Below are 138,824 nucleotides of genomic sequence, written 5' to 3'. Positions count from 1 at the left end.
GTTAGTGGTCTGGTTGGTGGCAGCCAGGTACAGACAGAAGCACAGGTAGCCCCCCAGGAGGAAGCTCAGCACCATGACGAAGCCCACCAGGAAGACGATCCTTGGGAAGGTCAGGAACAGGTACTGGGGGCAAAGAAGAAGCAGTGTGTTAGACAGCCAGGTGGTGACAGAAGTCAGAGTCACCCCACCAGCCAGGGTCTTGTCCACACACGTGGCAGAGCTGCCTCCCCGGCTCCCCCATCTCTGACCCACTGAAGATAATCAGAAACACAAATGGCATGGACAAGCAGCCCAGGAGGAAATCCCGGTGTGTCTAAGGACTTCACACGGGATAAACGGAGGGCGTACATTGAGGGAGACGGGGAAGGACACTTGGGAAGTGGTGCTATGCCAGGGGGCTGTGCAGAAAATAAACAAAAATAAATCCAGATCTTAGTTCATGCATCAACATAAAGTCCAGGCAGGTAGAAGAGATCGGTCTCTCTCTGAAAACAGTATGACCACAGAAATACATATACAAAGGTATTCACTGAGCGTCAGCCCCTCTTCCTAAAAGAAACCAGTTAAATGTCCATCCAGGAGGTAGAATAAAACTCTGGGGTAGTTACGCTACGGAACAATAAGGAGCCATTGAAGGGAGGTCCATGTCTGTGCATTAATTTGGAAAAGATGCTGGTAATATATTGCCCAATGAGAAAGATAAGATGCAAAAGTCACCATGGAATCCTATTTGTGTAAAAATAAAGCTAACTCTGTGAAGGTGTATGGCCATATAAAACAGATACACGGGGGAAAAAAAGCCTGAAATAAACAACAAACAAACTATAAAGGTGTTTGCCTCTGGAGAGTGAAATTGTTGGGAGAGGAATAATTTCCAGTTTATATTTTATTTTTGTCCAAGATATTTCAAATTTTCTTTTCACTCCCAGCTTTATAGAGATATAACTGACAAGTAACATTGTGGAAGTTTAAGGTGTACAATGTAATATACAACATAGTGATTATATGGTGAAATGGTACAGGAAGGTTAGTTAGCACATCAGTCACCTCACAGAGTTACAATGTGTTGTCCTAACATCAAGTAGATAAACAATTAGAGGGCATAATTCACACACACACACACACACAAATAACCTAAAATGGACTTATCATACAATCCACAATCACACTGAAGACCTATTTTCATACAGCAGCTTATAAACGGAAGTTCACAGCAGCCTCATCAGTAATAGTCCAAAACTGGAAATTGCCCAAATGTCCCTCAAAGGGTAACTGATTAAACAAACTGACCCATCCACACCATGGAATACGGTATGGCAGTAAGAAGTAATGAACTACTGATGCACGGAACCGCCCAGATGGATCTCGAAGAAACTGCTGAGTTTTGGAAAAAGCCAACCCCAAAATGCTACCGTAGGATTCCACGGAGGTAACAATCACGCAATAACAATGATAGAGAGGACAGGTGAGTGGTAGCCGGGCATTAGGGACGTGGGGAAGAGGAGGTGGGCATCGGGGGTACCACAGAGGGTCTGTAGTGATGGACAGAAGACCACCTTGATTGCAGGGGCTGTTCCGCAAACAGCCCGCAACGCAGTCACCTGAGCAGCAGTTACCTGAACAAGAAAGACAGTGTCAACAACCTGCAAGTGGCCGAGGTCATCGACGTAAGTCTGCAGGTACACGTCTGACATCACCGCCAGGCGGACCAGGAACACGGTGCTCACCACGGCCATGGTGGCGGCCGAGGCCGTCAGCGTCCAGAGGTAGCAGAGGAAGTACCGGGTGTTCCAGGCCCCGATGCAGTTGTTCACCCACACGCAGTGATGGTCAAACCGGTGCACACACCGGTTACACACACCTGAAGGGCAACAGGGGAGCCACAAGCCTGCGCTGATCCTTGGTAACGACACGCGGACTTGAGCACTGAAGGCTGGAGGAAATGGCAGCTGCTGCCGCCACACTTTCAGAACCGCGGTGTAAATACAGTGGCCGATACAGTAGCCACATGTGGGGACTGAGGCCTTGAAACGTGGCTACAAGAAAAACCTCAAGGAATACTTTGTTGACATTGATAAATTCACACTTGTTTTCCAATTTATGCAATGCTCCTTTGAGTTCAATGTGAGTAACACTGAGGTGACACAATACTTGGTGAACTGACTGTATTTAGATGTAATCTTAAAACTGATGCTTCTGCTTCAAAGTCAAATCAATTTTTTGCATAAAGATGAACCATTACGTCAATGTAGATGTGGATATTAAAGGACAAGGATGTTCTGGTACTGACTCAGTCACTGAAAAACTATTGCAAATGTCTAGAAGAGCTTGGGTACATGAATCAGTTCCTCCAACTCTAAATTTTATGAACTCAAATAAATACACATCAAGAATGTCCAATAAAAATTTGGTGTTTACTGACTGAGATGTAACAGTGATGTAAAAAACACACTGAATCTCAAGGAATTAGTATGAAAAGAGAATATAAACACTCCATGAGTGATATTTTTATTTTTTATATTGATTACACATTAAGATGGTGTTTTAGGTATGTTAGGTTAAATGAAACACATGATACTAATTCTGTCTATTTCTTGTTTACTTTTGCAATGCGACTACTGGAAAATTTAAAATCCCCTATGCAGCTCACAGGACACTTCTGTTGGACAGCAGTGATCCAGGATCTCAGGCACGCCCTAAGAGGATAGGCTCTGCCAGGACTGAAGTCAGCAAACACAACATCCCACAGAAGCATCTCTTGGGCAGCAAGCCCAGCCCCCGGGCCCAGGATGGGCTGTTGGACCCAGAGCTGAAGGCTGCTCACGAGAACCCAAGGCTTCACCTCAGGTATCTTAAAGAAACCATGATCAGGCCCCTACCAGCAACGGCCGCTTCTAGACGTATGTAACATCCTCTGATAGAGAATGCTGTCTGCTGGGTGAGGGCGGCGCTGGAGGGGCCAGGGCCAGACTTACTGCAGTGCTTGGACCGCGCTGGTTTCCTTAAATCACAAGTAGGGCACCTCACGTTCTTTGGGAACATCACTTCATCAAATTCATAAACTGGAAGGAACAGTAATTCGTTTGCTTTTGTTATAGTACCTGAAAAAAGGAAGGACAAGTGTCAGTTTTGAGCTATACAGTTGACTGGGTGTTCAAGCAATCTGTCCTGGCAAAATACAACTAAAATTGCTATGTTTAGCATTCCAAATAATTTATTTTTTAAATTAACAGCTTTATTGAGATATAGTTCATAAAACCAACTGATTTGTTTATAGGGTACCATTCAATGGTTTTTATAGTCACAGAGTTGGACTACCATCACAATCAGCTTTAGAACATTTGCATCACCCCAACAAGAAATCCTTTAGCAGTCACTCTTCATTTCTCTCTGGTCCCACAGCCCCTGGCAACCACCAATCTACTTTCTGTCTCTATGGATTTGCCTTTTTTGAATACTTTCTATAAATGGAATCATGCAATATATGGTCTTTTTTACCTGGCTTCTTCCATTGAGCATAATGTTTTCAAGGTTCCTCCATGTTACAGCATGTATAAGTACTTATTCCTAGTTATGGCTGAGTAACGTTCCACTGAAGAGGTATATCTCATTTTATTTATCTATTCATTAGTGAGTGCACATTTAGTCTTTCAAAAATAGAGGCTAAAAGAACGGGGGAAAAGTACCCAGCAAGTATCCAGCAAAAAACAGTGTAACAATATCAGACAGAGAGGCCTTGAGAACAGTGCATTACTAGTAACAGAGAGGCTCATTATATTAAGAAAAAAGAATCAAGAGATAATACTAATTCTAAACTTGAATACTCCTGAGTATATGTAACTATTATACATACACAAATATTTAACAGCTTCAAAATATGTGAAGGAAAAAAATCTGTCAAACCTACCATTAGAATGAGATCACATACTCTCTCAGTAATCAATCAAAAAAAGTATGAATATAAAAGATCTCAACATAATTAACATCTTGATCTAATGGACTTATACGGTTGCCTGTATCTAAGAACTAGACGATAAATACTCTTCAAGAACACATGGATTGTTTATACAAACTGACCACATACCTGGGCATAATGCAAATATCACTAACCATTTTAAAAGAAAATGTATCATACAGACTGAAAGCTCTGCACATAATACAATTAAGTGAAAGTATCCAAAAATAAAAGTGTATGGCAATTTTTAAATAGTTTTAAATAATCTGTGAGGCAAAGAAGCAAAAAATACTTAAAGTTAAAAAAAAAAAAGAAAAGAAAGCACACCTGTGTGCATGAAGAAGGAAAAAGATAAAATTAGAAAACACAAAAAACTGAACCGTCAGGCTTCCCTGGTAACTCAGTGAAGAATACGCCTGCCAGTGCAGGAGACATGGGTTTGATCCCTGGTCAGGGAAGATCCCACATGCCTCAAAGGCAATGAAGCCCATGCACCACAACTACTGAGCCTGTGCTCTAGAGCCCAGGAATCGCAACCACTGAAACCCATGGTCCCTAGGGCCTGTGCTCAGCAACGAGAGAAGCCCATGCACCACAATGAAGTGGAGTCCTCACTCGCCATAACGAGAGAAAAGCCCGAGTAGCACCGAAGACTCCACACTGCCATCAATAAAAAGATAAAATGTAAAACAAACAAACCTGAAACTTCGTGCACACCTTACATATCAGCCTTCTGCAGAGCCCTCGGAGGGGCCACTACTTGCCTGTAACACTGCCAACGAGTCTGACAGCGAGCTGTCAGCGGTTACTATGCTAAGAGCCTCAACTTACCAGGGTTGGTTACACAAGTTAGGGCGAAAAAAACCAGGTTTACAATCAGCAGCAGATAAGGCAGAAAAAGGTAATATAAAGAGAACTCCAGCTGTTGACAGAGGCCAAATATTTCCCAGGTGTATTCGGTATAAACCATCCCTTGCAAGATGAGATGCAGGATAACGAAGGTGTTGTTTCTGAAAGAAATAGGTAGACGACTTGTTCACAGGGGCTTCTCTGTGAAAAACTTGTACCATGCTATGGAATTAAAGATGCTTACTCCTTGGAAGAAAAGCTGTGACCAACCTAGACAGCATATTAAGAAGCAGAGACATTTCTTTGCCAACAAAGGTCCATCTAGTCAAAGCTATGGTCTTTTCAGGAGTCATGTATGGATGTGAGAGTTGGACTATAAAGAAAGCTGAGTGCCAAAGAACTGATGCTTTTGAACTGTGGTGTTGGAGAAGACTCTTGAGAGCCCCTTGGACTGCAAGGAGATCCAACCAGTCCATCGTAAAGGAAATCAGTCCTGAATATTCATTGGAAGGACTGCTGCTGAAGCTAAAACTCCAATACTTTGGCCACCTGATGCAAAGAACTGGTTCATTGGAAAAGACCCTGATGCTGGGAAAGATTGAAGGCAGGAGGAAAAGGGGACGACAGAGGATGAGATGGTTGGATGGCATCACCGACTCAATGGACATGAGTTTCAGCAAGCTCCGGGAGTTGGTGACAGATAGGGAAGCCTGGCGTGCTGCAGTCCATGGGGTCGCAAAGAGTCGGACACAACTGAGCGACTGAACCAAACTGATGCTATGGAAAGTGAACCAAGGGACGCCACTTCTTTTGGGCTTGAGATAATAGTAATCATGTAAAACCTTTCACCTACTGCCTCCCACACAGTAAGTATTCAATAAATGTTATCAATTATCATCATCATCTTTGTTGGGAATTGAGGTCTCAGTATTAGATACATTTCTTTTTATAGAAATGCATGTCAGCATTTTATCATTCTTTAAATATTTCTATTTAAAATTAGATATGTTGAAACCCCAAAGATATAAGGCAGATTATCCATGAGAAGAGGGTCTGAACCCAGGACTCTTGATCCCTCCAGCATCGTGCCCCATAACACACTGGAAACAAACAAGGAACCTCCTTGAAGCCAGAGGATAGCAACAGCTAACAGGCTAAACAGAAAAGAAGATACTACTAATACTTAAAACTCTGAAATAGAAATACCTTGTATGGAAGAGGTAATGAAGCACTCTTAGCATGACTCTCTGAAGACATTCTGGAATTATATATGAAAATATCTAAAACAAAAGAGAAAGGTTCAGTTTCATTTCTTGTTACCTGCCCCCAACTCTTAAACAAATCAGATGCTTCACTTTCAGCCAGCTGTACTGGTAATATTAAGGTGTGTTTCTGCTTATGAGCAGAGAACTGATTAAAGTGAGGACAGAGGAGGGCAACCTGCAGCAGGCCTTCCTCTGATGCCCGCTCCTCCGTTTCCAGCCTGACCTCACACAAGGCACCAACTGGGGGTCTTCAGGCAAAGGGAGGTGAGCAGAGGGGCTGGATCAGGTGATACTAATGTGAACTGCTAACAAAACCTTTCCATGCCCTGCGTTCAATCCTAAGTCCCAGACTCCACTGGGCATTAGCCCAGGTCCCTCCCAGCCAACTCCCTCCCAAGGCGTTTCACCCCAATTCTGCTCACTCTGATCCCTGGAGGAGTGTGGGCAGCCTAATGTTCAGCTTTCTGTTCACACAACCCCCAGTTTCACCCATCAGGGCCCTCCAGACATACATTTCTCACATCCATGCCCAATTACAGGCATCAAATCCAGAGAAAAACAGCCAGTCTTGAGAATGCTAGCTTTGGAATATACCACAACTGCCATAAATGAAAGAACAAGTGAATGAACGAATAAAAATGGCATCACTTTTTTGTTCTGATGGAAAATTGGTGAGCCTTTGGGGGGTGTGTGTGTGCGCTCAGTCGTGTCCAACTCTTTGTGACCACATGAACTGTAGCCCACCAGGCTCCTCTGTCCATGGGATTTCCCAGGCAGGAATACTGGAGTGGGTTGCCATGCCCTCCTCCAAGGAATCTTCCCGACCCAGGGATCGAACCCACGTCTCTTTTGTTCCCTGCATTGGCAGGCAGATTCTTTACCACTAGCGCCACCTGAGAAACCCCAGCCTTTTAGACTGGTGGTATTCAAGTGTTCTCCAAGCATCACTGTTACCTGTGCTCCTCTGCTGGTCAGGCCTTGCAAGTAATGGGTTTTCGAGCCTATGCAGATCATCACAAAACCAAGCAGCACCAACGCCAGATAGAGTAAGAAGAGAACCAGAAAGTCCATCCTGGGGCTACGAAAGAACAAAAAGAGTGTGACTACTACTGAGGGATATATTCCATCGCATATTCTCAGACACTGATTCCCTACGTGGCTCCTCAAACAGATTTCTTCAGTTTTCAAGCACAAACTACTTCTCAGTGGAGCTACTCACCTGGTCACCCTTCAAGAGTTTCCTAATCAAACCACTGTGGTCTGCCTTGCGGCATTTCCTGCCTGCAAAGCCCCAAATCAGTGGGAAAGAATATGCAGAAAGCATCGGTCTTCCCTCAGATGGCACACTGATATGAAATGTACCCAAGAGAATCTGCTGACAATACTATTGGAAAGAGGGTCCAGCAGAGGAGGTCAGAGGCCAGGATCAGTAATGGCGTCTCATGAAGCAACCCTCCACGCCAGGCCAGGGACCCCCAACAATCAGGGACCACCCTGGGGGACCAGAGTCAAAACACAGGCCTGTATTAAGAAACTGGAAACGGTTACTCTGGGCCTTGGCAGATATGATTCTGGGCAGAACTTCCAACTGAGATAACCAAACTGGAAACTCTCCACGAGATAGGGCAGAAGAAACAAAGAGCATTAATTCTCACGAGGTGATTCGGGGTCCCCAGCCTACATTATTTCTTTTGTCTGGATAGCCTTCAGCCGGCAGCTCTGGCATTTCTCCTCCGAACATTCACGGAGAACTCAAACGGCATCTCCTCTTGCGCAGCGGCGTGTGCCTGGCGCAACGAGCGGCACCCAAAGTTACAGGAGACATGGTTCCCCTAGGAGGCTGGATCTGGCTGCAGAGAAACCAATTCAACACACACGATATGACAGACTAGGAGTCGGGGGCAGACTCTACTGTGGGAAAGAATGTGAAAGTCAGAGGATGTTGTGCCCCCGCAGGGTGAATGGGAATTTTAAGATTTCGAGGGGGCAAAAAAGCTAATCGGGAAGAAACAACCCAAGAGACTTGGATCTCGGTGTTTATCCCTATACTTAAGGAGCCCAGCTGGGGACCCAACAGAAGGGCATGCCCGAGGCTACACTCCGTCCGAAGATCCCAGCGGCTCCGGCCATTTCCCCCAGAGCCAAAGCAGGGCTGGGGGGCGGGGTTAGAAAGATCGGAGGGGACACGGAGGGTGTCTGGGCGCCGGGCAACCCCACACACAACGGGAAAGGACTGGTCAGACAGGGAGACGTACGGCCCTGCGCCAGCCCGGGTACCTAACACCCCAGCAGAGGCTGACTTACCGCCGGGATCTGCCAACAACCAGCAGCGCCCTGGCCGGCGCCTCGAGGGCGCGTCCCCAGACTTCCGGCGGACACGTGACGTCAACATGAGACGCTATCTTTGGCCCCCTGGACTTCCGGCGGAAGTGCTTGCGGGAGGCTGCGGGGGCGGGGCGGTCTGTGGTGGTCTGCGCTCTCTGAGGTGTCTCTAGTTTCCCGATTGGGCACTTTCAGACCGACGGCCGCAGGTTCAGCTTTGGAGAGCCGTTGCCAAAAATCTTACAAAAGACTGTCCCAGGCCTGGTGCGGGTGAGGACGCCGCTGTTGTGAAGCAGACCTAGCCGCCCGCCGACCTGAGTAGAGCCCCGTCAGGGCCGGGCTCCCAGCCGTGCAGAGGCCGGGGCGGCCCGGGACTTGTACACTGTGTCTTCGTGATGAACAGAGTTTGCTTTGCTTTCTGCCGGTCGCGCCGTTTGGACCCGTCTCAGCCTTTCCAGTGGCTTTGCTCCTGCTGTCTCGGAACAGCTCTGAACATCCTGCCCCTGGGTGGTTGAGGATTGTTTGACTCCAAACGTGGAGGATAAGAAGGAAGGTTGTTTAATGATAGTTGAACCTGGAGAGAGAAAAGCTGCTTCCAAACATAGCATTGAGAAGGCCCCCGTGGGGTGTTCCTTTGCCCTGACACCTCAGAATCCGCTGAGACCGGTCTATTCTCGATGCCTCTGAAAACATGAGGCAGGCCTATCCTCCCTTTGAGGGGAAATGTCTGTGATCTCCAAACATTGACATTAAAGCGCTTCTCTTTGCCTGTCTTTGCTACCTACCCCCAGCTTATTAATTCTTCTTCTTCTTCTTCTTTTTTTTTTTTTCCTTTTTAAAAGACTTCCCAAGCTGGTCACTTTCTGATACATTATGTGAAAGGCATTCATGAACTTGAGGACACAGAATCGAGAAACAAAACCCAAAAATCAGAAAATATGATAGCACCAGGGAGGACTGTGGTTATGGATGGAGCCTCATCAAGTATGCGGAGTGGCTGGATTTCATCAGTGTTTTCAGCGGACTCATCACCTTGCTGGTTAATTCTGAGCTGGTAGTTAAGTATTTTGATTAGCTTTGTTCACTCATAAGTGCAGAGTTTTATTTTTAACCCCATTCATTTTTTTTTAGATGGTTTTAGTTGGGCCTCAATTTAAATCTTGGTTTGATTACTAGGGTATTTTGTGCTGGACTGCTTTTCTTTCATTTTTTTAAACTGATGCAAGTAATACTATATTGTGTTCTCCTTGTAAAAGCGTCAAACTATACAGAACGAAAACCTCCCTTGACCACCACCCCTCCCAAATCTCAGTAGTTTGACAGAATTAATCACTTATTTAGTGTGTATCTTTCACAACTCTTTATACATTTATACATTGTTGTTGTTCAGTTGCCCAGTCATGTCCGACTTTTCACAACCCCATAGACTGCAGCATGTCAGGCCTCTCTGTCCCTCACCATCTCCTGAAGCTTGCCCAAGTTCGTGTCCATTGCATCAGTGATGCCATCCAGCCATCTCATCCTCTGATGCCCTCTTCTATGTATTTATTAAACAAATAATGTGTTGAGGGAATGGGAAGCCCAGATGGTTCAGTGGTAAAGAATCTGCCTGCCAAGCAGGAGACAAGAGACGTGAGTTCTATTCCTGGGTTGGGAAGATTCCCTGGAGAAGGAAATGGCAACCCACTCTAGTACTCTTGCCTGGGAAATGCCATGGAGGGAGGAGCCTGGCAGGCTACAGTCCTGACAGGTCTCAAAAAGAGTCAGACATGACTTAGCAACTAAACAACAACAACAAATTGAGGGACATCCCTGATGGTCCAACGGTTGAGAATCCACCTTCCAACACAGAGGATGTGGGTTCGGTCCCTGGTAGGGGAACTAAGATCCAACTTTCTGTGGGTCAATTGAGCCTGTACTCCATTTGCAATAAGAGAAGGCCCGTGCACAGGAACTGGAGAAACCCTGTGTGCTGCAACAAAGACCCAGTGCAGCCAAAATAAAATTTTTAAAATATGTATTAAGAACCCAAAAAAAAAAAAAAAAAGAACCCAATATATGCCAGGGACTGTTTTAGGCACTAGGAACATAGCAATAAAATGGAAAAATCCCTGAACTTCATAGTTTACATTGTAGTGTGTACATACAAATACATAGTTTTTTGTTTACCAAAATAGCATTATCGTATACATAATGGTTCTACCTCTTGCTTACTCTTTTTTTTTTTAACCCCAGAGTATGTCCTGGTGATCCTTCACACCACTACATAATCATCTGCTATGTTGTATTTACCTCACATGTACAATTCATTATTTGGCGGAGCCATAACTCATCTGCCAAGCTCTCGGACTCTAGTGCCTACAGGGGATATGCAAGTAACAATTCAATAATGTGACAAAGTGGAGCAGGTGTGTTTTGTTCTAAGCAAAAGTAGCTATTTACACAGACCAAAGGATTGTTAACTTGAATGCCAATGTTTTAAGAATATTTGAAAACACGGATCTTTATGACATAAATCTAATTTTTTAATATTGGCAACTAATTCAAGATTATGAAACAGTATTCAGGCTAAGCACAACATACCTGCAGGACAGATTTAGCCTAAGGGGTGCCAATTTGCAACCTTAAATGTAATGGTCCTATTATTAAACATTTAAGTCAATTTCAGGTTTTGCTATTGCAAACTGTGTTGCAGTGAAAATACCTTCATGAAGTTCATTACACACAAGTAGGTATATTTTTCCTAGGACAGCTACAGGAAGTAGAATTCCTGGGCCCCCGAATATATAGGCATTGTTGTCGTTGTCATTTAGTTACTAAGTTGTGTCTGACTCTTTGCAACCGCATGCATTTTTACTTTTAATAAATAGTATTAAATTGCTCTTCCACTTCAAATGTCTGAAAGAGCCTGTTTCTGCAAACCCTTGCAAGCATTTGAGAGATCAAGTCCTTTTTGTTTGTTGGTTTGGCCACGCCACAATGCTTGTAAAATCTTAGTTCCCCGACCAGGAATTGAACCCTTAACCCAGGCCATAGCAGTGGACCACCAGGGAATTCCCAGATTAGCTCCTTTAATATATACATTCTGATGAGTTAAATGGCATTTTATTTATTTGTTCACCACACACTTACTTAGCATTTACTATGTTCCAGGTGCTGTTCTAGGTAGTTTAAAGTTTTTTAATATTTATCATTTAATTTTTATAGTAACTCTATGAGATAGTTCAGTTCAAATCAGTTGCTCAGTCGTGTCCCGACTGCAACCCCCATGGACTGCAGCATGCCTGGCTTTCCTGTGGAAGTTCAGGAGTCCATCACCCCAGGAATCCTTCATCAACTCCTGGAGCTTGCTCAAACTCATGTCCATCGAGTCCGTGATACCATCCAGCCATCTCATCCTCTGTCATCTCCTTCTCCTCCTGCCTTCAATCTTTCCCAGCGTCAGGGTCTTTTCCAATGAGTCAGTTCTTTGCATCAGGTGGCCAAAGTACTGGAGTTTCAGCCTCAGCATCAATCCTTCCAATGAAAATTCAGGACTGATCTCCTTTAGGATGGACTGGTTGATCTCCTTGCAGTCCAAGGGACTCTCCAGTCTTCTCCATCACCACAGATCAAAAGCATCAATTCTTTGGCGCTCAGCTTTCTTTATAGTCCAATTCTCACATCCATACGTGACTACTGAAAAAACGTCTCTGCTTTGTAATATGCTGCCTAGGTTGGTCATAGCTTTTCTTCCAAGGCGCAAGCTCTCATACTTACTATGAATTAAGTATTGTTATTATTATTATTATACCACTTTTATAGATGAGGAAATGGAGGCCTAGAGAAGTTAAACAATTTCCTATCAGGCCATAGAGTTAAAAGGTATGAGAGCCATAATTCAAACCCAGGCCATTGGCTAAAGAATCAGTGTGCTTGATTGCTGTGCTGGGCTGTCTTAATTACAACTGGCTGGTTTCTAGCGATGCTGAACATCGTTAGACATTTAGGTTGCTTCTGTGTCTTTTCTGTTGTAAACAGTGCCACAATGAACATTGGGTTGCATGTATCCTTTCAAACTGTGGTTTTATCTGGATATATGCCCAGGAGTGGAATTTCTGGATCACATGGTAGCTCTATTTTTAGTTTTTTTGTGGAGCCTCCATACTGTTCCCCATCATGGCAGCACCAATTTACATTCTCACCCACAGTGTAAGAGGGTTCCTTTTTCTCCACACTCGCTCCAGCATTTATTGTTTGTAGACTTTTTAGTAGTGGCCATTCTGACCGGTGTGAGGTGATATCTCATTGTAGGTTTGATTTGCATTTCTCTAATGATTAGTGATGTTGAGCATCTTTTCATGCACCTCTTTGCCATCTATGTGTCTTCTTTGGAGAATAGGAGTGGGTCTTTATTGATCTCATCCAATGAGGATAATCCTATCTTCCTTATCACAGTAATTTTTCAAAACCAATTAGAATGAAGCTGGGATTCCTGTTTAATGTTTCCCTTGTGTGAGTGCATGCTAAGTCACTTTGGTTGTGTCTGACTCTTTGCAACCCCATGGACTATAGCCCACCAGGCTCCTCTATCCATGGGATTCTCCAGGCAGAAATACTGGAGAGGGTTGCCATGCCCTCCTCCAGGGGATCTTCCCAACCCAAGGATTGAACCCAAGTCTCTTGCATCTCCTCCATTGGCAGGTTGATTCTTTATGCTTTTCCTCTACGTAGATAGTTTTAATTTTTATTCAAGGATATGACATACTGAACTTAATCTAACCTTATCATTGGACATTTGTACCATTTCCTACTTTTTAGTATTATAGAGATTTACAAATATTCATATGCATGGGCTTTTTTTTACAGTTGAATTATTTTCTCAGAACATATATCTCAGTGACCAGTTTGTTCCTGAAACTCATGTGTTACTGATATTTTATTTTTTTCCTTCTCTTCTTGAAAATCTCCAAACATGAACCTTGACACGAGTTTATAAATAGCATATGATAACACTGCCTGAAACCAAAAGTTTAATTCAAGTGGATAGGAAGGAGTATATCACCTGTAAAGCCTGTAGCAGAGAATCCCTCTTGGAGCATTCCGAAGCCCTCCTGTCAGCCCCTGAAACTGGACCTGTGGTGTCACTTTTTACCTGCTACGAGATCGGTTGACAGACTCAACCGCCTTGTATACCACCATCTCTTATCCCCAAGGGAATGACTGAAGCAGCAGTTGGAAATGATGTACAGGACTTCATATTTGCCTTGCAAAGGCAAATATAGCACATGGTCCTTGTTTGCAAACAGGGATTTATTGGTCAGGAAGAATTTTACAATGGAAGAATAAAGGAAAAAATTTAAAAGAACATAATGACAGTATTTTTGCTGGAGGGCAAGCACTGGTTCTGTATTTGCTTACTATTGTATCAGTAGCAACTATCTTAGTGCCTCGTTCACATGTGTGTCTGTGTACTCCGCCACTCAGTCATGTCTGAACTCTGCCCACCAGGCTTCTCTGTCCATGGGATTTCCCAGGCAAGTATACTGGAGTGGGCTGCCATTTCCTACTCTGGGAGATCTTCCTGACCCATGAACTGAGCCCACATCTCTTGTGTTTCCTGCATTTGCAGGTGGATTCTTTACCACTAGTGCCGCCTGGGAAGCCCTGCCTTGTTCATAGATTCTCAAATAAAAATGTGTTGAACAAATGAAAGAATAAGAATGAATTCCATCCGAAGGAAAATCTATACCCTGGATAGCAACCAAAACAAAAATTCTTCTGCCCAGTAGGTTGGGCCGTACTATGTCGCCATTAACCAGCTGGAAGATAACGTAGGTTTGGCCAGCTTACACTTTCCAGTTGGCCTTGGCCACCTTGATTGCTGCCCCTTAAGGTAAGTGAGTTCAGCTCCAAGGTCAAAGGGGTTGTCAGGGCAGAACCTCCATTCCTGATTGTCTCTGAATGGTCTTGAGCCGGTGCCCTCTTCAGCTCTCCTCACCCCAAATGCTCTGTTACTCTGGTTACCAATCCTGCAGTTCACCACCAGCTGTGGTACCTCTCAAATGAGAGTGTATGTATACCTATACCTAAAAGTTATCAGATGTCCCTGGTGGCCCAGTGGTTAATAAGCCACCTGCCAATGCAGGGGGCCTAGGTTCGATCCCTGGTCGGGGATCCTCCATGCTGCAACCAAGAATTCACATGCTACAACTAAAGATGACACATACTGCAACTAAGACCTGGGGCAACCAAATGAATAAATATTTTCTTAAAAAAGAAGAAGATGAGCTCAGGAATCTGGCTTCTTGGGTTCTAATCTCTTCTAGCTGTGTAGTTTTTATTTAACCTCTCTGAGCCTGTTTCTTCATCAGTTCAAGTAAGGATAAGAGACTACAAAGGTTGTTGTAAGGGTTAAATGAGATAATGCACTTGAAGGACATTCAGTCAACATTGGCCACTCATATAGACACAGTCCTCAAAGTTAGTGAATGTAATCAATACAGGAGAACAAAGTGGGAAGTATTTCTGATCTCTGAAAAGTGTTGGGGTATCAGAGTTCCTTATGTTGCAAGTAATAGTAAGTCCAACTGAAATGGAGTTCAGCAAGCAAAGGAGACTTGACCTCTGCCACCGGAATATCCAGAGACAGGGCAGGCTTCAGGAATGGTTTGAACCAGCAGCTCAATGGCATCATCAAGGACAGAGGTCCTTTTTGTCCCTCACTCCGTCAGCTGAGTATCAGCTTCATCCTCAAACCAGCCTTCCTCCTGGGATGGCTGCCAGCTACATCTAGGTATTCACACTTCCACATTCACTTCCAATGAGGAGGAGAGTAGGGAGGTTTACCCAGGATTCCAAATAGGAGTACTAAGATTCACCCTGGTTGGCTTGAGGCAGAGGCTAACTCCTGCACCCAGTTTGGAGGCTGGGAAAATGAACTTTGCCTTTGAGTGAGTTGAACAAGCGGCCCCTGCCCCCACCCCTGAGGCTGCAGGGAGGATCAATTTCTCCCAAATCATAGGGGCTGCTCAGGGGAGAGGAAGACTCCAGATGGAGACCTGGATAATACTAGAAAGTATTAGAAAGGGACATGGGTGCTGTGTAGACACTCAATACATGGGTACCTAATAAGGTGTCATATCTGCAATGAAAAGAGCAATATGTTAAAAATGTCCTACCAATTAAGAATGAGACCAGGATGAAGCATTTGAAAAAGAGTAGATATATGTATAACTGAATGACTTCACTATACACCTGAAACCAACCCAACATTGTTCATCAACTATACTTCAAAATGAAATTAAAAGTTTAAAAAAAAAAAGTGAGCCCAGGATGAATGAAGTTGCCACTGTGAGAACAGGAGATGCCTGGAGCGTAGCAGGAGCTCGCAGTGGATGCCCTTCATCTCCCAGACTCAAAGGCAAATCTATTAATAAAATTCCTTCCTGGCAAGCCGTCTCCTGGTGTAAGTTCAAGAAAACATGTATTCAAAGGAAGAGGGAAGAAATTCTAGCCACAAAGCTGCAGCCTCACAGTCCTGCAAGGTCGCCCAGGACAGATGCGATTCCTTAGGAAGAGCAAGAGTGCGTAAAAAGAAAAGAGGCAGAGGCTCTCCAGCATCACGGGGGCAGCAGGAAAGAGGAGCCAGGAAAGACAGCCACGTTAGGATGGTCAACCCAGAGGGCTGCCACGGAAGCCAACAGGCAGGCGGAAATGTTACCTCGTGTCTCCAGGAGGCGGGTGGGAGGGGTCTGGAATGGGCGTCTGGGAAGCAAGGTGCCCCCTGTCCTGGCACCGGGCTCCGTGGGCTCCTCTGGTCCCCAAGCCACCACGCAACTCCTCTTGCTACGGACGGAGCTCCAGAACCTGCAGGATTAGCAGTTTGCAAACTCTGCGGTCTGGAGGAGGGGCACCCAGAGCCTGGCATTCTGGTGTGGTTCCGAGCACTCGCCCGAAGCTGGGGCCCAGAGGGAGAGGCCCCTGGGAGACACAGTTTGTTGTTTGTCACACCCGACACAGTGAGGTGCAGCCCCCTGACCGTCCCACTCTGATGGTGCTCCCAGGAGCAGTGACGGGCATGGAGGGAGGTGTGTGTGCCGCTGAGAGCAGTTCAAGCCGGCCCAGAGTCCAAGGTGCCAAAGGCAGCCTCCTGTGTTTGGTCATAACTGGACTGAGCTTGGCTCCTGGGGCCCAGGTTCTGAGTTGGGGGGGATGAGTCTGCTCCTCCTGAGCCTCCCTCCTCACCTGCTGCTCAAACTCTTACTTCTCTGGGGTGTGACAGAGGCTCATAGTCCCAGTTCAGACAGTCCCGCTCTATGATGTATGGTTTAAACCATAAGCTTTTGCAATTTTTTTTTTTCAATTCCTGAATCCCCAACTTGGCGCACACACACACACACACACACACAGAGACACAAATAGTTTGTATTTCAGACCTTGGTCTTTTCAACAGACACACTAAAATCTACTTAGCAGGCCGAAAGACCAGAAAGTGCTCTTTTAAGGCTCAATCTCCCACTGCCGACCCCCTCACACACACCCCAAGTTCCTAAAGCTACCTTGACTATTAGGGAAAGAGCAGCAGGTACAAGGGATAGGAAGGGCGACTTCTCCAAATCTCTATCACGTTTCTTTAAGGATGGGTGTGGTCTTATTCCTGGCAGGGCTGGAGGTGGTTTACCTCGATGAACAAAGAAGGTAAAATAACTTTCAAGTGAGTAGAGGGGAAACAAGACCAAGGGGAAAGGAACTCGAGAAAGATGAGGTGCACCGGTGGGCTGACCTCACTTCTCCGGTGGAAGCAGGGACGTTGGGAGAGACTCCCGCCAGCACTTGGCTCACAGCTCTGCACGCAATGTCAGGCCAAGGCTTGTGCCAGGGGCTGAGCAGAGAGTCAAGCCTGCCTGCATCTGGACGTGACGGCTGATAGTTTGTTCTCCACTGTTGTACCGCTAATGCTTCCTATGACATGGCCACGGGGTTTACAGTCCCCAGTGCTGCTCATCACACCACACTCCTCTCCAAAGAGCAGCCCCAACAAGCCTCATCCTTAATTCACCCCAGATCCACGGGTAAGTAAGCCCCCAGCTTTTTCCCTGTTTGCCGCTAAGCCAACTCTCCTCCTCTAAACTTGTTTTGAAACAGCTGTGTCAGCCAGCATTCTCGACCCTCTGGAGGCTGACTCCCCACCCCACCATGTTCCCCAGCACCCCAGCATTTGCAAACTGGGTAGGAAAATGAGTGTCCTTGTCTGTGTTAGGGACAATGCCCTTTGCTCACTCCACGGCTTCCTCTGCCTGGGCACGGGGACAGTAACATCTCCCAGGCTATTTTGAAGTTTGTCCTGGGCTTTGAAAAGCATGCAGAAGAAATGCAGGTCATTTCTAGACCATGCCCTTAAAACATTCCTGCACAATCCTCTGGCAGTCTCTTCCCCTTCTATTGATGTAATGGCTTTTACAGAAGTGACCACATGTTTAAGATGTTGGCATCACAAAATAGAAGGATCTGGAACCCAGCATCTTTTCCTGGAGGTAGCCCCCACCCCCGACCCAGGAAATCCACTCAACCCACACTGAACTGTGATGTAGGCAATAAATAAAACTTTATTATGTTAAGTCACTGAAACTGCAGGTCGTTTGGCACCACAGCCAGCACGCATCACCCTGATTAATGCACTAGCCAAGTTGATGACCCCATGCTAGTCAGCAAGCCTGCCCTCAAAATTCCATTATGACATTGGTCAGCTTCAGCTCTCATGTCATGGGGAGGGACAGTCGTCTGGACCAACCTCCATCCCCCAGCAGGCTGTCACCTGCTCCCCTGTGTTTGTTACCCAGGGTCCTACCGCATAGTGCAGATACTCTCAGAGGGCTTCGGGTAGGAGTCCACGATGTGACTGCAAGATATTAATTGCCCAGTCGGGCTCAGTCTCCTCAGTCCTGAGTGGCCGGATGTGTCAGGATAGACTTGGCCTGGAGAGAGGAAGACAGCAGCCAGTTTTAAACTGATGTCTGGGTCTTCCCAATCAATCGCTGCCTCCCCACATTTGCTCTCTTTGGCCAAGGCCAAGTACCCAGCTCCTAACACATCCTGAATGAAGAGCCTCTTAAAGCATTCTGATGAAATTTTACTATGGCAATGAGTAATTTTGTTAGGGCTGCCATAAAAAATACCACAGACTGGGTGGCTTAAACAATAGACATTTATTTTCACACAGTTTTGAAGGCTAGCAAGTCTGAGGCCAAGGTGTCGGCAGAGTTGGTTTCTCCTGAAAGCCTCTGTCCTTGGTGCCGTGTCCTCCATGGTCTATCGTCCATGCACGTGAGTTCCTGGTTGTCCTCTGTATCCAAATGTCCTCTTCCTGTAGAGACACCAGTTAGATTGGATTAGGGACCACTCTCACAGCCTCATTTTAATTTAACCATCCCTTTTAAGGCCTTATCTGCAAACACAGACACATTTTGAGGTACAAGAGTTGGGAATTCAACATATGAACTTAAGGGGATGAAATTCAGCCTATAACCAACTGGATTCATTTTGTGGTGTTTGCAGTCATATCTGATAAAAGCCTCTTCTTATAGGGGAAGTCTGATCAACTATAACATACCCTTTTTTAAAAAAATTATTTATTTATTGGCTGTGCTGGGTCTTGGGTGCTGTGCGCAGGCTTTTTTTAGTTGTGGCGAGTGGGGGCTACTCTCTAGTTGTCTTGTGCAGGCTTCTTATTGCCGTGGCTTCTCTTGCCGCAAAGCACAGGCTGTAGGATGCGGGGTTTCAGTAGTTGTGGCGTGTGGGCTCAGTAGTTGCAGCTCAAAGGCTCCAGAGCTTAGGTTCCTTAGTTGTGGCCCACCAGCGTAGTTTCTCTGAGACATGTGCGATCTTCCTAGACCAGGGATCGAACCCATGTCCTTTGCGTTGCAAGGCAGAGTCTTAACCACTGGACCACCAGGGAAGGCCCACAACATACTCTTAACAGGGAACCAGGGTTGGGCTGGATGTTTCCAAAATCTTCTAGAAGAAAAAATTAGGAGAAAATCTACACAACCTTGGGTTTGGGGATGGGTTTCTAGATACAACACTAAAAGCATAATTCCCCCCACCCCAAAATTTTAATAAACTGGATTTTATTCCATTTTAAAACTTTGCTCTGGGAATAACACTGTTAAGACAATAAAAATACAAATTACCCACTGGAGAAAATATTTTAAATCACATATCAGATAAAAGACCTGTGTTCAAAATACACAGTGAAAAAACTCTTAAAACTTAACAGTTTTTTTTAAACAAACAAAATATATGAACAGGCACCTCACCACAGAAGATATACAGATGGCAAAAAGCACATGAAAATATATATATTTATGTACAACTTCTAGACATTTACCCAACTGATTCATGTCTATATGAAAACCTATACGTGAATGTTTATAATAGATGTATTAACAATCACCTGGAAGCAACCAAGATGTCCTTCATAGGTGAATGGATGGTGGTCCATCCATAAAATGGAATAATGCACAAAAATATGAAGGAATGAGCTATGAAGACACAAAAGCATGGATGAATCTTAAATGTACATAACTAAGTGAAAAACCAGGCTGTTTGATTCCGTTTATATGACAATCTGAAAAAGAGGCAGTAAAAAGATTAATGGTTACCCGAGGACTGAGGGAGCAGAAAGATTGATGACACACAAGGGATATTTTAGGGCAATGAAACTCCTCATGGTGGACACGTGACATTAAGTGTGTGTCAAAATCCATGGAAAGTTATAGCCCAAAGAGTGAACTTTAATGTATGCAAATTTTAAAAAGCATTTAGAGGACTTCCCTGGTGGTCCAGTGGTTAAGACTCGGCACTCCCAATGCAGGGGGCACAGGTTAGATCCCTGGTCACGGAATTAAGATCCTGCATGCTGCAGAGTGTAACAAAAAAAAAAAAAATTTTTTTTTTCATTTAGTAAGTTAGGGCATCCCAAGATGAATCAGAATGTGACCCACCAAAATCAAACTGTATTACAAATGTATGAAATAACCTCAGTGAAAGGGATGAGGGGGAGAGATGCTGACCTGACTAAACTGGGAAATAGTGGAGACTATATGAGAAGGCACATGCAATGCTCTGTCAGCTGAAAGGGCCCAGAAGCAAGGATACCCCAGTAGCAATGGGCACATCCAGGTCTTGGTTTCTAACATCATTCTCCGAGAAAAGAAACCAAAGCTCCTGGGAGAAACAGCTGATTCTAGGGGTGGGCTGAGCCTGGCCCGTGTTGTAGTACCAGGAATAAGACAGTGAAATACACATACAATCTGAGCCACAAAATAAATAATGTCGTGTTGAGTTATAAAACAAAGTATAAAAGAAAAGATCCATGAGTCCATACCTATACAAGTGATTGAATAAGCCAAGAGAGGAGAAGAAGTATGTCTCCCATACAGAAGAACCCCAAATAATTTAAGTAGAGCATGACTCTCCACCTTGAAGTGACATCCTTCCAAAGAGGGCAGTATGCGGGGGTGGGTAGCATTCCATTCCACTGTATAGACAGACCACAATCTGTCTCTCCATTCGCCAGTAGATGGATATTTAGATTGTTTCCAGTTTTTGGCTTCTGTGCATTGTGCTGCTATAAACCTTCATTTGCAGGTCTTTTTTAAAAATTTATTTTATTGACGTATAGTTGACAACGTTGTTAATTTCTGCTATTCAGCATAGGGGTTCAGTTATACATACACAGATTCTTCTTCATATTCTTTTCCATTATGGTTTATCACAGGATAGTATAGTTCCCTGTGCTATATACAGTAGGACCTGGTTGTTTATCCATTCTATACATGACAGTTTGCATCTGCTAATCCCAAACCCCCAAGCCATCCCTCCCCCCACCCCCACCTTCCCGTTGGCAACAAGTCTGTCGTGTATGTCTGTGAGTCTGTTCCTGTTTCTTAGGTGAGTTCATTTGTATCATATTTTAAATTCATATTTTGATATGCTTAGATCACATATAAGTGATACCATATGATACTTGCCTTTCTCTTTCTGACTTACTTCACTTTGTATGATAATCTCTACATCCATCCATGTTGGTGCATATGGCATTATTTCATGATTTTTTATTGCTGAGTAGTACCACATCTTCTTTATGTATTCATCTGTCAGTGGATTCATGTCCACTGAATCCATATCTCTTGGGTAAAGATATACCTAAGAGTGGGACAGGTGTCATTTGAAAAGTGTTTTGTCTGTTCAGCTTTTCATGAAACTGTCAAACAGTATTCCCTAATGGTTGTACCATTTTATGTTCCCATCAGTGCTGTCAGGGAATCCATTCTTTTACCATGTAGAGAAACACCAGGTTGTTGATCCAGAGGACAAAAGAGCAGCCCAAGTAAATCAGTCTTGTGACTGCCTTGGTTTATGTCTAGTTACCACGCAGCACTACAGTTTTGCAGCCTAACAGGAGCTATGCTTGAAGATGTATTCAGTTACAGCATCAGTCACTCTTCCACCAGGCTGGGGACACTCTTGTTCACTCATGGGTTGTTGTTGGTTTTTTTCCAATGAGGATATACTTTTATCATTCTAGCAGAGCTTATAATGTATATGAGACTAGAGCACACATATATATACATCTATCTCTCACACACACACACACACACAGAAACATACACAGTAGCTTGGAGCACCTTTGGGTAAAGCAAACTCTGGAGAACATCCAGCTCATTCATGGTGACCTATTAAGAATATCTTCTAATCTATCTGATTCCCATCCCCCACATCCTGAGAAAAGGATTTAAAACTCAACTTTTAATTTCAGAACAGTTTTAAGTTTGCAGAAAAGTTGGAAGACAGTATGGAGTTCCCTCTTACCTTGCACCCAGCGTCCCCTATTGCTGTCATTTGTCACCACTGAAGAACTAATGTTGATCCATTACTATTAGCTAATTCAGATTTCCTTACTTTTCACCGAAAGTGCCTTCTCCATCCCGAGATCCCATACTGCATCTAGTCCCTGGATCTCCAATCTGTGACAGTTTCTCAGGCTTTCCTTGTTGTTGATGACCTTGACCATTTTGAAGAGTCAGGTATTTTCAGAACGTCCTTCAATTTAGGTTTGCCTGGAGTTTCTCTCATAGTCAGACTGGTTACAGGTTTTGCAGAGGAAGACCACAGAGGCTAAGTGCCATTCTGGTCACATCATATAAAGGGGCCATGCTATCAGCCTGATTCTCCCCTGCTGGTGATGACCTTGACCACCTGACTGAGGTCATGTCCATCAGTTTTCCCCACCGTAAAGTACTATCTCCCAGCCCCGCATTAGTCCTCTTTGGAAGGAAACCACCAAGCAGAGCCCACACTCAAGGGTGGGAGTTCCCTTTAAGGAGAAGCTTGTCCAGGTGATTGTCTCTTTTCCTCACTTATTTAACCCATTATTTATATTAGTGTAAACTTGTTGATATTTATTTTATACTTTAGGTTACAACGCAAGTCTATATGATTTACATTCTTGCTCAGATTGTTCCAGTTTTGACTACGGGAAGCCCTTTCCTTTGGCTTCTGTGTCCCTCTGACAAACCCCATGGTGTGTGTGTGTGTCTGTGTGTGTGTGTGTGTCTGTGTGTGTGTGTGCGCGCGCATGTGTGTGTGTTCGCATGCATGTGTTTAGCCCTTCCTTACTCTCTGGCACTAGAAGATGGTCCTGGCTCACCTCCTGTATTTCCCACCCCAGCCCTGAAATCAGCCATTTCTCCAAGGAGCCTGGGCTCCTTGTTCTGGGCAGAGATCTTAGAAATCAAGTTCTCACACTGGATGTGCTCATTGCTGGGGGGACCATCCTTGCTTCTAAGCCCTCTCAGCTGACAGAGCCAGCGAACTTATATGCAGATACTAACCTCTGTGGGCTTCCCAGGCGGCTTAGTGGTAAAGAATACCCGGGTTCGACCCCTGGGTCGGGAAGATTCCCTGGAGGAGGAAATGGCAGCCCACTCCAGTATTCTTGCCTGGAGAATTCCATGGACAGAGGAGGCTGGTGGGCTGCTGTCCGTGTGGTTACAAAGAGTCAGATCTGACTGAGCGACTAAGCCCTGCCACTGCCCCTAAGCTATGTCTATGTGCATATCTAGAAACGTTTCTGTTTCTGCCTGTCTGCTGTAGGCTCGTCTGTAACCTCCCACTACAGCAGAGAGAAATCCGGCTCCCATGATCTACTGACTTAATTGCTCAATGCCATTGCGCACATATAGTGTGATTTCAGAATTGTTAACCTGAGCCCTTGTAGGGAACAGCTTTACCGACTAGAGCACAGTGTTACGCATGGTTCCTTTTGCCTTTTTTTTTTCACAGACTCCAGTCCTTTCCATAATTACTTAGGTCAGCATCTTTTCTCCCATCCCAAGCTCTTTTTCTGGCCTGGGTCTCCCCTTCTCCCGCCACTAAGCCTGGCCTGTGGGGCTCAGGCAGTGGTGTCCTCTGTGGGGATCAGTTCATGCCTCAGTGAGTCTCAGTGGTCCCCTCTGCCATCACTGGACTGAGTGAACCCCCACACACATACCCCAAAACAGCCCAACTGAATCCTCCTGACCCACCTGCCAAGCTCTGCAGCCTCGGGGTGGACCCAGCCCCAGGCCCAGCTCCCGTCAGTCTTGGCTCCTGCCTGAGGACCACTGTGCACCCCCCCAGGACTGTGAAGCAGGAGCCGGCCGCTCTGGGCGCTGGCCAAGCTGTCCAGCCATGCTGCTGGTCCGCCTGGTAACGGGGGCCTTCTCAGGTTACTCGGAGGATCACTTTGCCTTAGAAACTCCAGCTGTCACCTCCAATGCATCAGTAACCGATGCCAAGGCGCTGAGCAGCAGAGGGCTGGCAATAAGCAAGTGTCCCCAGGTGTCCCACCAGCGCTGTGCTCCGTCACCGCAGCCATTGCCGTCACCAGGGAGGAAGGTGAGCAGACCTGGAGGGAGGTGCGGTACCCAAGATTCTGGGACAGGTACCCTGGGATGCCTCCCCTGGTAAGCCCTGTCGGGAGCCTGGATTGCTGTTTCCAGGTGAAGGGGAAGGAGGGGAGCTCTGCATGCGTGGGAAAGGGCTGAGGTCAACCTGCAGGGCTGAGGACGCACTGGAGGGCTGGACACCCGAGGGGTTCGAGTGCCCGCAGCCTCTTTGGCTCTGTGGCTCCCCAGGTTGGGTGCAGACAGGTTAGGAGCACGCTGCTCTGGCCTCTGATCCGCAGCCCTGCCACAGGTCGCTGGTCAGAACCGGTATGCACATGGAAGGGGAGCAGGTGCCTGGCCCCCGATCAGTTTCCAGCCAGCCCCTCTTTGATTGTGCATGAGCTGACTGCTTGACTCACGGGGCAAGAACTGATCTCAGGCCCCTCCAAGACCCAGGGATGCCCCCACCCCACCTGGGCCCAGTGGACCCAGGAGTCCCACGCTGCCGCCTTGTGACAAGCTAAGTGTCCCTGAGGCTCCATGGCAGCACCACTGCCTGGCAGAGGAGGACCAGGGCCCCCACGTGGGCCTCAGGGTGTGGCAGCCCCACCCTACCCAGTGTGAGGAGTTCTCACACCCAGCCCTCTGGTGGCGGGTGACAGGTCCCGCTGGATGTCACTCGAGGACTTTCCTCCTCAATCCATGATACTCTTGGGGGCCCCCTCCCTGCCCCCAACTCCAAGAGTGTCTTGGGAGAGGCCAGCTCCTGGGAGACGGCGCCAACAGGAGCACGACACCCATCGGGTGGGTGGGAGGGCTGTCTAAACATCTTCAGAAGGCTGAGGGGGACCAAAACCAGGGCCTTCAAAATCCAGCCCCCAGAGGTTCTTCTAAGCCTTAGAACTACGGACTCTCCCCCAGAAAACAAAGCCTTTACATCATGTCTTACCTACAGTTTCAGACGCCATCCACGGATCCCTGCTCTCATCAGACATATGGAAAAATATACACATAGACTGTTCCATCCAGGACAGTCACCCTTACCACCCCTGATGCGTTTGTGTCTCCAGCCCACGCCACCATCTGCTTTCGGAGAACAGAGCCACCTCCCCTCCCCCGAGCCTGTCCTAAAGCCAGGAACCCAGAGACCACCACCCACCCACCCCCCACCCCCCCCACAAAGCAGCCATATCATGGCTCCTCAACAAGGTCAATTCAAAGAGCAAATAACCCCCGAAGTCTGCAGGAGTTCGTGAACTCCTAACTACCAAGGGGAAGTCCTTTTGTCACATCGAAGCTGGTGAATTTCAGGCACAGCTCAATCCAGGAGGTCAGGCGATATCCTAAGAACCGATCGTCCGCATAGAGGCAGAGGAAGACTAGCGGCTCAGACTGGCACACGCGTTGAGTCTGAGCCGCGTGCCGCCCTGCGGGCAAGGCCGCAAGGAGTCCCCCGTGACCTCTCTCTCCTCCAGCTGCACGGCCACCACTGCCATGCCGGCCACCAACCAGGGATGGCCGGAGGACTTCGGCTTCCGGCTGGCGGGCTCGGGTCCCTGCTTTGTCCTGGATGTGGTGGAAGGGAGCAGTGCGCACGCCGGAGGTTTGCGGCCCGGGGACCAGATCCTGGAGGTGGAGGGGCTGGCCGTGGGCGGCCTGAGCCGCGAGCGCCTAGTGCGCCTGGCTCGGCGCTGCCCGCGCGTGCCGCCCAGCCTGGGCGTGCTCCCCGGCCCCATCGGCTGCCCCCGCGCGGGATCCGGCTGCGAGCCGCTGATCACAGCCTTGCGGAGCCCGCGCTCAAGCCGCAGCCTCTATCTGGGCCGCGAGTTGCTACGCCTGGCCGGCCGCAAGCGCCCCGACGCCGTGCACCGAGAGCGTAGGCGCAAGGCCCAGGAGTTCAGCCGCAAGGTAGGGCGCGCAGGGCGGAGCAGGGCCGGATGGGACAGGGCGGTCTGGGGTGAGGCTCTGGGGGCGGTGTTCTGGGGTGCTGGGCACTGTGGGCCCGGAGCATCAGGAGTCGGGCAGTCACTCCTCAGGCCAGGAGTGGGAGCCTGGATCTAAGGAAACTTCTAACGAAAGATTTATCAGAAATATAGTGATGCTCAAGCTTCCAGTCCTGTCCTTAATTTTCGTAATTTTTGTTTGCTTGATTTGTGGGAGTTGCTTTTCTTTTTCTTTTTTTAATTGAGGTAATACAGATATACAGTAAAACACATTCATTAAGTGTACAGTTTAATGAACTTCACATAGGCATACACCCTTGTAACCACCAGCCTGATCAAAATGTAGATGAATAGAATACAGACAATAATAGTAGAATGCAGAACATATAATGATTCCTTCAACCCAGAAGGTTCTCTCCATCTCAACATGAAGCTCCAAGATTCCCCGTAGAAGAAGAGAGCCTAGAAGATTGTGCATTAACTCTTAAGTACTAGTGGAGGGGAGAGGGGGGTGGTGCTGGGAAGCAATCCCTGCATTTTCAGTGGATATTCATTGCCCAGAACTAATCACACCACTGCTCCCAAAGGATACTGGGAAATGTAGTCCTGTGTGTGTCCAGGAAGGTGGGAAGACCTAGAAACATTGGTGAGCCCTAGTGCTTATATGCAGGGTACATCATGAGAAACGCTGGCCGGGAAGAAGCACAAGCTGGAATCAGGATTGCCAGGAGAAATGTCAATAACCTCAGATATGCAGATGACTCCACCCTTATGGCGGAAAGTGAAGAGGAACTAAAAAGCCTCTTGATGAAAGTGAAAGAGGAGAGTGGAAAAGTTGGCTTAAAGCTCAACATTCAGAAAACTAAGATCATGGCTTCTGGTCCCATCACTTCATGGGAAACAGATGGGGAAACAGTGGAAACAGTGGCTGACTTTATTTTGGGGGGCTCTAAAATCACCGCAGATGGTGATTGCAGCCATGAAATTAAAAGACGCTTACTCCTTGGAAGGGAAGTTATGACCAACCTAGATAGCATATTAAAAAGCAGAGACATTACTTTGCCCACAAAGGTCCATCTAGTCAAGGCTATGGTTTTCCCAGTGGTCATGTAGGGATGTGAGAGTTGGACTGTGAAGAAAGCTGAGTGCTGAAAAATTGATGCTTTTGAACTGTGGTGTTGGAGAAGAGTCTTGAGAGTCCCTTGGACTGCAAGGAGATCCAACCAGTACATCCTGAAGGAGATCAGTCCTGGGTGTTCTTTGGAAGGACTAATGATGAAACTGAAACTCTAATACTTTGGTCACCTCATGCGAAGAGTTGACTCATTGGAAAAGACCCTGATGCTGGGAGGGATTGGGGGCAGGAAAAGGGGACGACAGAGGATGAGATGGCTGGATGGCATTACCGACTCAATGGACATGAGTTTGAGTAAACTCTGGGAGTTTGTGATGGACAGGGAGGCCTGGAGTGCTGCGATTCATGGGGTCACAATGAGTCCGACACGACTGAGCAACTGAACTGAACGGAGTGCCTTAATCTGTTCCAGCTGCCATAACCGAACTACCATAGACTGGGTGGCTTATAAGCAACAGGAATTTCTCTCTCACAGCTCTGGAGGCAGGAGATTTGAGAACAGGGTGCCAGCATGCTTGAGTGAGGGCCTGCTTTGGGTTGCAAACTTCTGGTTTTGTCCTCACGTGGTGAAAAGGGCAAGGGATCTCTTTGGGGCTCTTTTATTTTTTTTTATTTTTATTTTTTTTCAAAAAAAAGTTTTTTTTAATGTGGACCATTTTATTTTTAAGTCTTTACTGAATTTACAATATTGTTTCTGTTTTATGTTTTGGTTCTTTGGCTAAGATACATGTGAGATGCCTTAGCTCCCCAACTAGGGATCAAGTCTGCACCCTCTGCATTGGAAGATGAGGTCTTAACCACTGGACTGCCAGCAAATCCCTGAGGCTCTTTTATAAGGGCACTAATTCCATTCATGAGACCTCCACCCTCATAACCCAATCACCTCCCAAAGGCCCAACCTCCTAATACCATCATCACCTGGGGCATTAGATTTTCAACACATGAATTTTGGAGACGGGAGGACACAAACATTCATACCATAGCAACTGGTAAAGTCTGCTGTGATCCCAGGTGACTCACTGTAGACCCAAAAGTCTGCCCCAGACTCCATCCAGTCCCTGGGGAGTCAGAAGAGAGGAGGTCAGAGCCCCGAGATGGGCAGAGTGGACTTGGTGAGGAAGCAAAATCAGGGTTGTGACCTAGGGAGGAATCTGACCAGCTTCCCAGGTCTGCTTTGGCGCGTTTTCTGACAAGGGGGAACAGGGAGTGGTGGATTCTGGTTAGAGCTCACCAAGCAGCTCCACAAATCCCCAGAAAAGACCACCTCAGGAAGATCAAGGGCAGCCGTGGAGCCCCCCCCACCGGCTTCTGACAATCAGCTCTCAGGTTCTCGCCAGCACTCTCCCTGCCCCAGTTTTTCCTCCTTGCAGAGCCTGATATTTAATAGAAAATCCATTAGTGTCCCATGATGGTGCCTCATGCTTCGATGTAGGTTGAGAGTGTCTGGGTAATAGCTGAACCAAAACCGCACTGTGGTGGGGCCCCAGGAGGGAGGAGCTATTTTTTCCTCTTTCTTACATAAAACATCTTTCCAGAGAGCCATGTTCTCCTTTGAATCGAGGCTGCAGCTGGCTTTGGCTTCAAAGCCATGAACCTTCCTGGGCCTGGTGGGTTGGAAGGAGGAGGTGACTGCTACTGCAGCCTGCCCCACGCACCTTGAGAACGGCCGGCCGCCTGCAGCGCTCTGGTTCAGCTCTGTAAACGCCCCCGGAGTGCACCAGGCCCTGTGCTTGGCCCAGACAGGAGTAAGATGTCAGGTCGCGTCTCGGGCCGTCTCGTCTGCTGAAGGAGATCTGGGGTGCAGGTGATCGGGCTCAGGCGTGCACAGAACGTGGCCTCGGCCCGGGTGCCCTCGAAGCCACCTGCTAATACGTGCTCACCCTCTGTGACGTCACCCCCTCTGCAAAGCCTTTCCTAATCCACCCGTGCTGCCTTTTAGGAAGCAGTTGTGTATACAGTTCTGAAGTTCAGGGGCAAACCGTGGGCTGGAGATCACCATCAAGGGCCGTCTGGGGTCCTCGGCGAGAGCAGCGGCATCAGGGAGCGCTTGTGGCAAGGGGTGGGTGGGATTGCAGCGGGTCAGCGCCATTGTATGAAAATAGCCAGGATCCACAGCTCTGGAGAGAAAGAAGAGTCTGATAGGGTTGTGGAGTCAAGGGAGGAGTTTACTGGTGTATTTATAGGCGGGAAGAGAGGTGAACAATTTGTATGAGCCGAAGGGAAGGAGGCAACAGAGTCACTGAAATCCATGCACTTTGCCGTTGTTGCTTAGGGCCCTCTGACCAGCAAGGACTGGGGAAACAGCTGTGCACAGGACCAGGAGGGGAGTCTGCTGTCCCGCCGTTGTGGGAAACAAAATAAGCACGTGGACAAAGCAATGTTGTTCAGCCGCTCAGTTGTGTCCGACTCTTTGTGACCCCATGGACTGCAGCACGCCAGGCTTCCCTGTCCTTCACTATCTCCCAGAGTTTGCTCAAACTCACGTCCATTGAGTCAATGGACAATTCAATAAGCTAGCTATTTCAGATGATGATCACTGAACGGAAGAAATAAACAGGGAGATGAGAGAGTCATGGGGGCCACTTGATCAGAGTGGTGAGGAAAGTCTCCCTGAGGAGGGAACTTTCAAGCTGAGAGCTGAGTGACAAGTAGGTGGCAGGAAGGGAAGGTGGGGGGGACTCTGGTGACTCGGTGGCCTTGTGGGTTGGCCTTGCCCAGGAAGGGGGCCGGCTCTTCATCATCTGAGAGTAGGGGTTGGAGGGGAAAGAGGCGGGGCATGTTGATACATTTGGAGGTGAGTGGAAGGGGTAATAAACGCCCCGGCTCTGACTGAAGTTGGGACCAACATGGGTCTGAGAGAGATGCTGGGCCATCTCCCGGGCTCATTCAGCCGCCCAGCCTCCCACCCCCACTTCAGGGTCAGCTCAGGATGTCGGCACCCAGAGGCACCCCCAGACCCTTGACTAACAAGGCAGGGAATCTGCTGGAGTGTGGACAGACAGTGGTTAACTGCTCCATCTAAAAAAGTAACAATGCCAGACAGAAAAGCCCACATAATATAAGATTTCAGTCATGAGAGATATTCAGTATAAGCAAATCCAAAGAAGCTGAAAAATAGATTAGTGGTTTCCCGGGGCTGGGGAACCGGGGAATGAGGAGTGACTGCTGAGTGGGAGCAGGGTTTCCATTTGGGAGGATGAGAATGTCCTGAAACTGGAGAGTGGTGATGTTTATACCACATGGCGAATGTACTTAATGCCACTGACCTGTACATATTAAAATGGTTGCAGTGATAAATTTTATCTTCAGTTCAGTTCAGTCGTTCAGTCGTATCTGACTGCGACCCCATGGACTGGAGTACACCAGGCTTCCCTGTCCATCACCAACTCCCGGAGCTTGCTGAAACTCATGTCCATTGAGTCGGTGATGCCATCCAACCATCTCATCCTCTGTCGTCCCCTTCTCCTCCTGCCTTCAATCTTTCTGAGCATCAGGGTCTTTTCCAATGAGTCAGTTCTTCCCATCAGGTGGCCAGACTATTGGAGTTTAAGCTTCAGCAGAAGTCCTTCCAAAGAATATTCAGGACTGATTTCCTTTAAGATTGACTGGTTGGATCTCCTTGCAGTCCAAGGGGCTCTCAAGAGTCTTCTCCAACACCACAGTTCAAAAACATCAATTCTTTGGCCGTCAACTTTCTTTATAGTCCAACTCTCACATCCATACATGACTACTGGAAAAACCATAGCTTTGACTAGACGGACCTTTGTTGGCACATAAAATTTATGTTATGTGCATTTTTACAACAGTTAAAAAATAAAGAGGGAAAGGGAACAATGAAAACATGCATGCCTTTTCCTGACTATATAAGTCATATAAGCTCACTGCCTAAAAAATAAATAGGAAACCTAGGGACTTCCCTGGTGGTCCAATGGTTAAGACTCCAAGCTTCCATGCAGGGGGCACAGGTTCGATCACTGGTCAGGGAACTAAGATATCATATGCCAAGTGGCCAAATTAAAAAAAAAGGAAACCGCTGACATGAAAATAATCAAAATCACTGTAAACTTCAGTGCATATTCCTTATGCAGACATATGTATAATTATCTCTGATAAAAATGTAACACTGTGTGTTCCATTTGAAACCTTGCCTCTCATAAACATTTTCCATTATTTTATAACAGCTCTATCAAGATATATTCACATACCATACAATTCATTCATTTAAAGTGTGTTCAATGGTTTTTAGTATATTCACGGAGCTGTGCAACCATTACCACAATTTTAGAACATTTTCATCATACCTAGAATGGCTTCCCAGGTGGTGCTAGTGGTAAAGAATCCGCCTGCCAATGAAGGAGACACAGACAAGGGTTTGATCCCTGCGTCGGAAAGATCCCTTGGGGTAGGAAATGGCACCCACTCCAGTACTCTTGTCTGGAAAATTCCACAGGCAGAAGAGCCTGGCAGGCAGTCCATGGGGCTGCAAAGAGTCGGACACAACTGAGCATAATCATAATTACCCCAGAAAGAAGGCCTGCACTCATTAGCGATCACTTCTCCTACCATGGTCTTTAAATAAAGACCTACAGCATCATTCTCTCTGACCAAATGGGACCACACTGCGTCAAACCTTAGACACTGTCAATTGCAAGGTGCACTTGTTTTATTTACCACTAAGAAAAATTCTAGCCACCTAACCCATGACACGTGCTTCCTCATCTTCTTGTCACTTAATTTGTAGTTGGTGATAGAGGGCTTTTAGACTTATTTGGACATATTTAGCAATGTATGTAACTCTGTGGAAGTAACAATATGAGACCTATGACCAAATTCATACGTGCACAAGAATAACAGCTAGCCACAGGACTCAAGGTGATCTCAGAGATGCTAAAATTTAAAATACAGGAACTTCCCCCAGCGGTCCAGTGGCTAAGACTCCACCTTCCAATGCAAGGGGTGTGAGTTTGATCCCTGGTCAGGGAATTAAAACCTGACCACATGCCCCATGGTTTGGCCAAAAAAAAAAAGTGCTCACCCTGGAATCAATCGTACCCAATATTGCAGAGTATGGAGTGAACTTGGCTACGAAACAACAGAAGTTGACTCTACTCACTTAGGCAGAAAAGGAATTTGGGGGAGGAACAGTTCAAAGGGTCAGCACTGGGAGACCTCCTCTTGTCCAGTTGCTAAGTCATGTCCAGCTCTTTATGATCCCATGAGCTGCAGCATGCCATGACTCCCTGTCCTTCACTGTCTTCTGGAGTTTGCTCAGACTCTTGTCCATCGAGTTGGTGATGTCGTCCAACCATCTCATTCTCTCTCGCCCCCTTCTCCTCGGCTTAGAAACAAGAAAGAATGTGCAGCCTAGAGCACAACTGTCCTAAGCAGCCTTCAGGATGAGTCTGCTCAGGGCGAACTACAGGGCTATGTCACAACCCTGCATCAGCTCCATGCCTCCACATCTCTGAACCATTCCTTCAAGAACCAAAGCTCTGGGCAACAGCCTCCAATTGCCCGAGGCTGCACCATTAGGACCAGGGTCTTGCCTCCCACGTGGCTGGGGACTTCCTTCCATCTTGGCTGCATAGCCAAGGAAGGACAAATATCCCCCAAGTGGATGTGCTACAGTTGTTTAGCCCATAATGTCAGATATTTATACTACTTCCAACATCTCAGTATCATAAACCAGGCAAGGGTGAACGTCTTCACTCATACGTCATTGTGCGATTGTCAGGACACATCGAGATATGTTCCCAGGTGCAAGATCTTGGGGGTAAAATGACAGGTGCATTTTTAGGCTTTGGACACTGTCACTGAGGTGCCCGCGTCCAGTGGTCGCACAGGATCCTCTGAGTGGATGTGCTGTGTTGCTCATCAGCCAGTTTGTACAGAAAGGTGAAGAAAACAAAGGCCCGGAGGGAGCATTAAGGGAGTCAGAATGTACAGCGAGGCGTGCTCCGGCACTTTCTCGTGGCGCCAGACGGTCTCTGTGTGATCTCTCCGCTCACAGTGTGGTGGAAGGGAGTAGAGTATTACAACAATAGCAACTAGCAATTACCGAGCGCCTGGCACGTGTTTAAGCTCACGGATGGATTCCTTTGATCCTCACAATAGTCAGTAGATGGGCCGTCTCTGGGTCTGGGTCCTGACCCTATGGCCTTGGCCAGGTCACCTTACCTCCAGCGGCCTCAGTTCCCTTAGATATAGAAATGAAGACGCTGGCCTGGCCCGCCTCATGGGGCCTGCTGTGGGGTCTGACGGGGTCTGGGTAAGGAGTGCGCAGGGGGACCAAGGCGGCATTGCCACATCTGCTGTCCTGAGGGAGGAAGGGAGAGGGGGGACTGATTCCCCAGCATTCTGCCCCAGTGCCCTCGTGGCCACTCATCAGACCCTTCCCCGCAGGTGGACGAGGTCTTGGGGGACCAGCCGACCGCCAAGGAGCAGGTGTTCGCTGCTCTGAAGCAGTTCGCGGCAGAGCAACGGGTGGACGAGCTGGTGTGGGCGCTCACCCTGGCGCTGCCCCCCGAGGCCCGCGAGCCCCTCCTGGAGAACCTCAGGTACTCGTTTGGGGTCGGGATGGGCGGTCAGGGGTGTCCGTTCTCCCACCTCCACCCCAGGTGCTGCTGCTGCTGCGTGGTCAGCCCTTGAGCTGGACCCCAAACCCCCGTTGCCCCAAAACCAGGGTTTTGGGTCAGTGACCCCAAAGGCTGACCCTGGAAAGGGCAGCTGTTGGTGCTGCCGCTGCCAGGGTGAGAAGGAAGGGCTGCTAACTGCTGGCCTGGGACGGGCTGCAGAGAAGATCCGCCTCTTGCTGGCCTGCTCTGTCCCAAACCCAGAGCGCAGAAGCCTCCAGCTCTTCACTGAGAGGGAATAATGGCACAGTTCGAGGACTGTGCTGGGCCCATCCTGATCCCCGGTACCCCACCCCTGCCCCCCGAATCCTATAAACAATGTGCTCGCTCTGCCCTTTGATAATGCCAGCTGGGTGCCAAGAACCTCACCAGGGCCTACTTTCTCACTGAATCCCACCAGTACTATCATCATCCCCATTCCAGAGGCAGACTGTGGCTCAGAGAGGTTAAGGGACTGTCCCAAAGTCACACAGCACATGAGTAGCATTCACAAGAACATGAACCAATTGACTGAGCACTTTTTTGCTCAGCTTTGGACTCTAAATTCATCCTTCAGGGGGAAAAAAAAAAACTTCTGGTAGGTCCTGTGACACCTGAAATGGCCTGGGAATCTCCCCACCCCCCTGACCTCCACCCCCATCCTGCCCCGCGCTGCAGGGCTTTGATCAGACCTCCCTGGGCCTGAGTGGAGTGTTCCCCGCACATATACTAGGGGGCTGGCTCTGCAGCCTCTCCAGGGCGGGCGGCGGCTCCCCCAGCCCGCCCCTCCCCCTCCTGGGCTCAGCCCGTCCCCTCCCCTCGCTGCCATTCACCCCGCGGCCTGCCCCTCCCTCTGGGCCTGGCCAATGTCAGGGACCGGGCTGGCCACCCCCACTCCCCAAGCCGGGTGCCGCGCCTCCGCTCTGCAGCGGAGCACAGAGGGCCACCGAAAGAGGCCACCATGAGCTGCCTGGGGTGAGTTAGGGGTCTGCCCCTTGCTGGGAAAATCCGGAGAGGAAAAAAGAAAAAAAAAGTTATATCTAGAAACAAATTTGCAGAGATGATGCGCTGGGGCAGAAGGGCTCCCTGGGGAGGTGATGGGCCGGCAGCCCCGACCCTTCGCATCAGAGCTGGGCCAGGGGCCCGGCGGCCAGGCTGTCCCCGGGGAAGTTGGCACGCGAGTCTGACGGCTCTCAGCAGCCGGAGGCCCTCTCGGTCCGCCTCATCGGTCCTCCCTTCGGCGCTGCCCGGGCTTCCGTCCTCGCCGCCTCTGCCGGGCCAGCCGGTCTGCCTCCTGGGACAGCCCCTGTGCCTGCCTTTCCCGTCCACGGCTCGTCCCGAGCTGCCGGCAGCGGGTCAGGAAGAGCGGGGGGAGCGGAGGAGGCGCCCCCTTGGGCGTGCTCGATTGAGAGCCTGGGAAGCAGGAACGCTGGACACCTGGGGATGCCCGGTCCCCGCAGCGTCCCCGGGGGGCCGCTGGGGGAAGATGAAACAGCAGCCTCTGTTGTCAGCGCGTGTCAAGTGCGACAGGAAAATTGGGGAGGCTGCCGGAGGAGGAGGGGGCGGCGCCCAGCTGGGCTCTGCAGGGAGAGGGGTCCCCTGGCAGCGTGGCTTCCGCCCCCATCCCCCAACTCCCCACCTCCACCACCAGGCTCCAGGGGCTGATGTACTGGGTTCTAGGGATGAAGTGGTGATCCCCACGCAGCCCCTTCCCGAGAGAGCTCAGAATAGCACAGACTCAGTTTTCTGTGGTTCTGAGAGCTGAGCGCCAGCCGAAGGGCAGCACCGGGTAGTCAGGGCAGGCTGCCCAGAGGAGGCGGCAGTCCCAGGGCTGCAGAGCGGCCAGTGGGGTGCAGCCGTGTGTCCTGTGGAGGAGGGAAGACGGCTCATCCGGGCCAGGCATCCAGCTACAGAGGGGAACCTCGGAATGCCCAGGTGAGGGTGCTGCCTTGTAGAACCCAACCTCAGGTACCAACCGTGCCTAGCTGTGAGTCACCCCGCCTTGGCAGGGGGTTGTGAAGGGCTCTGGCCCTGGGACCCTGCAACTGAGGGGAATGAAGTGAGACAACCTGGACACCTGGGAACGCACGGGGTAAAGATACATGTGGGCAGGTGCGTGGGCACGCTTGACTGAGGCTGGAAACCGCTTCTGTCACCGTGCAGCTTCTGAGGGTGGTCCAGGGGCCAAAGCAGAGGACTTGGGGAGAAAGAAGGAGCAGTGAGACCATGAAGCTGGGTCAAGCCAGAGCAGTAGCCACTAGCCACATGTCACTCTTTAAAATGAAACTTAAGAATATAAAATGCAATTTAAAATTCAGCTTCACAGTCTCACCAGCCACACGGCAAGTATGGAGTGGCCCTCTCTGGCTGGTGGCCACCCTGCAAGACAGCGCACACAGGGAGCATGTCCATCCGCAACTTGCATCAATCTTGGCCATCGTGGCCTCTTCATCTTAGTGTGGCCGCGAGGGTGAGATTTGGGTCAGTGGCAGCGATGGAAGTAGAGGGTCTTATCTTTCTTTATGACGGCAGTTACTCTTGTGGCTCAGAGCCTGATTTGGATCTGTCCCCAAAGGGATACCAGTTTGATGAAGTGATAAAAATGACTTTCTAATTAGGACAGGCCAGGGAGTTTGGAAAGTGAGACGCGGTTGAAAGGGAACAGGCAAGTGAAGTGGGCTTCGTGCCCTGCTAGTGTTTCAGGAAACAGGCAAAGAAGGGAAGGATCAGGGGGAGAGCAGGGGAGAGGGCAGCCACGGAGGTGGTTGGGGAAGCTGGGTTCTGAGTCTTGGCAGACTGTGCTTGACCCCCCAGTCCACTCACGGGCTCTGTGACCTTGAGCAGATTCACTAACCTCAACAGTTTATCCATAAAACGGGGTCGATCATTTCCATGTGTTCCCAGCAGGATTCTTGGTGGGAAAGCATGTAAATAGACTCTGCCAACTGCCAGCATCCAAGAGATTCATTGAGAAACTGGGGTTTAGGGTTTGAGCACCTCTTTCACCCTCCTCTGCTTTAATGACAAATGTCAGAGACAACATCACACAAAGTTATTTGGAAAGTCAGAAGCAGTGCCAGGCATCCAGCACATGCTCGATGAAACTGGTTTACCCCAGGGAAGGTCTCTTTCTCCCTAGAGAGGTCTCTCAACCACAGCACGATCAACATTCAGAGCTTGGTGATTCTCTGTTGTTGGGAGCTCTCCTGCACTTAGCTTACAGCCTCCCTGGCCTCCTCCCACCAGATGCCATAGCACACCCCCCTCTCGCTTGTCATTTTATGACAACCAAAACTCTCCCCAGAGAGTGCCGAATATCCTCTGAGGGGTAAAGTCACCCCTGATTGAGAAGCCCTGCCCGAGTGTGATCTGCCCTTTGGCGGTGCCCTCCTGCTGGGGCAGATGCTTCAGCAAAGGCCAGTCCGGCCCACCCGTGCTGCCTGGGTCAGAGGCACAGCTCTGAGGTGGCCCCATGGCAGCGTGTGCACGGCTGGCTGTGTCCGGATTCAAGCAGGAGCATCTTCTCCGTGGTCACATCTCCAGTGCCCACAGACATGTGGAGTCGTCACCGTCCTCGGGCGGGCCTGGTTCCAGGTGCTGGGCCGTCACAGCCAGCGCATGACCCCCGGGAAGGGCTCTGTCTTGACGGGACGGTGAGTGCCCTCGGCCCGTGGACGCAGGGAGCTGCGCTCACTGTGAGCAGGGCTGAGGCCAGGCCCCGGGGGACCCCAAGTGAGGACAGGCTCTGGCTTCCTGCTGCTCCAGGGGAGAACTTCAGCCCCATGAGGTCACACCAGGCGGAGGGGGGCGCTCATTGGGGCCGGGCTTGGGGACCAAAGTGTGCTGGGCAGCATGGCCTGGATGGAGCAGGGAGACTGACCGTCGGATCTGCAGGGGCCTCCTTGTGACAGGCACAGGAGCCCACAGGAGGACCATGAAGGGTGCTCCCCACAAGACTGAGATGGAGGCTGAGTCCCCAGGGGCTCCTGCCTCTGCTGTTCCAGCCTGTTTGGGTGGTGACTGCCTCCTGGTGGGAGAGAGCCTCGTGATGACCCCCACACCCCGGGCAGTGGTCCTGAGAAGCCCCTCCCCAGGATGCCCTGGGCGGCTCCAGCATCTACCCTTTGGTCCTCAGAACTCAGATTCTCACCCTTTCAACCTGAAGCTAGGGCTCATGACCATGCAGTGGGGTCCCTGGGGTCTGCTCCTGCTCAGATCCCAGAGAGTGGCAGGCCCAGAAGCGACCTGATGCCTCTTTCTTCTTAGCTCCGTCTCCTCCCTTGCTGGTCCTCCCCTCTCCTTTCCAGTAGAACACATGCATCCCGGGGAGACCCCCTATTCCCCCACCATCACCCTCACCTGCCCCCTCCTCACTTGCCCCCAGGTCTCATTAACTCTACCTCCTGTGTTTTAGAAACTGGCTGCTTGTCCCATCCCAACATCCTTCACTGTGCCCCTCCCAGCATCACCCCACCCCTGGTGTACCAAAACCTTCAGAGTCCCTTCACCTCCTCTTAAATCCTTAGACCCTCCCATGGCTCCTCTCTGTTCTCAAGAGTGTAGGCTGAACTTTGCCAACGGCATTCAAGGCCTCCCTCTCTAGCCTCTTCTTTGGAGCTTCCCCCGGGGTGAGTAGGGAAGGCCGCTCTGGCTGACACCGGCTGAATCCTTGAGTCTCAGCGTAAAGGCCACCTCCTCCAGAAAGCCTTCCCAGACTCTACATAAGGCAATCGGAGCTTCCTCTGAACTGTCGGGATCGGTCTCGCTGCCGGTGCTGGGGACTCTCCGGGGCGCCGCAGCCCGAGGGACCAGACGCGAGGCGCCTGGGGAAGGGCTCTTGGACGGGGGCCAAAGGAGGCTGAGGGGCAGCTCGAACGGCCCTAGCTCGCGAGGAGCGGACGGGAGAGTTCCCGGAGGGGCGGGGCGGGGCGGGGCCACCCGAGAGGGGCGGGCGCGGGGCCGCGGGCCCAGTCCGCTCGGGAGGGGCTGAGCGCGCTCGCCCGGCAGAGGCGCGTGGAGTCGCCGCGCCCTCGCTCCGCTCCGGGCTCCGCACCCCCGGGCCATCGGCACCTAGCGCGCCGCCGTCGCCGTCTCCAGATGGGGAAGGACCAGGGCTTCTCTCGGCACTTTCGGTAGTTTCCCCGAACCGCGCGTACCGAACCCGCGGGAACCGCGCGCCCTGGTGCGACGGACCCGCCTCCGGCTGCCTTGAAAAGGGGTGGGGCTCGGGCACCGAGGGGCTTCCCTGCTCTGGGTGCGCACCCAGCAAGTCAGCCTGACTGGGGGCAGGGGCTTGGGAGGGTGGACGTAAACCCGAAGGGTATTAAAGAGGGGGTTCCCCGCGGTGGGCACTTGCCTGCCGCCCTAGGGGTCGGGATGCGGGGTGGGGACCAAGAATGGGATTGAAAAGTCCTCTTTCCTTCGTGTGACTGGACAGATCCAGGGAGCTAGACAGAGAGCGAGGTAGAGACGGTGATGGAGAGAGAGGGCCTTGTGGGAGCCCCCGATGGGAATCTGGACTTGGATTTGGACCCAGCCCCCTAAGGGAACAGACCAGCTCTTGAGTGCAAGGTCACTGGATGGCCTTCCAAAGAGCCCCGTGGCCACAGAGAAGCCTGCTGGCACAGCAGGGACCTGGGAGTCTAAGGACAGCGGTAGCCAGGCTGTCGGTTCAAAGGGGCGTCCATCCATCAGCCACAGTGGTCCATGAGGCCCCACTGCACCTAGATCTGCCGGGGCTGTCGGCTCAGAGCAGACCCAGGGCTGGAGTACGTGGGCCAGACTGAGGCACACTCAGGGCCAACACCAGCCGGAAGGGCGTCTGGCACACCAGGCGGGCTAAGCTTCCATCTCAGCCCCACGGACACCGAGGAGGGCAGAGGGCACCCAACCTTCTCCCGCCTGGGCAGTTGGTGACTCACCCTGGTTCCCACTGTGGGGGTGAGGGAGGCCCTTTCTCATTACTGCTAGAGGGTTGGACCTAGGGGCTGGGGCTGTTGGGCTGATACGTTCTGGAGCCTGAGGCCGGAGCCCAAAGGGTAAAGCAGATGCTTTTGTGCCTGTCATCTCTGCTTTGCTTGGGCAGGAGACAGGCGGGGACCGTGCAGGCCAGCAGACGGAGACGTCTGGCTCTGCATACCTTGGAGGACCATCCAGGGAACGTGGCTAAGGCCCTGGATTTTCGGAAATCACTGGGGTGGGCACGATGAGTGTATCGAGTGATGGCTCTCCTGGCAGAGCTGAGCAGGCCATCATTGTCTCCCGCTTGCCTGGAACATCCCAATCTGGACCAGAGCTCACGGGGTGGGGTGGGGGCGGGGGTGCACCCTCCTCCCCAGGGACGCACATCCCTTCCCTCCCACCAGGCAGCCACCTGGCCTTATTAAACCTACCCACAGAGATCAAGGGAACTAAGTGGGGGCCACCAGGCGACCTCAGAGGGATTGGATGTCCGCTGGCTGCAAGGCCACTGCTCCCTGCCCTCCCCCATGCCCTTGGCGCTGGCTCCTGGTCCAGAGAATAGGGAAAGGAGCCTTGGGATGCAGCCAGGGAGGCCTCACTAGCAAGCAGAACTTCAAGGGCCCTCGATGGAGCCCCGTGACAGTGCGGAGGCCAGAGCCCAGGTTCCACCTCAGCCGTGGGCAGCCGCATAACCCTGGAGTGTGACGGACCCCCTCTGAGCCTGAGAATCCTCTGCTAGGGGCCAGGGAGTCCCCAGGATGTTGACCGCTGCCCTTACTCAGAGGTGTGGGGGGGTCCGCTGCTGGACCACCCTGTCTGCTGCGTCACTGAGTCCTAACTCTGTGCTCAGCCCTGGCCGGTCACCGTGGCTCACCCCCGAGCTACAGACCCAGTCCTCCAAGAGCTTCCAGCCTTGTAGAGGAGACCCAGGGGCCCCGCGGAAACGTCCCAGGGTGTGGACGAGCCTCCCCGAGGCCTCTCGTCACTTCCAGGTCTGAGAATAGGAACCACAGTGCCTTCAGCTTTGAAGCCCAGCGCCTGGCTGGCACTCATAGCAGGGACTTCCTAAAACATGTTGGACTAAACTGGGGGAAGGCCAGGGTTGGGTGTCCAAGGGCGAACCCTGGTCAGCTAAGGGAGCAGAGTGTGCTGGGGCGGGGGGCACAGGCTGGGCCAAAGGGTAGGAGCCGGACTGGATGCCGTGGTCCCCACCCACACTGGGGGTGCTGGTGGGAGACCCAGTGCAGGACTGGGAGCCTCATGAGGGTCTAGGCGAAGTCTGACCCCAGCGCGGATGGCGGCTCGGTTTTCTCCAGCAGAGTTTTCTCCTGAACCAGGCGGGGAGAAGGTGGGTGGGGGGGACCCCTGGCTGAGGTTTGGCCTGGCTGGTGTGAGGGCATGAGAGGAGGGAGTCCGGGGAAGCCAGAGACGGGAAGACAAAGGCAAGAGGAGGAACAGGTTCACGGAAGGGCTTAGAGGGCACTGAGGCCAGAGTAATGGGGACCTGGGGAAGGAGGCTTTCCCGAAGTGGAGCGAGCTGGGCGCTGCGGCCCTCGTGTGACCCCGGCCCACTAGGGCACAAGTCCAGGCCCCGAGGGGGACACTGATGCCCCGGGCCACTGCTGGGCGGAGGAGCACGCCCAATGCGGCGCCCGCGAAGTTTGCCGGGGTCGGGGCGCGACCAGGGGGCGCGCCCCGATTCTGTGGTCCTCGCCCGCCCGCAGGATCTTCATCCCCAAGAAGCACCGAGCGCGCTTCGACGAGGTGGTGTCTCAGGGTCTGCTGGGCAAGCTGTGCCGCGCGCGGCGGACGCAGGGCGCGCAGCGGCTGCGCCGGAGCCGCAGCGAGGAGCGGCCAGAGCGCCTCCTGGTGTCCACGCGCGCCAGCGCCGCCCCGCGCCGCCCCGACGAGCCGCCCCCGCGCAAGGCCGCCTCTTTGCTGGGCGGCCGCGCGGGCTCCGGGGGCGCGCGCAGGTACCCGGGACGGGCTGCGGACGCCTCTCCGTCGGTGGGCTCAGGAATGGAGACCCGGGCCGAGGGCGCGGGGGCGAACCGGGGGCACCTGGGGGTTGGGGTCCAGGAGAGGTTAAGGGGAGTGGGACGCGGGCCCTTGCCATCCCATGCTCCCCGCGGGCTCCTCTCCCCAGAGAAAGGCACGCTGAGCGGCCCCACCCCGCCCCTTCTTTCTCCCCAGGACAGTCCGAGTCTACAAGGGCAACAAGAGCTTCGGCTTCACACTGCGTGGCCATGGACCTGTCTGGATCGAGTCTGTCCTGCCTGGTGAGGGGTGGGTGGGTTGTCCAGAATGGGGTGAAGGAGCCTGTGAGGTCGATGGTCAGCAGCTGCTTCCCTCTTCAGGTCCCAACCTTGAGGAGCCTGTGTCCTCTAAGTGTCCCAGCAGCCGACCCAGGTCACCCATCTTCCCCAGTCCGGGCAAACCCCCTCCAAGTGCAGGGTCACCTTTGAGCCAGATCCTCCATTCAGACCTTTCCTGCGCCCACAGGGAGGACCCTGGGCCCTGCCTGAGACTGCAGCAGCCAGCACAGAGCCGGCGCCTGCCCTGATCGGGCCCCAGACCACCCTCTCTGCGCCCACTGTCCACTGAGAACTGGGCATTTGCTGGGCAGGCTGCAGGGCTCCAGGGCCTCTTCCCAGTATCCAGTCTCCAGGGACTCCCCTCTTCCACCCCTGGCCTGCCCCTTCTTGCTTCATGGAATGGTGACATCTGGAGGAATTCCTCCTTGCCGCCCCTCGGAAGTGCATTCCGTTGTGGAAGCTCTCTGCAGGCGGAACGGCTCCATCCCCATGGGTTCACCTGCTGATGCTGAGTTCCTTCTGCCCTTCTGCATCTCATGTCCCCAGTGAATGGATCTGTGAGAAAAGCTGTCCTGATCTCTGCCACCCACCCCTCTTCTCACCTGTAAAACAGGACAACGACTTGGGGCTCCCCGGGGCGGGTCCCTGCTCCACTGACCCGCCCTCTCACCTTGCTTCCAGGGAGCCCGGCTGACAATGCCTCCCTCAAGTCAGGCGACCGGATCCTCTTCCTCAATGGACTGGACATGAGGTCAGAGTCAAACAGCCCCCAGGACTCCTGACTCTTGGGACATCCCGGCCCCGCGCCTCTGACCTGTTTGTCCCCTGTTTGTCCCCCCTCCTATGGGAAGTCTTGAATCTGCCCTCCCACCCTCTCCAGGATGTCAAATCATCCTTCCAGCCGGGAGACACCCAGGCTCCGTGCTTGGGGCAAATGGTTGACTGGATCATGCGTGTCGTTCCCTTGGGGGGGACCCTATAGGGAGGACGGGGGCATGACGCCTTCTGTACCCACAAGTGTCCAGCTGGCCCTGGGCCTGGAGCTTCTCCTGCAGAGAAGGTCAACGCACGGGCGAGGTAGGGCCCTGGCTTCGGGCCCGCCTGTGGCCTCGCCATGTGGCCTCCACCAGCAGGACAGGGGGGTCCGGGGGGTGGTGTGCGCTCGGGTCACGCTGGGCCGGCCCTCCGGGGCCCCCTCTGCTTGGCAGGAACTGCTCCCACGACAAGGTGGTGTCCATGCTCCAGGGCAGCGGCGCCATGCCCACGCTGGTGGTGGAGGAGGGGCTCGTCCCGTTTGCCAGCGGTGAGCCGCCCGCGGCCCTGGGCCGCCTTGGCCGCTGGAGCCCCTGCTTGGGTCACCAGGGGTGGGATTCCCGAGTCTACCGAGGCCTCTGCTCTCCCCGCAGACCTGCAGCTTCCCTCCCCAGGTTGGGCAGCCTCAGATCTCCCCCTCCCCCAGGTTGGGCAGCCTCAGGGCTCCCCCTCCAGCCCCGTCCTCATCTCTCACCCCAGCTCGGGAGGTCCCCTGGCCCTAGCCGCTGGGGAAACCTTGCCTAGCCTGGGGACGCCGGCTCACTCGTGTTTCTCCTTCCTGTGACCCCCCGCCCCCCCACCGAAGATTCCGACTCGATGGATTCCCCCAACCCGTCGTCGGCGCTCACCTCCCTGCAGTGGGTGGCAGAGATCCTCCCGTCCAGTATCCGAGTTCAGGGGAGGACCTTCAGCCAGCAGCTGGAGCACCTGCTCACGCCCCCCGAGCGCTACGGGGTCTGCCGGGCCCTTGAGAGCTTCTTCCAGCACAGGTGGTCACCCCAGGGTGGCAGGGGTCGGGGGGATCTGCCGTGGGTGGACTCCAAATCCTGCCCAGACTCACCACCACTCACCTGCCCGAGCTTCTCCTGAGAGCGTCTCAAAGGGGCCCCTGAATGTGGGGGCCGCTGGGCTGCCCTAAACAAACCCCCTCTCTGACACCTCCCAGCCACGTGACCTGGCCAGGTCCCAGCCCCGTCTGTAAATTGAAGCAGACAGTGAGCCCCTGCAGTGTGGTTGGCAGGACCCTCGAAACACCCACCCCTGGGCACTCACCACCAGCCCGACCCTGTTCGGGTTGGAGTAGCATCTTTCTTTTCCCACCTCAGCAGCAGCAGGAGCGTTTATCACACGCCTCCGCCCAGAAGGTCATTGTCTTGGTCCATGCAAAGCCAGTTACTTCTCCATCCTCTTTTTCGGTTTAAACAAAAATGTATGTGTTTGTTGAAATATAACTCACATACCATACAGTTCGTGCATTTGAGTGTACAACGCACTGGATCTTAGTATGTTCACAAACGTGTTGTAACCATCACCACACTCAGTTTTAGGACATTTTCATCACCTCAAAAGGAAGTCCCAACCGTTTCACAGTTGTTCCCACCCCCCCAACCTCCCCCACTCCCCCTTCACCTTAAACCACCAGTAATCCACTTTCCTTCTCTGTAGGTTTCCCTGTTCTGGAGACTTCAAATGCTGGAACCATACGATATGTGGACTTCTTTATAACTATTTTCCCACTTTTTAAATTTTTAATTAATTTATTTCTGGCCGTGCTGGGTCCTGGTTGCCGTGCACGGGCTTCCTCTAGTTGTGGAGAGCGGGGGCTACTGTAGCTGCAGCGTGTGGCCTTCTTGTTGCCACGGCTTCTCTTGTTGCAGAGCATGGACTCAGTCGTTGTGACTCGGGCTTAGTTGCTCCGAAGCATGTGGGATTCTTCCTGCACCAGGGATCGAATCCATGTCCCCTCCACTGGAAGGCAGATTCTTAACCACTGGACCACCATATTGGGACAATATGTGGACTTTTATGTCTGGCTTCTTTCATTTAGCATGTTTTCAACATTCACATGGGCTTTCCCGGTGGCTCAGTGGTAAAGAATCTGCCTACAATGCAGGAGACATAACAGATTTCTGATCCCTGGGTTGGGAAGATCCCCTGGAGAAGGAAATAGCCACCCACTTCAGTATTCTTGCCTGGGAAATCCCATGGACAGAGGAGCCTGGCTACGGTCCATGGGGTCGAGTCAGACATGACTTGGAGACTAAACAACAATAGCATTCATCCAAGTTATAACACCCTCAGTCAACCCTCCATATCTGTGGGTTCTGCATCTCCAGATTTCACCAAGCATGGAACAAATATATATGGTAAAAAAATTACAGGAAGTTCCAAAAAGCAAAACTTAAAATTGGCTAGAATTCCCTGTACGTTTCAGATACCGATTCCTTGTTGATTTTAGACATTGTAAGTATCTTCTCCTATTTGTTACTGTCTTATTACTTCTGTTCTATCTAGTGTTGTCAGCTCCAGGTTTTCTTGATTTTGTATCATCACATTCAATGCATATGGGGCCTTATGGCTTTGGATTTTGAATTTTTATTTAAGAAGTCCTTCCCTGCTCCTTGGTCAAAAGAAATCTCCTGCATTATCTTCTGTTAGTTCTGTAATCATACCTCGCACAGTTTGGTCTTTTATCCACCCGGGGTTCATCTTTATGTGTGATGTTACATGAGGATCAGTTTTATTTTTTTCCATACAATGCAGGGATCAGCAAACTTTCTGGAAAGAGTATTTACCCGATAGTAAATACTTTAGGGTTTGCAGGCCGTACAGCCTCCACTGAAAGCTGAAACCCTTCAGCTCTGCTGTTGTCACTTGAAAATGGTCAAAGACAATACACACCAGTCTGGGTGGCCATGTTCCCGTAAATCTTGCTTTACAAAAACAGGTGGAGGGCCAAATTTGGGGCCTTGGGCCATTATTTACCAGTCCCTTGAGTCAGTTTTCCAAATATGTTCTATACATTTTTTTAAATTTAAATTTTTGGCCCTGAAGCATGGGGGAGTTTAGTTCCCTGACCAGAGGAACCTGTGCCCCCTGCATTGGCAGTGTGGAGCCTTAACCACCAGACCGCCAGGGAAGTCCCCATTCTATCCATTTTAATCTTCACAACAGCTCTGTGCGGTAGATGCTTTCCCCTCACCACCCCCCATCCTCCCCGCCTCCCCTGCCACCCACCCCTCACCCCCCAGCCAAGCAACCCAGCTTACAGGATCTTCAGTTCAGTTCAGTTCAGTTCAGTTCAGTCACTCAGTCTGACCCTTTGCACCTCCATGAACCGCAGCACACCAGGCCTCCCTGTCTATCACCAACTCCCGGAGTCTACCCATACCCATGTCCATTGAGTTCGTGATGCCATCCAACCATCTCATCCTCTGTTGTCCCCCTCTCCTCCTGCTCTCAATCTTTCCCAGCATCAGGGTCTTTCCAAATGAGTCAGGATCTTAGTTCCCCGAGTAAGGATTGAACCTGGGCCACAACAGTGAAAGTCTAAAGTCCTAACCCCTGAGCCTCCAGCAAACTCTCGGTAGATATTATTTTTGTCTCCCATTTTACAGAGGAGGAAACTGAGACACAGAGAAATGAGTAATAGGAGAAGATCACTTGGCTGGCAGGTGGCAGAGCTGGGATTTGAATCCGGGCAGGCTGTCCGCAGAGCCTGCCTTCCCGCCCGCTTCTCTGTCTGGGGAAGGAGGGGAAGGGTGTGAGGACCGGAAGTGCCCCGTCCCCGACCCAGCCCGCTCTGGTGAACCCCAGAGTCACGAACTCCTCGATCTGCACCCCCCTCCCCCACCAGGAACATCGACACCCTCATCGTCGACGTCTACCCGGTGCTGGACACTCCGGCCAAGCAGGTCCTCTGGCAGTTCATCTACCAGCTGCTAACTTACGAGGAGCAGGAACTCTGCCAGGAGAAGATCGCCTGCTTCCTGGGCTACACGGCCATGACCGGTGAGCGGCCCCGCCCCCTGGCCCGCTGGCCCTGCGAAGAGCCAGACACCTGTTCTCACCTGGGAGGCTTTACAGCCGGCCTGGCCCCTCCCACTCGCAGAAGCACCCCTGTGCTGGTAGCTAGCATCTTCCCAGGTGGCCCAGTGGTGAAGAATCTACCTGCCAATTCGGGAAACACAAAGAGTCACAGGTTCGATCCCTGGGTGGGGAAGATGCCCTGGAGTAGGAAAACAGCAACCCACTCCAGTAGCCTGGAGAATACCATGGACAGAGGAGCCTGGTGGGCTACAGTCCTTGGGGTCGCAGAGAGTCTGACTTGACTGTAGATACACTCCCGGGCTGGTCCCTTGCTTGGCTCCACAGATGCACTTTCCCAGTTTGATCCTTAAAGCAGCATAACCTTAGACTCTTTTTTTTTTTTAATATTTATTTATTTGGCTGTGCTGGGTCTTCCCTGTGGCATGTGGGATCTTTGGTTGTGGCATGTGAACTCTGAGTTGCAGTATGTGGAATCTAGTTCCCTGACCAGGGATCGAACCCGGGGCCCCTGCTTTGAAGCAGAGTCTTAGCCCCTGGACCACCAGGGAGGTCCCACCTTAGACTTCAAACACCCCACCTAACGCCGGGGGTCTCGGGTTTCTCACCCACGTAGTGAGGGTGAGCACAGTGGCTGTGCTTTGCACCCCAGGGAGGGCGGCACAGATCAAGGGGTCCGTGTGGACGCTCTTTACAGACCTGGGTGGTGAGCACACGGCCAGCTCACCCTGCCTGATGGGCTCTGAAGCCCGCAGACTCACACAAGAGCCTGTGGGTCCCTGTGCAGCCTGACCGCCCGCCCCCCGCCATTCCACTGCTGTGTGTCCGCCTGCCCACACACACCTCAGCACGTGGGCTGCAGGCACCCAAAGGGGGCCAAACCTTGGGCACCTGCTCTGGACCGCCTGCACATCTCCTATGTGCTCCCCCGGATGCCCATTTACCCTCGTCCTGGGAACCCACAGGTGGGGGTTGGGGGGAGAGGGTTTGAACTCAGATGCAGACTGTGCAGCAGACGTCCCTCCCACACTTCCGCCCTGACCTGGAATCTTCCATCTCAACCCTGCGGGCAGCAGCATCAGGTGTGCGGACCTTGGACTCACGGGGTCCTTGGCTGTCGTCCTGAGAAAGGACCTGCTGGGTAGGGAGGCTGTGACCCCTCCGCGCGGCCTCCGTCTTCAGGCCGGCACCACCTGGGGCCCCTCCTGCGCCGGGCACCCCGCTTCCCATCCCAGGGCTCCCCCTGAAAGCAGGGCCAGGCTCGTGGGTGGTGCCCTCGCCCTCCCTGTGTTCGGAGGCTCCTTGTCCGGCTGAGAGGACAAGGAGCCCGTCTCCCCGTTGGTCCCACAGCCGAGCCCGAGCCCGAGCTGGAGCCAGAGCTGGAGCCCGAGCCGGCGCCCGAACCCCAGATGCGGAGCTCCCTGAGGGCCTCCTCCATGTGCCGCCGCAGCCTCCGCTCCCAGGGCCTGGAGGCCGGCCTTGGCTGTGGTGAGGCCCGGGACCAACAGGCCGCCAGTGGGGGGAGGGCGGGGCCAGGGCTCGGTTTTCCCACCTGTAAAATGGGCTTGGCGAGATGAGACATCCCCGAATGGGCTCAGCGGGTGCCTCCTCCCCCCGGGTCTGCAGGACTTGGTGCTTCTTTCTCCAGGGCCTGGGCTGGGGTCTAACCCTTAGAGCTCAGAGGAGGTCACTAGACCCCCCGCCCTCTGGTGGACTCTGCTCTCCTGATTCCCCCGGCAGGTCCTGGCGAATGTCCGGAGATGCCTCTTCCTCCCATCCCAGGCGAGCGGCAGGCGGGCGACGGCACATCCCTCCCCGAGACGCCCAACCCCAAGATGGTGAGACCTTCTCTCCGCCCTGCTCCTGGTGTCAGCGGGGAGCTGGGAATGGGTGGCCCATGGAGCTGGGGCAGACCCTGGCCTCCCAGACCACCCAGGCCTGCCTCTGAGGGCCAACCGGACTCACCCGCACCTCTTCCTCTCCCGGAAGATGTCAGCCGTCTATGCAGAGCTCGAGTCCCGCCTGAGCAGCAGCTTCAAAGGGAAGATGGGGACCAGCTCCCGAGCCCGTGCCTCCCCGCCGCTGCCCAGCGCGGCAGGCCCAGCAGGTAGGGGCTCTCTAGCCCCGGCTCCCACGGGCCACTCCTGCCTCCTGGCCAGCTGGCTGGGTGTTGCCCCCACCCCCAGGCATACCCCTTCGGACCCCCTTTTTCCTCCGTGGCCGTGGGACTGAATGCTGGGGAACCCGGGCAACCTCCATGGCTAGGGGCCATCAAGATCCGCCTTGTCTTGGCCGCTTTCCTGTGTCCCCTCTCTGATCCTCGCCCCCACTGTGGATCTGGAAAAGCGGAGGGCTGCTCCCAAGGTGTGGGGGTGATCCTCAGTGAACGTGTGGCTGTTGCATAAACTAGATAGCGTGCGTTACTCTGTGAATGGCTCAGCTGCGCAGATGGCTGCCCGCACAATGGTTTCTCTGCCGTTCTGAAGGCAGGACCCCTGGGTGATACTTCTGAGGGCCAAAGGCTTGCTGGGTACCGTGACTTTGGTCTGGAGACCCCCTCGCCCTTGCCTTGTGTTCAGTGGGTTCCGGGTGGGACCCTGGGATCCTCTCCAGGATGAGCAGGGGTCTGCCTGTCCTGGACCCAGCAGCATGCCCTCTGTCCACTCTGGCCTCCGATCATCCTCAGGGAAGACCTGGAGAGGCGGAGTTACCAGAGTCTTCCTGCGCCGTGTCCAGAGAGGGAAAGAGAGGTGCCCAGGGTCTCAGAGCCCACCTGCCCTGGCACCCTCCCCCCAGCCTGTGCTGGAACCCAGGCACTGACCAAGGAGTGGTCCTCACGGCCCGCCACCCCTCCGCAGGGCCCAGGACCCGGTCCAGCATCTCGTGGCCCAGCGAGCAGCTCCTGCCCTCCCCCAGCTACTACCCGCTGTGCTCAGAGGGCCTGGCCTCCCCCAGCAGCTCCGAGTCCCACCCCTACGCCAGCCTGGACAGCAGCCGGGCACCTTCCCCTCAGCCGGGCCCCGAGCCCGTCCGCGCCGAGAGCCCCCCCAGCCCGGACCCCAGCCGCCGCCCGTCCAGCCGCCGGAAGCTCTTCGCCTTCTCCCGCCCTGTGCGAAGCCGGGACACCGACCGCTTCCTGGATGCGCTGAGTGAGCAGCTGGGCCCCCGGGTCACCATCGTAGAGGATTTCCTGAGCCCCGAGAATGACTACGAGGAGGTGAGCACACAGGCATGTGTGTGGGGGGGAGGCGGGCAGGGCGCCTATAAGGCGACTGGGGTCCCGGGGCTCCTGCCAGAGGTCTGCTGCCCCGAGGGCTGTGCCCCAGGTTCCCCCTCCCTGTCTCCCAGCACACCCCGCTCCCCATCTGGAGCTGTCCCACCCTTGGCTCAAGCTTCAACACCCCCCTACCCAAGGCCACCCCATGTACCGGGTCTCAGGTTCCTTTGCCAGCTCAGGCTGACCCCATCCAGCCCCTGGGCCGTGCCTCTGCTGCCCCGGGCCTTCTGGTCCTCCGCACCTCAGCCCCTGCCCCTGTCTCCCCCGGGGCCCCACCTGGCCCTCCCCTCGCCTGGCTGTCTCCCCAGATGAGCTTCCACGACGACCAGGGCAGCTTCATCACCAACGAGAGGAGCAGTGCCAGTGAGTGCATCAGCAGCAGCGAGGAAGGCAGCTCCCTGACCTACTCCTCCCTCTCCGACCACATCCCCCCGCCTCCCCTCAGCCCTCCGCCCCCGCCGCCCCTGCCCTTCCATGACCCCAAGCCCAGCAGCTCCCGCACCCCTGACGGGCCCCGGGGCCCCGCCCCGGCACTGCCCAAGCCTCTCGCCCAGCTCGGCCACCCGGTCCCCCCCCCGCCCCCGCCGCCCCTGCCCCCGCCCGTCCCCTGCGCACCCCCCATGCTGCCCCGGGGCCTGGGCCACCGCCGCAGCGAGACCAGCCACATGAGCGTCAAGCGCCTGCGGTGGGAGCAGGTGGAGAACTCAGAAGGCACCATCTGGGGACAGGTAGGTGACACGGGGACCCGGAGCGCTCTGCACCAGGGGAGGCAGCTCGGGCGGCAGCAGTGAAGACAAGGTCCACCTCTGGGGCGCTTCCAACATCAGCTGACCACCCCCAGGCCCTCCCCATCCTCGGCAGATGATGAACGAGAGCTCAGTCCAGGGACACGCTCACCCTCAGTGGTCAACACAGGCGCCGGAGCCCAGTCAGTGTCCCTGAGCCGGTGACATGCTGAAGACACCCAGAAAAGGCACCGCTCTCCCCCTTGAAACCTGTCACTCGAGATGTGAATGGTCCCCTTAGGCTCTTGGAGCTGAGAGAAGGACAGCTGGTTAGAGAGTCACAGACGTTTGAGCTGTCTGACAGTCTGCCGTGCGGTGTGTTCACAGGAGCCGAGACCAGAGGATTCTGAAAAGGCCAGCTGGTCCAAACCCCCACGCAGCAGCCTCCCCCCTTTCACTTTTTGCAGTTTCTTTCTTTCTGGCTGTGCTGGGTCTTCATGGCTGCATGGGCTTTTCTCTAGTTGCAGAGAACAGGGGCTTCTCTCCAGTTGCGGTCCTCGGGCTTCTCATCTCAGTGGCTTCCCTTGGGGCAGAGCACAAGCTCTAAGGTGTCCTGGCTTTGGTCGTTGCAGCAGATGGGCTCAGCAGTTGCAGCTTCTGGGTTCCAGAGCACAGGCTCGGTAGTTGTGGTGAATGGGCTTAGTCGCTCTACAGCATGTGCGGTCTTTCCCAATCAGGGATCGAACCGTGTCTCCTGCATTGGCAGGTGGATTCTTTACCACTGAGCCACCCAGGAAACCCCCAGCCCTTCACCCTGATGCTCGAGTTTCCTCCCAAACAGCACTGCCAGTATTTACTTGGTCACCTTCACTGATGGGGAGCTCACTACCTGCCGAGACATCCCTTTCCTCCCTGAACAGTTTTCACCAGCCATCCTTGCCTTGCTCTGGAATTGCTGTCTCACCAGGATTCCCATGCCCTACTTTCTGTCCCGCCCCTTGAAATCAGGCAGAGCAGGTATATTTCCTTATCCACAGGCCAACCAGCCCATTGGATGAGCAAGGTTCACCCCATCCCTGTTCTTTGGGTCACTGCCCTAGAACATGGTTCCTAGCCTCACAGTCTGTCAAAGGGCAGGCCCCAAATGGAACTCCCAGAGGGGCTTCACCAGTTCAGAGGAGAAAACACGGCCCTCATCTCCTCTGACCTGGACATCACACTCCTCCTCATTTGGCCGAGGAACCCTCCGGTTTCTGGGGCTGCCCCATCTCAGCACTTGTTCCTGCCATCATCCTCCACCCTAGTCCTCTCCTCTTCCTGGGACGCCTAATAACGTGTCCTCACTGCAGCCACTCTCCATTGGAGCATGCTTGTCATTTTTTTTCCCATTGCCACCTCCTGGGTCCTGATTCCATCTCCTGCCTTCCCAGCCAAGTTGGTATCAGCCCACATCTCCAGGGAACCTTCTCATGTTGCTAATAAGGATGGTCAGCAGGACAGTCACAAACAGGGACCTCCTGGGTCCCCTGGAGACTCCTACCAGCCTCGGATGGGCCTTGCAGCCTTGCTCTGCAGAATGATCCTTCCCCTGATTTACTGAAGTGGACACAGGGACACGGGTCAGGCATCTGGCCAAGGCCTTGCAGCCATGGGCCTTCTAGAGTGTCACCTCTCATCCGGATCAGTCATCACAGCCGCCCAGCCGGTTCCTAGCCTCTGGCACTTCCCTGCTTCCATTTCCCCAGCTTCGGGGACCCAGGGCAGCTCTGGTGAACTCACTGCCAGCAAAGGACACCTCAGAGCAGACCCGGACCCCTTGGCCACCTTCTGAAGCCTCCTTGGGTGGCTCCAGCCCCTTTACAACCCTTGTACCCCCTGCTCCGTGCAACTTGCTGGCTTCTGCGTGGAGAGTGTTCCAGGTCTGAGTGTTGTTGACCACAAGAGGAGCCGGCTCATCGCCCGATGATAACTTGGATGATTTATCAATGGCTCCTCCTGCAGTCTCCTCCCGTCCCGTCCCCGGGTTCATGCCAGGGGCTTGGTGGAGGCTCTCCCTCCGGGAGCGCCCAGGGCCGCCCTCAGAGGGTGGGGGGCAGTGAGGGGCCGCAGTCCAGCTGCCAGTGCTGTTGCTCACTCTGAACCTCCCCTCCCTCGCAGCTCGGGGAGGACTCTGACTATGACAAGCTGAGCGACATGGTGAAATACCTCGACCTGGAGCTCCACTTTGGCACCCAGAAAGCTGCCAGTGAGTGGCCCCAGGGGCCGAGGGGAGCCCTGACGCCGGGTTCTGTGGCAGCCCACCCACTGCCTTCTGTGGGGGTCCCAGGGCTGAGAGTCCCCGAGGTCTGAACAAACTGCCCTTTACTTCCTGGGCCCCTGAATTAGTTAACGTCATAGAGCCTCAGTTTCCCCACTTCAATACTGGAGGTTGTCATAACTGGCACGTATCACATGCTTACCAAATGCCACACACCCTTGTTTCTACATTAATCCTGTGACAATCAGGTAAGGTGGGGGCTGCGGTCACCCCAGCTTCCTGATGAGGCAGCACGTAGAGGCCAGGTAATTTGTTCAAAGTCAGAATCAGGTAGACAGATAGCCCATCCAGTCTCTCTCTCTCCCCTAGCCCCCGTCTGCGTGTCTCTCTGCCGTTGGGATACTGTGTGTGTGTGGAGAGTGGTCCTAGGGTGGAAGAGAGAGACTGTTGTCCTTCCAGGCAGCATCTACAGTCACTAGGTGGCCGGTTCTCCTTATGGGGCCGGCTCAGGGCCAAGGGCCAGGGGAGAGAGGACAGGGGAGGTACATACACACATCACACACACTAGGTGTGCAAGGCTGGACTCCAGAGGCCATGAGTGAGGAGAGTGGACACCTGGAGCTGATTCAGTCAAGTCCATGGTCAGGGACCTCGGGACTGTGGGTGTGGCCACACCCCTCCTGGGCCCTCCCCCAGCAGCCTCAACCTAGCCTCCTGTCCTTAAACCATCAGTTTCCTTTCCAGAGCCGGTGCCGGGGCCTGAGCCCTTCAGAAAGAAGGAGGTGGTGGAGATCCTGTCCCACAAGAAGGCCTACAACACCTGTGAGGGGCTGCGGAGACCCAGGGGTTGGGGGTGGGGGGTGGGCTGGACACGACCCCCTCGGGGCCGCAGAGCCTCGGATCCACCCCAGTCGATAATAGAGATCGGGCCGTGTGGGCCCCCAGCGCCTGCCGCCGGGCCCTGCCTCCAGCCGCATCCTCTGCTCGCCCCTTTAAGACCCTCGCTAGTTCCCTGGCCCCAGCTCCACAGTTCAGTTCAGTTCAGTCGCTCAGTCGTGTCTGACTCTTCGCGACCCCACGGACTGCAGCACACCAGGCCTCCCTGTCCATCACCAACTCCCGGAGCTTGCTCAAACTCATGTCCATAGAGTCGGTGATGCCATCCAACCATCTCATCCTCTGTCGTCCCCTTCTCCTCCTACATGCAATCTTGCCCAGCATCAGGGTCTTTTCCAGTGAGTCAGTTTTTCGCATCAGGTGGGCAAAGTATTGGAGTTTCAGCTTCAGCATCAGTCCTTCCAATGAATATTTAGGATTGATTTCCTTTAGGATGGGCTGATTGGATCTCCTTGCAGCTCCACAGGCCCTACTCAATCTAGGTCTGTCCCCTGGAGAACCCTTCCCTTGAAGGGTCGCAGGACGGATCCTCTCGTCCTCTGGACCGGCTCCTGCCCCGCCCCCGCCCCGCTCACCCCCGAGGCCCCGCCCTGGCCCCGCCCAGCAGCTCCGGCCCCGCCCCGCTCACCCGCGGCCCCGCCCACAGCCATCCTGCTGGCGCACCTGAAGCTGAGTCCGGCCGAGCTGCGGCAGGTGCTCATGAGCATGGAGCCCCGGCGCCTGGAGCCCGCGCACCTCGCGCAGCTGCTGCTCTTCGCGCCCGACGCCGACGAGGAGCAGCGCTACCAGGCCTACCGCGAGGCGCCCGGCCGCCTCAGCGAGCCCGACCAGTTCGTCCTGCAGGTGCTGCGGCCGGGCCCGTCCCCTCCCGGGGCCAAGGGCGGCCGCCCTGTGGGCCTCGACCTCCTCTATCGCGGTTCTCTCTCTTTCTGTGCGTGCGTCCCGCTCCCCTGCCGGCCCCGCGCTCACACCTCTGAGTCTCACACCTTGAACGGCCAGGTCTCACTCGGGGTCCAGGGGAGATGGGATGAAGGTGCGCCCTAGAGGTCGTGCTTATTTTCCTAAGGGGATGCCGGCCGCGCGCTGAGCCCACGCCAGGCTGCCCTGGGGCAGGGTCTCCCGGCGGCATGGATGAATGCCGGCCGTGCCTTTCTGGTAGATGCTGTCGGTTCCCGAATACAAGACCCGTCTGCGCAGCCTCCACTTCCAGGCCACCCTCCAGGAGAAGACGGAGGAGATCCGGGGCAGCCTGGAGTGTTTGCGCCAGGCCTCCCTAGAGCTCAAGAACAGCCGGAAGCTTGCCAAGATCCTGGAGGTCAGGGCCACCCCCTCTCAGATCAGTCTGCCTGCCCCTCTGCCCCCTGGGGCTTCCAGCCTGGAGGCCCATCCCCGGAGGGGCCAGGCAGTGAGGAAGGACCTGCCCTCTGGTTCTCTCCCCAGTTTGTGTTGGCCATGGGCAACTATCTCAACGATGGACAGCCTCAAACCAACAAGACCACGGGCTTCAAGATCAACTTCCTGACGGAGGTGAGGGGGCCGGTCAGGCAGTCATCCATCTGTTTGCTCTGCCACCGAGGCTCCCCAGCAGGAAGAGCTGGCTACCTGAAGCCAGCATGGAACAGAAGCAAAGGCTGGGGCTTGAAAGCATGGGGAGGCAAGGTGGCTTCTCCAGGCCTTGGAGAGATGGAGTGGTGGGGGAGGAGGGGGCAGGAGAGAAGGCTCCAGGAGGAAGGGGAGAGTCCCACCTAGTGGATTCTGTGCCCTTGACACCAGAACCACCGTCAGGCCAGTCCTACCCCAGAAAGATCTAGAACCAGAGAAAGGACAACTCAAATATTCAGCCTGCCCCCTGTGTGTTTGGGACTTTCCACTGCAACACCTTTGGTTGCTTTTTAAAAGAGGAAGGACAACTCTGTTTATAGATATGAATGGTTTAGGGTGTCTGAAGCTCAGCTGGGCCACAGATGGTTCCAGAAAACCACAAAAGGGAAAAACCTTGAGTGATGCTCCCCACTTTTGCTGGGGTTAGAAAATCTTGGGCTCCATCTGCTGACAAGAACAAACTCACAAGGACCAAAAAGAACCTAGGTGTCTCCCCTAGCTGGGGATGGGGAGGACTGGTTCCTGGGTGGGGGGGGGGGGGGGGCGGGTCTCAAATATCTGGGCCAGGGGACAGGCTTATGACATCCCAGCAGATAAGAGCTTCAGAGTAAGGACTACTAGCTGTTGGTTTATAAGCTTTGGAGTTGGCGAGTGTCGGGGGTGGGCAACTGATGCCACAGGCTGGGGAAGCAGGGCTGAGCCCCTGTGATCAGGAGTCAGACGGGGTCCTGGAGGAGGACGTGTGTTGGGGTCACTTGCAGCTGAATTCCACCAAGACGGTGGACGGGAAATCCACCTTCCTGCACATCCTTGCCAAATCACTGAGCCAGCACTTCCCTGAACTCCTGGGCTTTGCTCAGGACCTGCCCACCGTGCCCCTGGCTGCCAAAGGTAAGCTGGGTGGGCGGGTGGGGAGGCAGAGCCCCCACTGTCCTGGGCTGGCCTCATGGGCAGCCTCCATAGGCTCTATCCCCTTGCCTACAGTGAACCAACGAGCCCTGACCAGTGACCTGGCTGACCTCCACGGCACCATCAGTGAGATCCAGGCCGCGTGCCAGAGCATGTCCCCCTCCAGCGAGGACAAGTTCGCTGTGGTCATGGCGGTATCCTGTCCCAGGGCCACAGTGCACTCAGGGGCGGGGTGGGGGTCAGGGAGAGCTGGCCATCGCTCCAGCGACTGCTGCAGACCCCTGTGTGCTGGTGGAGAGTCTGGGCAGAGGCTGCCGTGGGTGCAGGGCTTCTAGAAGAGTCCATCTTAGGTCATCTAGAATCTAAGCGCTTATGCCGAGGCTGTGTGTAACTGAGAAGGAACTCTTCTGATTGGCCTAAAGCCACTCCCTTGCCCTGTCTGTTTTGGGGGGGGGGGGGGGAGGGGGCAGGCAGCAGACTGAGGTCACAAGATTCAAGGAGAGGTTTGTCATGCCTGACTAGCCAAAGGCAGTCAGAAGAGGAAATGTAGTAACAAATGCTATAGATTTTTTTTAATAAAAAGGACAGAGAGGGAGAACAGCCTAGAGAGTGATAAGGAGCCCGTCTCAATGGGTGGTCGGGTAAGAGAGGGTGGTAGCCTCTGGGCAGAGCCAGGAGAGCAGAGAGAGCTGTCCTACAGAGGGAAGCAAGTGAGTGAGTGGCCTGAGGCTGGGCTGGGTGTGGCGGGTGTCAGGACAAGCCAGGAGCCTGTGACGGGGGCATGGTGCCCAGGAGAGCAAAGGGCCCCGGGGCAGTAAGGCCGCTGGCTGGGTCACTGCCGGAGTACCTGCCCCTGGGGCCCGGAGCCGTTTCCTTAACAGAGGCCGTCAGTCTTTCCTGGAGACGGCCCAGCCATTGCTGCGGGCGCTGGACGGGCTGCAGCGAGAGGCCATGGAGGAGTTGGGCAAGGCGCTGGCCTTCTTCGGGGAAGATTCCAAAGCCACCACCTCCGAGGCTTTCTTCGGCATCTTCGCGGAGTTCATGAGCAAGTTCGAGGTGAGCCCCGGCGGGAGGCCCTGGGAGAGGGCAGGGCCGGAGGTCAGAGGAGGGGGCTCCTGTGTGAAGCCAGAGGCGGGAAAGGGCCCCTGGGGCAGGACACGCCCCAAGCTGAGCGGGGCCATAGGGGTCCGCCCGGGCCGTGGGCGGGGGGCGCCGGGCAGCTGACCGAGCGCCTCCCCGCGTGCTCCTCTGTCCCCAGCGAGCGCTCGGCGACCTGCAGGCAGCCGAGGGCCCGCGCAGCTCGGGGATGGTTTCGCCCCTGGCCTGGTGACGGCGGCGGCCCGTGCGCGGAGACGGACGCCCGAGGCGGCGCCCGAGAGGATCGCGCGGACGCCGCCCCACGTGGCCCCGAGCGGTCCGGGTGCGGAGTGGCGCCCAGCCACCCGCGCGTCTCCAGCTACCTCAGCCGTCCAGCTCCAGCCGCCCGCGAAGGTGCGGGGACCCCTTCTCAGGGCCGAGCCGGGGCGCCAAGAATTGAGGGCGCGGGGCCGGAGCCTGCGCGCCGATTCCCGGATACGGGTGGATCACCCGCCGACTTCCCGCGCCCCCTTGTTCACCTCCTCCCGCCCCGCCCGTCCCCGCCCCGCTCTCGGCCCTCAGGACATCAGGGTCCGGGGAGGTGGGGACACCGAGAGCGGTGTCCGCGCACTAGGACAGCCTCTTGGCCTGACCGTGCCCGGCCCCAAGCAAGGACGTCTGAACCTTTCCTGAGCCTGTTCCGAGTGCGCCCAGGAGACTTTCTCACGGAGCACAGAGCCCGCAGACCTCGGACTTTGGAGGAGGAGGCAGACGCCCTTGAACAAGCCACACCTGGGGCTGCTTGAAGAAGGCTGGAAGGGGATCCCCAAGTGCAGGGACCTGGGGGCGAGGGGGAGGAGGAGGAGAGTGCGCACCTAGGCTCCGCCTCGAAAGCCAGAAGAAGCTTGAGTCCACTGCAGCCCAGAATCAAGGCAGGCAGGCTGGAGAGCAGCTGCGCAGAGATACAGGAAAGGATTCAGAAGATCCTTTATGGCAGGCTGCAGGATTGAGGTTTTAGCCCACCGAGAAACTAAAATCCAATTTAGAAGTGGGGAGTCTGGAAGCGGGAGGGGGTCGTCAAGTAAGGGCTGAGAGAACAGGGAGGTGTTTAGGTGATGGATAAACAGGACTTGGTGGCTGGTTGCCAGGCTCCTCTCCTGGGTGGGTGGTGGTGATGTTCCCTAGGATAGGACGCATTCAGGCAGTAACCCCATCTGGGACAGATTTGGGGGTCCCAGAGTCTGTTTTACATGTGTATCTCGGGATGCAGGGAGGCGTTACCTGGATGCTGGGAGCAGGGCGGGAGCTGGGGGCATCCTTTTCCTTTCTTTGTTCCATCCTTTACATTCTCCAGTTGACAAACCCTGGGTCTGGCAGCTTCCAGCTACCTCTTGCCCTGACTTTCTTCCAGAGAAGCCTGGAATGGGCTTTAGAGCCCAACCTTTGGGCTGTTCTTTCTTCCACGGTGACTGAGTAACTGGTGTTGCCCCTGGACAGCGTTGGGGACCCATTCAGTTCTTCGCAGTCTCCCACCAGCCCCTCTTTGAGACCACGTATGTTCTTTCTTTGTTTCCCACTCACAGCCACCATATAGAAATATCTAAACCGAACTCTGTGATTCAGGTGGGGGATATGTGCCCAGATGTGGCTCGTGGAGGGCATTTCTCTCCAGCAGCTCAAGCTGGATGGGTTTCGTAAGTTCCCAAAGCCTTTGTCTATGGGGAACGTGTCGGAAGATGCATTGAAATCCCTGTGTGAGGTCTGTAGAGACTAGAGACTGCACTGGCTATGAACAAGCATGACCCTCCAGCCCCTGTATGGCATTTTTCCTGCAAACTAGAAACCTTTCCAGGTATATCCAGCCCCATGCCAGGGGACCCAGGTTGACAAGCCAATCGCTAGCTGGGTTTTCTCCCCATAATGCCTTGTGTGGGCGTGCTCAGTTGTGTCCGACTCTTTGCCCATGGACTGTAGCCCGCCAGGCTCCTCTGTCCATGGGATTCTCCAGGCAAAAATGCTGGAGCGGGTTGTCATTCCCTTCTCCAGGGGATCTTCCCGACCCAGGGATCGAACCTAGGTCTCCTGCATTGCAGGCGGATTCTTTACTGTCTGAGCCCCCAGGGAAGCCTATAATGCCTTGTAACTGTTACCTATTTCCCACACAACGCTGTGTAACAAACTGTCCCAAAACTCAGTGACTTAAAACAGCGGCCACTACCACTCTTGAGTCCACGGGTCACCTGGGCAGTTCTAATCTGAGCTGGGCTCAGTGGACTCACTCATGTGTCTGCGGTCCTCTGTGGGTCAGTGGTCAGCTTTGATAGTCACGCAGGGCTCTTTCCACGTCCGGGGCCTTGGCTGGGACCATGGAGATAGGTTCGTATGGTCCCTTATCCTCCAGCCAAATAACCAGGACAGTTTACATGATAAAGGCAAGGGGAACAAGCAAAGGCAGAGAAAAGCCCTGGAAGCCTAAGCTCAGAACTGTCACACCATCCCTTCTGCCACATTCTATTGTCAAAGCAAGTGATGAGCCCAGCCCAGCTGCCAGGGGAGGGGAAATAGACTCCCTTTTTAACGAAAGGGGGTGGGTGGGTAAAAGTTGCTCAGTCGTGTCTGACTCTTTGCGACCCCGTGGACTATATAATCCATGGAATTCTCCAGGCCAGAATACTGGAGTGGGTAGCCTTTCCCTTCTCCAGGGGATCTCCCCAAGTCAGGGATGGAACCAAGGTCTCCCGCATTGCAGGCAGATTCTTTACCAGCTGAGCCACAAGGGAAGCCCCTCTTGATGAGAGATGCTGCCAAACCTCAAGGCAGAGGGTGTGGGCTCAGGGTCAGGTAGAGTCAGAGCCATTGTCGCCATCCGTCTGCTGTTTGCATCCATGGCCAGGCGTCCTGGGGAACCTCCCAGCCTCCTTGCAATCCTCAGAGGCCTCTGTCCTCCCTGGACCCAGCAGAGCTCTGCTCACCCTCCTCATGTGTCCTCCAAGCACCATGCATTTCCTTCTGCCTCACCTCGTCACCCTTGAGTCACCTGACCCCTCTCCAGATGCTCTCAGTCTGGGGGCAACAGCGATCTACGCCTGCCTATCAGCCAGTGTCCCTTCTGCTGGGGAAAGCTCCCTATTTCTCCTTTGGGAAATTATCCCTCCTCTGCCCCCAGGCCTTGGAATGTTGCTGAGTGGATAAGACTGGTTCTTGGGACTCTGGCCAGGTGGTTCAGAGTCAATTCAAGACTCAAGTTAGAAGTGTTTGGAAAGGTGGCCCCTTTCTTCTGGATGAATCATTGGGTGTATAGAGGGTGGGATCCTGGAAGGGGCTGCCAGGACCACCACATGAAAGGCACCCGCCTGGGTATAAACCAATATGGAAGAAAAGGAGAGAAGACCGCTCCGGCCATCTCCTTGCCCCTGAATCCAACTGTGCCTGAAGCAGACACCCTGACTTTCCACTTTCCAAGCTGACAAATTGCCCCCCCTCCCACCGTTGGTAAATTTTTAAATATTTTCTTTTAGTTTTTTGGCTTAGGCTGGTTTGAATGGGTTTCTGTCACTTGCAACACCAAGAGGGTGAACCAATCAACAGATGGTTACTGATGTTCGGTGTTTTCACCTTCTCTTCCTTCACAAATGCATTCGCCAATACAGTCTGACTGCCTCCCACGTGCCAGGCGCAATGCTGCATGCAGATGTCGGCCTCTCTGAGTTTGGTTTCCCAGGGTCGTATTTCACGGTGATTCTTCACCTGAGTCAGCACGAAGCCCTATATGTGAGCTAATTTGTGTGCCATTCCCCACTCCCTACCCCCCCCTCCTCACCAGATGACGAGGTGTGACAAGCAGGAATGGATTTCCCTCTCAATAATACTACAAAATAGCGTGGCCCAATCACACACCACCTTCTCTGATAACATCTGTTAATGTTTACTAGGTAGCGAGCTCCATGTTTCTACATATATCACTTTACGTTCACAGTGACCCTCTGAGGTGGGTTTTGTTATCTTCTTTTTACAAATAAAACACCTGAAACTCAGGAAGGTTATGTGACTTGCTGGATGGAAAGTCAAGTCTGTCTAAATCCCAAGCCCATCCTCTGAGTGGAAATAACTTCTTTGTTGTGCTTAATGTGATTTTTCAAAATGTCTATGAGTGTTCCAAGGGCCACTGATGCTGGTAACTTCAACAGAAAGACAGCCCTGCCTCTTTTCCCAGCCCATTCTGTTCCTCTCTGCTCAGGCTGCCACAGCAAAATACCATAGGCTGAGTGGCTTGAATGAATGCATGCGTGCATGCTCAGTTCTGTCCAACTCTTTCCTATCCCATGGACTATAGCCCCCAGGCTCCTCCGTCCACGGGATTCTTCAGGCAAGAATACTGAAGTGGGTTGTCATTTCCTTCTCCAAGGGATCTTCCTGACCCACGGACTGAACCCGTGTCTCCTGTGTCACCTGCAGACATTTTTTCCCTCCCAGCCCTGGAGGCTGGAAGTCCAAGATCAATGTCTCAGCAGGTTGGGTTTCTCCCAAGCCTGCTCTCCTTGGCTTGTAGGTGGCGGCTTCTCCGTGTCCTCAAGTGGCCTTTGCTCTGTGCGTTGCCCGTGTCTCTTCTTATAGTGACCTCAGTCCCACTGGATCAGAGTTCCATCCTTAGGACTCCTTTAACCTTAAATATTGCATTGGCCAAAAAGTTTGTATGGATTTTTCTGTACACTATTATGGAAAAACACCAACAAATTTATTGGCCAACCCAATACCTCCTTAAAGAACTTATGTCCAAATGCAGTCACCTTCTGAGGTGTTGGGGGCTGGGACTTCCACACAGGCACTTGGGGAGGGAGATACAGCTCAGCCCATGTCACCTCCGTATCAGGTGCCACGGATCTAACAGTGCTGGTTCCAAGGAAGCCACAGAGATCCGAGTTCAGCAGATGCTCCAGAAAGAACGGATTCGGGCGAGCAGGTTTTCTCCCCTCCTCTCCCATCTGCATACCTCTGTGTCCCTGCCCTCACCTTCATCCCATACCTTCCAGGCCTTGCTCCTAATGCCAATCAGTCACTAATTCTTTGTGCCATATCCCCGCCTCCCCAAGCTCCCAGGGGTTCCAATGCACCTGAGACCACAAAGCATTTTCCACTGGCCCTTTCCCCCTCGCCAATAAACACCCCTCTACCTGCAGCCCTCAAAGAAGAGTCTAGAGCCCAGTGGCTTGGGTCCCCTCACTCCCTCCTTTAGACCAAATCTTGCAGAGCTGTTGAAGCATCTTGTCTACACTCACACCTCTGCATCCTTGCCATCCACTCACCGCTCAGCACCAGGCAACCTGGCTTTCTCTCCTATCACCCTCTGCAGCTGCTGGTGCCCCGACCAGGAAACCACAGGAAGTGCCCAATATCCCTATCTGCACTGACCTTTATTTAAGCAGCACCGGGCACTGTTTGCCCTCCCTTGGCAAATTCTCACACACCCAGGCTTCAGCTAGCAGATGTCTCTTCACTGATAACCCATTCGTCAGCCTGACTTCCCATCAGCCCGGCTGCTTCTGGCCTTTGTCTCCAGCAAGGGTTCGATAACTGCCCATTAAAGTAAATCGAAGTAACGTCAAGGTGGGGGTGACCAAGCTGTTCAGGAAAACCGAGCGGCTCCTTTCCGTGAAACATTTCGGCCACGTGGATGCAAAGCCCTCAGGCCAAGTTTTGCGGAGGGAGGGTCCACAGAGGCTGCACGGGGAATGCAGCCTGCGGAGGAGCAAGGAAACAACGCCTGGCCAAGGATGACAGGTGACCGACGTGGAGGAGCAGGCAGGGACCACAGGGAGGACTGGAGAGCAGGTGCGCTGTCTGCCCACATGGGGTGGGGGACTCCGCCCCCTCCAGCCAGTGGACTTCCGTTTGGGAAGGCAGGACTTGCATCACCTGGTCTTCAGACTTTCTCAATGGAAGATAGAAATCCAGATTGATTATTTCAAATGTCCTAATGAAATGATGACAACCAATTCAAAATTTTAAGGGAGATCATCAGTTATGAGCCGAAGAAACCATTTCTGTTGAGCCAGGTGGAGCCCAGCTGAGAGTTTGCAGCCCCTGAAATTAAGCATCCCTGGAGTGGAGGGGAGTACTCCCTCAAAAGGGACTTGATTCACTAGTAAATGTTAGCAAGGGAGGTGTTTGAGGCTGGTTGGCAGTTCTGGCTTCTGGATGGAAGAGTGCTGATTATTTGGAAGATGCCCTTTGTTTTAGGAAATTCACCCAGATTATGGGCCATTTGGTTACAGACCCCTTGGGTCAGGAAGATCCCCCAGAGAAGGAAATGGCAACCCACTCCAGTACTGTTGCCTGGAAAAGCCCATGGATGGAGGAGCCTGGTGGGCTACAGTCTATAATGGTCGCAGAGTTGGACACGACAGAGCACGCATGCATGCAGAGGCAGGGCCCATGCAGAGTTTGGTGGCAGGGTGTGGGGACTGTGATGTCACCATGAAGCCAAGTGCTATGACACAGACCGTTGGCTTAAGGGTCTGTTTGGTTGTACAAGTTAGCAAAATCTTTATCTTGATTGTGCTCTAAGAGGTAGTGGAAATATTTTAAAGAGATTTTAACTGGAGTCCTGATGCCCCCACCATTGAATAAAAGCACTGGTTGTGTGTTCTTGGACTTTGCGGAGTTAGTGGGGAGGTTTCCACAGGAGGAAATGGCTGACCCCAATGTCCGGCACCTAGGAGCTAGAAAGCCTGGAAGTACAGAAGGGAACAGCCCTCTGGGGGTGGAGCTGGGGTCTCCCCCACTAGCAGGAAGTAGGCCGGGCCCTGAGGAAGAGGCCCCGACGTGGAATTACAGCTTCAATCTGGAAGCCCTGCCCTCCTGCTCTGGGCTTTGGGCAGACACCATCAGGTGTCCTGACTTGTGTCGGCAGGACTTGTGTGTGCGTGTTGTATCGAGTGATTCAGAGAACACAAATAGTGCAGAAGTGACGGCTCTGAGCACAAAAACTGGGCCCAGGTGTCAGAACAGATTTTCAGCACATGACCACATCCTCCAGGGATCCCCCAGAAGCTCCTTAAGGAGGGGAACCCCAGGAGAAAGACTGGATTTCCTGCCAATGAAAGCCATTTCATCTGTTTTACCATTTCTAAGTGTCTGCTATCAGTCGTTGAATCTGCTTCATAAGAAAGCTACCCTTAGATCATCAAGGGTCTTTAAGCAATCATTCATACTGACTGGTAAAGGCATTTGGTGGTGCTAGTGGTAAAGAATCTCTCTGCCAAAGCGGCAGCCTCAAGAGATACAGGTTTGATCCCTGGGTGAGGAAGATCCTCTGAGTAGGAAATGGCAACCCGCTCCAGTATTCTTGCCTGGAAAAAGTCCATGGGCAGAGGAGCCTGCCAGGCTACAGCCCATGAGACTGCAAAGAATCGGACATGATTAAGCACTTGTCAACAGCAGAACTCTCTTCAAATAATTTTATACTGTTCAAAGGTGTGTATCTGCGTATGTGTGTGTATCCACACACAGTCTTTCCATGGGCTCAGATACATAATATGCAGAAATAAATATCAGATCTGACCTCATACCTATTCAGAGATGCACATTATCACCACAAACTTACATGCAAAAGGAAGAAGAGGGGAATCCCCTGGCCATCCAGTGGTTAGGACTTCTCCTTCCAATGCAGGGGGTGCAGGTTAGATCTCTGGCCACTAGAGCTAAGATCCCACATGCCTTGAGGCCAAAAAGAAAAAAAAGAAAGTACAGCAGAAGCAATATTGTAACAAATCCAATAAAGAATTTAAGATGGTTCACATTAAAAAAAAATGTTTAAAAAAAGAAGAGAAAAAGGAGTATAATCTCATGTCATTCTGTTACACAGCAAACTGAAATGTGTACAGAGGTGTGGACAATGCTTACTTAGGACTGAAAGCTTATCTCCAAAGCTCAAGGCAAGAGTGAAAAGAAATTACAAATCTCTTAGATATGACTCTGTCAATACGATCCAACATGCCATGATTTTTTTAGCCAAAAAAAAAAAAAAAAAAAAGCTCACAAAGTCTACTCTGTATGTATTAATAAAAATACACACATAACTCTACCCAAAACGCAGGAGAGATGGAAAGAGGACAGTGTCCTCAAAGCATCTGGGTACTGTCAGTATTTACCTTTGTATTGCTCTGATAGAATATCATTTTATGCATTTATCTCTAAGAATGATAAGTGGTTGTGTGCTCTGAATCTCTTTTGCTTACAGAAGAAAAAACAAAGAATAAGTGACAGGACCCCAGTCACTGACAAAATGCACAAGTATGTGCGGTATGTAAATGTTTACACAATCTGGGAACTTCTAACTATACAAACCAATTGGTTTTACAATGGTCTGGTTGCCAGAATCTGGCCCCCAATATTGAGTAGTCTCAGACTTTTGCACTTACCAGTCAGTGGAAGTATTTGAAATACAAAATACCTGCAGTTTTGGTAACTTACACATTAGTTACCCAAACCATTTAAGAGTCCCCCAAAATATCAACAAATTAGCAGATGTACACCTGTATCAAGAATATTGACCCATTTCTCATTTGCTCAAGAAATTCAATGCAAAAAAAAAATTCATCACAAAATCTCAATTAGCTTTTTCTTATACCAAGTGATATTTCTCAAAAATGCTATGTAAATGGACACTAATAATGAACTAATAATGAACTCTAATAATAATGCTGGTTCAGGAGCCAAGTTACTGAGTCGTAAGTCATGTGGGAGACATTTTCTGTCAGTTTCTTTTCATGCCTTGGAAAACTCCATCCTGGCCCATTGTCCCCTCACTGCTGAGTTTCTGCCTAATGACAGGCTGGCTGCTGGGCTCTTGTGCTTTCTGGGACTCCCAATGTCTCCGCCCCTGCAGAATTCTTGTCTTTACATCCTCTGAGCTGCCATTCTGTCTTGCTTCTCCAGCCTTCCTTCTGGGATCCTTTTCATTCTTCCTCAAGTCCTTTTTTTTTAACTTTAGATTTTTTTTTTTGTAGTGAGGATCTGTTGGTAGTAAATACTTTCAGATTTTGCACCTGTGAATGCCTTTGTAATCAGTTCTTGAAAGATAGTTTTAGTGGATATACCATTGTAGGTTGACAGTTGTATTTTCTCATCCATTTGAAAGTGTTATTACACTGGCTTCTGACTTCCAGTTTTGATATGGAGAAGTCAGCAGTAAGTCTAATTGTCATCCCGTGGCAAAAGGTAGGTGTACTCGTTTCCTAGAACTGCATCACCAAACTCCCACCAACTGGGTGGCTTGAAATAACAGAAGTGTGCTCTCTCGCCGTTTGAAAGACCAGAAGTCCAAACTGAAGTCAGGAGGGTTTCCTCCCTTCTAGCCTCTGATGGTTACCAGCTCACCAGTAATCCTTGGCATTCCCTGGCTCGCAGATGCCCCACACCATCCTCCAGCATCACGTAGTATTTTCCCTGCCTGTCAGTGTCTTCACGTGAGTGTGTGTGTGTGTGTGTGTGTGTGTGTGACTGCATCTGTGTTTTCTTATAAGAGCACTAGTTACTGGATTAGCACCCACCCCAATCCAATGTGACCTCACCTTAACTAATTATATCTGCCAAGACCCTATTTCCAAATGACGTCACACTCTGAGGTTCCAAGTGGACAGGAATTTGCGTGGAGGAGGGAGTATTATTTGACCCAGAGCAGTAAGTTGTGCGTCCACCACAACTGTATCAGAGACACAGACAAACCTCTGTGCTCGATTTCAGAGCAGTCTCATTGCTCTTGACAGTCTTCTGTGTCTAGAAAGGTATTTCATTCTCTTTATCTTTAAAAATTTAAAAATGTTTATACAATTTTAATACTGATGGTTTTTTTTTTTTAAGCCACAATGCATGGCATGTAGGATCTTAGTTCCCCAGCCGGGGATCGAACCCATGCTGCCTGCATTGGAAACATGACATCTTCGCCACTGGACCGCCAGGGAAGTCCTTACACAATTTTTAAAGGTCACTTTCCATTTATAGTTATTACAAAATATTGGCTGTATTCCCTGTGTTGTTCAATACATCTCTGAGCAGCCCGTCTTACACCAGTAGTTTATACGTGCCCCTCCTGTCCCCCATATTGTCCCTCCCCACCTCTCCTCACTGCTAACCATCACTAGCTTGTCCTCCATGTCTGTGAGTCTGCTTCTTTTTTTTGTTATATTCACTAGTTTGTTGTAGTTTTAGATTCCACATATAAGTGATGTCATACAGTATTTGTCTTTATCTGTCTCACCTTTTCTTTATTTTTTTGGCTGCACTATGCTGCTTATGGGAATCTTAGTTCCCATACCCGAGATTGAACCCGGGCGCTGACCGTTAAAGTGACAAGTCCTAACCACTGGACCTCCAGGGAATTCCGTCTGACTTACTTCACTTAGCATAATGTCCCTGGTCAGGGAACTAAAAATCCCACATGCTATGTGGCGTGGCAAAGCAAAAACAAAAAATGTTTAAGTCCCCTAGAACGATGACATTCAGAGAGTTAGTGAGGAAGAAGAATAGTTGTAATTTTTAACTGTTGAAAACCAAGATGCAAACTCACATTTTAGTATATAGAGAGAGCGCGTGTTTTTTTAAATGCCGGGACAACAGACACTCTAACAGGCTGTTCACCCTGAAGTGAATGAAGCTTCAGCTCCATCGCCTGCCACTCGCACAGGTTACTTGGAAGGCCCTGGGAGGGGCTCTGACTAGGCATTCCCAGCATCCTGTGTTTTCACAAATTTTGCAGAAGTGAGATATTTGAACCACAATCGGTTAAGACCCCTGACTCCCCTCCACGTCCTGCTCGCTCCCAGTCTAGATGTCCAGGGAGAGGACCCCGGGCATTTCTGCGCCCCAGCAAGGGGGAAGCTGCGTGGACGACACTTGCCACTCAGGTTTAGCCGGACACATTAGAGGACCACAGTCCTGCCCACGTCCAGCCCCGTAATTGCGAGCTGTCTCCGTGTCCGAATGGCTCCCAGGCATGCCCGTGCCATCTCACCTGGGGCAGGTACGGGGTCAGAGGTCAGATCAGATACAGACCTGTCCCCTAGCACCCCACCCTGGAGGTGTCCCAGCTTGGACTCCTTGGAGCGCCTGGGGTGCGAGAGGTTGACTGGGGATCGAGGCCTGGGAGAGGAAGGCGTGAGAACGTGAACGCTGACACCGGCTTGACACAGCCTCAGCCCAGCAGGTGGGACGTCCCGGAGGGGGAACGTCCACTGGAGCATCCTCTGTGAGCCGAGGGGCAGCCTCTTTACGCTCACTGGCTGAGGATGACTGCCCTGCGATGGGCAGGACCTCCAATGAAGCAGCTCCCAGTGGCTGAGTCAGACTCTGAAGTTACAGACGCCCCAGCCTGACCTTGCTCTGTGTGACTGACCACGCGCCCCATGGCGGCACGGGCGGCTCCTCCTCCAAGGGGATCCTGGTGTTTCACAGCCCGTGGTGATCGAACACGCACCTTCCCCCCACCCCCCCCCATATATTAGGGAGTTGTGGTCCTCCAGGATTCCAGTTGGCCTTGCTTCTTGCTTTTATTAGAAAGAGGAAATCACAGAATTCCCTGGGGTCATGGGTTCCATCCATGGTTGGGGAACTAAGACCCCCGCAAGCTGCGCACTGTGGACCCCCCAAAAATTTTTTTTAATCAAAGAAAAGAAGAGGGAAGTTAGCAGGATGAACTGTTGCCATGGCTGCAGGCATGCCATCCTGCCTCTCCTCCACTCTAGATGCCCCTCGCCTTTGGTTACTGCCTCTGCTGGCTTTGGTGGCTTAGCTGGGGGTAAGATCCAGACCGTCATCTCCCAGGCACATGCCCTTGTCAGGCTGGGGTTACTGTACCCATTCGTTTGTGGTCTTAATTGTGCAAAGGACTCTCAGGAAGCTCTGAGTATTAATAGATCACCTGAATTTTAGGGAGCAGCAGCTGACCTGCCTCCTCTTGGCATTGGGGTCAAGTTCCCCGTCAAAGTGGGGACTCTTCTTGCCGGGTGGTCCGTGCACAAAAGAAGCCCGAAGTGCCCGGGCAGCAGCTGTGGCTCCCCATCCCACTGGACTCTTTCGTGTCCCTTGGTGGACGTGTCCCCCCTTTGGGGATCAGGGCTCTAGCCCCGCAGAGCCCAGAGTTCCAGCAGCAGAAGTGGTGGGATGTCCCTTTCCGAGATCAGGTGACGGAAAGACCGTGGCTTCCACCTTGAGCATCTCCTCTTACTTTCTCGCCTATGTGCTCGAAGGGAAGCCAGCTAGCTGCTGGAGGGTGAGGCCCACGTGGCAGAGGACAGATGTTTCCTGCTGTTAGGTAGTTAGAATAGGGAAGAGGAGTCCAGAATGGCAGTGGCTAAAAGACCTGGGAGGGAAAAGCCCGAGAAAATAGAACAAAGGAAGGTCCGAGGACCAGAGTGAGAACCTCAAGTAAAACAAACAACACTCCTGGCTGGCCCAATTTACATATAGGACAGGCCCAGGGACAGAGAAACATATAAAAAGAGGAGCCAAAGCTCGCTCGCTCGCTCTCTTTCCCGCGCGATGGGGCGCCCTTCTCTTCTCGTCTTTGGATCGACGTGCCCTCACGCCTCGAGGATGGATTTTCCTGCTATTATCTAAATAAAATAGAGCTGCTACACTGATTTATTTAAGAGCTATAATACGGTCCGTTCGAGACCTGAGAGCTATAACACGATCTGTCCTCCGAGAGCTGTGACCCGCCAAGGGGGCTTTAATGTCCATCACTCCAAATTTTTGTTGTGATGAGACAAAGAACCGAGGAGCATACACTCGCCTGACACTGCCAACAGCCAGCGAGGGCCCAAGGCCTGCCGACGACCACATCAGTGAGTTTGAAAGCTGATCATCCCCAGTCGTCCTCCACTCAGGCCTTAAGATCGTCACAGCCCTGATCAATGCCGTGATCGCTTGAGTCCCTGAGCCAGAGACCCTCAGCTGAGCTGCAACCAGACTCCTGACCCACAGAAACTGAGAGAATGAAGGCTCATTGTTTTCAGCTGCTAGGTTTGGAGGTAATGTGTTACCCAGCAACAGGCATGACACACGGGACCGCTCCAGCTTCTAACCCCTGGTGCCCAGCTCCACACACTCTTCCTCTTGAGGAACAGTGCCAGGCAGAGGGCTCTGGGCCTGCACTGTCCTGGGGGGTGGCTCCCCGGCTTGCCGAGTACGAGTTGGCGTGTCGGCTGTGCCTTCCACGGGGTGTGCCATCACGTCACTCCTAGCTGGCAGCGTCTGGGTGGTGTGGTGTGTATTACTGCCCACGGGTCACGGGCCCACTCCCCAGCACCTCCTCTGCTGAGGAGCAGACCCTCCATCACGCTGTAGTGTGACGTGGGATCCCATGCTGGTAGATCAAGCGCTCAGTCAGCTGTCAGCATGTGGTGTCAACAAAGCTCTGCCGACAGGAAATGTGGGTGTAAAGCTGACTTGTTGCCGAGCATGGGCTCTAGGTAGACGGGCTCAGGAGCTGCAGCTTGTGGGCTTAGCTGCTCTGCTGCCTGTGGGATCCTCCTAGACCAGGGATCAAACCCATATCTCTGCATTGGCAGGCAGATTATTATTATCTTTTAAAATTATTTTTGGTTGCACTGGCTGTTGCTGCTCGAGGGCTTTCTCTAGCTGCGGTGAGCAGGGCCTGCCATTCACTGCGGTGTACAGGCTTCTCATTGTGCCATTCCGGTGGCTTCCTCCATTGTGCAGCACAGGCTCTAGGCAGGCAGGCTTCAGTAATTGCACACTTGGGTTCAGAAGTTCTGGTGCATCGGCTCAGTTGCTCCACAGCACGTGGTATCTTCTGGGACCCGGGATCAAACTCGCGTCCCCTGGACTGGCAGGCAGATTCTTATCCACGGGACCACCAGAGACATCTGGGAGCACCACATTCTTGAATCGTCTCCATAAGTGCCTTCGGATCAGGCCTCTTGGCCACCACACCAGCCTTGATGATTTGATCAGTCATGATGCTCACGGTGACCCCCTGGCTTCTGGCCTCTCTTGCAGGACCCTACCATCCCCATTGTTCTCTAAGAGCCAAGCTCTGTAACAGCGCCTCCTGTCGTTAGCCCGGCCAGTGGAGGAGAGTCACCACTGTGAGGGGCCCTGGTGTCCCTCTGGCAGGGTTCTCAAAGCGCCATCCCTGGGCCAGCAGGAAACTGATGGCTCCACCCCAGACCCACTGAGTCAGACGCTGGGGATGGGGTCCAGCCATCTGGGTCTCAGCAAGCCCTCCGCAGGCTTCAAATGCACGTCCAAGTTTGAGGACAACTGAATTCGGGCCCCGATGGAGGGTGCATCCTCTGGGTGCTCCTGCAGGACAAAATCCCATCCCCACCATATGCCCTGATGGTCCGGGAGCGAGTGACGAGAATGAAGACAGAACACGAACCCTTCTGCTGTGGGTCAGGGGACCTGCAGCCTCTACTGGACTGCTGTGCAGAGTCTGAGTCCAGCTTTGGTTCCTCATTCTAGCTACAAGAATTTCTTTGATCTTACCTTTCTCAAGACACTACACTGACATAGTCCAGCTCTCCTTGTTTTTACCCCAGGCCATCCCCTTCTGGGCTAGTCTCAGGAACAATCAGCAAGCACATGGGCAGCGTTCGTGCCAGACCCCTGACCCACTGCTTCAAGGTCCAGGCTTTCATGACCCCAGTCATACTCCTTTCTGGGCCTGGGGGTTTGTAACAAGGCTGTTATTCTAAGAAAAACATGAAAGGTAATAATCATTAACACAGTTTCTTAATATATGCAGTTTTTCCAGGTGCTATTTCTGCGGAATTTCTCAAGGCTGTGAAAGTACATTATTAGGAATTCCCACTACACCCTGACACCCTAGCATTTCGACCTCATTCACCGAGAGCCATCATTTTCTCCAGGCTTCTGGAAGCCATTGTAATAGTTCACACCAACTGGGTGCATCGAAATTTTCGTTCAAGTTCAGCCCTGGGGCTGGAACTATGAAAGTTCAGGCTTGCGCCTGACTCCCCCTCCTTCTGCAGGGCAGGAGGACCTCCCTGCAGACACTCAGGGAGGCCTATTGGCTTCCTAGACTGCCTTTAAGGGACTGTTGCTTGTTCTGAACGTTTCATGAAGGACACTCATGTTGAGTGTCGGTACCGCTTGAGAGCAGCCAGACCATTCCGTTGTCCTCGGGTCCATCATCTCCTGTATATGGTTCACCGACTAATGCGTCTCGCGCTCACTGGTATCTTCTCTCCCACTGTTACCCCCTCCCAGTTCACCACCAGTGAGAGTTTTCATAATTTGATCACTACTTTCTGCCAGGGGGTGTCTGTGCTCCCCCCACTATGGGGCCTCCAATGCCAGGTCTGCCGCGCGGGATCCAGGTCCAAAACCAAAGCTAATCACGGGCTTTCTTGGACCCACACTCCGTTCTGCATCCGTGTTGCATGCTCTGATATTTGCCGTCAAAAATGATACAGTACAATATAAAGACAAACGGTAAAATTCATGACCATGATTTAAAATTTTCTTTTTTTCTTTACTTAGAACGACATTAAATAGCAAACAGAAACAAGTCGAGAGAGAATGCAAAATAAAGGGGAAAGCTTTACATTTTAGTACCTCTAATAGCACTTTTTTTCCTGCTTTTGAACAATTGAGGAACCCATGTTTTCATTTTGCGCTGGGCTCTGTAAATTATGCAGCCGTGTCCTGTTTATCAGCTTCATCCCATTAGAAATTTCTTGTGATTTTCACATCCTACAGAAATGTTCATTTTCTAACCTAGTTTTACACACTTTCTCAGAGTCTTCAGAATAATAAAATCTTTAGACCCTTGCATAAACCGCACCCTTCCCAATATCCCCAATATACACCTTATCTTTAGTGATGCAATCACATCAATTTTCCCCCTCTTATACATGTTTACACAGTAAACCTATAGAGCATATTAAAAAGCAGAGACATTACTTTGTCAACAAAGGTCTATCTAGTCAATGCAATGGTTTTTCCAGTAGTCATGTATGGATGTGAGAGTTAGACTGTGAAGAAAGCTGAGCGCCGAAAAATTGATGATTTTGAACTGTGGTGTTGGAGAAGACTCTTGAGAGTCCCTGGGACTGCAAGGAGATCCAACCAGTCAATCCTAAAGGAGATCAGTCTTAGGTGTTCATTGGAAGGGCTGAGGCTGAGGCTGAAGCTCCAATACTTTGGCCACCTCATGCGAAGAGCTGACTGATTGGAAAAGACTCTGATGCTGGGAGAGATTGAAGCCGGGGTGGGAGGGGGGGGGGCGGAGATGAAGGGGACTACAGAGGATGAGATGGTTGGGTGGCGTGCTGCGGCTCATGGGGTCACAAAGAGTCGGACACGACTGAGCGACTGAATTGGACTGAACTGAACTGATAGAGCTCTTAAAACCAGTGGGGTGAGGGGGGGAATTCCTCACAGGGGAGTGTCATTTCAAAAGTTAAAGGAAATCGCTGGCACCCCTGGGGAAGCCGGAAACCCGGTGGGGGGAGGTTGGCAAGGAGTCAGGGTCCCACGGAAGGAGCCCCGCAGCCGCGCTGTAGCCCGGCCTGCACTCGGCGCGTCCCCTTTAAGGGGCGGGGCCGGGGCGGGGCCGGGCGGTCGCCCGCTCTCCCAAGCTGCCCTGCGCGCGCGCCGGCAGTTCGGCCACGTCCCTGGCCACGTCGCGCCCGCTCTCGCCATCTTCGCCGCTTCCTCTCAGGGGCCGCCGCCGCCGCCGCTGCCTGAGCCGCCGAGCCTGGGGCCGCCGCGCAGACCGCCGCCGCCGCCATGAACATCTTCCGGCTGACCGGGGACCTGTCCCACCTGGCGGCCATCGTCATCCTGCTGCTGAAGATCTGGAAGACGCGCTCCTGCGCCGGTGAGCGGCGGGCGAGGCCCGGGAGAGGTTCGGGCGCGGGGCCGGGTCCCTGGGAGGACCGGGCGACCTCGGCCGCTCCAGGGCCCGCGGGCCTGCGCCGGCCCGACACACCCCCCTCGGCCGGGCTAGCGGGCGGCCGGCCCCCGGTGGGAGCCTGCGGCCCCTAGGGGTAGGAGCTCGGGCCGGGTCGCGGTGTCGGGGCCCTGGGCCCGGCTCTGCACTTGGTCGGCTGCGAACTTGAGCCGTCGGGGGCCGGGGAGGCGCCAAGTGGACCGCGCGGGGCCTTATTGGATCTGAAAAGTTTGGCTGCGGGGCGGGGGCTCCAGCAGACCGGTCCCCTGCGCCCCCGGCTTCAGTGGGCGCTTCTCCGCGCGCCTGGGTAGGAGGCGGGGGGGTCCCGAGGTGCAGGGAACCCGCAAATCAATGGGACGCGCAGGAGGAGGATGGGCAGGACCGCGGCGCTGGGCCTGACGTGGCAGCCGACCCAGCCCGGGAGGTGGGGCGGACGCGGGGAGAGGTCACCCCGCTCCCCACCCTGCCCCTCGGAGGACTGGCCTTTCCGTGAAGGTGCCCGGGCAGGCCTGTCCTTTAGAGTCTCGTGGGCTTCAGCGCAGCTCTCGGGTCCCGGATCGCGCCTGCCGCGGGAGAGGCCTGTGGGGAGATCTCTAAGCGAATTTCTTGGGGCGGTTAATGCTGCTTTGAGGGACGATCTAGTTTGTCAAAACTCCTCTGAGCGCCTCCATCTAATAACGGGTTTTCTTAGACCTGCGTCGCGCCCCCGGGTACCGCTGAGGTCTCCTGTGGTCTCCTGTAATTCCTCACTCCACGTCACCAGTGAGTTGGCGGCTCCTCGCGAGTACACGTTTCATGCACACGCTGCTGGGAGGCAGTGAGACCCATCTTTCTCAGCTAGTCCTTGCAGGGTTTTGCGTTTCGTTAGCGCTGAGCTTAAGAACGGCGAATTTTTAAATGATTTCTTAAGTGCAGAGTCTTCTTTAACACATATTTTTGATGCCATGTCTTCAGTGTAATAAACATTTGGAGAATTTAAGAACTTAATTTTTGCAGAGACAGTAAAAGATGGAGCCCCAAATGATCCAGGTGGCAGAGAATTCCATGTACCTGATTGATTTCTCCCTATTTTCTCCTCTAAAGTAATACCAGCTTCTCTTTGGCTGTAGTCTTTAGGCCTCACCTGTCTCCCTGGAACACAGCTGAGATCCAGGAAGTAAGAAGAACCAAAAAAGACCTTTGAGCAGTCAAAATGGATGTTACAAAGTCCACGTACTGAAACCAGTGTGTTTGGCTTGGAGATGATCTCAATTTATGCATAGTTCCAAGAGGTTCAGTTGTACCATTTCCAATGACAGCGAAGTAATTTCAGCCAATGACTGCGAAGTAATCTCAGTGATTGTGAGAGCTGATATTTAAGTGCTTGCTGTGTGTTAGGTAGTGAGGTAAATGCCTTATATGGCTTATACCACATAGTCCTTGGTGGCTCAGACTGTAAAGAATCTGCCTGCAATGCGGGAGACCTGGGTCTGGTTCCTGGGTTGGGAATATCCCCTGAAGAAGGGAGTGGCAACCCTCTCCAGCATTCTTGCCTGGAGAGCTCCATGGACAGGGGAGCCTGGTGGGCTGCAGTGCAAGGGGTCGCAAAAAGTCAGACGTGACTGAGTGACTAACACTTTTACATAGTCCTTGAAATAACCTTATGGAGTACCCTTGCCCCCATTCTGCGGAGGACGTAACTGAGGCACAGGGAGGCCAGATTACTGTTGGGGCCAGGATTGGTGCACAGGCAAGGGGTAACTCACAGTGAAAGATTTGCATAAATGTCTATCTGGTCTGTGTAGTTTTGGTTTAGGCATTTGATGCCTGGTCAGTGGTTCAGGTCATTTCTTGCTATATTCAGAAAATGTTATTTTATTTTTAAGATTTTTTTTTTTTTGATGTGGACCATTTTTAAAGTCTTTATTGAATTTGTTGCAATATTGCTTCTGTTTTATGTCTTGTTTTTTTCCCTGAGGCATGAGCTCCCTGACCAGGGTTCACACCTGCGCCCCTTGCATTGTTAGGTGAAGTCCTGACCACTGGGAAGACTGCACTTTCCAGGGAAGTCCCTAGGAAATGTTATTTTTAATCCCTGCTTTATCAAGATATAATCAACATATAACATTGTATTCATTTTAGGTGTACAACATACAGATTTGATATATGTATTGGGAGATGATTACCACAGTAAGTTTAGTTAACTAACATCCATCACCACACATAGAGACTTTTTTTTTCTCTTGTGATAAAAGCTTTTAAGATCTACTCTTCTATTAACTATGCAATACAGTCTTGTTAACTGTAGTCCCCATTGTATGTTACATCCCCAAAGTTTATTTATCTTCTAACTGGAAGTTTGTGCCTATTGACTACCTTTACCCATTTTGCCCACCCCCTCACCAGAAATGTTACTTTTAATCTTTATTTTTGCTTCAAAGTCTTTGTATGAGTCTCTTAAACTTTTATGTGTTCCTCGGAATCCTATTCTCTGTCAAGGCATTAAATATTGAAGCACACTATCTCCTAAACATGGATCTAAACTAAGATATTGGGTGGAAGTTAGTGCAATGCTGAATATGGAATTTTTGAGGAACCACTGAGTGATAAGAGAGAGTGAAAGGGTTTGCTGTTTTTTGACATTCACTATTTTCATTTGGGAGATTTAGGAGTATTTAGAAAAATATAAAATACTTAAGCCAAAAAAGCAAGGAAGATAAATGGGTGAGTTAAATTTGTGTATGTTTGCTTGGTATTTCAATAGTTACTAAACTAGCCTCGTTGTCAGACTTAGGATCATTTTAGTTCTTACATATGAGATTTTCTAGCCTTATAAAAATCAAAATCACCAAGATCATTTATTCAGAATTAAAATCTGAATTTGACTAGCTGCCTTGTTTTTCCATCCTAATTTAAAGTTGTTAGGGACTTTTGAAAGGGTAAGAATTTGATATGAGTTTCTCAAATACCTAGAATAGGAGAGAGGTACATTCAGGTTGTGTTTCTCACTTTGAAAATACTGGTATTGGGATTCATTTTAGGATTTTGGCCCTTATTTGGAACATAGGTGCAACTGTAGAACCACGAGGCTTTTTCCCATTAGGGTAAGGGATGAGACAGTTTAGTGAGGAAGATTCTGCTTTCTTGACCGTCTAATTCCAGAACAGCAGCCATAAAGGACCTTTTAAAGTGGAGGCTGGGGAATTGATACTGGTTTTGTTAGAAATGGCATTCTCCGGTGTCTGCATTGTCATGATGGAGGGATGAGGGAAATGTGAGTTCCTCGTTGTCCTGCACTCCGAGTGCAGCTGGAGCCACAGTGTGCTCAGGCTATCACTTTAGTGTCCCAAACACGGACCTGGGGAGTGTTGGGGGAACACACCTTGGTTTGTAGGTGAGGAACTTCCTGTCTGCCTTTTCCTGTGGGCTGATAGTTATTAGTACAACGTCTAGTGGGCTTAAGCTACTGGTGGCTTATTCCGAGCTCAAGGCTCCCAGCCTTCCTTCCTGGTCCTTCCCTTTTCTCCTCTGCCTGTTACTTAGGTTGTTGTTAGCTGTTGTCTTGTAAGTTGCAGGTTTTTCATCCTAAAGTTGACAGCAATGTACAGTGTCCCTGCATTTGTTGTAATTGTACAGAGTATATGTGTGTGTGTGTGTGTGTGTGTGTGTGTGTGTGTGTGTGTGTGTGTGTGGCCTTTATATTTTGAGTTTTATTAGGAGATAGTTTATTTGCAGTGAATGTATCTGATTTACAAAAAGCAGCCATTTTCTTGGCTCTTAAATGTGCTTAAGTTTTAGGTTTTAGTATATTTCCTCTTAAATTGTCTTAAGTAGTATGCAGCGGACTGGCATTTTGTTTGATTTATTTGTTTATTTTGTAGTGGCTTCTCCAGATTGGGGGAGATTCCTCTCTTTGCTGTTTATTGAAGTGTGGTTGATTTATTTACAGTGTTGGGTTAGTTTCAAGTGTACAGCAGAGTGGTTCAGATGTGTGTGTGTGTGTATTCTTTTTCAGAATCTTTCCCTTATAGTTTACTACAAAATATTGAATATAGTTTCCTGTGCTGTAGAGTACGTCCTCGTTGTGACAGTTTATATTTTTGAAGCACAAGGAGAACACCTCTCCTTTTATTGTCTGAATATTCCAGGAAGCTTTTGCCTCCCGTTCCCGGCTCCCTCCTTTTAGCAACTGTCACCTCTCCTCTTTGGAGTGCCCAGCTGCTGAGTAATCATGGCTCTTACTTACTGACCACCGACTCCGTGACCTCAAGGCACTGGGGACACAGTTCTGAGCAGCAGCTTGCCACTGTCAGAGTTTCTGTTCTCAAGAAAGCTGCTATTGAGTTGAAATAAGATATATATAAAAAATAAAAATACAGGATATCAAACCGCATAGGTAGTAAACCCTATGGATGTGAAGTGGCGAGAAAGACCCTGGGGAAGGCTCCCCTAATTTCACAGCAAGGAGGGTATAAGACCTCCGCAAGGAAAGTATGCAACTTCGCTGATGGATGTAGAAGAGACCCGAATGTATGTTCATACCATACCTGGTCCTGGATAGGACCAGGCAGAGGAGAGGAGGGAGACAGGATGATTCGTCTCCCCTAATTACCTTCCTAATTCAGAATATCATCACAATCAAAGGACAATAAACTGAGAGAAATAATCTGTAGTATATCTAAGTGGCAAAAGGTTAATAACCACCATAAAATTAATTTTTCATTTTAAACTAATTTTAAGTTAAATTAATTAATCCTCCAAATTAAAAAAAAAAAACAAACACCCTGATAGGTAAATGAGCGAAGCTGGCAGTTTATAGAAGAATAACAGAAGGGCAGTTAAAAGTGAAAGAATGCCCTGCCACTAGTAGTTAGAAGCTTGGGTGTTAAAAGAGCAGCGCATGCCATCGTTTGTCACTAGGTGGGAAAAGTCAGAGGTTTACAGCGTCTTGATTTAAGCAGGGATGTGAAGTAAAGAGTATTCTCATCTGGTGTTGTGAGTATGTAAATTGGCACAGCCTATGTAGGAGAAATTTGACAATATTTGAAAAGTTAAAGTGTTCATATATTTTATCCCAACATTTCTAGGGAATTTGAACTACAGAAATTATCATGTAGGTGAACAAGCTAAATATATAGATATAAAGATGTTTGTTGTACCTAAATATATACAGAACTCTATTTATAGGTACAAAGATATTCATGGAGCATTTACAAGAACAAAAATTGTACACAACTCAAATGTCCACTTGTGTGGAGGAGTCACACAAATGTTGGTATATTCACACTGCAGAACACTATGCAACCATTAAAAAGAATAAGGTAGAAGTAACAGGAGAAGATACGTCTGAAATACTAAGTTGAGAAAGCAAGTTTTAAACGAAGAGATAGTATGGCCCATTTTAAGGTGCAAACGTGTGAGTACACATACAGATACACATACGAGACGGGCGTGAAAAAAGTCTGGAGCATCACATTTTAAATGGAGGTGGGAGGGGTGTTTACAGGTCCTTTTGCTTTTTATTCCATGTATGTTGGCCCAGTTGGTATTTTTAATAAAATAGCATGGATTTCACTGAAAACAGGAAAAGCAGTACGTAGTAAGAGCTGTCACTAAGCAGCCACAAACATGGCAGGTATCGAAAAAACACTTTTCCCAACAGGCCCATAATTTGTCCCCGTTTAGGTGCAGAAAGTGAGGTTTGGGGGGCCGAGTATGTAACGAGCCTGTCTGACTTGGTGCATTCGGTGCTGAGCTTGAACCCAAACCTCTGGCTTCCCAGCCTCTTCCCCTGCTCACAGTGGCTGCGCTGTGAGCCAGCTGCTGACCCCGGGGCTCCAGGGCGTTAGTGGCCATTAGGAAAGCGTCCGGGTCCTTGGAGACTGGGTTGGCACATGGTGCCTGGGGCGCCGGGTGAGCGCTGCCCTGCAGGTGTTCCCGTTGCTCTGACCTGTGGCACTTGGGTGCATGCAGTGTTGGCAGGAAAAAACAGTTCACGGAAGGCTTGTGCGTCTGGATGAGGGTTTTGTTCTCTAAACCACTGTGAATATGAGAAATGCAGCTTTTAACCCGCAGCTGAACTTAAGGTCAGGAACCCTGGAATGTTTAGTTGGAGGCATTCATTAACCTTCACTTGGCCCAGTGGGAGAAGATGGGAATGGTGGTGGGTGTGATGATTGGTTTCCGTTTTACGAGTTGTGTTCCCTAGTGTGGAGGTGCAGTACATTTGTTACAGAACTGCCGAGAGTGAGTGGTCTGCAGAGCTTGTTACCCTGGCCTTCGTGTCCTTCAGTCTCAACCTGGAACCTGACTGTGGGAGCGCCTCCCGCTTCATAGTGAGTGTCCCCGGAAGGAGATTCCTGCCCTGCCTGCTCTGTCTTCAGCTGGGATCCCCACCTTCCTTAGAAGACAGGTTTTCTGTGTTAAAGGGAAAAGCTGCTGCCTGCTCATCGGGATCCAGGCTGGGAAGAATCAGGCACAACTGTGTGGGCACACAGTGCCCAGGTCTCCAGCATGGTGGTTCCTGCCCAGGTTCTACACCACAGGACAAGCTGTAGGCCACACGCCGCCTGTCCCCGTCTCCTCTGCCCCACCCTCTGGCGGGCAGTAAATTAGGGCAGAGCACGCACCTGTTTACAGTTAGAGACGCAGTATAACCTGAAAACTCTTTGGAAGTCTTATCTCAAAATAACCACAAAATGAGTTTACCCCCATGACATGAAAATAAATTGAATTACCGTTTCTTTTTTCCATTTGTGCATTCATTCAGCAGGTATTTTCTGGGCCCTGCTGTGTGTCAGACCCCGTGCTGAGCACGGAGAATACAAAGTGGAGATCTCCCTGTGTGCTGGGGCTCTGAAGGGGAGGGAGACGGGCCACCAGATGACCACAGGGCGCTTTGTAAGCGCTGCCGCGGGAGCGGGGCAGCAGCCTGATGAAGTGGGTCTTCTGTACTTGCTGGATGAATAAGCAGCGCCGAGGGAGGGTGTCTTCAAGGATGACTTTGATGGGAATTGGGTTGCAAAGGGGGATGGTAAAAGCAATATGCCAGTCCCTGATTTTTAGTATAGGAATTCTGAAAACAAGGACAAATTTCAGTTTACCTGGCTTCCAAAATTTCAGGAGAATAAACCCTTTACAACAAAACTCGCCTATATGTATTCTGTCATTTTTTTATTTAAAATATGGGAAAGAACCACATAGAAAATAAACTGGAAATTTCTCTCACGAGGCTTCCACAATCATCAGACGTGAACTGCGTGCTCCCTGTCCTTTTCCCCAGCTTGTCTTCTCTCGTGTGTTCTCTGTGTCAACAGCAGTCTCACTGATTCTCCTTTGGAACATTGATCTGTGATAAGAAAAAAAGAAACTTCCCTACCACTGGGGAAAAGACTGCAAGGGGCAGGCTTATTCTCTGTATCTGTATCTGCACCTTTGGCGCTTGAAATTGGTCACTACTGATGGATCCAGAGGGATAGAGGCAGCTGTTCCTTCAGTTTCTCTTAGGTATTTTGTGCATAGGCTGGAACTGCAATTATTCCTCCACAAAAATAACGTTCTCAGAGCTAGACTTTTTGCTTCAACAAGCTATAAAATTGCTTTGGACAGTAGGGTTGTTTGTAAAATATCATTTAATAAAACAATGTGATTTCCACCTTCTGGAAGAATATTGCTAATGATTTGGGTGCAGTGACATTTCCACTAAACACAAACTTGCTTAACTGTCTAATGATGTGAAGTTTACAATGTAGGTGAGGGTTGGTGGGTCCTGACACCTAGTGAGATTCACTTTCCTCAAAAAATCACTCTTTCTCCAGCAGCTGAAACCCACGGTGCACGTCTGTTGTCACAACTATTTGGCCAAATCCAGATGGCAGGGTACCGTCTCATCGTCCCAGCTGAGCATCCCTGTGCCCCGACAGGGCTCGGGAGGTGGTGGTGACTGGAGGGAGAAAGAGTTTCAAGATGTTAAAACAGGAAAAGTTTAAAGTTTTTATTTCGTCCAAGTAATGCTCCCTCCCAAAAGCAGTCACTATAAGAGGCCAAGCCAGGGGGATTACTCCTCAGACTTTTCCTTGATGCAAGGCCCCCCACTTGGTTCCTCGTCGCCTTGTCTGTTCAGGGATGTTGAGGGAAAGGAAGACTGAAACTGCTCTCGTGCGTTAGAGTCATCCCAGCCCTTGGCTTTGGTGCCTTGTGTCCCGCGTTCCTGCAGTCCCTTCATGGTATTGACTTCAAGAATCACAGAGCTCTTGGTGTATTTCTAACACTTTCCTTTTGTTTCTTCAGGTATTTCTGGGAAAAGCCAGCTTCTGTTTGCACTGGTCTTCACAACTCGTTACCTGGATCTTTTTACTTCATTTATTTCATTATATAATACGTCTATGAAGGTATGGTGTGTCACACAATGGAGTGTTTTGTCCATAATTCACAGACCTGTGGAAACTGTTAAACTTATGTCACCTCTGCACTTAATTAAGCATCTTCAAGAAGAATGTCTAGATGTGCTGTTGTTGACGTAAGCCTTTTGAGACCACCTAGTATGTAAAGCTCGGAATAGTTATCATTAAGCATATTCTTTCCTGTATCAAAGCAGTATCTATTTAATTAAAGCTTTTTGCACTTAGAGATTTCTTGGTCTTAAGTTCCTCAACTGTGATAAACTTCTGAAGCTCTGGAAAACCCTCGAAGAAAGAGGAGTGACTGTTAGGTTTTCAAGCAATGGGAGATTACAGGGTCCCTGGGAAAGGCCAGCAGGTTGGTTCGGGACGAGGAAGGGCAGGCGGGTTCCCGGCCGCCCCGCCCTCCCCCGCCTCTCTGCGGGGCCTGGGCGTGCGTCTGCCTGTTGCCTTGGCCGTGCTTAAGCAACATCTGCACCGTAGCTTACTTAGTATGGTTTCTAAGCCTTTTAACTCGTCCTAAGTGCTAGTATCCATGCCACCTTCGGTGTCACAGTTTTCCTAACTCACAGGAAGACAAATGTATGGCTCTCAAAATGCAGCATAATTGCATACACTCTTGTGCGCCACGGGTAGCACGCACGCCACGCTCCAGGCAGCCTGGGTCCGCTCTGCAGGCATTGAACTTGCACGTGGTGAGCACCCCCGGGGCATGCTGAGGGCTGGCAGACGGCAGGCAGCACCCTTGGTTCTGGCAGGGGAGCAGACGCTCACAGCAGCCCTGGACAGATGACTAGTTTGGAATTCCTGCCGTGATTGCAAGCCCGGGCTGCTCAGGATACTCACGGGATGTCAGATTCCACTCGTTCCTTCTTCACAGGCTCAGCGGGCAGGTGTGTGCTGGGCACTGTGCTTATGGGCGCCTTGGGAAGTAGTATTTAAGCTAAAGTCATTGGTATGGTATTTAAAGCAACTCCTGCAATGCTTTGTGTTCAAAAGCATTTTTATAAGCACAGTTTAGAGTAGACAAAGCAATATTCAAGCCCATGGCTTTCACTAAGAAGCACATTCGAGTTACCTAGAGTCATTCCATTCTTTGTTACTAAGTGATGGGAACTCATCAGGAATTCGCTTCCTTAGAAATGGCGTGTCCTTGCTTATTGTCCAGGCAAGTTAAAACTGTCGCTGTCAGAGCTTTGTGAGCAGGAATCCCCTCCCCTCCCTCTCAGGACACCGGGCTTTCAGAAATCCTTACTTGCTTAATTGTTGCTTCCAAACATAATCCTGAAAATCAGGGGCATGAGAGCCGGGTTTTATGTGCTCATGGCTTCTTACTTTAAATGGCAGGCATGGGTGAGAGAAGAAAAAGAGCTCCTTTGTTCAGTGGCTGCTAAGCCTTCGTGGGTGCATCGGGGCTGGTTGTGGGTGGGGGACTGGGGAGCGACCCCCGGCCAACTTGTGCCTCCACTGGATGTTCTGCTGGGGGCGGGGTGGGGGAGACTCTGTCCATAGATGTGTGTGTTTTGTGTGTACATACAGATTATGTGTTTATTCACTAGCATATATACATGTATTTTTGTGTGGAGAGAGTGCCTCTAACAGTATAAGGCGTTAATCTTCCTTAATTTTGCATTGAGAAGGGGTATATATGTGTTGCTTCTTCAGTATTATGGGTATAGTGGACAGTTTTGATATTTTGTTGACTATTTGCAAATATAACTTCAAGATGCCTGGGACAGTTCAGGTCTTTGTTTTGAAGTATATGAGGACTTGATGATTGCTCTCATTTTCCTCTTACGTCGATTGACCCCAGTATTTTCTGAATCAAATTTTGCAAGTCAACTTGGCTGGCGCGAAGTAGGACCAGCTCATGTGGCTGATATCCCAGCTGCCTGTGTTTATAGGTTCTTGACCCTAAAATTCTGCAGTCTGAAAATTGGTGTAGTCTCAGAATGTCAGACTTTTTCTTGGGTTCAGATGAGTATGTAGTGTTTTTCCTTTTGAATGTGAAACACCATATAACTTAATTGTAAGCCCTTGAATAGCTATGCATTGTACAATTATCACTTACTTTTGGTTTTGCTTTTGTTGTTACCAGACAAAATTTCATAGCAAAAATTTGAATGTTCAGTGTTAAAATAACATAAGTTAAAACTGTCATTGCACAGTGTAACATGAGTTCCTTGTCTATATTATCTTTTGAAAAGTGCTAGCTCAGAAATATCTTCATGCTGTAAGGAAGTGCCTTCGTTTTGAACTGTATTGAACTTGCCATTCACTTTCTTTTCTAAGGCAACTAATAATTTACAAAGAGATTAAAAATACATTTCTTAAAAAAAAAAATACGTCTCTTGGCAGTCTCTTCTAAAGTTAAACTTACACGTAACATCTAATCCAGCAGTCCTGCTCCTCGGTCTTTACCCAGGAGAAAGGAAGGCTTATGTTCACACACGAGCCTGTGCACAGATGCTCACAGCAGCTCCGTCCCCCGCCCCACAAGCTGTGAACAACCCGCCTGTCCTCTGACTGGTGGGCGGATGAACCTCTGTGGCTGCCTCTTCGTGAAGACACAGGAGGACCAGTTCTTAATGCGCAGGGCAGCACAGCTGGATCTCGGGTGGTTATGCTGACTGAGAAAAACCGGTCTGAAAGGTGACATACTGTCACAGCTCCGTTTATGGGATGGGAGTCTAGAAGAGGCCAAGAGTGCAGGGACTGAGGACACGTTGGCACTTGCCAGGGCTAGGCCTGGAGAAAGGCGTGACTCTGCAGGGCGGCAGCAGGGAGCTGGGCGCGGGGGTGGGTGTTGGGACTGGTCTGGGTCTTGATTGTGGTGGTGGTTTTATGACGTATGAAACTGTATGCCCCCCCAAAAGTGGATTTTACTATATTTAAATTTGATGTATATATATGTGGCTGATGTAGAAAACCAAGGGAATTGGAGCAATTGTAATATTGATGACCAAGCATCTTCTTTTTTATCTTTTTAGCTCATCTACATCGCCTGCTCCTATGCCACAGTGTACCTGATCTACATGAAATTTAAGGCAACCTACGATGGAAATCATGATACTTTCCGAGTGGAGTTTCTGGTGGTCCCTGTGGGCGGCCTCTCATTTCTAGTCAATCATGATTTCTCTCCTCTTGAGGTTAGTTAAGAGGTTACTTAGGTAGTCATGCTTGGTTCCCTAAGGAAATAGACCTGTTTGCAGTTAATGGGGTTCTGTCTTGTGTTTTGGGGGCGTAGGTCGGGAGTGGGTTGGCAAACAAACGTAGTTTGATGTCAGTAAATCATAGGCAAGAATCAAGCACCCAGGTCAGATGCCCCCTTGAATGTCTGCTGACTGTCCTCCAGAACATAAGCTTGGTCTCTGTGGTACCAAGCTGCTGCACCCCTTGTCCTGAGGAAGTGCAGCCTGCACGGTGCCCAGCGCCACCACGTGGGGGGTGGCCTGCTCCCAAGTGCTCCGTCCAGCCGCACGCGTCCCGGAGTTGAGTTGGTGGCCTCACTGACAGTGGTCGTCCCCTGGTGGCGGGGGCGCCTGGGTTTTAAAACACTCCAGGAACAACTCCTAGGCCCTTCCTCCCTAGGCGTGAATGAAGTGCTGGGTTGGGGAGAGAGCTTGCGTGATTATGACTCTGACTTCTTAGCCCTTTGATTTAACCATGCCAAGAAAAGCCTAAGAGTAAGAAAAATGGTGAAATGATTTATATCACCTGGAAAGGAGAAACAGCAGTGAGGGAGTGGAAGGACCCAGTCCTTAGTCCTGTCAGCCCTGGGAGGAAGCAGGGTTGGTTCAGGGCCCCAGATCCAGAGCGGGAGAAGCTGCTGGTGGAGAAGCATCGTGTTTGAAGAGTCAGGAAGTTGCCCACGGAAGAGTGCAGTGCTGGCGAGATTGGGGAGGGAGGTCCAAGGAGCTGGAGGTGCCCGGGAACCTCGCTTGTCCTGGGGGGGTCTGCGCCTTTATATGTGGCTTAGGTTTCTGTGATTTATTAAATTGCAGAGCTGCTCTGTCCTGGGCTCTGATGCCCAGACTCTGCTCCCTTTATGTTGCTTCACGGTGAAGCAGGAGTGTTTGCTGTGAGCTGACGGCAGGCACTGGGCGCTGATGGGGCTGCTGTTTCTCTCTCAGATCTTGTGGACCTTCTCCATCTACCTGGAGTCGGTGGCCATTCTGCCACAGCTCTTCATGATCAGCAAGACCGGGGAGGCGGAGACCATCACCACCCACTACCTGTTCTTCCTGGGCCTCTACCGCGCCTTGTACCTCGTCAACTGGATCTGGCGCTTCTACTTCGAGGGCTTCTTTGACCTCATCGCCGTGGTGGCCGGCGTTGTCCAGACCATCCTGTACTGCGACTTCTTCTACTTGTACATCACGAAAGGTGCGTCAGGCTGTGTCCTGCCCGCTTCCCTCTTCCAGGGCTCCCTTGGCTGTTGTGCTTATGCTCTGACACTTGCTCAGAAGGCGAACTGGCTTCAGACCACATCTTAATGACCGTCAGGTAGAATTCTTGGTCAGGATTTTCAGTCTTTTTTTTTCTTTTTTTGCTATAATTTTATTGTTTTTCTACAATGACACATTTTCATTGTAAAACCAGTCAGAATTAATAATTCTGAAAACAATCACCCAGAATTCCTACCACTCCAAAATAATCATTGTTAATGTTTCAGTAAACGTAAATGGTTTAATGATACATAATTTAAACTCAACATGCTGTTCTATAATTTGTTCTTTTTCCTGGACATCTGCATGATTTTTAATAGCAGCGGAGTCTTTTGTTATGTTTAGTATCATAGTTGACTTATTCAGCCCCCTATTCATGGGTGTTTGGGCTTAAAAATCCAGTGTTTAACTCAGTGTCCTTGTGTGTGTGTGTATATATATATATTTGCTTTTGTATGAATAAGAGTACATGTGAACTGGACAAAAATCTGATGAAAGCCATGGTCCTTGCTCAGAGAAAAATGCACAGTTACATGTATTCACACAAACGTGCGCTTATAGTTTTAGAGAGTTCAGGGGCCCTGAAACCCAACCACAGATCCCAGGCTAAGAATCCTCAGCTCACTCAGTCATGTCCGACTCTTTGCGACCTCATGGACTGCAGCACGCCAGGCTTCCCTGTCCATCACCAATTCCCAGAGCTTACTCAAACTCATGTCCATTGAGTCGGTGATGCCATCCAACCATCTCATCCTGTCATCCCCTTCTCCCGCCTCCCAGCTAGGGAATCCTGGCTCTACAGTAAAGAATAGCTTACTGTATAGCCAGTAAGAATCCTGGCTATACAGTAAAATTTCTAATGGTGGAATTGCTAGATACAAGGGCGTATGTATCTTAACTCTTTTTTTTTAACATCCAAAATTTTCATAACTTATATGTCAATATATGTAATTAGGGGATTAAGTCACGATGACAAAAAGCTGCCATGAATTAAAAGACAATTTCAATTGAACTAGTATTTTTAAATTCAGTTGCTATGGCATCCAGATACATTAAGAAGATTCCAGTCTGTGTATATGACATTGTCTTACTTCAGAGGACTTTGTTTATTGACACCCATATCAAATGCCTGGTGCTTGTCAGAAGTTCATTTCCTTGGACCTTACTCTGTGGTGTCTTGTATGACAGACTTCTAGGAATGGGAAGGAGGAACCTGAAGCTTGTCAGGATGAGTAACCTTTTGTTTTCACTCCCTGTCTTTAAACTTGCAGTTCTCAAGGGAAAGAAGCTCAGTCTGCCCGCGTAAGTGCCAAAGACCACCACCAGCATCTGTCCTCAGGGTGCTCGGACAGAATTCTTACCGCAGCAAAGGCTCAAGATGCTTGATACGGAAAATTGGAAACTCAGCTCTTCTGTTGCAGACAGTCATCAGTGGCTCTGTGAGAACCCAGAGGGAAAGAACCAGAAGGTTTCTGTTTAATGCATCTTGCCTTATCTTTTTTTATTACTATGTACAAAGATTTTTTTACACAAAGAAACTTAATGCTGTATTAATAAAGTCAGTGTGTAGCTTCAATTGGGGGTAGTTCCAAAAGTGAAGATTTTGTGAGGAATAAGTGCAAACTGTTTTGGGTTTTTTTTAATTCTTTGAAATTGTTGATTCTTTGTGTCTGCAATGAAATTGTACTCCTTGACAGTCAGTAGATTATATATTCCTCCATCTATCAAACTTGCATTCCACTATATTTATTTGTTTTTTTTGCCAAAAGATGAGTTTATCTTTGTTTGAAATCTGAGACACTATGTCCAGTTTGGTACACCTGTTCAAATTGCTTCCCACTGATGTGGAACTCCTTCCCTGGACGTCAAACACTACACGAGGCTGGTAAGGATGACTTGCAAGTCTGAAGGGTTTCATAACCAAAATTTGAAGATTCTGAATGTAGATGGAGTCTCCTCTAAGAGTCACCAAAGGTGCCTGCCCTCCTCCCCTACTAAGAAGTGTCAGTTTGAAACTGTTCCAAGGGTGTTGAAAAGCTCGCTGGGGGGTGGGGGGGATGGCTCTGGGCTGCTTGCCATCTGAGTGTGACGTGAGAGAAACATTTGTGATTAGTTTGGACTTAGGACTCCTCTGAGGAATGGAACACAAGTAGTTACCTATCACATTAATTTACAATTCCAGAAGATTACTACAACCATGTCTGTTCTCAGATTCAAGTGGTTTTTCATATCCCTTTTGGATAGCAGAATGATTTACTTTTTTTTTTTTTTTTTTGATTGGCAGCACCAATTGCCATTCCTCTTACTCTTTTTGTTTTGTTTTGTTTTTACTGAGCTCTTGCATGATTTATCTTCTGTTACCATCCTAAATAAACATTTTATTAAACCTAGCATAAATTGTCTTTTTTTTCTGAATTAGGGTTTTGGAACATCCCATGTCAGGATGGGTTTTATTCTTTGTTTTTCAATTGGCAACAGAAGCTCTATATAGGGCTGCAAACATTTGTTCTTCCCTTAATCTAAAACCTCTTTTTTTTTTTTTTTGAAAAATTGCAGTTTTCCTCCTGATTTTGCCATTGTATTGATTTGCTGCATTTTTTTTTTTTTTTTTACTTATGCAAAAACATGACTTTGGGTTTTTTTGTGATGCACCATAAATGTTAAAGTGTTGAATACTAACAGGGCTTACAACAAAAAGGAGGTAGTGGTCTTGTTGACTGCATTAAAATAGCTTGTGAAGGAAGGGAACTGGATGGGTTTTACTTTTATCTAGAGTGTCTCCAAACATTTTTCTAAACAGGCAGTGTAACTGCATAGTTTAACCTCCTGTCCTTATCGCTCTCACCCCACCCCCCACCCCCACCTCCTGTCTTTGCTTTTGTGTATCAGAGTTTCTTTCGGGCATTCTAGTTTAGTTTCTGTTTTCATCCTTCTTGGAAGATTTTAATGGCAAGGAGGAAGGGTGGGAAATCCTGGCCTAAGTGGAGCAGACCCCAGCGTTCCCACACTGGGGGTGGGGGAGTCTCCTGTTTTTGTGCATGTAAATCAAACACGAGCTGGGATCATTCTTCAGTGAGCACAAAGCATAGAGCAAGGATCTGGGACTTGAGGAAGCATGAAGTGTCGACGCCTCCATCAGCCATCTGCCCGAGGAAAAGTAAAGCTGGCTGAGATGCTGCCACCGTGCTGTGGTCCCCCAGGGTGACATCTTCACAGGTACCTTGGGGGGCGTGCGGGAACAGGGCGGCGTCCTAGCGCATGCTGGGAACAAAGGCATTGTCGATGCACCTCACGAAGCACTGTTTCTCAATTACTCTCACTTCCTGAATAAAGGTTATCAGGTAATTAATACTTTTTATGGAGCTGTTTTATTTGTGTGAATTTGTGTTTTTTCTTTAAACATAAAGAACGATAAAGCAAAATTAACAGATTTGCTCACTAAGTAACTCTGAAAAGATGCTGGGTGTTGGCTGCTTTCAGACACCAATCCAACACGGTCTAGTCCGGTCACGGGGTTTGAAGGTTTCCCAGGGAAATCGCACTGCGGTAGCCCAGGTTCAATCCCTGCTCGGGGAACCAAGATCTTGCGAGCTGTTCTGTGCAGCCAAAAAAACAAGGTTTCCTGCTTCATTACAGCCTGTCAAAGAGAGAAACGGGTAGAGAAAAAGTTGCAGGTAGAAAGCCTTGCTAGGGAAGATCTAGCCCAGAGATACCAGTAAGTCAGACGGTTTGCTGGAATGGTCGAGCAAAGATTCGGTTTCAACAGAAATCATTAGTGATCTGTGGGAACGCTAGGAAAAGCACAGGCTTTGGGGTCAGATGTGTGGAGTCTTGGCCCCTCACAGTCTAGCCCTGACCTTGGAATTAATGCGAGCCGTGTTGCCGCTCTGTTACAGCAGAGACTCCGCCGTAGGATTTACGTGAGGTGTTGAGGAGCCCGGTCCTGAAGCTCACAGCCCAGAGACTGGTGCACATTAAGTGCTGGGGACCTCAGGGACCCTCTCCCCTCCCTTTGTGCTCAGCTTGGGACAGCTTCCTTGAAAGCTGGCTGGAACCAGTTCAACAGGAGTTCCCCTGATGCATTTGATCGCATTGGTTGTTTTGCCCTTGTCAGCCTGCATTATCTTCAGACCCTGACTCCCAAGTACCTTGCAGAACCACCAGTCTGAGTGAAGGCTGACTGAATTGGGGCTCCATGTGTGTCTTTCTGCTATGTGCTTCGCCCTCTAGTGGCCAAAGGTAGATTCCAAGGACCGTGCACTTTGCTCAGTAATCACTGTGCCGGCCCCGCAGGCCCCCCAAACCTGATCTGGGTTAGTTTTTGAAGTTTGTGGTCTTAAGAGTCTTGTGCAGGTGCTGAGGTGGGGGTAGAGTCTCCTCCAGTTCTGAAACAGTTCCCTCTTTTATCCTTTCAACCTAAAAGTAACTTGCAGCATAATATAGCACTTCTACTGCAAGGCTGTCACCAAGTTCGTGCTCAGACACGTCAGACTCTGCGACTTTATGAACTGTAGTGTGCCAGGGTCCTCTGTCCGTGGGATTTCCCAGGCAAGAATACTGGAGTGGGTAGCTATTCCCTTCAAGGGATCGTCCCAATTCAGGGATCGAACCCACCTCTCCTGCATTGGCAGGCAGATTCTTTACAACAGCCATCTGGGAAACCTGTAATATAGCACTAGTCCTTTCAAACAATGACAAGGATTGTCATTTTTTTATACTACTAGAACATAATACTGCAGATTTCTGACCTAGTTTGGCATTGGGCACTTAAAAAGTGAGTCTTCAGGCATACACTATCTACTTGACTTCATTTTCAGGAAAAGCTCTAGAGGCCATGTTAGAGTTGAGGCCCGAATGGAGTGAAATAGTGACAGGGAAATGCCTGAAGGAGGAGCAGCCCCTGGCAGAGGAAACAGATGGTAAAAACCCAGGGGCGAGAATAAGCTTGGTATATTTCAGGGGGGAAAAAACGCAGCAGGCAAGGTGAGTGAGGAAGGGAGAAAGTAACCCTAACTCAGGGAGACAACCATGCATTTGCAAACCTGCAATGTGTGACTCCCAGGGAAAAGACTCTGCAAGAGGTTGGAGTCCATTTTATGCACAAAGTGTTCAGTCGATCAGTCGTATCGACTCTTTGCAACCCATGGACTGCAGCACGCCAGCATGCCAGCACGCCAGCACGCCAGGCCTCCTAGTCCATCACCAACTCCAGGAGCTTACTCAAACTCATGTCCATCGACTCGGTGATGGCATCCAACCATCTCATCCTCTGTCGTCCCCTTCTCGCGCCTTCAATCTTCCCCAGCCAGCATCAGGGTCTTTTCCAATGAGTCAGTTCTTTGCATCAGGTGGCCAGAGTACTGGAGTTTCAGCTTCAGCATCAGTCCTTCCAATGAATATGCAGGACGGATTTCCTTTAGGATGGACTGGTTGGATGCACAAAGTGTAGGCTTGCAAAATTCTAAGCTGATGGGCCTGGTCTGACAGTTCATCGAGGTCACTCCAGCTGCTGTAAGGGCAATGCACCCAAGAGGAGAAGGGGAAACAGGGCAGAGTTGGGGAAAGCAGTGGGGAGACCCGATCAGGTAGGTGATGAAGGGGGCTCGGACCGGGGTGGAGGGGAGCGGAGGGGCCGAGAAGTGGTCAGAACCTACGACCAGCTCGGACGGAGAAAGGAAGGAAGGCAGATCAGGACACTCCCCACTCCCCGGCAGCACCAAGCGGCCAAATGGCTTCAGGCTCTGAACCAGGGAGGGTACTAACGCGGAACTCCTAACCCCTGCCCTTGCGGGGTGGAGAAGGAAATGGTAACCCATTCCAGTATTCTTGCCTAGAGAATCCTGTGGACAGAGGAGCCTGGTGGGCTGTTTGTCCATAGGGTCGCATAGAGTCGGACACGACTGAAGTGACTAAGCATGCATGCATGCGTTGGAGAAGGAAATGGCAACCCACTCCAGTATTCTTGCCTGGAGAATCCCAGGGACGGAGGAGCCTGGTGGGCTGCCATCTATGGGGTCGCAGAGAGTCGGACACGACTGAAGCGACTTAGTAGCAGCAGCAGCAGCCCTTGCGGGGGGCGGGCAACTTCATCACAGCCTTGCAGCCCACACAGACCTGTATATGAGCTGAGCCCCAGATCCGCCGCTAACTGCTGGGTGTCTCTGGGCTGACAAAGCCCTCGGGGCTGGAGGCGTGCTTACAGCTTACGAAAAGAAAACAACAGGAGAGACCTAACACGTGCAAAGAGCCTATGAGGCGCACCTGCGTCCCGGGCCGCGCATCTGCGCAGGCGCAGAGGCCCAGCGGCGACGGCGCGGGGCTCAGTGCGCGTGCGCCGGGCCCGGCCCCCGCGTGCGCCTGCGCGGAGTCTCGGGGCGGCGGCGGAGACGAGAGGGCGCCGGGCGCCGGGCGCCGGGCTCCGGGCAGCAGCGGGCGCCGCGGGCCGCGGGACCTCCGTCCGCCATGCCGGGGATGGTGCTGTTCGGCCGGCGCTGGGCCATCGCCAGCGACGACTTGGTTTTCCCGGGGGTCTTCGAGCTGTTGGTGCGAGTGCTGTGGTGAGGGCGCGCGGCCGGGGCGCGGGAGGGAGCGGGCCCGGGCCGGCCGCGGGCGAGGAGGGTGTCGTCTGCCCCGCGCTCGCGTCCCTAGCCCCCTCCGCCGCCCGGGGACGTGGGTGCCTCCGCTGTCCCCGTTTACAGGCGGACGGGCCATGCCCAGGGTCACGGGGCGGGCCCGCCGCCCGGACGCCGGGGCTGTGGGGCTCGGGCGCCCCGCCTGGAGCCACCGGGGCGCGCTGGCCGCCGAGGCGGAGGCCGCGGGATCTTCTCCCCCTGAGCCAGGCGCTGCCGCCTGCAGCTCTTCAGCGCTCTGCACGGAAACGTACGGCATCCCGTGTTTGCAGGACGCGAGGTTGGCAACAGTACCCTTCGTGCGCGGTTCCTGAGCCGGGTGCGGCTGAATCCCAGGACCGCGGGGGACTGGCACTTACTCTCCAGTCTGTGGAATCGGGCGCCTGAAGTCTGTCCCCAAAGGGTCTGAGCAAAGAGTAATGCAGGGGACACCGGGTCAGTCCCTGGTCGTGGAAGATCGCACATGCCCGGAGCAACTAAGCCCAGGCACCACAACTCCTGAACTCACAAGCTGCAGCTACTAAAGGCTGTACGCCCTAGAGCCCCGTGCTCCGCCTTCGAGAAGCCATCGCAGTGAGAAGCCCGTGCTGGCTGCAACTAGAGAAAACCCACGCACAGCAAGGAAGACCCAGCGCAGCCAAAAAAAAAAAAAAAAAAAAAACCCTATCTGATACGTTTAAAAACAAAAAGTATTTCGATTGTTTAGGGGAAAGAAACGTAAGAACGTGAAATATTATGAGCTGCTTCTTAGTCCTTTTGTAGTTTCCAGAGCCATCTTACCAAGATCATTTCCTGTTTTGTTTCTGGACAAGAAGTCATAGTGTTACAAAACTGACAAAAACACACAGTTATCTAGTCCAGTTCCCCTTCTGGCTTTGAACCCCTTAAAACTGGGTTATTTGCCCAATAATGCTCCCTTCCTGATTCTGAAATAACTCCAGTGGTGAGTCACTGTCATCTTGCGTTGTGTGGTGCTGTCTTTCATTGTTCTAAACTGAATTGCAAAATACACCTAGGAGTCCACAGTCCTGGTCCTGTCAAGGTGATCGTGGTCACCACGGAGCATCTTTCCGTAGCTTGTTTCCCAGCCCCTTGTTTTTGTATTACACACAGCAGGTTAGGATGTGTTTTTGTCAATTTCATGTTAATACACAGAAGTGAAAATTCTGCTGACAACTGAACAAGCATATACTTTGTTGTTTTAGCTCAGCTTCACAGTGGGGGCTTTTTCCCAGGAGTTTGCATTGAAATTGCTTGCTTATGGCTTTAACTGTGTTACAGGGACTTCGCTGGTAAGCCAGCTGTTAACGCTCTAAGCTTCCCTTGTAGGGTCACAGGTTCAGTCCCTGGTTGGGGAGCAAAGATCCTGCATGCCAGAATTTTTTGGCAAGGCCAAATAAATAAAGTAATAAATGTATTACAGCAGGCATAGAATAAAAACAATGCCGTCAGCAAAGTATGAAATTCATTTAAAAAAAGGAAAAAGAGCTGTGCTCTTTAGTTGATTTAGTAAATCTTTTATTGGCAGTGGTTTAGTCTCTCAGTTGTGTCTGGCTTTTGTGACCCCCATGGACTGTAGCTGCCAGGCTCCTCTGTCCATGGGGTTCTCCAGGCAAGAATACTGGAGTGGGTTGCCATTTCCTTCTCCAGGGGATCTTTCACACCCAGAAATTGAACCCCGGTCTCCTGGATTGCAGGCAGATTCTTGACCAAGTAAGATTCCAAAGTGAACCTGACCTTGTTTGGGAAACTACTAACTGCTTTTACTTTCCTCTGCCATGTTGTGTGAAGCAGCTCCCTGGGTTCCGTGTCTGAGCCTGCCCGTGTCTCGACAGGTGGGTCGGCATCCTGATGCTGTATCTCATGCACAGAGGGAAGCTGGACTGCCCGGGGGGCGGCCTGCTCAGCAGCTACCTGATCGTGCTCCTTGTCCTCCTGGCGGTTATCATAGGCACCGTGTCGGCCATCGTGTGTGTCAGCATGAAAGGTAAGGGCGAGGCTTTTCTATCGGATACCTTTTTTTTTCTTTGTTTTTTTTTTTAGAGCAGAGCCTTCCCCGGTGGCTCAGCTGGTAAAGAATCCGCCTGCAATATGGGAGGACCTGGGTTCCATCCCCGGGTTGGGAAGATCCCCTGGAGAAGGGAAAGGCTACCCCTTCCAGTATTCTAGCCTGGAGAATTCCAGGGACTGTACTGTCCATGGAGTCGCAAAGAGTCAGCAACGACTGAGTGACTTTCACTTTCTTTTTTAAGATATTTGTTTAATTTGGCTGTGCTGGGTCTTAGTTGTGGCACTCTAAGATCCTTAGTTGTCCCATGTGGGATCTAGTTCCCTGACCAGGGATGGAACCCAGAGCCCCCTGCAGTGGGAGCACGGAGTCTTAGCCACTGGGCCGCCAGAAAGTCCCTTTCACTCCTTTTCATGGCTGAACAATACTGCGTGGAACGGATATACCGCATTTTACCTAACCATTCGTCAGCTGGTGGACATTTGGTTATTACAAATAATGCTGCTTTGAACAGTCATATCTCGTCTTGACATACCCATTATGTTTTATTTCTCCTGGATGTGTATCTAAGGGTGGTACTGCTAGATCATATGGTAACTCTAACTTTATGAGGAGCTGCCAGCCTGTTTTCCAAGCAGCTGCACCGTTTTTCTTTCCCACCAGCACTTCCTGAGGCTTCGTGTCTCCACATCTTCCTCAACACTTATTATCCGACCATTTGAGGACAGCCGTCCTAGTGGATGTGAAGTGGTACCTCGCTGTGGTTTGGAGTTCCTTTTCCTTGATGACTAATGATATCGAGCCTCTTTTCATATGCTCAGTAGTCATTTGCATATCATTTTTGGAGAAGCGTCTGTTCGGATCCTTTGCCCAACTTTAAATTGGGTTCTTTGTCCTTTTATTAATGAGCTGTAGGAGTTACATCTCTGCTCTTTTTCGTGTGTGATAGTTTCTTTTTTGTGGCTTTGCAGGGTCTCTGCTGCTGTGAGGGCTTTTCTCGTGTCGCAGCAACTCTGTAGCTGCGCGGGCTTCTCATCGCAGGGGCTTCAGTAGTTGCAGCAGGTGGACTCAGCCATTGCGATTCCTGGGCCCTAGACCTCAGGCCCAGTGGTCCTGGGGTGTGGGTTTGCTGCTCTGTGGCATGCGGGGTCTTCCCAGACCCGGGGTAGAACCTGTGCCTCCTGCACTGGCCTGTGGATTCTTTACCCCTGGGCCACCAGGGAAGTCCCAAAAGTTAGATCTCTTAATAACTTCTTCTATCTGTTACTGTTTTCTGCAGACAGTCAGCTGAGAATGCCTGAAAACGTTGGAAAGCCTCCCTGTCGCTTACTGTGGTTTGCGGGATGAGCTGAGCACTCTGCTGGCTGCTAAAGAAATGCATCAGTAAATAAGAGCTCATCAGTCAGAGGCAGGGCTGCCTGGCAGGCTACCATCCAGCGTGCTTCTGGGTGTGTTCACTGCCTGAGGAGTGCCGACAGGCATAGATGGTGGTGATAGAACTGGGAGGGAGCAGCCGATACCCCCAGTGACGGGATCTAGGTCTCGACGTTTTCGAACCATAGACTGAAACTTAGGAGACGGTGGGAGATACAGAGAGAAATGTTAGCGGCAGAGTGTTTCATGAGAACAAGACCTTAGGGTCCAGATGAGCCAGAAGCACGGCGTGTGGCGTGTCCTGCAGTAACACGTAGACTAGACAGCTCTGTGTATTTTCATTTACCTCTGAGAACATGGACGCGTGGGGTCTGGATTGAAGGCAGTCCCAGTCCTGCCTCCCGAGTCGGACCCCGAGTCCGGATTGGCACCAGTGCTGATGCTGAAGGAAAGGAGGGAGCTGGGATGTGTGCGACGTGGCTTCCCTGCTTTGAGGTTCTGAGTGAGGTGGGATTTTCTGAAAGATGGAACATGCAGGTTGTGTCATCCTGTCCGTCCGCATCAGACTGTTTAGTGCGCTGGGTTTCTGACTGTAATGGTGGCTTAGTGAAAGTGAAGGCTTCTCAGTTCTGTTCGACTCTGTGACCCCGTGGACTGTACAGTCCATGGAATTCTCCAGGCCAGAATACTGGAGTGGGTGGCCTTTCTCTCCTCCAGGGGATCTTCCTAACCCAGGAATCGAACCCAGGTCTCCCGCATTGCAGGCGAATTCTTTCTTTACCAGCTGAGCCACAAGGGAAGCCCCGCAGTGGGTTAAGGATATGCTTTTTTTTTTTCCTTCCCCTTAAACGTTTTCCTTCAGAGATCTTTGCTGGTCAGGGCACATTCACACCGCATGAGGGATGGATGACCATGTGCCCTGGCCTCCTCCGCGAAGACACCCGCACGATGCCAAACCGGGCCCAGCTCACCCATCAGGGCTCGGCAAGCATCTGCTGGGTGTGGGGTGTCACAGGTGGATCGCTTTTCCAGCTGGCAGCCTCCTCCAAACAGAACCGGTTTTATTCAGGACCACCCCCGCCTCCTCACAGTGTCTGATACCCGCCCTCTGCCCCACGCTGGAGTGATCCTCGGGGCTCGGTGGTTGGTTCAGGACTGGACGTGTGACCTGGTTCAGGCCACTGGAATTCGGGGAGTTCCCTGGGAAGTTCTAGGAGGTCCACCCCTGCTCGCCTGGGAAAGATCTAGAAGCAGTGTGTTGTGGTCCTTGGGAAGATGCTGCAGGAATGAGCCGCCGTCTCCCCTCGGGGCCAGGAGGGCGCGGCCGGGCGCCCATGCCAGCCCTGCCCTGCGTTTCCAGTCCTCTGAGTCAGGACAGGTCCTGCTGGTTTTTAAACCAGTCTGAGTTCGAGTTTCTGATGCTTGTAGATAAAGATACCACAGCTGAACCAAAGACGGGATTTTATAAAAACATGTTAGTTTAATTGCCAATAAATAACATTGTGTGCTCTATCTTCAATATTACATAAATTTCAGTAAAGAATATACCATAAAGTTAAGGGGAAGAAAAGGCAAATGGGATGACTAAAGTCAGATTAACATCCCACCAACAGAGATGATGATGGAAGGCTTTCAGTTAGATGAGCCATCTGGATGAAGTCAGAATTTCTCTTAGCAACACAGGGGTGTAATTTCAGCTCACTACCTTAGTAGAAACTATAAGGTTTCTAGTTTTGATGTGAAAAGCTCCCTGATGAAACCCTCTTGTTTCAACCATGTGGGATGTTTAATTAGGGAAGATCCACCCTCATGAGCTTCCTAGGCTCAGTGATAAGGAATCCAGCTGCCATTGCAGGAGCCGCAGGTTCAGTACCTGGGTCGGGAAGATCCGCTGGCGAAGGAAATGACAACCCACTCCAGTATCCTTGCCTGGAGAATCCCACGGACAGAGGAGCCTGGCGGCTATAGTCCATTGGGTCGCAAAAAAGTTGGACATGACTTAGCAACTAAACAACCACCACCCTCACGAATACGTTTTGTCAGAAGGCCCTGAAGGCCAAGGTCTGCCCTTGGCCGCGTCTGGCTTGGGTTCGAGGCAGTCTTGCTCTCCTTGCCGTCTGTCCCCAGCTCCTCCCAGGCGGTGGGAGACACTGCCGAGGCTGAGGTGCTGAGTGCCCAGACTCTGTGACCCAGGCCTGCCCTCTGCGGCTCGTGTGTCCGTGGCCCTGCCTTGGGAGGGGCAGCAGGGTTACTGCCCAAGACTACATTGAGGCCATCGCATTCAGGGATACGGTCACACCATCCATTCTGGGCACTGGCTTCGTGATGCCCACTGCAGCACCAGGTCCAGCCAGTGGCTGACTGCCCCGAGGGGAAAATAAAGGTTGACCTAAAAGCCAGACGTTTTCCTAGGCAAGCATGCACATAAAAAAGGCTTTTTTGGCGCCTCCTGTCTTTTCTGGACCCTTCGCCGGAACTTGCGTCTCCTGCTTCCTCACCTCTGTCTCCGCCCACTCCAGCGGTGCCAGGGGCTGGAGTCCTCCAGCAGCCCCTTCCTCAGGATCCTCGGCCTCCGGGGCGGGCTGTGAGCAGATCCTCCTTCCTGTTTCTCTCTGGCGGTTGGCTGTTGTTGCATGATAATTCTCTCCAGAGACGGGGTGGATTTCGGCAGACCTGCACACATTGCCCCTCAGGGAGAGAGGCACCCCGTCAGTTATCTTAGGACTTCCTGACTCTGTGCCCTCCGTGAGGCCTGATGGTGTCTGATGTTCTAAAATGTGACCCTCAGTAATTCATTCTAGTGAAAGGTAGCTTTGGGAATTTAAAAGCTGTTTTCTTATCAAATTATTTTTCAGATCTTAGGGTTTTTTTTTTTTTCAGTTACTGCTTTTGTTTGAATCGTGTAGTGGTTTTGGTGTTGAAAATTGGTGTTTATCACAACTTCTGAAGGGGGAGAGTTGATGTTTTACATCAAGAATTAATGATCCTTGGATTTGTCTTACAAATGCAGTTTTAAATGTTGTGTCTCGGTGGTGGGCGTCCGCAAGTGGTCTCCAGGTCACACTTGCTGGCTTCCCAAGAGTGATGCCCACGGGGTGCTGGTGAGGCAGAGCGCCTGGGTCGTGCAGACCTGAGTCGAGAAAGTGCTTGCTGAGCCCTGTGGGCCTCAGCCTCCTCATCTGTGAAGTGGGGTGGCGACTGCGTCCCAGTCGTCCTGAGGGTGGAGGCATTCCGGGTGGGCGGTGTGACGGGTGGTCCCCGACTTTCCCGGCCGTGAGAACCTGGCCGACCGCTTGCCCCTGCTTGCCTGTGACGGCTCTGTTTTACGTCGACTGTCCTGGCATAATTATTAATAGAGCCTCCTTTTGCTCTCAGAAATATCCCAATGTGGATGATGATTTCATGGTCAGTGTAGTTAGAAAACCCAGAAATGAATTTTTTTTTTAATATTTATTTATTTTTGGCTGCGTTGGGTCTTGGTTGCTGAAAGCAGGCTCTTTTCTTGCGGTGTGTGGGCTTACTTGCTCCTGGGCATGTGGGATCTTAGTTCCCTGACCAGGGATCGAACCTGTGTCCCTGGTATTGGAAGGAGGGTTCTTAACCACTGGACACCAGGGAAGTCCCCCCAGAAGTGTTTTTAAGCCCCAGTGAGCCTAAGAAATAATTCTGAGGCTTTTGTCACGCCTCCTCCCATCCCTCGCTTTGCCTCTCACTCTGAGAGACGGGCAGTGGTTCCCGGTTACAGGTAGAAACGCCACTGGCGGGGGAGCAGCCAGCCCAGATCTGTGCTGCGGCCGCTGTGTTTCTGCCGAAAGGAGCCGCCTCATCCCGGCGGAGGCCAGTGTCCAGCGTGGACGTGCTCTGTTGCAGGGACCATCTGTAATCCGGGGCCGCGGAAGTCCATGTCCAAGCTGCTCTACGTACGCCTGGCGCTCTTCCTGCCAGAGATGGTCTGGGCGTCCCTGGGGGCCGCCTGGATCGCGGATGGCGTTCAGTGTGACCGGACTGTGGGCAACGGCATCATCGCGACCGTCGTGGTCAGGTGAGGTCCCGTCTCCTCCTGCGGGCTCTCGTCTGAGGTGCTCTCCAGGTGGGGTCCCTGCAGGTGGCCTGCTGGCGTGCAGGCTTCCTGAAGTAGATAGACGCGTGTGAGGAACGGTTCACGGCCCAGCACGCACCTCCGGCTTTAGTTCCCTTCCTTACCAGCTCCTATTTTTCTGCATGTCCTCTGGCCCCTCACAAGAGGGAAGAAGCCCGAAGACCAAAGCAGGGCAAAAACTACAAGTGGGACGAGAAGAGCAGGGTGTGAGGACCGGCAGCAGAGCACGATCTGCTGGCGTAAGGCATTTGCCTTTTCCAGCTAAACGTCATACGGATGAGCTAGTCCTGCCCTGCGGGCTCCCGCCGCACTCCCGAGTCCTGCAGCTGAGGCCGCGGCGGCCCTTCCCGGGTCACCTTCCTTCCGAGCACACACGCTCGGGCACCCACAGCGCCCTGTGCATCTGGGCAGCCTGAACGTAGTGAAATGTATGGATGAGAGGGCTTCCCAGGTGGCGCTAGTGGTAAAGAATCTGCCTGCCTATGTAGGAGACTCGGGAGACACCGGTTCGATCCCTGGGTCGGGAAGATCCCCTGGAGGAGGAAATGGCAACCCACTCCAGTATGCTTGCCTGGAGAATCCCACGGACAGAGGAGCCTGGGGGGCTGCCATCCATGGGGTCCCAAAGAGTTGGACACGACTGAAGCGACTGGGTGCGGTGTGGATGAAAGCCGTTGGAGCGTGGCCCGAGCGCAGGAAGCTCCCTCTGGTTTTGCCGAGTGGAGCCCCAGGGCCCTGGGGGGCAAACCCCGGTCAAGGGTCAAGGGCAGGGGCTTCTGGGCCCGGCCGTGGCTCTGTCCACCACGCAGCCCCCTTTTCCTTTTGTGGCTCTGGGGGCTCCATTCTTCACCAGGCCTTGGTTGGCTGTGGGCTCATAAGGAACTTTCTGGAGGAACCAAGTTGCCTGCCCCAGCCAGCTCCCCATCTTCCTCGGTAGTTGGAGCCCCAGCTTCCCCAAGACAGGAGGTGCCTCCCGGGAGGGCGCCCCGGAGGAGATGCAGGACCCGGGTCTCAGCCCGCCTCCCCACCGCCCTGCAGCTGGCTCATCATCGTCTCCACTGTGCTCACCATCCTCATCGTCTTCGACCCGCTGGGGGGCAAGGCGGCCCCGGGCACCCCCCTGGGCCCCCAGCCCCTGGACGGCCATGAGTCCAGCCAGCTGCTGAGCGGCCTCAGGACGGCGGCGACCGGCGTGTGGGAGACGCGAGTCAGGCTGCTGTGCTGCTGCGTCGGCCGGGACGACCACACTCGCGTCGCCTTTTCGAGTACGGCAGAACTTTTCTCAACCTACTTTTCAGTAAGCCACCGGGGTCTGCTCTGGTCTCCTCCTCCTGTTACGCGAATGCTTCTTTGGGGCAGATGAGTTCTGCGCGTCCCGAGCCCATCTCCCTGTCGACAGAACGTAGCTCCCGAGGGCGAGTCCTCTGGGGGTGAAGGGGGGCAGGTGGGGGGCTCCCAGTCACCGCCTGGAGGAGAGGCTCAGATCAGGCTCCGCAGACTGACTCTGGGCCTTCCCAGTCTGGGGTCTTTTTAGGCTGGCCCTGCCCGGCGACTGTGGGCCCAGGCTCGTCAGCCTCTGCCGTGGGCCCTCTCAGCAAGACCTTCTCAGCATCTCGAGCAGCCAGGGTTAAACGGGACTAGCATCGTATGTTACTACAAACAGGGCACATTTGCCCGCTTTATGGGCATGTGTCGTAGGTTAAAAACAGCTGTCACTTAAGTGAAATCTGAGTAGGAATCAATAATGTGATTATGTTCTCGAGTGGTTTCGTCTGAGGGCAGGAGAGTAAGAAACATGAGGTTCACATGCAGGCATCCTAAAAGGGAAGTAGTTTCAAAAACACCTATTCACTTGTGACTGTGTATGTGTGTGCATGCGAGTTGCGTAAGCTGGGCTCTCGGGGACTCGTTGCTCGTTGCTGCCGGGCGGGTGGTGAGCTGCAGTGGTTCCCCACCCAGGACACGGACCTGGTGCCCAGTGACATCGCGGCTGGCCTTGCCCTCCTCCATCAGCAGCAGGACCACGCCCGGAGCTCCTCGGAGCCCACCGAGGTCGTCACCCACTCCCCCGGGTCCTTCCAGGTAAGCCCACGTTTCTGCTGGGTTGTACCCTTTTGACATTTATACCTATTTGTAAATTAAAAAAAAAAAAGTTTCAGGAATAGTTGATTGGCATCTTGATGTGTCGATTTGCCCGTTGTGGTTTGGCGCCAGTGGCGAGGCCCCTCCACGTCCCCTGGCCTTCAAGTGGGGGAGCCGACTCCCGGCCAGTTTACCACCTGTCATTTGTTTCTTTTCCCCCCAGGCATTCTCTTTTAGGAAATTGGCTGTTGTCTGCACATCAAAACTTCCTTCTGGGATGGGACCAGGTTCTCCCAGAGTGCATGCACTCTTTTCTCTGAGCCTGGGGAGCAGTTCAGCTTTGTTTGATGGTTGCTTTCCTGCCACAGATTTCTGTGCTTTTGAAAGAGAAAATTGCCCAAGGATCATTTGTCTGTCTCAGCTGCTCATTCAAGCCCCTGGTTCCCAGCAGCCCCTGTTGCTACACGTGGTGTCTGCACGTGCATCCAGCAGGAAGTCACAGGCTTATTTCACCAGAGTTGCAAAGTCACTAGGGATTTTTGCTGCTAACTTGTACATTCTTCTAAATGAGGGGTCTGGACTTCCCCTGGCGGTCCAGCAGTTAAAACCCTCTGCTCCCACTGCAGGGGCCATGGGTTCGATCCTAGTCAGGGAACTAGGATCCCACATACCACAGCCAAAAAAATGAGGGGGTTCTGTCTGTTCGTATTCAAGGATCAGTTTTTCCAGTAGAAGTCCTCCAAGAGGTCTATTCCCTGAAGAAAGAAAGGGAAGAATCAAGAACTTGAGTTCAGGTTTAAGATCATAGCACGTTCTACCAGAGATCAAATAGATGGTCAGCAAGGCCTACCGTGTAGCACAGGGAGCGCTCCTCAATGTCCTGTGACATCCTATGTGGGGAAGGAACCTGAGAAAGAGGAGGCACGTGTGCCTGTGTAACTGAATCACTTTGCCGTACGCCTGAAACTAACACAACAGTGTAAACCAGCTCCGCTCCGACGCAAGATGAGAACCGAAAGACGACAGTGTGTTGATCCTCTCCGTAACGGGTTCCCCTAACAGGAAGCTGTTCTTCTGCCCCACAGGAGGCCGATCTGGATGCAGAGTTGGAGAACTGCCACCACTACATGCAGTTCGCAGCCGCTGCCTACGGGTGGCCCCTCTACATCTACAGGAACCCCTTCACGGGGCTCTGCCGGGTCGGCGGGGACTGGTAGGTCGTCTGAGACCTCCATCCTCCCTGCCGAGGTCGCTTGCTGTGGTGTCCAGACTTTATTTTCTAAAGATAACCACATTCCCCTTTTCTAGAAGCTTCTTCCTGTTTTGAAATATTTCAGAACTGCATGCGCAGTACTGATGACTCCCGCATCCTATATCTGGAGCCACCAGTTGCAGCTCACTCTTGTCCCGGGCACTGTGACTGTCTCTCCATAAATATATGCGCCCCCACCTCCCCCCCCCAGGAAAAACCATCAGAGACTGAGTTCTGGACCTCATGCCCGCCCCCCCCCCCACCCCATTACTTCAGCTTGTGTTTCTTAAGAACAAGGTCTCTCTGACATAAATTACAGGACAAGTGTAAAATTCAGGAAATTTATCATCAGCTATTGCAGTTTTTCTAATTGTCCCAGTAACACCCTCTGTACCACATTTTCTTTCCATCCAAGATCGTGTGTTGCACTTAGTTGTCATGCCTCCTTAGTCTCCTCCAGTTTGGAACAGCTCCTCAGGCATTTTTTGTATCTTTCATGATACTGACGTTCTGAAAAGGACAGTCTCGTGTATCGTAAGACGGTGTTCACTCTGCCTTTGTCTCATGGTTTCTTCACGAATGGTTCAGGTTACACTTTTTTGGCAGGAATGCTCCATGTGGAGCATGTATCCTTCTCAGTACCTCGTATCAGGCAATGATGCCCGATTGTCCATTCTTGGTGAGGTTAGGGTCTCTTCCCATCCTTGTTGGTTTATTTTTTGAACACGGGAAGTATTACTGTGATTCCAGACTCTACTAAGAAGCATACACAAGAAGTATCACTTGAAGGCCATCAGAGGGACTTCCCTGCTGGTCCAGGGGTTGAGAATCTGCCTTGCAATGCATGGGACGCAAGTTCAATCCCTGGTCAGGGAACTAGATCCCTCGTGCTGTGGAGCAACCAGGCCCTGGCACCACAACTAGAGAGTCGCTATGCCCCAGCGAAAGATCCCTCACGACACAGATAAGGCCCAGTGCAGCAAAATAAATGAATAAGTGTCTTCAAAAAGCCATTAGAGGTTAGCCGGATGGCGCGTGAATACTGTCCGCGGAATCCTCGTGTTTGCCGGGGGATTGGGCAGGCAGGCTGGGTCTCCCGGGCGCACCCGCGACACCTCTGCCCCATTCCAGCTGCAGACGCAGGACCACCGACTATGACCTGGTCGGAGGCGATCAGCTCAACTGCCACTTCAGCTCCATCCTGCAGACGACGGGGCTGCAGCACCGGGACTTCATCCACGTCAGCTTCCACGACAAGGTACAGTGGGCTGCGCCTTCCCCTGGGTCCTCTGAGGTTCTGGGGGAGGTCACACACGAGTCCCCTGGGAAAATGTGCGGAGACACGGACACACGCTCACCCCCAAATCCTGTGTGCTGCTTCGGCGGGTTCCCGGGCGCCCGCAACGCCCACCCAGGGTCAGCGTGAGATGGGGCAGACAGGTTCTGCTGAAGAACTGTGAGCTGCACTTGGCAGGAGCCCCACACAGGTGCCGGGGGCTAATCACTCATGGCTCTGGGTCTGGCTCCGTGCAGTTCATGCCGGACGGCGGGCCTCCCACTCGGGAGGGTCTCAGAGTCGCCGGGCAGGTTGGTGAACTCATAGCAGCCGGTCTGCCTGGTGCCAGGGCTGTCCTGTGCAGCTTCGCGGCCCCCTGGGTGGTCCGCAGCAGCACAGGGAGCCCAGAACCTCGGGGAGCACAGCGGCTCATGCCTGCCATTCAGGAGAATCTCCTGGAGAGCTCTCCCATCTCTGGAGCCCAGGCCGCAGCCATGCTGCGGGAGCCCGGCTCAGGAGGAGCCCCCACAATTGCAGCACACAGTTTGGGGGACCCCGTGTACTGCGCTTGAGCCCGTGGGCTCCCACACACCTGCACTGGAGACTCACCTGCGGTGTGGGAGCATCTCACACCATGCTACTGAGATGAGCGCCCGGGAGCGTGTTTTCAAGTCCCCTGTGAGGCTTGGTTCAGCTTGGTGCAGAAGGCTCATGTATGCTCTGGGGGCTCTTTTAAGACGCCCCCACACCGCCAACATGTAGAGTCCCTCTCTGGGGGATCCGGGGAGGTGAGGTTGCGCTGGCTGCGACGCACGCCCGTTCCCCAGGCACAGGCACTGTCCCCTGGTGTCCACAGCGCCGACCGCCTGCGGGTGTCTCCCCGGCCCCCGCACCAGCGGAGGACCGGGTGCCAGGCGGACGAGGGCACCTGTGCTGACGCCCGTCCTCTCCGCGCCCAGGTGTACGAGCTCCCCTTCTTGGTGGCCCTGGACCACAGGAAGGAGTCGGTGGTGGTGGCCGTCAGAGGGACCATGTCTCTGCAGGTACGGGGCCCGCTTCGGAGCGAGGGGATGCTCAGGGCCCAGAGCCGGGACACCCAGCTTCCCGGGATCAGATGGGAGGCCTCTGTGACAGCACCCGCCCCAGGGAGGCGGGCCCAGGGTGTGAGGTGGGCCCTTTGGAAAAGCAGGTGAAGCCTTTTCCTTCTCACTGAGAAGTGCTGGAGAGTTAACACCAGCAGGTGGGACCCGCAGCTCCCAGGGGAGTGCCCGCTTGACTCCCCGGGCCCCTAACCCGGGTGACCCTCCCCTTTTTTCTGCACCCAAAGCTGGAAAGAATCGTAAGTGAAGTCATGCAGTCGAAAGTCACCCCTCTCTGGGCGCCCTCAGGCCCAACCGTGTTCCCCCTCCAGTGTCCAGGCTCGACTACCCGTGGGTCCCTCAGGCGTGTCCTGGCCCCTGCCCCCGTCTCACCGCGCCAACGGCCTCTCCCCACACGCTGTTTCAGGACATCCTCACAGACCTGTCTGCGGAGAGCGAGCCCCTCAACCTGGAGTGTGAGGTGCAGGACTGCTGGGCACATAAGGTGAGTCGGGGCGTGAGTCCTGGAACATTCCATCAGGGCTCCCAGGGGTTGGGGCAGCTTCCCCTCCAGGTCTCTCTGAACGCTTCTGTGTGGCGAAGGCTGCTGATGCCCAGTGCCATCCGGCACGACCCCCCCGAAGCCCTGGGGGGTTCCTTTTGATTTTTAAGAGAAAGAAGCAGGTTCACAGCGACTGAGTAACTTGCCAGCAGCCACACACTTACTGGAATAAGTGTCAGAGTGGGCATCTCAGTGCTTCTCTTGCCGTAACTAAGGCAGGCCTTTCTCACGGTAAAGAAAGCGTCAGTGCAGGCAGACCCCCCCACAGCCCCTCCTGAGAGGAAGACCCCCTGCAGCCCCTTCTGAGAGGCAGGACCCCCAGCCCCTCCTGAGAGGAAGACCCCCTCACACTCTCAGCACGTCCTGCAGGTCCTTCCACAGTTTGCGATGCCACAATTCCAAGTTCTTGTCTCACTGTGACAGTGCTCTATGGGGGGGAGGCGGGGTGGGGCCGTGGGAGCCGCCAGCCCCTGGGAACCCCCATTTTACTGTCTGCGAATTTGCTTGCTTTACGTTCCTCACGTAAGTGGAGTCATATCTGTCCTTCCGTGACCGTCTTACTGCACTGAGCATAGAGTCCTCAAGCTTCACTCAGGCGGTGGCGTGTCGGAGTTCCCTCTGGCTGCCGTGAGGAACACGGCTGTGAACACGTGTGCACATAACGGCCTGAGTCCCTGCAGTTCCGGGGGATCTACCCGGAAGCCGGGTGGCTGGGTCTCCTGCTGTTTCTCCGTGGAAGGTTTGGAGGAACCCCCACGCTGTCGTCCAGCACAGCTGCACCATGTCACATCCCCGCCAGCAAACCATGTGGCTCCCATTTCCCCACATCCTCACCGAGACTTTTCTGACGGAGCCGCCCTCGTCGGGGGTGAGGTGGTGTCACCGCGGTTTCACTTTTCTTTTTCCTGATGACTGACGAGGCTGCAGATGGAGGGACGTCCGGAATGTTCCCTAACGGTCACCCCTGAGGAATCGGGGTGGAGGGCGCTGGGCCTGTGCTGTTCTCTACATTCATGGTGATTTTTAACCAAAATACATTGCTCCTGTAGTAGTCATTTTTTAAATAGAATGCGTAATTTTTATCAAAGTACATGTTATTGCCAGAGTGCGGCTACTGGTAGTTGAACCCCAGTGTCCTGTCTGGGCAGCTTTTTTCCTTCCAGGGTTTTCTGTTGTTGTTCTTACTGTTGTTTTGGGGTTTCTTTTTGTGTGTGTGCCCGGGAAGATCCAGGGCGGAGGAGGCTTTTGGATTTCGTTCTGCCACCAGTTAGGAGCTTGCCAATCCTGGGAATGTGAATCCTTTTCCTTTAACCCTTAGTTGTCTCTTTGGCCCTGAATTTCACAGGAAAATCCAGTTTAATTATTACTAGATGTGCGTGAAGGAAAATAAGAAATGTAAGATTTATTATAGAGACCTATCAACTAGCCAGCTACCCTCAGAGGCTGGCGGGCTTGGTGTCTCGGCTCTGTTCTTAGAAGAGTTTGAGCTGCAGACCCAGGTTTCGTGCTGCAGCGCTGCAGGCCTGACTGGCTCTCAGCCGAGGCCGCCGCCTCCACCTTTTCATCCAGCGACAGCTCCTGCCCTCCAGCTGGGAGGACAGCTGCTCAGGGGCTGAGGGTGAGACCTGTTCCCTGCTCTTGGCCTGGGCGAGAGTTCTGGCTCTGACACTGTCCAGGCTTTGTGGCAGAACACCCTCTTGGCGTGTCACCCGTAACGCCTGTGCCAGGGAGACCTCCCGCCAGCCAAGTTGGTCCAGATGCCACATGACTCTGGCTACCCGGGACAGACAGCTGGTGGGTGCCTAGCTGGCGGAAGTCGATAGCACCGCGTGGTAGGCGGGGGAGTAAAGGGAGATCTGGCCGGTGGCCCAGGCCTCCTGGCTTCTCACAGGTGATGCTGCAGTCTGCGTTGTGCTCACAGGGCTATAGAGTCACGGGCTCGGGAGTGTGCAGTAGCTTGAGGCCCAGCAGAAGAGTCCCATCTCGGGTGGAATCTCCCCCGCTTCATCCTGGCGGGGGTCAGGCTGCCGGGGCTGGAGGACAGGCCTGTCCTCTACTGTCACGTAGGAAGCGTCCCGAAAACTGTTCTGGTTTACAAGGTTGTCCCTCCTCAATTGGAACTACTCAATTTTCAAGAAGTCTGTTTCATGGACAGCTGTTTTTGTTAGGAAGTTGTGCTTTATTTTTGGAAATGAAAGACTGACCTTCCTAGAACTCCCTTCCGATGGTTTCAGTGTGGCTTTTGCCGGAACGGTGGCTGCTTCGTCACTGTGTGTGATTTCAGAATTTTGTTTTAACATCATCTTAAAAGATCAGTCGTTTATAATCTAAACCTGACCAACCCTGGGAACTTGACAAAAGTAAATTGTGGGACGTCCATACAGCAAAATGTGCGCGGCTCCGGGAAAAGCCATAGAGACATCCACCGGCACGGAATGCTGTTCCTGAGGTCTCCTCTTGGTTGATGGAAATGCCCCTTGAGCCCCTGCTTTGCGCCGGGCTCCGCACCAGCTGCTGGGAACGCAGCAGTGGGCAGTCGATGAGGCCGCTGGTCCCAGGGTGGCCGCCCTGTCCAGGAGGACAGAGTCACGGGGGGGGCCCGTGTAGTCCTGCCGCGCCCGACAACCAACAGCTCCCTGTGTCTGCACCTGCAGGGCATTTCTCAGGCCGCCAGATACGTCTACCGCCGACTCGTCAATGACGGGATTCTGAGCCAAGCGTTCAGCATCGCGCCGGTGAGACTCTAGTTCTCGTGTTTTCGCCGCCTCTGCCGTCAGCCGCCTGCTCCCTCGGCCGTCACCCACTCTGCTCTCGCCCCCAGGAGTACCGGCTGGTCGTCGTCGGGCACAGCCTGGGCGCGGGCGCCGCGGCACTGCTGGCCCTCATGCTCAAGCGCCCGTACCCGCAGGTCAGGTGCTACGCCTTCTCCCCGCCCAGGGGGCTGCTCAGGTACTGGTTCTCCTTCACTTACAAGCGATACACTGGCACTTTATCTGCAACTGAGTAACAGTTTCTCATCCTCAGGAGAAGTTTGTGCCAAAGCATCCCTGGTTGAAAAAAGACGGGCCAGCCTTTCATGGGTCTTGGACCACGGCTTTCATCTCCTGGATGATGCTATGCTGAGACCCATTTTTTAAATTGAGCCAGAACTGGCACACACAGTATTAGTTACGGGTGTGCAACAGGATTCGATGTTTGTATGTATTGTGAGCTGATCACAGTAAGTCTAGTTAACATCTGTCGTCGTAAATAGTTACAGAACCTTTTCTTCCCTATGATGGGAACTGAGGGTTTACTTTCTGAGCAGCTTTCAGACATGCAGGATAGTATTGTTAACTGTAGGGGCTGTGCCTTACCTCCCAGGGACTCGGTTACTTTATAACCAGCAGTTTGCACCTTTTATTTCACCCACCTCTCAGCTCCCTCCTCTGCCGTGCCTCTCGGCCTCTGACAACCAGCAGTCCCCTCTCTGGGAGCTTGGTTTGTGTTTCCAGTTTCCACATCTAAGTGAGCCCACACAGTATTTGTCTTCCTCTCTCTGACTCATTTCACTGAGCATACTGTCAAGGTCCAAACACAGTGTCCACAAGTGGCAAGATTTTGTTCTTAGTTTTTAGGTTAAGACAAAGTAGAACATGTTTATTATAAGCATTACTGGTTATAAATACACACTAAAGTTGCTTACAGTAACAGGCCTGTTGATGTGAACAAAAGCAGAAATTTTTTGCTTTTGTTAATTTTTAATTGAAGGATAACTGATCTACAGTGTTGCGTTGGTTTCTGCCATACATCGACATAAAGGATTTCATTGTTTTTTATGGCTGAGTAGTATTCTGTTTTACACACGCACACACACACACACACCTTACCTGTTTTATGCATTCATCCATTAGTGGATAATTCCGTTGTTTCCGTGTCTCAGCTACTATAAACAATGCTCCAGTGAACGTGGGGGTGCAGTTATCTTTCAAGTGTCTTTGTTTTCTTTGGATAAATACCTTGACGTAGAACTGCTGGGTCATTTTTTGAGAAACCTCCATACTGTTTTCCATAGCGGCTGCACCAACTTATATGCTCACAAGCATCATGCAGTCATACCCTTTTCTCCACATTCTGGGCAGTGCTTGTTATTCCATGTTGTTTTTTTGTTTTTTTTTTTTTTTAATCTGGCCGCACTGAGTCCTAGCTGTGGCATGTGGGATCTAGTTCGAGGACCAGGGATTGAACCTGGGCCCCTTGTGTTGGGAGCGTGGAGTCTCAGCCCCTGGACCACCAGGGAAGTCCTTTCCCTTGCTTTAAAAAACAGCTTTAGCACCTGTATCCATGTCTCTACATAATATAGTTTGGATTTGCATGATTTTGAAATTTAGAACAATGGAATTATACTTTTTGTTACTTCTCCTTTTTTTTCCACATATTTGATGCCTGTAAAATGTTGTGTAAATGCTCATTACATTTCATCGTGTATCACAAACCATCCGTCTGTTCTGCTGGTGACAGACACTGGGCTGTGCCGGCTCTGGGTAGTGGCTGCTCCTGTTCACACCCTCACCAGGGTGCACTGCGCTCCACATTCTTACCAACACTTTGCAGGGTCAGATGTAAACTTTTTCCCCGCCTGATGGGTGGGCAGTGGTGTTGCATTGTTTAATTCACATTTCCACGATGAAGCTGCATCTTTCCGTATACTTATCGTCTCCACTCGCATGAAGTTCCTTTTGTCCGTTTCTCTGTATCTTATTTTTGCACTGTGGACCTATTCAGCACACCCAGCTGTTCATCAGTTGCAAGCATGTGTTATACATGCACTCTCCCTCTTTGATGGCTTTTTACTTTTAAGTCTTCAGCTTACCAGTTCTTAATTTTAACACTGATTTGTCATTCTCTTACGATTTCTGGGTCTCTCTTATTTAAGAAATCTCTGTCCTAAGGATGCAAAGCTAGTCTCCTGTCATATCTTTTAAAAGCCTTTTACTCTGGCCTTTCACATTTAGGTCTGTGATCTGTTTAATTTGGTGGTTTTGTGCATAGTATGCTTCAGTTTCATTTCTTCCCCTCACAGCAAGCGCATTATCTCAGCACGGTTTCACTAAGAGCCCGTCCTTCCCTGGTGCTGACACACAGCGCCACTCCTGCCCATAGGAGGCGTCCGCGTCCACCCTTCCCTGGCTTCCTCTGACTGTTAACGACACCACACTGGGTTAAGGACCTTATTTATCTGCCCAGTGTTGACACCTAGGACTTTCTCAGCAAGTTGCTCTAACTGCAGTCTCATTTCTCTCCTCCTTTAGAGGATGGAGAACAGAGCTGAGTTCTGGGGACACTGATCTCTCCCTGGCTTGCCGGTTAACTCACTTTTTCTTGGAAGCCTCCTTCCTGAAGCAGCTTTTTTTTCTTTCAGCAAATCCCTTTATGAATACTCCAAGACCTTCATCGTGTCCCTTGTCCTGGGCAAGGACGTGATTCCCAGGTGAGCGTGCGGGCCACCCCGGCTGGGTTCAGGCTGGCGGGGAAGGCCAAGTGCCGAGCCTGAGTCTGGCCTTCTGCTCAACAGGTTGAGTGTGACCAACTTGGAAGATCTGAAGAGGAGGATCCTGCGAGTGATCGCCCACTGCAACAAGCCCAAGGTAACTCAGGGGACCTGGGGCCTCCCCACCTGGCTGTCCGGGGCCCCCGGAGGATGCTTCTCATTCAGAGCCTTGCAGCCCAGGGCTCTTGATGCTGCTAGAAACTCCTCCATTCCCCTCACGGACCACAGGGACGCCCAAAAGGCAGATGGCTAAGCAAGCACAGATTAAGTGCTTCAATAGAACCATCCCTGTTTGGCTGAGTCATTTGCTCTTTGTCATCTTTAGTCCTGTCCTGACCAACAGCATTCTGATGCCTTTCGTCCCAAAGCTCAGAAAATAAGGCTGCCAGAGTAAGAGGCGCTGGTCCTGCTGCGCTGTGGGCTGTCCTACCTAAGCTCTGAGGTTAATCCTGAGGTTAGGGTTAAGGCTGACAGTGCCCACCCTGAGCTGCAGGCCGGGCACTCCTGCTGTCCACACCGGTCAAGGCTGGGCGGCCCTGTCCCCTGCCAGCGTGCAGACAGCTCTGCTGATCTGGTCTGACCACGTCTCCAAAGATTTGGAGCGTCTTAGCTCAGGCCACAAGTACATTTAGGTTTGAAGACCACCTATGATGTACTGAAGAGCTTTTTTTGTTAAAGGGCAGGATTAAAAATGACTCTCAGAATATGATTCAAGCCGGGGTGGGGGACGAAGTATACATAGCTGTGACCAAAAAAAATATACCAAAGTGTGGTTTTATTTAGATGATGGGATTAGAGATGATTTTTACTTTTTAACATCTTCATTTTGTGACTTGGTTGGTGTTGCTAATCAGAAAATTTTAAACTTAAAAATAAGCTTTCTCATTACCACTTACACTTCCCGCAAACTAAAAAAGAAAAAAATTAGCATCTGATGTTTTTAAGGGAAAAACTGGTTTACGGACTTGCCTAAAAAGAATAAGGGTCATTTTCCCCTCAAATCTGCTTGATTTTGGTTTTTAAACGTTGGTTCAAGTGTGATGGCATCACTGCCCCAGAGACCCTGGAGTTCGGGCCCTGGCCTTCACACTGCTGAGACCCACACTGAGAAACAAGAGCGCCGGGCATCGTGGCTGTGGGGTCACCACCCCCAGACGCCAGCTCCCGAGTCCCAGGGGTCTCTGGAGTCACGCGGGCCGCCCCCCGGTCTCCCCGCAGTACAAGATCCTGCTGCGCGGGTGCTGGTACGAGCTGTTCGGAGGGAGCCCCGAGGACCTTCCCACCGAGCTGGACGGGGGCGACCTGACGCAGCCCCTCCTGGGGGAGCACAGCCTGCTGGCGCACGGGTCCCCGGCCTACAGCTTCTCCGGCGAGTCCCCGCTCGAGTCCCCCACCAGGTACCCGCCGCTCTACCCGCCCGGCAGGATCATCCACCTGGAGGAAGAAGGCGCCTCAGGGAGGTGAGTGGGCAGCCCCGCCCCGCGGTGGTCACGCGCCAGCGGCAAGAGGCGGCCCGCGGGGTGGCGCGGGGGACGGGGCCCGTGGGGTGGCGCGGGGGGCGGGGCCCGTGGGGTGACGCGGGGGACGGGGCCCACGGGGGGGGCCCACGGGGTGGCGCGGGGGGCGGGGCCCGTGGGGTGGCGCGGGGGGCGGGGCCCGTGGGGTGACGCGGGGGACGGGGCCCACGGGGGGGGCCCACGGGGTGGCGCGGGGGGCGGGGCCCGTGGGGTGACGCGGGGGGCGGGGCCCGTGGGGTGACGCGGGGGACGGGGCCCACGGGGGGGGCCCACGGGGTGGCGCGGGGGGCGGGGCCCGTGGGGTGGCGCGGGGGACGGGGCCCACGGGGTGGCGCGGGGGGCGGGGCCCGTGGGGTGACGCGGGGGGCGGGGCCCGTGGGGTGACGCGGGGGACGGGGCCCACGGGGGGGGCCCACGGGGTGGCGCGGGGGGCGGGGCCCGTGGGGTGACGCGGGGGGCGGGGCCCGTGGGGTGGCGCGGGGGACGGGGCCCACGGGGGGGGGCCCACGGGGTGGCGCGGGGGGCGGGGCCCGTGGGGTGACGCGGGGGGCGGGGCCCACGGGGGGGGCCCACGGGGTGGCGCGGGGGGCGGGGCCCGTGGGGTGACGCGGGGGGCGGGGCCCGTGGGGTGGCGCGGGGGGCGGGGCCCGCGGGGGGGGCCCACGGGGTGGCGCGGGGGGCGGGGCCCGTGGGGTGACGCGGGGGGGCGGGGCCCACGGGGGGGGCCCACGGGGTGGCGCGGGGGGCGGGGCCCGTGGGGTGGCGCAGGAGGCGGGCCCCAAGGGGTGACGCGGGGGGCGGGGCCCGCGGGGTGGCGCGGGGGACGGGGCCCACGGGGGGGGGGCCCACGGGGTGGCGCGGGGGGCGGGGCCCGTGGGGTGGCGCGGGGGACGGGGCCCACGGGGTGGCACGGGGGATGGGGCCCACGGGGTGGCGCGGGGGGCGGGGCCCGTGGGGTGGCGCGGGGGGCGGGGCCCGCGGGGGGGGCCCACGGGGTGGCGCGGGGGGCGGGGCCCGTGGGGTGACGCGGGGGGCGGGGCCCACGGGGGGGCCCACGGGGTGGCGCGGGGGGCGGGGCCCGTGGGGTGGCGCAGGAGGCGGGCCCCAAGGGGTGACGCGGGGGGCGGGGCCCGCGGGGTGGCGCGGGGGGCGGGGCCCGCGGGGTGGCGCTGGGGGCGGGGCCCACGGGCTGTCTCCTCCTCAAGGTGCTCCTGCTACCCTGCTGCTCGGTACACCGTGAGGTGGTCCCACGAGTCAGAATTCAGCAAAATACTCATCGGCCCCAAGATGCTCACAGACCACATGCCAGACATCCTGATGAGAGTCCTGGACCACGTGGTGTCTGACAGGGCCGCCTGCATTTCCTGCCCGGCCCGCGGAGGCTCCAGCGTGGACCTGGCATGACCAGGGCGACTGGGAGCTGCTCGGACCGTGGACCCCGCCGGGGTTCCACGAGGCCAGTAGGCGGATTCCCGTCTACCAGAGGTCGAGGGTCTCCTATGTGACTAACTTGAGAAGTACTTTTGCTCGCAGTATTTGCAGACTCAGGAGAGAGGAGAGCGCCGAGGTGATGGGCAGGTGTGCAGAGGGATGCAGGATCCCCTTGCCCACAGGCCTGCCGCTTCTGGGAATCGGGTTTAAGACCCTAATGGGTCTGTAAGCACCTGCCCCTCGGGCCCCCGTTTCGGAGACTGGGTCCTCCCTTAGGACCGCGTAGATCAGCCTGAATCAGCACACAGGGCGTGGTGTACTCTGCAAACTGGACTTTACCCGCTGCACAGACTGTTTCCGTTTCAAGGGCGCAGCTCGAGGTTCTGTCATCAGTGGCGCTGAGTGAGGCTCGGCCCTGAGCTCTGAACCAGATGAAACCAGAGGGCGAGGCGAGCAGTCTTCTGCCCTCCAGGAGGCCCTGGTCACACCCTCTGCTTATTCTGTCATCCTCGAGTTCTTGGGGGGATACTCTGGCTCCTGGAGGTCGGCCAGCGACTCAACGTAAGGTAAAAACCGAAGCAGGTACACATCATGAGTGCCTGCACAGCCCTGAACGCTCCTGGGGACGGTTCCGGGAATGGGTAGTTTTACCAGTCACATTCTGAATGTGGTTTTCTGTCCACTGTAAACAACACGAATGAACCCTTCAGTTTTCTTGGAGCCCCACACGGTCCAGGCATCCGACTGCACCCCACCCCCAACGCAAACCCCATGAAGTGACAGTAAGCGGACTTCAGAAAGCATAAACCCACAGTGAGAGGGGACAGAAGGACAGGGGCAAGGAGACGTCCGGAGGGAACGGGACTTCTGGTGTGGTGGGAAAGACAAACCTGGTCTGCAGAGACGCCCCGGACACCTCTGCCTGGGGTGAAGCGGATGGTGGGGCTGGCCCGAGGGACAGCTGAGGGAGGGGCACTGGGATCAGCGCAGCACGTGTTCCTCAGCCCCTCCCACTCGGCTCCCAGAGCCTCCTGACCTCCGGGGACGACCGCACCCGTCAGGCCTGGCAGCTGTCAGGGGCATACCACTCTTGGCTTTCGAAAACACATGAAAGCTCATAAACTTGGAGTAAAATGCCACATAAATTTCATTTCTAAATGTAATCCCTGTATACTCCTAGCGGCAGGAAGGAAGGCGACCCTGGGCCGCTTGAGCCACACTGCCCTGGCCTGACCCCCTGCGTGCTAGGTGTCAGGTCCGCCTTCGGCTTTCCGTGTCCAAGCTCGCGCCACGGATCGCCCAGCCGCTTGAGGGACAAAGGCCCGAGAGAAACAAGCCTGGGAGAAGCTTCAAACCCTCCTAGCTACAGCCTAGGAACAGAAAAAGTGCTGCAACCACAGAACTGATCCACAATCCGGAAAGGGAAAAAAACCTCCTGGACCGGAAGAGCATGAAAGCTGGAAACCCAAAGCGACGCCTGAGTGAGGGGAGATGAGCTTCCAGACAGGGAGCCCCCAGAGCACAGGGTCGGAGATAAAGGCCCACCCAGGACGCGAGGACGCGGGCAGACCCCGCAAGACACGGAGACACACGGCGCCTCCCCCTGCAGAGCGGAGGCAGAGACACGGGGTGGGGCGGGCGGGGGAGGGCCTGCCTTTAAAACTTCCGTAGTGCTCCCAGTGCAGGGGGCCCAGGTTCAATCCCTGGTGACGGAACTAGTTCACACAGGCCACAAGGAAGAGTTCCACGCGGCAATGAAAATATCCTGCATTCTACAACTAAGACCCAGCACAGCCAAATAAATGATTTTTTTAAAATCCCAAAGAGGTGTTACTTTCATCCTGGAATTTTAGACTCAACCAAAAAGTATCCGGGTACAGTGAAGTTATTTTCAAAGATACAAGGGCTCAAAAATAGACAACCCACATATTCCTCAAGAAGTTTCTAGAAAATCCATCAAGATGAGAAAGTTAATTAGAAACTTGACTCCTTAGTCAAGATCCAGAAAATAAAAGATGAATATTAAAGAGAAGTGGTGGTCAGAGGGTTCCCTGCCTCTAGGGAAATGAAAACTGATGAAATGTCTTGAAAGGTCCAGATAACAAATGGGGAGATCAATGTTAAGTTATCAAGTACACAGAAAACAAGGTAAATTACTATCCCGAAAGAAACCACAACTGCAAGAAGGGTAGGTCCTGTTACTGCCCGGGTGATCGTGTCTGTGGCCAGGGCAGCAAAGACACCAGCAGGCCTGTATGGAAGGAGCAGGAAAGGTGTACTGAGGGTGGGAGTGTCACGAGTGACGGCGAGAACCAAACATACAGGCAACAGGAAGAGCACACGCTTTAACCTGAGCCCTGGGGAGGGGAGAGGCGGAGGCGCCGTCACCAGTGGCCAGCGAGTGAACTGAAGCCTCGGGGAAATCCCAAGGGGCCGGCTCTGGAGCGCTTCCTGTCCGAGGACCTGTGGAGATGTGGGGAGAGCCACGCGCCCAGCCCTTCCCCATACCTGCCCTCTAAGGTCTGTTCCCTCTGGCTGTTCCCGAGTTACATCCTTTTATGATAAACTAGCGACCTGGTAAGAGAGAAAAGCATATGTTTTAGACATACTGTGGAGTCTAAAGTACCGAGAATTACTTAAAAGAACTCAAAATAGACCCCTCTGGGGAGGGTGTGAAAAGGAAAGACTACTGTTTTTGTAGCAAACCTTTAGATGTGGTCCTTAAACTACATTATCTATCTGATTAAAAAAAGAATAAAGAAAATCTCTTCTAACATGCACTGTTGATACCATCAATCAAAGTTCAGACTCCAGGAAGGATCTGACAGTCTTGTCAGCCTCCACCTTACCCAGCTGCCAGCCCGCTTCACCACCAGCACCTTCAGCCCAGAGCTCTGGCCTGAGACGCTGCCACATGCATCCCCGTGTGGATATCACCTGAGTCTCGCCAGCCATCACCAGCTCCGAAACCAAACATCCCTCAACACCCCTTGTCTACTGGCTCCTCCATCTTCTCCCCATGGAGGGACCACTCCCTGTCCCCCAGCATGAAAACACAACCGTCTCCAACAACCCAGGGTTTTACAGTGAGGTAGGCAGATCCAGACGGTGGTTCCCCACGCTCTCAAGAACTCCAGTATTACCGATCATATGATTCAAGGATTTATTAAGTCATACATGCAAAACATACTGCTAATCGCGTTAGCAAAAGATCAATGTAAAAACACTCCACAATTCTGCAACTGTCAATTTAAAAAATTTTGTTCTAGTGGTTGAAAGGTCCAAGCTCGTATTCTTGCCAGTGGGTACGTTGTACAGAACTTGGTTAGCACAAGCACGGGGCTGACAGAACCTCACAGACCCCAGGGAGCACGGTTAGGGCAAGGACAGAAGCGTCTGCACGCGGTGAGGCAGGAGGGGTCAGTCGTTAGTCACGGTGCGGCGTCGGTCATCTGGCCAGTGACGCTGAGGCTTACAGTTTAGGAATATCTGAAGTATCTCAAAAACCATAAAGCTGCAACACATGATTTTTACACCTAGTTTACTAGAAAACTAAGGAAAGCACTTATTAGCTTTGAGTAAAGCAACATGAAAACAGGAGTGCACTTTTACTAAGCTACAAAAAAATTTTCTAATGCATATTCAGAAAGATTTTATAATACAAGGAAGCATATTGCTCATTAAGAATGGGCTCTATAAGAAAAGCACTTACTAAGTTAGCAACTATGAGGATGACCAGGTCAAAGATGGATTAAATGCCCAATTTCAGAAGGGGTGGGCAGGTTTAGGAAACGGAAAAGCTGAAGAAAACACTCACTGATAATACCGACCTTTCTTTATCTACCGCATTTGACAGAAATTAACCTTTTAAAACCTTTACCCGTGGTGCTTTTAACAGTTTTAATGATTATGTGTACAATGTAGTGTAAATTAATCTCCCCATTTTCTCAAAATACTGTCTCCATCCTTTGATGACAAGCGTCCCACACACTCCACCCCAGGGCACCCACGGACAGAACACTTCATCGCAGGAAGCACTGACTTCTGTTCAGAATCTCACAAGAGCTAAAACACTAACTCGTTTTAAAAAAATCTCACTACAAAATCAAAAAGACTGATCCAAAGAGTGAGCTGTTAGGCCCGTGCGCGCTGACGTACAGTACAGTGTTAGGTAGGGAGGGTGGGCTGCGACATCGTGACTCGTCAGGTGCAGTGTTTCAGGAAGGAGGCTGTGTGCGCTCTTCCCGCCTGAAACTTGTCAGCGAGGGTCTGCACCTCCTGCCTCCAAAGCTAGTCTCTTGCAGACAAAGGTCTCTCCACAGGTCAGCGCTCAGTGTTCTCAGCCCAACAATGCAACTTAGTTCACAAAGTGTTTTGGCAACTCTGAGCAAGAATAGGGGCTTTGAAAAATAAGGCTTTAAGGAAGCTTGTCATTTTAGGGCTGAACTTTAATAGAATGTGAAAGTTTGAACTCTTACACTTTAAACAAACAAAACCTAGAAATTACTGATTGGTTCAAAACGGTTTTATGGAAAAACTAATCTGTAACAAAAACTTGGCATTGAGTGCGAAGGCTCCACGTTTGAGCAAAGCATACAAAGGGTCCTGGGGGCGGACGGTGGGGGGCAGACGTTCACAAGAGCAGGCACTTTCTCTTCCTCTTCTTGACGGGGGGCGGGCAGAGAACCGCCCGGATCGCTTCATCAAACACTGTCTTGAGGCCTCGCTGCGTGAGCGCCGAGCACTCCAGGTATTTGACGGCACCTGTGGGAACACAGCCTCACCCTCTGATCGGGACGCGGTGGCTCCCCCACCCTGGCCGGAGCACAGAGGGCCCCGCTTGGCGGGGTCGGCCCCCGAAGGCAGGTGGGACTTCCCCAGGTGGGACTCCAGCCTCCACCCCGAAAATGAAAATGGGAACGCACGCGTGACGATGGGGGTCTCATACCGATCTCCTTGGCCATGGCCAAGCCCTGCGGGTAGGTGATGGGCGTCAGCTTCTTCTCCTTCAGCTTCTCGATCGTGTCTTTATCGTCCCTCAGGTCAAGTTTCGTCCCCACCAGGATGATGGGTGTGTTGGGACAGTGGTGTCGCACTTCAGGGTACCACTAGGCGCGGAGACGGAGCCGAGTCACCACTCTCCTTTAGGCACCCCTCGTCAGCTACACTGCGCGGGGGCCCACCCTGCCCACCACCCCTGGGTCACCGCAGCCCCTCCGCCGGCTCACCCCCTCCAGGACCACCACCTGGCTGTCGCGGGACGAGCAGCCTGAGACTCAGGACCCACGACCCCCCGGACAGCTCTACTTCTCAGAGCGAGAGGGGAGAGGACCGCCCCCGGCCACCTGGTTTGCGGTAAAACCCGCGGAGTTTCTAAGTCATCGCAAACCCCACCCCCCACCGAATTCAAAGTATGAGCACAGAACTATCCCCCCCCAGGCCTCAGCTCTGCCACTGTGACCCTCACCAGACAGGGCCCTGGGCCCAGCTGAAGGGCCTCACCGCCCCCACCCCGGTCTTCACTCAGTTCATGAAACATGCCCGAGCATGAAGTGTGGTCCTCGTTTTTATTACACCAAAGCGCTTCATTACTGTCACAAGGAGCACAGCGCTTCTCAGTCAGACCCCGAGTCTTCAGCACGCTGCGTGCTCAAGGCGGACACCTAAAAAACCTATTACCTATATCAAAACCTGCCTAACCAGTAGAATTAAGTAACTGAACGTTTCTATCAGTAAATGGTATTTTATTTTTTAATATTTCTTCCCAAGACTGACATTATGTAACAATATTTTCCTAAAAAATCCCACTTACCTTTGCACGAACATTTTCAAATGATGCAGGACTCACAAGAGAAAAGCAAATTAAGAATACATCCTATAAAAAGAAAACACAAGGAGGTTTTGAGAAGAGTCAACAGCGAGGAAGGCGCTTCATTTCTACGTGCAGCTGGGGGCAAACTGCAAGCCCAGGGCACACGCAGCACACAGCGGCCGTGGTGTGGGCCTGCCCCCGACACCCTCAGTGCGGCCAGGCCCCCCAGGCCAGAACAGCGCGTGAAGCGCCTGTCACCGAGGAGAAGGGGAGTGGGGGACAGAACATGCTCAGAGTTACTCAGGCTACATCCAATTCAGATGTAGACTGGATCGGACTGGATCCAACCGGATCAGAGCAACATCCAGTTCAGACTCCTGGAGGCCTCTTTCCCACCCTTCCCACTCCAACCGGAATTAACATGATGCTCAGTTACTACACAGGGACAAGGTCAAGAGTCAGGGTCCTATGCCAATATTTCTATTAAAAAAAAAAATTATCTACAAATGGTACGCTTTTCACTAAGCTCCCTATCAGAATGTTAAGTACATTTTCACAAGGTCACAGGGTTCTAGTTAAACTGCTTCTTACAGAACTGCCGTCCGAGCCCAGCACCAAGAGGTTCCCCTCTGGAGGACCGGCAGGGAATCACGGAAAGGCCGAAACTTGGACGGTCCTGGCACTCCACACTCCCACTGGAGGGGGCACAGGTCTGATCCCCGGTCAGGGAACGAAGATCCCACATGTTGCATGGCATGGCTCCCCAAAAAGTGAAATTTAAGTATCTGCCTAAATGCCTAAGAGTTTCTAAGATGCTCGGTTTATGAAACTTTTCCCTGGAAAACTATGCTACATGGTGAATGGACACAGTCCCCATGCTAACACCTCCTTTCCATCCAGTTGATCTCTTGCACCTGAAAGGGAAGGAAGAACATCCCACCACAGCCTCTCATCAACGACACTGAAAGGCGAGCGCATGCACGAGCGTGTCCGAGAATCACCGACACCCGGGCTGATCACGACACCCCAAGCAGGGACGGGTGAGCTCCCCAGCAGGCAGCTGCGCCCCTCAAGCCCCGCACCCGACAATGAAGCGGGAGGAAGGAAGGAGCGCCCGCCGCGGGGAGAGTCCCGCTCCCGCCAAGCGCTGGGGCTGCGTGAGCCGCGGGGGGGCCCTGCACGACACCCTGCCTGGCCCTCGGGAGGGGCAGGAGGCAGAGCCCAGACTGCGGGACTGCAGCCAGAAGGTGGGCTGACCCGCAAACCCCCCACCTTGAGTCGATCAATACAAAGCACTCAGGCAGTGGGAGGCTCACCAGGAAATCCTAGGGAAACTAAGGGAGCCCAGAGAACAGTAAGGCTTGAAACTGAGGTCGAGAGAGTTTTACATACGGCAATCGGCTTGTCTTTGCCCCTGGAAGGTATTTCCTTACCATACGTTTCTCCAACCTAGTAATGCACGAGAACTTTGTTTGAGTTTAGTAAAAAGCGAGAAGAAAGCCACTATAACCCATTACCTAGTCTTCATCTGAATCCTGTCTCGACCCTCCCAAGGGACCCAAAGCACATGCAGATGCAGCGCACCCGTGACGCCAGGCGCCACTGAACTGTTCCGTCGCCCTGGCCAACGGGGCACAAGGAGGTGCTCGGGAAGGTCAGAGACGTGGAGACCCAGGGCGGGAAATCCTGGGTGGGGGACACAGACAGGCTCCTTCCCAACAGAACTGGCATGGTGCCCACCAAGCCCACGGCTTCTGCTCAGTGTGAAAGGGGCATCCTTCCCTCAACAAGGGCGCCCGCCAGCGACCGCACACCCTCGAAGCTCCCAGGCCAAGGTCTCAGACACAAGCCCAGCTGAAGCCAGCAGGAGAAGCGCCCGTCTGTACAGCAGGCCTCCGGCCAGGACACTATCCCAAAAGGTGGCCGGGTCTGAGGGATGCAAGCTCACAGGGTGCGGCTCGAACCCAGGGACCTGCTCTCCTGAAAGAACAGCGCTGAGGTCCCGAGCACGTGGGGGCCTGCCCGGAAGTGACCGCGCAGCCAGTGTTTATCACCATGCTTTCAACTCGCTCCCCTGTTCCCATAAAAACGGAAAGACTTGCTCTCCAGCAACAAAGAATCTGGAATTCTCGAATCAAGAGAAAGGCAGCTGAGACAACTATTGTAATTTCATCTCCCCTAGGCTTCTCCAATTTACAATCTAGAGCGAAGGTCAGTTTCTCTCACTACCCTGATTTACTCTACAGGCTCTTTCAGAATCCGGGTCCTCGCAAGGCCTGGACATGATGCCAAAGCTTCGCAATGACGCGGAGACTCACGGGGTCGGCCCCGAACACTTGGCGTCAAAACACCCTCTGCCACATCTGCCCTACCCTTTCCCACTCTTCAGAATATCTTTCCGATGGAGGAGAGAGACTCTTTCCATCCTACATTAGTTAACACGCCGCCATCCGCCTGCTCCTTCCTCCTTCTTCTGCCTGCAACCCAAACACAGCTGGAGGAAAGCCCAGCGCGTCAGACAACTAAGGCTCAAGCGTCCCGCTGGCCCTTCCGAGTGGGTCACGGCAGAGTCGAGGATAAGCCAGAGACAGGCCTACAGAACGGACAGCCACATCAGAGACCGGGTGCCATTTAGTACCAAGTTCAGGGGTTTCTCTTTGCCGAGACGAAATCCAGTGCCAGCTGCCACTTCCAGGGCCAGCTCCCCCTGGGAGGACACCAGCCCAAAGGAAGGAGACCTTTCAGGCCCCAGTATCTCAGCACTCAGCGGCTCCCCCTCAGTAACCAACACAGCCCACTCATCCTCAGGAGTCAGGCAGGCCGGGCTGTAACAACCAGCTGGGGGCTCGCCCCCAGGCTCCTAAGCAGGCGGGTCACACGCTGTGGTGCAGGCGTCGTAAGAAGTGGTCCACCGCCCTCCCGAGGCGGAGGTGAGAGGTCTGAGCCCCGGCCCCAGGAGAACAACACCCGCTTGGATTTCAGGCCCCACTCACTGCAGTTTGATTCCATCGGTCACGGATCTAGTGCGCTCAGCACAAAGTGGGAATCTTGCCAGATCACCTTGGACTCACTGCGAGTGACTGCCTCCGAGAAAGAGGCCGCACCCGGCCCTGGGCCTCCTGAGTCACAGGAGGCAGTTCTCCTTTCTCAGAAGTGACCTGCCACCTTCCAGACAGATCCAGTTGATTGAGGATCCTACTCTACCCCTGGAGAAGGAAATGGCAACCACTCCATGGATGGAGGAGCCTGGCAGGCTATGTAGTCCATGCAGTCGCAAGAGTCTAGTTTAGCAACTAAACCAGCCACGAAGCCTACTCTACCACTCAATGCAAATCCCACTGAAATCTGGACTCAGCAAGGAGCCACTTGGTATAGAGTACTTCCCTAAACATATTGAAGAAGTCAAACTTTTTGGTGATTATTGGCTGATTTTTTTTTTAATTGGCTGATTTTTAACAGATAATCACAGTTCACTTTTACCCACAGATTACCTGAAAAGCCAGCCAATTCAAGCCTCCCAGTTTATGGTTTTGATCTTTGCTGACCACTGTTCCCGAACTCAGATAAAGGACAATCAGCAAAAACCTACAGCTTGAAGAAACTGTCCTTGACAACTCCTCTAGCAGAAAAACAAACGGAAAAGACAGTGACTTCTGCTTGGAAATAGCCATATTTCAAACACAAAAAAAACAAGCTTTGGGCAGACTAGAATGAATTCATTCTTTTCACTCACACTCACCCCTCAGAACAAGGGATAATTAAATCAGTCTCGGGGCGGAGGCTGGCCCTCTGAGGGACGTCTCCCTGACCCTGAGCCCCCCAAAGACTGCGTCCTGCAGCTTCCCTCATCTGAAGGCACCTTGGACCCGAGGGGGCCCCCAGCTACACCAGCACAAACACAGGGAGGAACCCAATGGCAGACACACACCCGGGACTGTCCTAAGAGCTCCACCTAAACAACCTCACCCCAGCCTGAGAAGGAGCAGTCCAAGATTTAAGGTGAAGACACCTGCCCCGTCACACAGCGGAGGGCGGGATCTGAAACCCAGGAATTCGCTCAATGGCCTCTGTGCAAACTGCCCTGGCCAGTTAGTCACAAAGCTGTCTTAAACACTTTTAACATAAAGGAGAGACGAGTGACAAGAAGGAAATAGCACGAGTAAGACAACTGCTTATTTAGAGAAAAGTGGCTTCGGACCACTGGCCTAACTGTAAGTAGCCGGTATAGAGACCGCTGGTTAGCTGAGGTGCAGGCAAGCCCAAGCTAACGGATGTCGGACTGGACACAGCGGACACATTATAAAACTGAAACTTCCACCTCCTTAAGAAGATTTAGGTTCTAAAGCTGCAAAAATATATCTAATAGAAAAACAGTATTAAATCGATTGGATTAGTTACTAACTTGATCTAAAGAAGCCTCGTCTTCGCTGCTTAATTTGCGTCTGCAGCACAGAACAGTCAGAAAGCAAACTAGCCAGGAAACTAACTGTTCTTAAAGCAGTTTTGCCAAAACAAAACTGCACCTATTTCGCATGGCTGTGCTTAAACTACACGGAAGAATGTAAATGCACAGCACCAGGGTCAATACTGAGGATGCGCAAAACGGAAAAACAAGCAAACTCCTGGTTTGCATCTAGGCAGATACTCACTACTGAAGTAATTCAATGTTATTTGTTATTACTCGGCATACCCAAAAGACGGCAATATAGGCAAATCGAGAGGTGGCAAGAATTGATGAAACCGTCAGGACGTGTAAAGGACACTCTAAAATCAGTCAGGCTCCTTACTGTCTGCGGGTAGGACAGGGGGCGTAATCGGTCATAATCTTCTTGTCCGGCTGTGTCCCACAAGCCCAGATTCACGGGTTTTCCATCCACCATGACATTGGCAGAGTAGTTGTCAAAGCTGTGGAACAGAGGGAAAACGGTTAACCTCCGGCCGAGGAGCCAGGCACCCCTGGGGCTGAGCGGGGCGGGCAGGCCAGCCAGCCCCGCCGGCAGGCGCCCAGTGGAGGGACGTGGGAGCTGGGGTGTGCGGGCACCACTGAGACACATGCACGAGCCACTGAATTTAACCAGAACAGGTCTCTGGCGGCTTCAGAACCCTGCCTGCCCATGATGAAGAGGACAGTGAGGTCTCTCCCCAGGAAGACAGGCAGGTATACGAGTCCCCCTTCCAACCCCCACGGGCTGGGTTTTCCGCGCACACCTGAGTCGCCCTCAGCTAGGGGCGCCCAGCAGGGCGGCAGGGCCCTGTTTCCAGAACACCCCCTGCACCCCCGACCCTGGGTGGAGGCTGGTCCCCAGCTGAGCCTTGGAAATCCACCCTAGGACCTGTGTGCAGGGTAACACAGAGCAAATCAGATCCGAGAAGCTACTGGGTAATGTTTGCAAAGTGAGTCCACACGTGTGTTTCATTTGAGGCTGCTACACACAAATGAGTTGCCTATAAGAGGAGGAAGCCCAGAAAGCTGACCGGCTGACGGGGAGAGAGGAGGAGGACGTGAAAAAATCACGCTGAATGCTGTGGAGTGCTTCACCAACACCCGGCATTCAAGGGAGACCGGGGCAGGTGCCGGGCAGGACGCAACACACCAGCCTTTAAAGGCAAGTCCCAGGACTGATTTTCACACGCTTAAGACCAAAGCTTAGGATCTTACTACGCTGTGACAGCAGAGTCATGGTCTGAGTAGGTTGCAGTGTGATTTATACAAGTTCATGACCAAACCAGCTTTCATACAGAAAAGGTCTCATATGCTGTACCTCTACTTCACTGAGAAGGGGGAAGATTCTTCAATCAGTGGTACAAAAATGGTATAAGAATCTGCAAAAGAGAATCAGGTGCTTGCCTCATGCCATACCAAAAAATAAACTCCAAGTGAATGAAAGATAAAAACTAGAGTGATAAAAACCCTAGGGGTGGGGGGAAAAAAACTAGGGAATATTTTTTAATAAGATACTAAACTCAGGGAAGAGGGAGAATGGCATATTTACATAAAAATGCAGAGGATATCATGAGTTCAAAGACAAGTGAGAGACAGAGGGATAAGTATTTTTCATACACAGAAGTTCCACCAGTACAGAGAATTTCCAGTGGGAAATAAGCAAGGGATTTTGACAGGCAGTTCACAGAAGATTGCGGCAGGGACAGGAAATGCTCACAAGGTTTCAACCTCACCGGTGACCAGAAATGCAAATGCCGCGGTCACCGTTTTCAGCCCGTGTTCACCACAGTAGGTAGCAAAGGGCTGTTTCCGTCACCACTGCTCAAAGTGACAGCATTGGGAATAGCAACCGTGTAGCATCTATTGAAACTTAAAACATCCCATTTCTTCTGATTTGCCATAGCTCCTCCAACAATCTATCACGTGTGCACAAAGACGTGTGCAATGATGTCTGCACTGCACTGTTTGCAAGTGAGCAGAGTCAGGCCCACCACGGGACCTCCGAGTCATCAACAGCTCTACCTACATACGGAGATGAGGGAAGTCCCCACCACAAATCCTGGACAGTGTGATTCCACTTACACCCACACACACACAGGACGCTCGGGTGTGAGTGCAGGGCTCCAGGAGGTGAGCAGCGTGGGGACCAAGCGGATGGGCGGTGAGGATCCCGCCCAGGGCGGAGCCTCAGAAGCTCCCTGGTAACCACCAGCAGAGAGGCCCTTGTCCATCCCCACCTGAGTCTGCTGCCAAAAAGGGACCCAGCAGCTCAGCAGCGGATGTGCCCATCTGCTCCCTCAGCCTACACCCCACACAGCCACACCCCCATATACAGCCACACACACCCTGGTTTCAATTCCAAAGCCCAAAAAGTCAACAATGACATGTAACCATTGGACTGCTCGCCAGAAAAGGCCAATTAAAACATAATGGACCTTTTTGTTCCAGTTCCTTGACCCTTTACACAGAAAGCCACTTATCTGAAACAAGTCTTAAGACTATCCAGTCTCTGAACTTCAAAGGTGGTTTAACTTTCATTTCCTAAATATCTGAAAATCAACTAGGAAAGCTGTGTGCTTTCTCATCATGCAGAAACTATATTAAAAAAAGATAAAGTTATTTTTTAAAAGTCCACATAACTTATAATTAGACCTCAGTGACTGAGAGGAAAATTAACCACCTCTCTTCACTTAAGGATTTAGAAAGGCAGAGCAGAACAAAGGTCAATGGAATCCAAAAAAACCCACACATCACTGACAAGTTAATCCCGGGTTAACTCAGGATACTTACACAGTGGGGATGTATTCTCCAGGAAATGCATTGGTAGTGTAACTGATCAGGAGGCAAGTCTTACCCACAGCTCTATAGAGACAGGAAAAAAAAATGGTGTAAGTTCCCTAGTCAACCTAAGTGCAATCCTGGCTCTCATTATTCAGTGAAAATAACTTACAGAAAATTCAGTAAGTATACATCAAATATTAAAGTGTTAAAGAAAACAGTTTCTATGACCTTTTATTTAATACTATTTTTATCCTGAAATTTAAAGCAAACAAACTAGAATTACTCAGAAAGGCAGAGTCCGGAGGCTTCACACTGTTTCAGTTCTAGGTGTTTGCACTGGTTGTTGAGAAAACAGTTGCTGGTAAGCACAAGGTTCAAGAGGAACGGTACTTTTAAACGGGAAGTCGTGGGATTTCCCTGGTGGTCCAGTGGCTAAGACTCAGTGCTGCCACTGCAGAGGGCTCGGGTTCGATCCCTGGTCAGAGAACTAGATCCCAGACGCTGCAGCTACGAGTTCACATGCCACAACTAACGATCCTGCGTGCTGAAACAAAGACCTGGTGCAGCCAAATAAATCGATAAAATTAAAAAATAAATAAAATGAAAAAATAAAAAATAAACAAGTCTCCTCTGCGAACACCTCTAGAAGGCTTTCATCAAGAATCTGCAAATCTACCCTCAAGTTATTCCGATGAATACTAACAGGCTGACACAGCTCTCCTCTCAAACGTCCCCTGTTGCAAAGTCTGCTGCCTCGAGGGGCGGCTCAAACCCCGCTGAGTCCCTCAAGCCTTCCCTCCGGCCATCCGAGAGGCCAGGTCTCTAAAGAGAGCGCTTAGTCACCCAAACCACACGACACGGCTGGCTAATTCATCTGCATTCCTGTGCCTCCTCCCCACCCCCACCCTCAAATCTCACCATAAACTTTTGGAGCAAGCAGTTAACACACTATGTTCCAGACAGATTAAAGAACGGCTCAGGGACAGTGGAGTAAATCTCCCAAACAGCTGTGAAGAGAACTAGAGAGAAAAACGTAGGAACACAGGAGGGCCTCCCACACATAACTGCAAGCCGGCACAGGGTACCAGGGCAGTGAGGAAAGGCTCCCAACCACTTGAGGGGGTATCACCCAGTCGGGAAGGCTTTCTGAAGGAGGAAATGGCACTCCAGTGTCCTTGCCTGGGAAATCCCACGGACAGGAGCCTGGCAGGCTACGGTCCATGGGGTCGCAAAAGAGTAGGACACAACTTAGCAACTGAACAACAAAATCACCTCAACATTAAGTTGATCACTGCACCATTAGCCAACAGGTGCGTGCATGCCAAGTTGCTCAGTCGTGTCTGACTCTTGCGACCCCATGGACTGTAGCCCACCAGGCTTCTCGATCCATGGGATTCTCCAGGCAAGAACACTGGAGTGGGGTGCCATTGCCTTCTCCAGAGGATCTTCCAGACCCAGGGATCAAACCCGTCGGATCCCGCATTGCAGGCGGATTCTTTACCACTGAGCCAATGCAGATACCTAGCCGACACAGCCTCCAAATGGTACACCACTCCCACGGTGGCTCTGGGGGCTTCTGAGTCCCGGGCCTCACTCCCCAAACAAGTGCTCCTCACGGGCCCAGCTCCCTGCCCTCCTCTGTGGCTCACCAAGATCACAGGGTACACTGGAGCGCAGGAGTCCTAAGACTCTGCTGTTCAATCTCGACCAACTATCAGTTAGGACAACCATAAAGAAGTTAAGTGCCTTTCTATTTTCCTTACACTCTTAGCTTAAGGCAAAAACCTCTCAACAAGGGCAGATTACAGGCCCAGGCGGTCCTGCCAATACTTGCTTCACTCATGACATTATTAAGGCTTAACAAAAGCTGGAACTCCCTACCCCAAAGACCTCACAGTCAAACATGACATCATCAGGGGCTGCCGTCCAACTCCTAAAGGCTTTCTAAACAGAAATGACTCACTAGCCATACATTTTGTTAAAAGCTTAGAACATTAAAAAAATAAAAAAAGAACCTGAATGAGTAGGAGTCTGAGATTCAAAGTCACTGCCCGGATGTGTGATCCACAGGCAACTCTACCACTTACTGGCTGAGTTTTTTAAGTTTCAACTTCCTTATGCCTTGGTTTTCTCAACTGTAAGATGGATGCAAAACTACCAACTTCATCCCAAAACTATTGTGAGCACTGATTCAATTTCAGTCTACACCAACAAACTGCATGGTATGCCATAAGTATACTAGGTGCTAAAGATACTGTCATGAGCAGGATCTCATGGAACTTATGCAGTTTTAGTAAGCTAAAAAATGAAAGAAAAAAAAAAAAAATGAGACACGTGTCCATTACATAACATTTCAGGTGTGATGAGTGTTGTTAAAGATGTTCTGGAAATGTACAGCACAGGGATCTAGCCTTGTCTTGGGGGCAGAGGAGGCTGCAACATCACTGAGTGGGACACGGAAGGGAGGAACATTCTAGATAAAAGCAACAGCATGTAGGGAGGCCCAGACTGCAAGAAGGCCAGCAAAACTGCAGGATGAAGAAAGAAGGGGGAAATGGCAAAGGGAAGTCTGAGGAGGTTGTCATTTCTTCTCAAGACCTGGAACTTGATCCTACTTGGGAAGTGACAGAAGACTTTTAGTTGCCAAGAAATCATTAGATTTGCATTTTCAGAAGCAGCCTCTCTGGGCAGTGTGGGAAGAGGACTGAAGAGGCTGAGACTGGGGGCAGAAAGAAGGAAGCAGCTGCCGCGCTGTTCCAGGAACCGATGCTGTGGCCTGGACCACGGCGGGGGTTTCAGGGTGCGGAGGAGCGGGGAGGCAGGATAAACACGGCTCGGCCAGGGCTGCAGTGGTAGCTGAGGAAGAGAGCGCACTCTAAGGCTGTGAAGACTGATTATCTTTTCAAAACTGCAAGTGCTGTTGTGTAAAAATGTTAATAGTCATCACCTCCTAATGTCACAGGGAAGCAGCTCTGAAGGTTTTAAATGTGGCGTTAAAAGCATCACAGTTTCACTTCTAGATTCCTCCTAAGGCTCTCCTATGTATGAGGAACAAAGCCATTACTACAAACACCAACTGTTTTAAATATGCCAAAATCTCCTTTCCTGAAACTGGATCTTCAGCTGAGGCTTCCTCTTTCGAAAGGTACTGGTATCACCTGATAGTGATTGGAAATTTTATCACCAATCATCCGTTAGATATAGACATGCGTTCTCTAAGAAAATTAGTAAACTATAAAGTTCTGACTTTTAAATAAGTACATGTCCAACTTTTGATTTAAATGTTTACTTAATTTTAAAAACAGAGAAAAAGAGAAAGAAAAGGGTTATTTACCCCCCATTAGTGTTTGTTCATTCCTTTTAAACACACTCCACAAATAAATGCTACAAGCTACAGGCCACAGTCAACAGCGGCTCTAGACAAAGTCATGCTTCTCCCACAGGAAGAATGGAAACGGCATCTGGTTAGCCTTTCACTTGACGCTGCTGCGGAATTTCTTGAAGCTACTATTTACTTTGGAATTTCCAATTTTATACATGTAACTGCTCAGTTCACTCAGTTTTTAATCTTCCCTCCCCCCCCCTTTTTCTTTTTAATCTTTGAAAAATGCTGTAACTCTAGAAAGGCGGCATGAGTCTACTGGGAGAACATTCACATAAGCACGCTTCTGAAATTTAAGGAGTATTTTACTTATTTGTGATAAACAATCACAACTGCTACTAGCTCTTTTACTGGTTAGAAAGTTGACAAGGTAGATAGAACATACTTATTTCCAGGTTCTAAGTGACAGCAAATTACCACAACAGTTTAATCTAACAGGAACTGAGCACATACAAGCACGTGAAATCAATAAATCCGGAAACACTGGCAATTTCCTCCCATTAAAATAGGGATGGACTATCCCTGGCAGTCCAGTGGTTAGGACTTGGCTTCCACTGCCAGGTGGCACAAGTTCCATCCCTGATCCGGGAACTAAGATCCCCACACGCTGCCTGGAACAGCCCAAAAAAAAAAAAAAAATCCAGGAAACTGAAAAACAAGAAGATTCTGCATTGCATTAAAAAAAAACAAAACAAACCCACTGTTCTCTCAGTAGGACAGAAAAACCAGGTTTCTCCAATGACTACTGTAAACCTAAATAAGGAGCCTGTATTGCTGCCTGAAGTATCTAGCTCTTTTCCCCCAGTTTTATTGAGGTGTAATTGACACACAGCACCATGTAAGTTTAAGGTGTTTAATTTCTATACATCAGGAAATGATTACCACAGTAGGTTTAGGAACATCCATCATCTCTTAATGAGCCAGCATAAAAGAAATAGAAAATTTTTTCCTTTTGATGGAAACTCTTAGGATTTATTCTCTCAAGAACTTTCATCTATAAAGTACAGCAGTGTTAATTATTTGCTACATTTCATCCCTAGCACTTATTTATAACAGGAAGTTTGTTCCTTTTCACCACCTTCCAATCCCCCAATCCCTAAGAATACCTAGGATCTTAAGAACAAATTAACAGAACAGGATGGAACGTGAACTGTAAGTATCAAATATATAATATATTAATACTTATTGCATTAACGAAAGACCCTGAATCAAAGTCCTCGATTTATGCTGAGAAATGGGATTTGGGGACTCTTAACACTAATCCTAAATGTATAATTACCCAGAGAGTAAGCTTAAAAATTGTACGAAATAATAGAGCAATTTAGTGCTACCAAAATGCAAAACCCTAGCTGCAATGCCCCTGACGTCCTGCCACCAACAGGAGACATCCCAACCAACTAACAGAAAGCCAGTTGTTATCACCGTGGGAGACTCCCAAAAGTTCAGACGCTGAACACTGAAGTTACTAGAGCACTCAAGGCTGAAGATGCCACCTCTGACAGAGTTTGAATCTGAAGCAGCCATTACTAAACAATGTCCTAGAACCATCTAGCCTAACCCTGGGGTAGCGTATTACACGTGTCAGCTAAAGATGCAGAGTTCAAAATCAGGAATTTATATCTGTGTATTACCCCCATTCTCCTTCCAAAATCAACTTCTGTTATCAAATCCTCTTAAACTATTGCCCCCAAATGGGAACAACTTCCCATGAGATACAGCAAATAGAGCAAACTGTTGATTACAGAATCTAAGTGGTGGGTATGTGAGTGTTTTGTTTTTTTTTTTGTATGTGAGTGTTCAACGCATTATTCTTTCAACTTTTCCATGCTTGACATTTTTCATATTAAGAAGTTGGAGGAAAAAGTTCCATCTGGTGATATGTGCTAACTGCCCTGGGAGCAGGATTCCTGGTGAAACACCCCCTTTGTAGGAAGACTACAATTTTAAGTTAGAGCTTCCTGGTGATACAGAGGTGACAGAATACAGACATCAGCTGACTAATGCAAAAGACAAGAGTGTAAATGGTAGCTTTAAGGTTTCTCAAAACGGGCTCCTGACACTCCTCCACTGAACCTAACCCCAAACATTTAGCTGGCATTAATTATCATCTGAAATTTTTTTTAAAAAATGATAATACAATAAAATTGTACCAACCAAGATCAAATACTAAAAAAAAAAAAAAAAAAGATCAAATACTAAACGTAAGTTTGGGATAAAAACACACAAAGGCAATTCACGAAGAGCTGAAACAAACTCATGGATCATGCCATGACTGCTTGTTCAATGAAGTGGGCAGGAACCAGCAGTGTACATTCCTATCAAGATGACATCATGGAAGGCATTTATCAAGCTCAACTAAAAAAATTCCTGGACAGCAATGTCTAAATTAGACACTGGGCTGCAGAGACCTCTAGCATCTGGAATAAATGGGGGGAGGGGTTAAGTCACTCACCCCCAGCCCCAAATCAAGCAGTCAAAAAAAAAAAAAAACACAATTAAAAGTTCATAAATATTTGAATGAGATGCTGTCTCACCCAAGTAAAGCTGAGAGAAAATTGGGGGACAGAGGTCCCCCAAATTAGAGTCACAAAACCTGTGTTCAGAAGGACAGAATCCGGCTTCACGGAAGAATTAACAGAATTAAAAAGTATCAAAACTTATCTCACATTTTATACTCAATACCAACGGGATTGCTGTATAGAAAATAATCCATTAGAAGAATATAGGCTAATTGGTGCTAATTATAATAGAGTTAGGACATAGCCTTTAACCATAATTCCCAAGAATATTTTTAAAATAAGGAAGCTTGCAATTTGTGGAACCTCAACGAGCTTGCCTTCCCTGTTTAAACTGCCCCAATTGCCTGACATTCCACAACATTAAGCAACTTCTTCCCCTCACAAAATTTAGACCTGCACTTACAGCTTTGACAGTTTTTTTAACAAAATATTCCTACAAGGAATATATTTTATTCAGACAAAAGCAGAAAGAAAAATATTTTTGGTGGAGAAAGTATTATCTAGATTGCTCACTGAAGCAATATTTGCCCTATGTTCACCCCTAATTTAAAGTATTGACAACACAGCTCAAGGTCTTTTTCATAAAGGTGCATTTCACTTCTAATGTCAACATCAATGTTCAAATACAGTATTAAAAAAGTGACAGAGGGGGTTTCCCTGGCAGCTCAGAGGTAAAGAATACGCCTGCCAGTCCAGAGGACACGGTTCGATCCCTGGTCTGGGAAGATCCCACATGCTGCGCAGTAACTAAGCCACAACTACTGAGCCTGCGTTCTAGAGAAGCCACTACTCGAACCCAAGCACCCCAACTGGAGAGTAATTCCCCCACAACTAGAGAAAAGCCCTCACTGCAACAGAAGACCCAGCACAAACAAAAATAATTCTTTTCAAAAACTGACTGAAAACTCAAGGCCACTGTGTTTTATGCCTAACACTCTTCACAGAGCATAGCAGTACCTCAGGGTAATAAAAATAGCAATGATAATCAAGAAACACTGACATGGGGCCGGGCACCTCAGGAGGGGCCGGGCACCTCCAGCACCTGGTTGAATCCAAACGATTCCCCTCGAGGCACCTCTCTTGGGGGACGTGTGATCTGCTCAGGGTTTCCCCTCAAGTGGTGAGGTGGGGATTTGATCCCACAGGAGGCATTCAACAAGTATTAGACCAGATAAACACGCTGACGCAAACAGCAGAGGTCCACAATCTGTACCTATGATTGAGTAAACTGACCATATCCCGTGCTTGTATTTTTAAATCTTTCAAATAAGATCATATTCTAGGATTAGATAATGGATTATCAGCGATTTGACTTTTTAAAAAAACTGGCATGAATTACTGATCCTGCATTTTTTAACTTTTAAAGGAAATCCAGATCATTTACAATGTTCCTGAGGCAATGACATATGTTATACTTCAGGAGCAGAAGGATCAAAACTTCATTTAAATGAATTTAGTGATTTCACCCTTAAACCTATTAACTGAACATCCTCCCCACCCCCACCCCCGCAAAATTAAAGCTTTCTTTCAATGGGTTAAAAAAAGAACAAGCACCATACATATTTCTAAGTAGAAACTTACAATTTCTGATTATCTCGACAGAAGCATGAAGTGTTAATAATCTTTCACATTTGTGAGCCTGACAAACCATACAGAGGGCATCTTTTAAAAAAAAAAAAAAAAATCAGTTGTCCGATTGTGTTCAAGGATCTGAATTAGATACAGAAACAAATTCAAATGTCTAATTTACAACGATCTTAAGAAACCGAGATCTCCTAAATTCCTCCAGAGGCATAAAAGCACCATCGACCCTAATGACAAGTTTGGGGAAGAGGGATTCCACAACTCTCCCCTCAACTTTACAAGACTCGAAATAGGTGCCAGTTGCATTCTGACTTTGTTGCAACTGGTATTAACTCTAGGAGCCTCCCTGTTAACGCTCTACTCTAGCAATGAGGAGACGCACAATTTTGCTCCGATCACACTGAGATTCTTGTTTCAAGGGGAGAAAAAAAAACTGCATAAGACAAGTCTTGTCTTCCTCGAGGGCCTGGATCCACCAAAGACAGTAATGAAAAGAAATGCCTTGAGTCACAGGGCAGCCCGGCTCAGGCAGCCTGTTCTGCGACATCCCATACCTAATGCATGAAGCAGAGACCAATTTTTGTTTTTTGTTTTTTTTTTTTTTAATGATCCCATCACGTTCAGAGAAAGGAACAGTCTTAATCACACCCAGCTCCTCGCAGCTAGAAATCCTAAAAGTTTCTCCACCTTAATAGCCAAGAGTCACTTTTTAAAAAAATCAGAAAAGTGTCTAAGTACCAGAGCAAGGCACCCCCGGTAAATCAGTTGAGGGTCCCCACACCAGCCCGTGCTGTGTGCACAGACTCCTCCAATACGACCGACCAGAGACCGCCGGGACCCACGGAAGGTCTCAATGCAGCTCGAGAGGTTAATGGGAAAACCAAGAGAGGATTCTATTTTTTCTTTTTTTTTAAAGAAAGGCAACTCCCTGAACCCACCCAATCTTCAGGCAAATGAGGGTGGGTGGCGGCGCCGGGCGAGTTCTGCCGGGCGGTCAGCGGGCCCGGGAGAAAACGGGAGGGTGGAGTTCACTTTCCCTCCCGCCGCCGATCGCCGATTCCCTCCCTCCCTCCCCCACCAAAAAAAAAAAAAAAGAGCCGGAACCAGGCCCGCGCCGCCCGGTCCTGAGGAGGGTGGCGGCTCGCGCCCCCCGCCCCGCGCCCCTGGCCCGGGAGAGGCCCGGCCGGGCCCCAAGCGAGCCCGCGGCGCCCGCCCGCCGCCCGGCCCCAGCACCCGGCACTCGACCCCGGGCCCGGCGCGCGCACTCACCCGTCTCCCACCACCACACACTTGATGGCCTGCATCTGGGCCGCTCGCTGGGCCGCGGCGGCGGCGGCGGCCGGGCGCTAAGGAGAAAGGCGGCGAGCTCGGGGAGAGGCGGGCGGGCGGGCGCGCGGCTGCGGGCGGCAAGGCGCGGGGTGCCGGGGCCGCTGTCCACGCCGCCTCGCCCTCCGCCGACGGAACGCCGGAGCCCAGCAGCAGCCACCACCCAAAGCTGGGGAAAACTGCAGAGAAACAGGAAATGGCCGCTCCACTCACATCCGGCCTCCCCTCCCCCGCGCCGGCGCCGCCGCTCCCAGGCTCCGGGGCGGGGCCGCTCCCGCCCGCGCGGCTCCCGGACTCCTCTGGGCTTCGGGGGACGCTCGGGAGCGTTCGGCAACGCTCGGCAATGCTCGGCTCCGGCCGCCGGCCGCGGGGCTCGGGGGTGGGGTGGGCCTGCCGCCATCTTTGTGCGCTCGGGTTACGGTCCTGACCCCGCCCCGCGCCACCTGCCCAGGTTCTACCAGGAGGACCCTGTCTTCCAGAAGCCGGTTCCCCCAGCCC

The 138,824-nt window shown here is 51.8% G+C and overlaps 5 protein-coding genes across 12 annotated transcripts in view; 3 read left to right on the top strand and 2 right to left on the bottom strand.

Annotated features, from left to right (window-relative positions):
- Positions 1-8,459, bottom strand: part of ZDHHC4 (zinc finger DHHC-type palmitoyltransferase 4) — an 8,695-nt gene extending 236 nt beyond the window's left edge. Inside the window, exons 1-8 of one of the 3 annotated variants that reach the window (XM_061153747.1) lie at positions 8,374-8,459; positions 7,725-7,919; positions 7,024-7,147; positions 6,011-6,084; positions 4,787-4,965; positions 2,976-3,101; positions 1,557-1,861; positions 1-123 (exon numbers count right to left, since the gene is read on the bottom strand). The exon at positions 1-123 is cut by the window's left edge and continues 236 nt beyond it. In XM_061153747.1, the coding sequence (XP_061009730.1) occupies positions 1-123; positions 1,557-1,861; positions 2,976-3,101; positions 4,787-4,965; positions 6,011-6,084; positions 7,024-7,147; positions 7,725-7,810 (1,017 nt within the window). In that variant the 5' untranslated portion in view covers positions 7,811-7,919; positions 8,374-8,459. Of the gene's footprint in view, positions 124-1,556; positions 1,862-2,975; positions 3,102-4,786; positions 4,966-6,010; positions 6,085-7,023; positions 7,148-7,724; positions 7,920-8,373 lie in introns of those variants that run through there. The other 2 variants (XM_061153748.1, XM_061153749.1) reach the window with 2 other exon arrangements.
- Positions 8,460-25,790: 17,331 nt separating this feature from the next.
- On the top strand, positions 25,791-58,124 carry GRID2IP (Grid2 interacting protein). Of its 3 annotated transcripts, XM_061153703.1 has the most exons (22): positions 25,791-26,210; positions 33,783-33,937; positions 41,677-41,925; positions 42,146-42,231; positions 42,949-43,018; positions 43,476-43,570; positions 43,886-44,069; positions 46,937-47,091; positions 48,478-48,615; positions 48,868-48,965; positions 49,117-49,234; positions 49,986-50,344; positions 50,713-51,132; positions 53,287-53,374; positions 54,131-54,208; positions 54,930-55,126; positions 55,443-55,598; positions 55,724-55,810; positions 56,647-56,776; positions 56,870-56,988; positions 57,686-57,850; positions 58,053-58,124. In XM_061153703.1, the coding sequence occupies exons 1-22, from the start codon at positions 25,797-25,799 to the stop codon at positions 58,122-58,124; spliced, it is 3,633 nt and encodes a 1,210-aa protein (XP_061009686.1). In that variant the 5' UTR covers positions 25,791-25,796. The 3 variants fall into 3 exon arrangements, with proteins under 3 accessions (XP_061009686.1, XP_061009685.1, XP_061009684.1); XM_061153702.1 differs by lacking the exons at positions 25,791-26,210; positions 33,783-33,937 and adding an exon at positions 34,953-34,966; XM_061153701.1 differs by lacking the exons at positions 25,791-26,210; positions 33,783-33,937 and adding an exon at positions 39,089-39,123.
- Positions 58,125-74,559: 16,435 nt separating this feature from the next.
- KDELR2 (KDEL endoplasmic reticulum protein retention receptor 2) lies at positions 74,560-89,215 on the top strand. Its single transcript, XM_061153755.1, has 5 exons — positions 74,560-74,741; positions 83,082-83,182; positions 86,182-86,340; positions 87,325-87,577; positions 88,911-89,215. The coding sequence occupies exons 1-5, from the start codon at positions 74,651-74,653 to the stop codon at positions 88,943-88,945; spliced, it is 639 nt and encodes a 212-aa protein (XP_061009738.1). The 5' UTR covers positions 74,560-74,650; the 3' UTR covers positions 88,946-89,215.
- Positions 89,216-94,026: 4,811 nt separating this feature from the next.
- DAGLB (diacylglycerol lipase beta) lies at positions 94,027-119,256 on the top strand. Of its 3 annotated transcripts, XR_009694520.1 has the most exons (16): positions 94,028-94,196; positions 96,104-96,255; positions 101,521-101,692; positions 102,788-103,046; positions 103,709-103,831; positions 104,917-105,044; positions 106,215-106,341; positions 107,319-107,402; positions 107,866-107,943; positions 110,655-110,735; positions 110,822-110,949; positions 113,402-113,470; positions 113,555-113,627; positions 114,749-114,990; positions 116,253-117,044; positions 117,659-119,256. XR_009694520.1 is itself a non-coding variant. In XM_061153733.1 (15 exons), the coding sequence occupies exons 1-15, from the start codon at positions 94,102-94,104 to the stop codon at positions 116,449-116,451; spliced, it is 2,010 nt and encodes a 669-aa protein (XP_061009716.1). In that variant the 5' UTR covers positions 94,028-94,101; the 3' UTR covers positions 116,452-119,256. The 3 variants fall into 3 exon arrangements, 2 of the variants coding, with proteins under 2 accessions (XP_061009717.1, XP_061009716.1); XM_061153733.1 differs by having other exon boundaries at positions 116,253-119,256; XM_061153734.1 differs by lacking the exons at positions 102,788-103,046; positions 104,917-105,044 and having other exon boundaries at positions 94,027-94,196; positions 116,253-119,256.
- A 371-nt stretch (positions 119,257-119,627) lies between these two features.
- RAC1 (Rac family small GTPase 1) lies at positions 119,628-138,419 on the bottom strand. 2 transcript variants are annotated; one of them, XM_061153756.1, is made up of 7 exons: positions 138,270-138,419; positions 129,525-129,596; positions 127,078-127,195; positions 123,683-123,739; positions 122,291-122,353; positions 121,427-121,586; positions 119,628-121,242 (listed from the first exon to the last, which is right to left on the bottom strand). In XM_061153756.1, exons 1-7 carry the CDS (start codon positions 138,302-138,304, stop codon positions 121,112-121,114), a joined length of 636 nt encoding a protein of 211 aa, XP_061009739.1. In that variant the 5' UTR covers positions 138,305-138,419; the 3' UTR covers positions 119,628-121,111. The 2 variants fall into 2 exon arrangements, with proteins under 2 accessions (XP_061009739.1, XP_061009740.1); XM_061153757.1 differs by lacking the exon at positions 123,683-123,739 and having other exon boundaries at positions 138,270-138,417.
- Positions 138,420-138,824: the final 405 nt, after the last annotated feature.

The sequence above is a fragment of the Dama dama genome, chromosome 10, assembly GCF_033118175.1.
Source record: "Dama dama isolate Ldn47 chromosome 10, ASM3311817v1, whole genome shotgun sequence".
In the NCBI taxonomy this organism is placed as follows: Eukaryota; Metazoa; Chordata; class Mammalia; order Artiodactyla; family Cervidae; genus Dama; species Dama dama.
Note: the sequence above shows the minus strand (reverse complement) of the source record. Positions and strands in the feature narration are given on the sequence as shown.

What these genes read in the sequence shown, in the direction of transcription:
- GRID2IP (XM_061153703.1), top strand. Translation starts at nt 25,797, where the DNA reads ATGCCGGCCACCAACCAGGGATGGCCGGAGGACTTCGGCTTCCGGCTG. An exon ending in GATCGAGTCTGTCCTGCCTG is followed by an intron (nt 42,232 to 42,948) that starts GTGAGGGGTGGG and finishes CCTTGCTTCCAG; the next exon opens with GGAGCCCGGCTGACAATGCC. An exon ending in GAGAGCTTCTTCCAGCACAG is followed by an intron (nt 44,070 to 46,936) that starts GTGGTCACCCCA and finishes CTCCCCCACCAG; the next exon opens with GAACATCGACACCCTCATCG.
- KDELR2 (XM_061153755.1), top strand. Translation starts at nt 74,651, where the DNA reads ATGAACATCTTCCGGCTGACCGGGGACCTGTCCCACCTGGCGGCCATC. An exon ending in ATGATTTCTCTCCTCTTGAG is followed by an intron (nt 86,341 to 87,324) that starts GTTAGTTAAGAG and finishes TTTCTCTCTCAG; the next exon opens with ATCTTGTGGACCTTCTCCAT. An exon ending in CTACTTGTACATCACGAAAG is followed by an intron (nt 87,578 to 88,910) that starts GTGCGTCAGGCT and finishes TTAAACTTGCAG; the next exon opens with TTCTCAAGGGAAAGAAGCTC.
- DAGLB (XM_061153733.1), top strand. Translation starts at nt 94,102, where the DNA reads ATGCCGGGGATGGTGCTGTTCGGCCGGCGCTGGGCCATCGCCAGCGAC. An exon ending in CTGTTGGTGCGAGTGCTGTG is followed by an intron (nt 94,197 to 96,103) that starts GTGAGGGCGCGC and finishes GTGTCTCGACAG; the next exon opens with GTGGGTCGGCATCCTGATGC. An exon ending in GAAGAAGGCGCCTCAGGGAG is followed by an intron (nt 114,991 to 116,252) that starts GTGAGTGGGCAG and finishes CTCCTCCTCAAG; the next exon opens with GTGCTCCTGCTACCCTGCTG.
- RAC1 (XM_061153756.1), bottom strand. Translation starts at nt 138,304, where the DNA reads ATGCAGGCCATCAAGTGTGTGGTGGTGGGAGACGG. An exon ending in GGAGAATACATCCCCACTGT is followed by an intron (nt 127,196 to 129,524) that starts GTAAGTATCCTG and finishes TCTGTTCCACAG; the next exon opens with CTTTGACAACTACTCTGCCA. An exon ending in TTGAAAATGTTCGTGCAAAG is followed by an intron (nt 121,587 to 122,290) that starts GTAAGTGGGATT and finishes CTCCGCGCCTAG; the next exon opens with TGGTACCCTGAAGTGCGACA.